Genomic DNA, 144,179 nt, shown 5'->3' with positions numbered 1-144,179 from the left:
AAGTTTCATAATACAAAAGCCTGACCTCCAGTGAATAAACACCCTGGTTGACTACCCGCTCCTGTCAAGGAAATATGGCACCCAGCCACCACCAAGAGTTCGAAGCCCTTTGATGACCTATTTAACAAGTTGGTCTTTGATTGTGAGCCACGCAGGACTGAGTTTTACTCATGAGCCTCTCAGACAAGGAGCTGATGGTACTTATCGAAAGAAACTGGATATTTAACTCTGGGGGAGCAAATGGACCGAAGGCATCATATGGATTCCACACTTGTTCAACACTTGTTAACTGTCTGCAGCTCACTGGACCACAACATCTTCTCTAAGAATAGAAGGAGGAGGAAGAGACAACAGGAGCATTGGGGCCAGGAAGGCAGGGAGTTCCTGCAGCCTAGAGAAGTCAATGCAAACCTCCTGGACAAAGAAAGAACCACTGGAGAAACACAGCAAAAATTAGAGCAAATTTTGAGTCCACCAGGATTTAACCTAAGAGCTGGGATATTTTTGTCTCATATGTCTTCCTGGGAAAATCTGAAAGCATTGACTATTTTTAAAAAATTACAGCACTTTCAGAATTAATTTATGTGTTATCCTCATCTCAATATTGGATGGTTTACCTCAAGTTAAAAGTGTCTTCGTAATTTTAACATATATAAAGTCAGTCAGTTCTCCAAATGTCTTCACCTTCTCTCCTGGCTCCCTGTTGAATAAATCTACATTTTCCTTAGTATACTCTTCCCTGAGTTAAATATGTCTTGAGTGGCTCCAAGTTTTAAAAGAAGTAAATTCGTGTTTAAACATTGTTTATTGGCAAAAAGAAGACACGAGAGAAAGTCTTTTCAAGCTGGGATTTGTAATTTCAAACTGAGTTTATAAAATATCTCAATTGTTTTATGCTGTGCAAATGAAAAATCCATTCATTCTTTCAACAAATATGACTATTTAGCTACTATGTAGCCAATCTGCTTAGATGTCAGCAATTAGAGATGAATTGGATAAAGCAACCCCTGCCTTCCTGGAGCCTACATTTTAGTGGAAGGATATAAACAATAAAACAATATAAACAATAACAACTAAGTAACGACAATATATAGTATGTCAGGACAATAAATGCTATGGAGAAAATAAGCACAGTCTTATTTATTTATTTATTTATTTGTTTGTTTTGGTCTTTTTTAGGGCTGAACCTGTGGCATATGGAGGTTCCCAGGCTAGGGGTGGAATCGGATTTGTAGCTTCTTGCCTACACCACAGCCACAGCAATGCAGGATCTGAGCCACATCTGCAACCTACCCCACAGCTCATGGCAATGCCAGATTCTTAACCCACTGAGCAAGGACAGGGACTGAACCTGCGTCCTCATAAGTGCTGGTCAGATTCATTTCTGTTGAGCCATGATGGGAACTCCAGCACAGTCTTGAGAGTGCTGGGATGCGTGTGGGAGATGGGAGAGGTGTATATATTATTTAAATTTGAAATACTTCCCAGGGGCCGACAGTTTTAAATTTCTCCCTTACATCTATTAGCCATGATAACAACTAGAGATGAAAGTGCCCCATTTGATACTTATCTCTTCGCTGTGCTCTTTTCTAACTGTGTGGACAGGACTTCGGAATGGCCAGCAGGCCAAGAAAACCAAGATGATGTTGGGTGATCAAATCAACCTGTTTCTCTACCCATCATACCTCTTAAAGATGAAATTGGCAGGTGCGTATAGATGAAATCAATAGGTGGGTAGAGGTGCACATCAGTTACTAAGCATCTAAAGGGATATAGGATATCCCTATTCTTTTTTTCTGTACATAGTTCTTTTTTTCTTCTCCTGGCTTCTTGGCAAAAGTAGCAAGATTTAAGTTCTATTCTTAATTTGATCAATCTGGGCTTTGTTACTGTCATCCTTTATCTGAGGAAGCGTTAGATAATGCTTCTTGGTGTAGAAAATTTTGAAATATTATGAAAGACTACTTGGTCGGTTCCTGATGACCACATCTATTTTTTTTATTCAGTTCTCTGGAAGGAACTTTAACAGGTGGTATCAATTGTGATGCTTTGGCTAACATAACAAAAAACAGCTCCCGGTGGCTTACACAATGACTCTCAAGGACTCACAGAACTGCGAGTCCAAAGATGGATTGCGTATCAAGTGATGTGCCTAGCAGTTTCATTTCTCTCCCACTCTTTCAGCTCTATCCTGGTCTCTGTGTTGCTAGTTTTGTCTTGGGGTCTCAAGATGACTGCGGTCACCAAGAGCTAAGATAGCAAAAAGGAGTGGAGGGTGGAGGAGAGAGAGACAGTAACAGGAGAGAGAGAGGGAGAGAGAGGGAGGGAGGGGCAGAAAATAAAACAGAAGCTTGGATTTCTCCTAAGAGCCTAGGATTTTCTCCCTCAAAACTTTTGGAAGACTGTTTCCTTTGTTTTCCTGGCCAATATTGCCTTAAGTCAACCCATCCCTAAGTCAATTGTAAGCAAAAACATTGCACAATGGGCTTAGACCCAACAGAGCCCATCTCTTGAGGGCAGGGACCTATCTTAAGCATATTTGGCAGGCATCTCAGACCAAAACACTATGATTTGTCCATGGTGGATACCCAGTTATTTATTTAATTCATTCATTTATTTAAAATGTATATCAAGCACCTATACTTCTCCAGATCTAACAACACTAAGGATTTATCAGTGAAAAAAATTTATCAATGGAAAAAAAAAATGTTCCTGTCCTCAAAGAGCTTACATCCTAGTGGGAGAGATGATACACAATAAACAAGTCAACTAAGTGATTGTTTCACCAAATCTAATGTCAGTTCACAATACCTATTGATCATTGGCAAATTCATGAGTGTCCTTCTAAACCAGAGGTGATCTGAACACCTCTCTTGTCCTACAGACATAGCTGATATATAAATGCCCATAGTATAGAATTTTGTTCAAATCATCTCTCTTCTAATTTCTCATTCCTACTTATTAGACCCTCACTTACTCTTGAGGGTTTGGAGTCTTTATTTCTTGTCTCTTATGCACCTACCTTAATAATTTGCTGCTTTTAAAGCCTTTCCTTGTCTATGAGGATGCCTCACCACTGCTGACCTAAATCACTGATAACTGCGAGCTGTTTTCTTGTTTTCTCAGGACTGGTGTTAGGATTATAGGAAGTGATTTACTCCTTCATCTGACATACAGTGTTTGCAGGAAGCATCATAATTGTCATGCAGATGGGCAAACTGAGCCCCTATGGGTCAAATTATTTGTTCAGTCTTATACAGCTAGAAGGTACCAGGAACATGATTCAAATCCTCACTCCTCTTGAGCAAATCTAATATGAAATTCTATCCCTGTCTGCCAAAGTTTCTTATCATGGTAAGTGTGTCCCTCCTAAGACTGTAGAAACCAAGTCACACATCTCATCTTTCTTCCCCACACTTCTGGTACCCAACACTGTCCTGAAGTGAAGTAAAATCTGCTACTTGATAAATGATTGATGGCATAAGGCCTCTCACCTCCCACCAGAGTGAAAACTGCCCAATGGCAAACTTGGAATCATAATTTTCAAAAAAGAAAAGTAAATAATTATTTTTGAACAGGTGGCAGCTAAGATAGTCAAATAATAAAGGTATTTACTCTGATGCTTATGCAGATAGATATTAATGTGCCCTCCAAGCGTTTCCATCAGTTACATGAGCATGCTCTAAGATGTTATAGAAGCATAAAGGCCTTTAAAAATAGTGATTAAGGAACCACATGGATCATCGCCTTAACCCATGAATATCATGCTTTAAAGTACAATTGTTACCAACAATCATAACAACTCAAGTTTATGGCCATAGAACAAGTGCACTGAGCAGTTGCCGTGCTGCCTGACACTTACACAAGATCCAGAGGTCATCAATCTGCCTCTGCCATTCAAATAATGACACGCTCACTGTAAATACCTCTTGGAATTTATGCCATGAATAGTCATCCATTTGGATGACCAGCACCCTGCTCAACCAAAATTTAAAAAAAAATATTTAATATACTTCCTTATGATTTAGTATGTATAAACACGGTGATCATAAATCAAGAGGATTTTCCTAATAGGAAAAGCATAAATTTTCCAAATCCATTTTAGAAATCTACACAATTTGTGGGATTATAAAATTGTGGTGTCACAGGAATCTGGAAAAGTGTGTGCACCCATCCCTCTCCCCTTGGCAAGACCTCCTCTCGACATGTCCAGACACAGGAAAGAAAAGTGAGAGACCCCCAGAAAAGGGACTTTTGGCAGTTTATTTGTTTTCGGTTATAAAATGTAATTATCTATTACCCAAATTATCTCCTGTGAAGTTGTGTTTAATGACTAGTAGGGAAGCAGATGCTGAAGCAAATAGAAACTGAGATGTAAAATGACTGAAATACACGAGAAGATTCTTTCTTGCTCATGCAGCAGACAAAACAGGTGTTCTTTGTTCATGGTGGTGATGTTCCTTCATCCTCAGAACCACTTGGCAGTTCAATCATCCAGGCTGATTGAGGCTCTCGCATTTTCATTTTGTTTTGTTTGCTTTTTAGGGCCACACCCACAGCATGTGGAGGTTCCCAGGGTAAGAGGCTCTAGCATTTTCAATACAAGGTCTCCAAAGCTCCTGTGATTTTTTCCATCCGAATCATCCAGAAGAGCTTTGTGAGGCAAGTGAAGAAGTTTTCAACAAACTCTGTCTGAAAGTGGGTTCTATCACTTCTGCTGGCATGGCATTTCCTAGAACTCTGTCCCATGGTGAACCTAGCTGTGAAGGAGGTGGGAGAGCAAGACTGTGGCTATGTGAATAGAAAGAAGGGAAGAATGTGCATTTTGGTGAACAGTGGCCCTCCCTGTCTCAGTGATAAATACTCTTTGCTCTACAGATACCCTTTTTTATCCTACCTCTTGCTTTTCAGGGCCTCCCAGTTCCCACCTAGTGCTGTTCTGGATTCAGTATTCCTTTTGGCACAAAGAAAGACTCAGAAGAAGGTAGTCAAAAGGTGCAAATTTTCAGTTATAAGATAATTAGGTCCTAGGATGTAAAGTAGAACCTGATGGGTACAGTTAACCTTGCTGTATAATATATATGACCGTTCTTTGAGAGTAAATCCTAAGAGTTCTAATCACAAGGGAAAATTTTTTTTCTTTTTCTATTCTTTTGGTATCCAGATGAGATGATGGATGGTAACTAAAATAACTGTGGTAATCGTGTCACAATTCTTAAAAACCAAATCATTATGCTGTACACCTTGAACGTGTACAGTGCTGTATGTCAATTGTGTCTCAATAAAACCGAGGGAAGAGATTAAGAAGAAAGGAAAGGACAGAGAAGGAACTGATTGACACACTTCTCTACTGATGCCTAAAACTGTGCTCCAGACTTTATTAACACGATACTGAGGACAGCTTTAATTGAACTGAAACGAAAAAACAGTATCTTCATGATGACTACCCCTCATTTACAGGAAACTATTAAATTGTTCTTCAGTCTTCTCATCTCCTCACTAGCTCTTTTCTCATAAATGTCTCATGTGCAAACCAATCACGGTCTCCACAGTTTACCTCTGAATTCTCCCCACACCCAGCCTAAAAGGTGCTAACAAATTGAAGTTCCTACTATGGTGCAGTGGGTTAAGAATCCTACTACAGAGGCTCAGGTTGCTGCAGAGGCACAGGTTCAACCCCCGGCCAAGCACAGTTAAAGGATCCAGCATTGCTACAGCTGTGGCTTAGATTGAGTCCCTGTCCTGGGAACTTCCATATGCCATGGGTGCAGCCATAAAATGAAATGAAATGAAATGAAATGAAATGAAATAAAATAAAGTAAAATAAAATAAAGTAAAATGCTAATAAATTTGTTCTCCCTCAGGAATGTTCATCCTCATGATAGAGATGAGTGAGCAACAGTTCTGGAAACTCACTCCTGTAGTTTGCTGAATACTATGTAATATTTAATACATAAATGTGTCAAATTACCATGTTGTATGCCTTAAATATATTCAATGTTATATGCCAAATACATTTCATAAAGGTTTTTAAAATATATATGTATCTTTAAAGTGTTGATGTCAGCACACCATAAAACTATGGAATACTCTGTTGATTCCCAGTGACCGCAGAGACCACTGTAAGTGTGGCATATTGACTCACTGAAGATCACTTATGTACTTTTGTGCCTATGTTACTTATCTTAGGGAAGAAATTAACCCCATCCAGGACACTGAAATTTATTGAAGAAAGACGAAATTGTAGTCCTGATATTTTTGAGGGCTTTGTTTCATTTCCTTATTTCTAAGTGCATAGCAAATATTTTCTTAGTTTCCCTACCCTATTTCTCACTTATACCACTTCCTTCTCTTTCCCTCTGTCTGCTGAATTTCTTTATTTTCTCTCTTCCAATGTATGGGGGCTAGACTTGCCTAGTGTGAGAAAAAAGGAGAAGCAGGAGAGCCCCTTGAATTGCTTCATTCCCACACCTACCTCACCTGCATTCTGAGATTTGCTCCAAGGAGATTTTAGGCTGGCCACCTCCATCCCATCTTCCCTGTCCTCTCCAAATTTCTACAGACGGGAGCAACATGATGGATCCCATGACAGTAAAGTTCATCCCATAAAACTAAGGTCAAGAAGATGGGCAATTGTCAGTAGGCATGTTTTCCAGAGGTTACTAACTGCTGGAAGTTGATTTTTCAATACTGCAGCTCTTCTTCTCCTCTATAGAACAGTTGCCTCCCAGAGTTCTAAACTTGAGGATTTCTTGAATGAAAACACATCTTCGTGCTGGGAAGAGCATACAGTAATGGTTACAAAATTTAGGAATCCCATTTCATCATTATAATTGGATGATCTTCTTCTGCTAAACATTCTTAAGCGACAGGGTATGGTGGTGGAAATTGCATGAGGTTTTACATCAAAGAACCTCAAGTTTCACTCTAGACTCTGTCACTTAATACAAGCATAACGGTGGGCAAGTTAATACCCCTTCTGAACCTCAGTTTACATGTTTCTAAAATGGGAATAATAATTCCTAAATTTTCAGGAGTAGCAATTAAATGGCAGAGTGTACATCCCGGGCTCACCATTTTAGAGATCTTTTCTAGCACCATGGGCATCTTTAGGCGGTGACTTTGTATCTGATCTTACATTAAAGAATACATCAATGAACAAATGAATAAATCTATCTAGTTGGTGTTCAAAATTTCTCTAAACTCGAAAAAACGCCACTTGCTATGCTAACAGCCCCAGATGAGTAAAACACTATCAGTTAAATGAAGCAACGTGAACATGAGTCCAAAACAATCACCAAAAGTACACACCGCCATTGCCGTAGCAAAGCCACAAAGCGATTTGCTAAAATACCTATTTATGAAACACAAAAACAGACCTCCCCAGTGAAAACAAGAAATGCACACTTTGGAAAAGGTACTTTACACTGTCTCCTCTTTGTTTGCCTAGTATAAGGATACAGATAAAGATATCTGGAGAGACTGACATAGAAGTCTAGCAAAAGTGTCCTCCACCTCACTGCCACCACCCGCCCCCCTGTAAAAATAAAATAAAATAAAATAAAAATTTAAAAATTTAAAAAATTTCCTAGTTACCTAGAATATCAAGTCGGAAATTTTAAGGTAATTGAAGCATATCAAAACAAAATAAAACAAATGTTTTTATCACTGGGAATTGTTTTCTTCACATTAGTTGAAATGCAGAAGTCAAATTGAGGCAGATGAGAAAGCTGCCAGAATTTCTCATCCCCATATATTTATTTCTTATGTTATTATTTGAGTGCAGGATACTTTTAAACCTATCTTGAATTATAATATTTTTCAACAGATATGATTTGTTCCTTTACATAAGTGTTTGGGGGACATTTTCCACATTCTGACTGATGATTTCATTCTATTCGGGGCCAGCTGCTTTCCCATAGACTGAAGCTCTGACATTTATAATGGAATTGAACAGCATAATAGGATTCACTTAACAAAAATGCTGCTGTGACATGAACTTTATGGGACCTTCCATTGAACAAGGGAGGCCTGTTTTAACATTGTCTTGATGCTATTTCATGACAGGGATGGAAGCAACAAAAACACAATAGCTGGATCTCTGCATGAATGGAGCCACTCCATTTTTCTATAGTGGAGACAGTTATAAAATGGTGGTGAATGAAATTAAAACAGCACTTTACCTTTTATTCTTTGGTAGGATTCTCCACATACTTACCAAAGAGAATATCTTAATATTCTGCCAAAACATATAACATCCAGTTGCATGCTCATTAAACCCTCTCAAGGTTGTCCAGGATACTGGAATCAGTGGCGCTCTGCTACTGGTTCCAAGTAGCTAATGTGCTGTTATTTTACAACACTCTGCCAGAGTTGCTTTCCTTCAAACAAGAATCTTACTAGCTTTACTGTTTGGCAGCCTGTAGCACGTTAAAAAAAATCTATAAACCAGATGGTGGAAATACAGAGTAATCTGTTTGGGAAACCCAGGTTATAAATATGTGCATGTTGGGAAAAGGGCAAAGAGTTGAGGTAAAGCAGCTGATGCAGCTTTCAGGCAAGGATCTCATCATGACATTTTTAGATGGGTGCCCTGAGAGCTGTTCTATATGCTTATTTTCTATTGCACTTTTCCTCCCATGCTCAGGAAGAACCCACAAGAGTTCACTCATTTTCCAGCACTGGAAACCAAATTGAATTCTATCTTGCAAGGTTTAGTTAAGGTTTTATCTGCAAGAAATTCTGTTGGGGTGAGAGAGGGTAGGGGTGAGGTGTTAGGACTGGGGCACAAAATCATGTGACCCAACTTCCTCCTTCCTTGACCCTTCTCCATATACGTGAGAATTTCTCCTTACCCTAGTGTAAACTTCTGTGTGAATTAACTGACGTGAAAGTTACAGTTAACCTTGAAAGAACCCAGGTGATTTACATTCACAGTGTGTACACATGTTGGCTGGGATTGAGTTGGTAGGTGAGAGATGCAGTTGGAAGAAGAAGTGGACAGGCGTTTCCTGGTAGCCTAGCAGTTGAGGATTTGGTGTTGTCACTACTGTGGCTCAGGTTCGATCACTGGCCAGGGAACTTCTGCATGTCCTAGGTGTGGCCAACAAAAAGAGAAGGGAATAGTTTTACACGTGTGTGTGTGTGTGTGTGTGTTTATGTATATGTACAGGGAGTGACTTACATAAGATCATTGCATTCATATGAATAGCAAGATCTTTTCATAATTCAGCTGCTAAACCACACCCTTCTCTCCTCTTATGGCCTTCAAGAGTCACAGCCAAGTCACTACTGATTATCTTGGGCCACCCAAGGGTTATCTTCACTAATCTTCCTGCTGTGTCCAGGTAGTGGACTTTTTAGGCGCTATGAATGGATCGTTAAACAGACGTAGCCTGCCTCCTTGAGACTTATGCTCTTCAATAGCAATGGCGTTGCAGCCAGATTCTCAAAGACACACAAGCAACTGCATTTCCCATATCCCTGCTCTCATCACCTTAAGGCAGTTGAAACCTCTGCACTGTATTGGCAGTAGTTGCAGGTGTACAGCCCACTGTATATGTATATATATGTATACTTGTGTGTGTGTACATAAATTCCTTTTCTTATATTATTTTCCATCATGGTCTATCCCAAGAGACTGGATATAGTTCCTGTGCTATACAATAGGACCTCATTGCTTATCCATTCTAAATGTAATAATTTGCATTTACTAACCCTAAACTCCATGTCCATCCCACTTCCTCCCCCTCCCGTTGGCAACCACAAGTCTCTATGTGGTTCAACCACAAGTTCTCTATGTCCATGAGACTGTTTCTGTTTGGTAGATGGGGTCATTTGTGTCATATTTTAGATTAGACAGAAGTAATATCATACGGTACTATTCCTCCTCTTTCTGACTTACCTTACTTAGTATAAGAATCTCTAGTTGCATCCATATTGCTGCAAATGGCATCACTGTGGCTGTATGTGGAGATAGGATTTTGGGGAGGTAAGTAAATTAAATGAGATCATAGGGTGGAGCCCTGATCTAATGGGATTAGTATCCTTCTAAGAAGAGACACCAAAGAGCTCGCTTTCCCTCTATCACTCTTCTTTACACGTGCCTCAGAAGAAAAGCCATGTGAGGACATAGCTAGAAGTCAGCTGTCTTTAAGCCAAGAAAAGCATTCTCACCAGAAACCACCTTGGCTTGATTACGGACTTCTAGCCCCTAGAACTGTGAGAAAATTAATGTAAATTAATTTCTGATATTAAACCATCTAGTCTAGGGTATTTTGTTATAGCCGCCCAAGCAAAAGAATATAAGCCCACCAAAATGGATCCCTTATCTAAATGGATCTGGTATTCATCTAAGCCTCAGTTTCCTCCATTAGAGGAGAAGAACCAAAAAAGTCAAGTTCCAATCTGTTTTTACCAAGAGCAGAGCAGAGATGACCTAAAGGCACATGATTGGTAGTCGAGGTGAAGAAAGCTATAAAAGACATTTAATGTAATGCTCTACTCAGAGGTTACATGCAAAACTAGAGAAAGCCAGATATCTTGGAGCAGAAAAAAAAAAGTTAATTTGTCAAACATGAATTTTAATTTTAGAGCCAATTTCAAGGTTTTTTTTTTTGGACTGACTGGTTTCTTGTTGTTTACAAAATGCAAGTCTGGCCCCATCTTACAGTTCATTTATAGCCAAGGACCCTGGATCTGTAGGAGGACATTCCAGCCAGAGTTTTTCCACTTTCCTTGCAAAAATTTCCATTCTGGTTTGAAAGAAGACAGAAGATTTCAGGCCTTTATCTGTATAAGGACAGAAGTATCTCTTTCATGAGGAACTGGATTCTTTAATTTCTGTACAAGATCTTCTTCACTGGCTCCCTTACCGTCATATTTCTGCCTGGATTTTCTAGCCTTTCTGCTGTCATCTCTTCTGTTTTAGCTCTAAGGGTTTTCCTGGGTAGAGAGCCCTCTGTACTATTTTAGTCATATAACTTTATCTTTCTATGTGTATATAAGTCACAAATCTATATTTTCATCTCTTTGTCATAAGTTCAAGATGCATAAATCCAAGTGCCTTCTCAGATATTTCTAAGAGAATATGATACATCAGTTATCTCATTCCTCCCCTTATCCAAATGGAATTCATTGTATTTCCCCCAAAGCCATTCTACCTCACCTATTCAAGACTCAGTATATGCCTCATCTATCCCCATCTCACAACTAGATAGAAGCCTCAAAGATATGTTTCAACTTGTCTCGCTCCTCGTTCCCCTCTAGCCTCACACCCTGCCATCCAGTCACTTATCAAAACCTTTGTTCCTGTCTTATATATAAATCTCACAACTTGACAATCCATGCTCTCCCACTGTCACTGCCATGGCTTCAATGCAGATTTTCTTAAGGTAGTGCATGTATTCCCACAGTGTCTTGGTTCATTTCCCAGACTCAATGCAACTAGAGCTAGGGTTTCCCTAATCTATACTCATAGGCTCATAGCCTTCCCAAAGGCTTTTATCCTGAGCCTTCTCCTAAGACCATTTTTACCAAAGTTGACAATTATGCCTTAGATGTAAAATCTAATGGATCTTTCTCAGTCTTCATTATCTCGGCCTCTCTTTAGCATCTGATGCTGATGACTACTCTTTTCATTAAAGTCTCTGCTCCCAGGTTTTGGGCTCAATTTCCCAGGTTAGTTTCCTTCCTTGTTATTTCTGCCCATCTCCATTGTTGACCTTCTTCCTCTGCTCACCCTTGAAACTTTGGTGTTCTAGAGAGCTCTGGTCTTCCTCTTTATTCCGTGTTTCCCCTGATGTTCTCACCTTTTCCAATAGCATCAGCTACCGCTGATACTTATCTTGATCCATGCTTTTCCCCTGAGCTACAAATAGTATTTTCTTTTTTGTTTCATTGGGGTTTTTTTACTTTATTCATTTTTATTAAATTATAGTTGGTATACAATATTATATTAGATTCAGGCATATAATGTAGTGATTCAATATTTTTATAGATTATACTTTTTAAATTATTTTTATATATTGGCTATATTCCCTGTGCTGTAGTATACATCCTTATAGCTTATTTATTTTATACACAGTAGTTTGACTGTCCTCAGCAGATAAATGGATAAAGGAAATATTGTACACACATATACACCCTCATACATTCACAATGGAATATTACTCAGCCATTCAAAAGAATAAAAATTTTGCCATTCGTAACAACACAGATGGACCCAGAGGTTATTATGTTTATTGAAATAAGTCAGACAGAGAAAGGTAAATACTATATGTTATCACTTACAGGTGGAATCTAAAATAATGAAACAAATTAATCTAACTAAACAGAAGTAGACTTACAGTAAAACTAGTGACCACCAGTGGGAAGAGAAAAGGGGGAGGGGAAAAATAGGGGTAGTGAATTAAGTGGTGCCAACAGTATTTTTAGCTTCCAAATGAATATCACAGTTTGATGATGTCTCACAGAAATCTTGTCATGATACTCCAAAAACTAAACTTATCTATTTCCCTAATTTCTTATTCTTTATTTCTTACCAACTATCCCTGTTATCTACCCAATTATACAAGCATACCTTCACTCCCCTAAATGTTTTAATAGAATCTATGGCCAATGAAAGGGAAGTTCGAGTTCTTTAGTTTGAGTGTATCAGGCACCTTTGATGTCCAGCATCACATTCCCTCAGCCCAACTCTGCTTTTGGCTGCAACTGCAGTAGATGGCTCCATGTGAGCTGATTTATCTGGAATTGGCAACATCCTTTCCCAGAATACACCACTGATATTTCTGCCTCTGTGTTTTCTGAATTTGGTTGCATGCTTGTCCAAATCAAAAGCACAGGCCAACAATGGGGTTACAGTTTATACTCCCAGGGAAAAGCCTGAACCAATGGAAGATGGACACCAGTAGACAAATTATCCACCCTCTCACCCCTCCAATTCTGGACAATTCTGGAGCATTCTCAGTGTTTCCCAGAAGTCCGGGACTGAATCACGTTCCTATTGCTCACAGATGTCGCCTTAATAATACAACTTTTTCTGTCTCATGCTCCTTACTCTTCCATGCCAAATCTTTATCCCTGGCTCTGTTTGGGGGGAAACCCTAAAAAAAAGAGTTGATTCAGAAGTAGTGGTGTATAAAGTATCCCTCAAGTTGGTTTCGGGGACTCAGTGTTGACAGAGAATCAAGAATCGTATTAATAACTGCAAACTCCTGGAGTGCCACAATTGTGAGAACTCTTACTTGTCAGTGGCCTGGAATGCAATAGGGGTGGAGGAATAGACCTGGCACTATTTCTACCACTTGGGCAGTATAAACATTGGTAATTACAAGGATGATATATTAAGCTAGTTTGTGCAAGCTACTTTGAAATCTTGAGACAAGAATATTGTTAACTAACCTATAGGATGCTCACTCCATAAATAATAGGCATATTTTAAATTAAATTTTGTAAATTTTTAAATTGATATCAATAAGGGCTTTTATATAATATTCAGTCTTCAAAAAGCATAATAGAGGTATGCATCCTCACTAGATTGAACACTGGAGAAAATATCTATGCTTAGGAGAATAGTGTTGAAAAACAATTAAATGCTGACTGTGGCTACCTCAGGATGGCAGAATCAAGAGTGATTTTTTTTTAGTTTTATCTGTCTATCTATCTTTATGGTGGCCATATTACTAGGTAGATAGATAGATAGAATGAAAATAATTTTTTTTCTTTTTTTTTCATTTTTTTTATTACTCAAATGAATTTATCACATCTGTAGTTGTATAATGATCATAACAATCTGATTTCACAGGATTTCCGTCCCACAGCCCAAGCACATTCCCCCACCCCCCAAACTGTCTCCTCTGGAGACCGTAAGTTTTTCAATATCTGTGAGTCAGCATCTGTTCTGCAAAGAAGTTCAGTCTGTCCTTTTTTCAGATTCCACATGTCAGTGAAAGCATTGAATGTTGGTGTCTCATTGTATGGCTTACTTCACTTAACATGATAGTTTCTAGGTCCATCCATGTTGCAAAAAATGCTGGTATTTCCTTCTTTTTGATGGCTGAGTAATATTCCATTATGTATATGTACCACTTCTTCTGAATCCACTCCTCTGTCTATGGATATTTAGGTGGTTTCCATGTCTTGGCTATTGCAAATAGTGCTGCAATGAACATCGGAGTACATGTGTCTTTGCGAGTCGTGGTTTTCTCTGGATAGATGCCCAGGAGTGGGACTGCTGGATCAAATGGTAGTTCTATCTTTAGTTTTCTGAGGAATCTCCATACTGTTTTCCACAGTGGTTGCACCAATTTACAATCCCACCAACAGTGTACTAGGGTTCCTTTTTCTCCACACCCTCTCTAGCACTTATTGTTTGTAGACTTTTGGATGATGGCCATTCTGGCTGGTGTAAGGTGGTGCCTCATCATGGTTTTGATTTGCATTTCTCTAATAATGAGTGAAGCTGAACATCTTTTCATGTGTTTCTCAGCCATCTGTATGTCTTCTTTGGAGAACTGTCTGTTTAGATCTTCTGCCCATTTTTGGATGGGGTTGTTTTTTTTTTTTTTGATATGGAGCTGCAGAAGTTGTTTATAAATTTTGGAGATTAATCTTAAAATACTCTTTAAAAAGCAATGAATTTTTAAAAACTGGCCTTAGATATGTAAGTAAAATCTCTGGGATTTTTCTTTCTTTAGATAAAATATAGTACTCTTTGAAAGTTCTTTTCATGCACTAATATTTATTTATTTTTTTGGCCTTGCCCTTGGAAGTTCCAGAGCCAGAGATCAAACCCACATTTGAGCCACAGCAGTGACAATGCCAGTTCCTTCACCCACTATGTCACCAGGGAACTCTGGCACTGGTATTTCTGTATTTGTACCTGCTGATGGAAAAAGTCATTGCAGAATTCTTCAGCCAGGAAATTGAGTAGGTAGTCATCACTAGGACAACCGTTTGATGTGCAATCAACTAGATCCTAAAGTTGCTGAGCTGACTAGCCTTGTCTACTAATGCAGTTATTTTAAAAAGAGTGTCTCATTCCATAAATGTTTTCAAATTTATCGCACATGTATGGCATGTTCATTGTTGGCACAATGAGAAAATTCAAATAAACAAAATGGAAAATTCTTAAAATCACCTGTAAACTCCCATTAGGTCTCAGAAGTTTTTCCAAATTAAAACATTTCAGAAGAAATCATGCATGCATTGAAGTAGGCACAGTTCGAAAAATATTTGCCTAATTCCACAAAAATTTACCTGCTTTGTCAAAGCCCCAAGTGCTCCTTTCTGACCATACTCTGAAAATCCCATCTGCTAAGTTCTGCATTCATCACTCACTTGCCTTTCTTTATACCTTATCATATATGCGTATGTCCCTAAGCAACTCATTGTTTAAATTTTGCCTGCTTTATCTTTCTTTGGATAGAGGTACTCTTTGTGGATTCTTTTATGAGTTGCCCTTTTCTGCTCAATATTTTTATTTTGAGAACTACTACATTGTTCTATGTATCTAGGCAACCTTCACCTTCACTCTGCAGGATGTTTCTTTTTATATGAGTATATCAGAATTCATTTGCTTATTTTACAGTGGCTGAACACTTGGATCATTTTTAATTTGTATAATTATAAACAGTGCTACTTAATGTTTGTTATTTTACATGTCTCCAGATACCATGCTGTAACTCACTGGGATGAAAGTGGAATTGCTTAGACCTTCAGGCTTTGAGAGTTCCTACATTTTCATGTTTTCCCCAATACTTAGTATTATCAAACTTGTACATTTTTACTTATCTAAGAAGTGTGAAATGTTACCCCAATATTTTCTTTTAATTGGCTTTTCCATGTTTAATAAGGAGATTGAGTATTTTTTAATTGTTGGGTTTCCTTTTTTTGGTGTGTGAAATGTCCACTCATGACTTTTGACCATTTATCTTTTAGTTGTTTTCTTCTCCTTTTCCTCCTCTTCTTCAAAGAGCACCTTACAAATCCTAGAGAGTAAGCCTTTGACAGTTATAGGTGTAGTAAATAAGTAACTAGGAATAGCTGCATCTTTTATGTACATACAAATATATATATAATATATATACATACATGTATGTACACATACACACATACTTTTCTCACTTGTCTGCAGTGTTGCTTTATTTGAAATTGAATTATGTAGAATCTTCACTTGTTGCTAGATTATTCTTATCTCTTTCACTTATTTCTTTTTATACTATTTCATTGATTGCCTATTTATTCCATGATTAGTGCCATACTCTTTTAAATATCATTGCTTTATGATATGCTTTATTATCTAACACTTCACCTGCATGTGATTTTCTTTATGTTACAATGTATATGGGATGTTTTTGACCAGTAATTTATTCAGAAAAACTTTAAAAAAAATGTGATGTCTTTTTCCCCAAACCCTGTTTTGGAAATTGATTTGGCATATCAATTTTATAAATTAACTCAGGAATTAAGTTTCTCCAATATGATTTTAATTCTAGTTAATGGAAAAGTATAAATGATATCTAGTTGGTGCCCTATTTAGGAGAAGTAGGTAAATAGTACAAATGTTTCTAAGAGATGGTTCCCTTCTTTTTGTCCTGCATCTCAAGGAAATAACACATGGAGAAGGGGTTTTCTTTTGGCGACTTCCCTGCTTTTTTCCCCATGTAAAACATTCACAGCTTGTCTCATTACAGCATTTGTAAAAACACAGTCTGAAAGTAGTGGTGCATAAATGAATTATTTAAGTTTTGCAGCAAATCGCCCTCATCTTGCTGGCTGCCTCTTAATGCACTTTAAGTGAGCCCAGGGAGGCGAATCATAGAAGGCACGGGGTGGAATATAAACCAAGTTTTATTAGCCACAAAAAGCCACACTATAACATTTATTAAGTATCAGAGACAGTGTGTTTAAATAAGTTTGATTTGCTGAATAATCACTGATGTTGCAGCCATCTTCCCCGGATAGGAGCACTCCCTTGTCAAAAACATTTATTTTCTTGTCACTTCTGTTAATATAATGGGCTCTTGGGGTTTTGTGAGAGTTTCTTAGCAAATCGTGATTTTCAACAAATTACTATGTGTCTCCTACTGAATACAGCTTTAATAGCTGGGGGAGGAGAGGAAAACCACACACATCATTGACTGCAAGTATATCATCCTATTAACGTTGCCACTTTTAGGGGCTTCAGCTGCCCTTGGAAAATGAGGAGCCAGACAGCCTCTTAAGTCCTTCCCAGTCCTTCCTGTGATGAGCAGTGTCAATAAACTTGATGTTACCCTGTCAGACTGGCCTGAGGCTGAATTCCTTTTCTCTTTAGGGGTAAATCAGCCCTTAAGACCAAATAACTTATACTACAGTTACCAACTCTTCCTTTCCTATCTTTTTCATTTCCCTGATGCAAAATGAAACAGACAGATGCTCAGACTGTTTCTGAGCCTTGGAGCTCCTTCCTAACCTTGCATCAATAGGGTGAATTGAGGAGAGGCATTCTAGGATGCTTTGCTGTGTACATCTGTGTTATAAATCCTTTTTGAACATTGGCTAAGGTCACTATTCTAATTGCAGACATGAAATAATGCTAAAAAATTAAATATAAGTAAGTACTCAATGGACAGACACTGGCTGATAAATAATGCAACTGAGAGCTCAACTTAAGTATTGCACAACACTGCCTGTTCATGTACTTGCCTTACTCTTCTATGACCAGAGGCTGCAGATGTGCAAGTGGTAATCTGTAAGTGTAGATGTGTGTGTGTGTGGGGGGGACTCTAACTCCCTGAGGAAAGGAAGGAAGGCAAGAAGACAAGAGGCAAGGAAGGAAATAAGGAAGGAGAGAAAAGCCCATTCATCCTTTCTTATATTCACTGGAAACAGTGCTTCAGATGGGGTGACCCACTGGTTGCCTTCTGTTCATTACACACTGACCTGTGATAGTGCATTTCAAGGATATGGAGCAAAGATCTAGTGTGAGGCTTCAGAGTCACCAGATTTCACTGCTCACCAACACCTTTGGCATCAGTGAACAGATATTTTCTTTGGTAAGATGCTGGTCAAGACTGTGTTCCTCAGTGAGAAGATTTTTATTCTCCTGGGTTTCTAACTCCCCGAGGAATTCTGGTCTTTTCTTGGGACATGAACTTGTCCTGGGGTATTGATTTCAGCTTGAGGGTCTACAGCATTGAGATAAATTCATTTACTCATTCACTCAACCATTCAACAAATCTTTCTTGAATGTCTACAATAAGCTAAGAATTCTGCTGGGTTTGTGGCTATTTTTCTAAGTTGTTCATTTCTTACTGAGTGATTCAGAGTAAGAAAGAGGAAATTTGCAGTACAGGTAATAGCTCATATGACATGGGTAAACAGGTGATTACAAGAGCATAGAAGTGGGACCTTGACCCATTGGGACCCAATGGGACCTTGACCCATTGATTCAGTCTTGGAAGAGGTGTGAGGCTGGGGAGGGTCTGGAAAAGCCATTGGAAGATATAAAATCCAAGCTGAGACTTGAAAATTGAGTAATAATCAAACAGAAGTAACTATATGTGCAAAGGATTAGAGGCAGAAGAGCATATTTGGACTTTTGAGAGGGACTTAAAGTAGCTTTTATTAACAACAATACAAAAACTAAAACTAAAATAAAACAACAAAAATTTCCAATAATGAAGACATACCAGTTAAATAAATTATGGCAAATTCATATGATATAAAACTATCTAAGTGTAAACAAGAATGAGTTAATTATATGCACTGAAATGGAAGGATTTCCTAGATAGAATATTAGGTGTAAAAAAAAATACAAAAATTTAAGATATTTATCTGTTGGGTAAAAAATACATAATATTAGAGGAAAGCATATGAGTATATGTTGGCAGAAAATATATGAAAGATAGATAAGAAACTGGTATGAGTGCTTGCCACCGGGAAGGGGAACCTAGAAACTTGCTTTTTATTGTTTTGAGTTTTGAGAATTAGGTACCATTTACATGTTTTACCTATTTATTAACATGATTCTTTATCAAACTTACCAACCATGAGACAGAACAGTGAGTCATAGTTGTCACAGAATCAATCTGTTCATGCCATTCTTACTTCAGTTGAGTTATTTTGTATTGGGAACATTTAACTGTTGCTTCAGATATACTTAAAATATTATACTATAATCCAATATTGAAAAGAAAGATGATTATATTAAAAAATGAAAGTAGGCACAAGATATTTAAGAAAATTAAAATCAGTAGAAGTTGCCAAATCCTTGCCCATGGAACATAGGATTTCCCAAGGTGGAGAGTTTTGTGTGACTGACACAAATTTCACAAAAGGTAATCAGTTCAGTACTCAACCACCTGCCAAAATCTTCTGATAGCTATTCAAGAAAGCTATTTCAGAGTTCCCATCATGACTCAGTGGTTAACGAATCTGAAGAGAATCCATGAGGACACGGGTTCGATCCCTGGCCTTACTCAGTGTGTTAAGGATCCAGCATTGCGGTGAGCTCTGGTATAAGTCACAGATGCGGCTTGGATCCCACATTGCTGTGGCTGTGGTGTAGGTCAGCAGCTGCAGCTCCGATTCAGCCCCTAGCCTGGGAATCTCCATATGTCACAGATGCGGCCCTGAAAGAGAAAGAGAGAGAGAGAGAGAGAGAGAGAGAGAGAGAGAGAGAGAGAGAGAGAGAGAGAGAGAGAAAGAGAGAAAGAAAGAAAAAAAAACTATTTTCACTTCTGCCTAAACAAGGGTAGTTTCAGAATGCCTTGAAATCACACTGCCTTAAATGTTCTAAAGAGGTCAAGACTTTCAGCCTGAGGTATGAAGAGCAGACAGTCACTCCATGCATACAAACACTGATGATAGAAAGTGATATTGAGTGTTCCATGGTGGCCTAGCAGTTAAGGATCCAGCATTGTCATTACTGTGGCTTGGGTCACTTCTGTGGCAAGGGTTTGATCCCTGACCCAGGGAACTTGCCCATGCTGTAGGCACAGCCAAAAAAAAAAAAAAAGATATTGAAGATTATGAAGAAGGTTTATACACCAACTTAAGCCATGCCTCTGAAGAATAAGTATGTAACTTTTTGGGAACAGTGCATGTTTTGCAAGCCTTTGGGCCAGCTGGAGACAGGTCTCCGGACTCCTTGGTCTCCTGCACGTTTTGGAAAGAACTGTGGTCTCTAACTCTCTCTTTAAGCATTTGCCTTGTGCACTATTTCATCATTGCATGAATCCTTCTCTTTCTTCTTATTTTTTTTATCAGTTCTTTGACTTGCTTCATCCTCAGAGGTAGAGAATACAAAACCTTATTAAGACAAGTTTCCAGAAAACCAGATCACCTTGTATAACACTGGATACAATGAAAAGGCACCTGTGATCACCGTGTTATAGATACAGTCAGACTAAGCCTGGGCCAACCAGGAGCAAAAATAGACTCAGAGACAAAGAAAAACTGTGACACACACAAGAACACCCCGGTAAGGTCTTCCACTCTTTAGAAGATCATTATTTACCACCAAAAATAACTTACTAATGGATATCAGTTTTTGTTTTAACTCTTTCAGAGGGCTTTAAACCCATTCTTACTTCCTAACAAAATGCCCTAGGAAAAAGATGTGAACTCAAATGAGATTTCAATCACTTCCTGAATTTCTTCATTGTTTTACCACATCAAATAAGTCCAAGTGTTTCCAACAAGATTGTTTCTGCACCCTTTAACCCCACAGACTTCAAATTTCCTATAGAGATGGCTTCCTGTTTAATTGTGCCTTAATTTGCTAGGATAGCAAATCCTCCTTCAGGTAAATAGCTTAAGGCACAAGTGTCTTACATTACTATGAATTAAGAATCTCAAATATTATGTGACATTTATCTTTACTAGGTCCTAAGAAACACTGATTTCCTATTTACAATGCCAAACATAAGAGGAAAAAAAATCTTTTAAAAAAAATAGTCCTAAGAAATAGACTCACAGAAATAGAATACTTTGGGAAAGTAAAGGACTGCACATGGAGGGTCTATAAGATCCAATATTTTAAAATGGTTTTTCAGTAGCCTTGACATAAAGTATTGAATAAATCTATCTTTTCCATTTATTAAACTTTTATTTTCCTTCTCATTGTTATTATTATTATTATTTTGTCTTTCTGACTTTTCTGGGGCTGCACCCACAGCATGTGGAGATTCCCAGGCTAGGGGTCTAATCAGAGCTGTAGCCACTGGCCCACACCACAGCCACAGCAACGCCAGATCCAAGCCGCGTCTGTGACCTACACCACAGCTCATGGCAGCACTGGATCATTAACCCACTGAGCGAGGCCAAGGATCAAACCCACAACCATATGTTTCCTAGTCGGATTTGTTTCCACTGCACCAGGATGGGAACTCCTCATTGTTATTTTTAATGTTTTGTTTTTATAGATTATAAGATTACAGATTCTATCTTATTTTTTCCTTATACCTTTTACTGTTACTATTTTGCTATTGTAATTGAGATCTATTCTTCCATGTTATCTTTTAGGTCGTTTCTGTTTCTATATAGAAAGGTCCTGGATTTGGTATATTGGATTTTCACTCATCCACGTTTATATATTCATATTGTTGGCTATGTATCATTCAGTTATGTCTTTGGGATTTTCCATGTGGAGAATCATAGGATCAAAGAAAATAATAATTTTACCTTCTGTTTTCCAATTTAAATAAATGTACCTGTTTTCCTTCCTCATTACAACGGCTAGCACCTCCAGAACATTGGAAGGCATTGTTGTGATACTTTTAAGAATTTAAAAGTCTAATTTGAATTCCATTTTAAGAATTTTGTGTTGCTGTCTTGAGGTGCTGAACATTTCTCTCAACATACACACTCACAAACACACACCCTAAACCTCTACTTTTAGTAAAAATCTGTTTTGATATTGAGGTGCTTTGGGGAAGTAAAGGACTGAATATGGAGCAGGGTCTACAGGGTGCCATGTGACAATACAGGGGACAGGCTATGCAGGAGGTGAGAAGAAGCAGGAAATCTGAGACAGAGAAGATGAGGGAACATGAGACCTCTCTAAAGAATCTTTGGAGACTTATTTCACTTAGTTGCATCCATGTTCTTGCAATGACCCTATCTACAAAAGAGAAACAGATCACAGACATGAAGAGCAGACTTGTAGTTGCTGTGGGAGGTCGGGGGAGGGAGTAGGATAGGCGGGGAGTTTGGGGTTAGTGGATGCAAACTGTTACATTTAGAGTGGATAAGCAATGAGGTCCTACTGTATAGCACAGGGAACTATGTCCAACCTCATGGGAGAGAACATGATAGAAGATTATGAGAAAAAGAACATATATATATATATGTATGACTGGGTCACAGTGCTGTACCACAGAATTGACACAACACTGTAAATTGACTATATTCTAATATAAAACGCGCACACACACATACAAAGTATCCTCAGAGATATTGGCAGGCTGGTGTTAGACTTCCCATGAAATCTAGATGAAGACACAAGTAAATTGCAGAAAAAAAGATTTAAAGGAGTTCCCGTCTTGGCACAGCAGAAACGAATCTGACTAGGTTGCAGGTTCGATACCTGGCCTCGCTCAGTGGGTTAAGGATCCAGCGTTGCTGTGAGCTATGGTGTAGGTCACAGACGCGGCTTAGATCTGGCGTTGCTGTGGCTGTGGTGTAGGCTGGCAGCTACAGCTCCAATTAGACTCCTAGCCTGGGAACCTCCATATGCCATGGGTGCGGACCTAAAACAAACAAACACAAAATTTAGACTACATGATTTGCAAGGTCTTATTCTTAGGATTTTGGCCTTAACAAAACCATTGTTCTCTTATTGTCTGAAACATTTTGCTAGCCTTTTCTTCCCACACAATATGCTTTGGTTTAACTTCGTATTTATCATTTAATAAGCACTTAATACTAACTGAGGGTGATGATGAAGATGATGGTGGTGGTGTCAGCTGTAGCAGAAATGGGGATTAAAACATCTAATTAAGGAACAGTATTGCTGTCCTTACATGTAAGGAACACTTAAACAGTAATGATTCCTATTGCACATAAGGAAGTGTTAAAAACAAGACAACAAAATGGAATCACTTATTCTAAGCCCCAGGTCACCAGGGAGGTTTAACCTAATTACAGTTTTGGTCTCTCCCAGAAATGGAATATTAAACCTGTTCAGCCCTAGTGAGGTCATCTGCATAATAGAGCCTTGACTTCTCCTAAAGGAAAGTAAGCTTGCCGTAATCAATCCTTTGCTTTTAATTGAAGTATAGTTGATTTATAATGTTGTGTTAGTTTCCGGTGCCCAGCAAAGTGATTCAGTTATACATACATATATACACACATATACATACATATATGTGTGAGTATATGTATAACTTCCTTTTCAATTATAGGTTATTAAAAGACAGTAAGTATTGTTTCCTGTGCTATATGGTAGGCCCTTGTTGGTTATATAATTTATATATAGTAGTGTGTATATGTTAATCCCAAACTCTCAGTTTATCCCTCCACTTCCTTTCCTCTTTGATGATCATACATTTGTTTCTGTCTTTGAGTCTGTTTCTGTTTTGTAAATAAGTATAATTTGTATTATATTTTTAGATTCCCTATATAAGTGATAGCATGATATTGTCTTTCTTTGTCTGACGTATTTCACTTAGTATCATAGTATCTAGGTCCGTCCGTGTTGTCACAAATGGCATTATTTTGTTCTCTTTTTATGGCTGAAATGTCTATTGACAGATGAGTGGATAAGGAAGATGTGGTGTATATATGTGCATGTGTATATGTGTGTGTGTGTGGGTGTGTGTGTATGTATGTGTGTGTGTATACACACACATACACTCAGTGGAATATTACTCAGCCAATCTACTCTTTGCTAGTGGAATTTCCTTGCTCCTACTCCCTTCTGCCTATAAAAGTCATTTTGTACAGTTCCTTGGGGCTCCTTTCTATTTGCTACATGGGATACTGCCCCATTCATAAATGGTACAATAAAGCAATAAGATCTTCAAAATATACTCAGTTGAATTTTGTTTTTTAACAAAAGCATCCTCTCAGAAGGAACTAGAACTAGAAATCATCATCCAGCTCTCTTATTTACAAGCTGCCTAGCAGGTGGGACTTTATTCCACCTGTGTAAAACGTAAAGTGTAAAATATCACTTTAATTTACAAGTCACACTTATTGAAGGCAGCTCCTTTCTAGTATCCAAGTTCAGATGAAAGGCCAAAGGTTTCTATTTAACCCATAAAGAAACTTTATAGTCTAAGGCATTGATCGCTTATGTTCATATTGGTCCTTCCATGGAAGCAGTATATTTGATTTGTGATTTATACTTTATTTATATTGTAGTTATTTTGGTTTTACACTGTGAATGATTAATACGTTCTTCTTTTAAAATTAGTCTATTATGGAGTTGACAAGAGGGATGCAGGAAGGGTAAACTGGCAAATGCCTAAGTGCCCAACACCCCGCAGGTTCTTATTCCAGCCCTGGTGGGTTTTGACTAAGAACTCTTCCTTGTAACATTATAAAACTAGGCTATATGATATTGTATCATTAGTGTTATGCACCAAGACCTATAATTGTGATTATGAACATTCGCTGATTTACTTTGAACATACGAAGTCAAAAAGGAACAAAATCCATGACCAATTCTCTCACGTATTTGGCTTAGAATTTCAATATTTCAGAGCACGAAATACCAGCTACTGCCAAGTTGTGGCATAGAGAAGGGCATGAGGCTGTGTGTCAGCCGGTGGTTTTAAGGATCATGTGATCAAACTAAAAGACCTTTTCTTAAATCTCAATGCTATTGTGCTGTGTGGGAGCCAAGTCTTAGCTAGCCAGCCAGTTAAATGGTATTAAAAAACCCAGACTACATCTAATTTGCCCTATTTCCAGAATGAACCTGTTTTGAACAAGTCTAATTTTATTTTTAATATTTCTATGCCTGCAAACCTTTTACTGTAATTAGAAAGGAAAGTTCTGGGCTCACGGGAGACTTGAGGAGAGGTTGTCTTTGGCTGGCATCTGATGTCTTACACAAAGCTTGCTGAGGGTCTGTTAAAAAATACTGTCTGCCGTCTGAGTTGCTGGCTGGTTCTACTCTTTTGGAGCTAAGGGAGAGTAGGGTGTGAATTTGGTCTCAGCTAACTGAGTTCTAAAAAAAAAGAAAGAAAAAAAAAGGTTTTCTTTAGCTGAGCTCTTAAAAAAGAAATCACACATTAACAGTAATTCTAGCTCCAAAAAAAAATCTGAACCTGGAAAATGCTGTGGGTATGGATGTTCAGTTGTAGCATTTGGGTCAGAAGTCGGGGAAGGTAGTACCAAGAGGAAGTAGTACCAAGGAGGATTTCAGGAAAAGACGAAAAGAAGAGTTAGTTTATAACGATGGCTACTGGACCCTCAGTTCCATTATGTGATCACAACTACTAGACTGGTGGCCAAACTATCAGAGAAAGCCAGCAATTGGGCCAGGAGGTCTAGATTGCTTTGAAAATAATAAGACCGGAAATAAAAAACTAAATGTACTGGTTACAAACTTGGACTTTGCAGTCAGATGGATTTGAGTTTAGGCCTGTATTATGACACTTACTAGTTCTGTGACAATGAAAAAGTTGATTAACCTCTCCAAGCTTCAGGTTAGTTTAATTTCCTTGGCAGTAAAATTGAAATCTTAGTATTGGTCTCATATATTAGTTGACATTTTATTGTAAGGTGAGGATAATTTATTTGTTCATATCAGTGTAAACTTGAAGATTCTATTTTTTCCAATTATCATTATCCATTATTATAAATATTTATTGAAAGGCTGAAATTGTCCCAGATTTGGCCAGTGAGAATGCCTTGATGATATCTGTTCTTCTGACATGATTCTATCATTTCTTAATATAATATTATGTCAACTATACTTCAATAAAAAATTATTCCGAAGTTTTGAGAAAGAGCAACATGATTTTGAAGTAGATCTTGGAAGGAAGGGCAAAAGAAAATAGGCTGAATAATGATAGTGATTTGAAAGAGTATGACAGGGGTTTTTTTTTGGTCTTTTATTAATTGTTATTTCCCCAATACGATTTTTTTTTCTACTGTGTAGCAAGGTGACCCAGTTACACACACATGTATACATTATTTTGGCTCACATTATCATGCTTCATCATAAGTGATTAGACATAGTTTCTCAGTGCTACACAGAAGGATCTCATTGCTAATCCATCCCAAAAGCAATAATTTGCATCTATTAACCCTAAGCTCCCAATCCACCCCACTCCCTCCTCTTCCCCCTTGGCAACCACAAGTCTAATCTCAAAGTCCATGATTTTCTTTTCTGTAGAAAGTTTCATTTGTGCCATGTATTAGATTCCAGATAGTCTTTTAAAGTAAATGCGTTCATTTCCAGAAGACCAAGTCCGCATTCCCTTATGACCCCACTATTCAAAGGTTCTATTCTGATTTTCCTTCAGTAATTTCTGCTTTTGATATACGCACTTCTAGTAAGGCTGAGGCTGAAAATGGTGGCCCTGGGTAACATTTCATGTTATGTTTTTTTGTTTCTCTGGTGTGTTTTCCTCCATGTTGAGCTGATACATAAAAAAGATGAACTGTAAATAAACCATTCCTGTACAGACTTTATTCCTGCTTTTATTCATCTAGATAGTCAAATCCTGAACTTGAATTAAAGTGATTCTGGATTCCTAGGGCTTTCAAATACCTGAAAAGAGCACTAGAAAATAATTATGAGAAAAAATAGCATCATGCTAGTTTTCAGATTATTTATACATATAGTTTTACCAAATGCCCAGCACAAATTCAAATATTATAACGTATATGAGGATACATATTTACATGTAAACATATACATATTAAACAACATGGCCAATTTGAAAATTGAACACATTTTAAAACTAAAACAGGAGAGATTAGAAACTTTATTAAATGATTAGTAGAATCAGATGGATGAAAAGAAAATATCAAGAAGGAAATGCAGAGATACAGACAAATGGAAAATATAAGAGATTAGGTAGAGGTATAGAAGATACACATAAAAAGCCATTTAGCCATGTAATGAATCTCATAAGAGAATAAGAGAATGAAGCAGAAGACTATTGAAAATACTGTAGCTGAAAAAATTTACAGAATTGATTGAATAATAAATTCACAATTTCAAGAATCTCAATGGATTTCAAGCAGGGCAAATAAAGAAAAAGGTTCAGAGAAAAATATATCATAGTTAAATTGCAAAATAATAAAGACAAAAAATTATTAAATTCAAACCTGGGGAGAAAAATATATCTGCAAATGTTTACAGGTCACATTGACAGATGATAATTTAACAACAGCAATGAAAATTAGATGACAACAGCAGAATAACATCTCCAATGCACTAAGGCACACTTCCAACAGGAACACGATTACACACTTGTAATGGTCTTCAAAAAGGAAGATAAAACACACACACATACACAAACAATTCAATGTGTTAATTACTGCTGATCTGTAATAAAGAAATCCCAAAGGATATTTCTCACATAAAATTACAATTAGGCTAGAGGAAAATGTAAAAAAGAACATAATAAATACAGGAAAAATTGAAGATAAAATAAAATTGCAAATGTATTTGTAGACCTAAATAAATTTTCACTTTACAAGGTAGTGATATCTTTTGACATGCATAGACGTAAATGTAAATATATAACTAGCTACCAATAGAGAGAAAGAAAGACAGACAAACAGGTAAGTGAAATGCATAATCAAGTTAGCAGAGGTGTCAAAAAAATTATTTTAAGTTCCTTGACTGGTATGGAGAAAAAGTAAAGCTATGGATTAATACTAGACTAGAAAAAGTCTAATGTTATTAATGCATATACAATTTCTGGGAAAATTACAAAAAAGAATAGTAAAATAGTATATAACTTGAAAAGAAATAGGGGAGAGGAAGATAAAAACTAATCTACTACAAGAAATAAAAGAATACCAACAGTAGGAAAATGCAAAATACAAGATAAGATATTAAACATATATATGTATAACTATACATATATGCTTATGTTTGTGTATATACACACATGTAATTATATTAAGTATAAAAGGAGTATTATATCCTTTAGTTAAAATATAAGGAGTATTAGATTGTACTAACACAGTTCTTTGCTGTTAAGAAAAATCACTTCTAAAACATACAGAAAATATAAACATAACCTATATATGCCCAAACATATATGTATACCAACCAAAGAATACTTTATAGGCATATTAACAACCAGCAATTAGACTTAAGGTAATAGTATTAATATAGACAAAGAAATTCACTATATAATGATAAAAATTTCTTTCTTCAGGAAGACAAGTGATTTTAAACATACACATACCTAATAACAGTTGGAACCTGTATAATGCAAGACCTGACAGAATAGGAAGAGGATACGGACACACCTATAATCAGAGTATGAGATTTTAAAATGCCTCTTTGGGAGGGGGGTTGACAGAATATAACAAACTACCAGTAAGCATGTAGCAGATATGAATAACACAATGACCACCTTAGACTGAATAAGCATATGAGACAGTGCTAATCAAAAAGTGGTCCATATATCAGATTAGGGCAGGTTCAAAAGTTAAATTTTCCACAAGATAAATACAGAAATTAAAAGTAAGATTTTAGTAATCATTATAGACATTTAACAGGAGAAATACTGTCTCTTTACTTGATATTAGATGTGTAAAAATCTGAACTTGTATTTTATGTCTTTTTCCATTTAGTTCCTCTAATAATTCATCTATTTCTATTTCACAAAATTATTAATTTATACAGATTTGAAATGTAAAATCTGATCCTCCACTGCAGATAATCCAGTCCTTTACTACAGGTAGTTTAAGAAACATTGATATATAAAAAACTGCTCCCTTTAATAACTGAGAAATCAACCATTTTTTTTGGAGTACACATGAAATATTTACTAAAACCCATAAATTGGATAATAAGGTAAAAATCAATATACTTCAGAAGACTGACACCATATGTGATATGAAGCTGGAAATCAATACTAAAATGACAATTTCAAATTCCCATATATTTGGAAATTAAGATATATACTTCTAATCCATGGGCCTGAAAGCAAGTTATATTGAACATTTTTAAGGATATATTTTAATTTGAAATATAATAAAAAGAATGCATGTCATATCTTTCAAGATAAAACAATACCTGAAGGAATTTTTACATCCTTTAATGAATATAAGGACAAATAAAGGCTGAAATTGATTATTTAATCATCCATCTCAATAAGTCATGAGGCTAAACCGAAAGAGCACAGAAGGAAAGAAATAATGCATGTAAAAGAAAAAACATAAGGAAACAAAAATACAATAGAGAGGATCAATGAAGCCATGTTTTTAATTTGAAAACTATAGTGAAAGTTAACAAATATCAACTAAGACTAATGGAGATTAAAAAGACAGAAAGCACAATTACCCCCTGTATTAATGAAAAGGGCAACATCACAACATATACTATACATCTTAAAACATTAATGAATAGATACAAATTATGCCAAAAATATGGCAATCAGATGAAATAAAATCTTGGAAGTTTACAACTTACTAAAAGTGACATCAGAAGAAACAGAATATATTATTAGTCCTATCAGAATTAAATAAGTAGAATTGTTAATTAAAACCTGAGTAACAAGAAAAATCCAGATACAGATGGTTTCATCAGCAATTCCTACCTAACACATATGGAAAAACATCTCCAATATTACACAAACCTTTCCAAAGAATAGAAAAAGAGTGTATATACTCCCCATCACATTTTATGAGGTTACAATAACCTCGATAACAAAATCTAATCATGATACCAAAAAGAGGTAAAAGAGGTCTCTCTCACTAATAAACTACATCTTAGCAAATTGATTCCAGCAACATCCAAAAGGGATAGCATCACTCAACGTTTCTTCCCCCTAGAAATGCAAGCTTTTTAACATTAAAATCAATAACAAACAAAGTAATTTAAGGTAACTAATTAAAGCTAAAATACCATGAACTCTTAAAGGCTGACAAAGCAACTGTAAAATTCAATACATACTAAAAATAAGAAGCTTTAGCAAAGAAAAAACATCCTAATCTGAGATGATTAACTATAAAACTACAACAGTTTCATAGTAAATGTTGAAAGCTGTCCTTTTGAAATTTGGAATAGGGAAAGGATGCATTTTATTACAACTCAATGCAAAATTGCACTGGAGATTCTAATCAGTACAGTAAGACAATAAATACACATATGATACATAAATACCTAAGGATGAAAAGAACAAGGAAAACTGTCACCAAAGATATTAGCTGTAAATAGAAAATTCAAAAGAATTTTAAAGTAAAATTTAACAAGTTTTTGGATACACTAATATATGGGAAGCAATTTTCTTTTTATATACCAGCAACAATCATAAGACTTCAAATAAGAGAATACTAGTTATGATAGCATCATAACTATAAAGTGCCTCACAATAAGCCCAGCATAAGATGTACGAAATGTCTACAGGGGAAATTCCAAAAATTTACTAAGAGATAGAAAAATATACCAGATTTATGGGCTTGAATGATATCAATTTTCCTCAAATTGCACTATAGATTTAACGTAATCTTCTACCTAGTTATCAAAATGGTAAATTTTAAATCTCTGATAAAAATAAGGCAAAAATAATTCTATTAGATAGGAATTTTTACTCATGAAATGAGGTCATAAAAATCAGGAAACTAATTAACTCAAGGAGTAAAGGGATTGTGGTATACAGGGAACTTCAGGGAGGCTAGCAATGATCTATTTCTTGACCTAAGTGTTCTCAAAGGAGTTTGCTTTACAATAATTTGTTAAGATGAATATTTATCTTCTAAGCACAGTTCTCTCTCTGTTATATTTCACAACAACACAAATTAAAGAAAAGCATTCAAACTAAACTATTTGGGGGAAAAATCTATCATTGTTTTAACTTTGCCAAAATAGAAAAAGCCAGACAGTAAACGCCATAAAGATTATTTCATTAGATACCTGGCATCTTGCCTTCATCTGTCTTGGACAAAATTCTAGTAACTATTGGCTGATAAATTTTAGATACATAAACAGTAATTAAACCTGAGCATGTTCAACAAATGCTTCTAAAATAAATGTTTATATTACCTTTACTATTCATCTTCAGATTATGTCAACATGTAGCATCCATGCCTTTGTGGATGGTTTCAGAGGATTATAATTAAACATTAAATAAATACGATAAGAGAATACTTTTCCATCTAGCTTGTCCTGATTTATTTTCCATCACTACATGCCATTATATTTTATTTATTTGTTGGTTTATTTTTTGTTAAAGCACAAACTCCATGAAGGCAGAGGCTTTTAATTTGTCTACCACTGTATCCACAACACCTAGAATAATTCCTGAAACAGAGCAGACATCAATAAATAGCATTTAAAGAATAAATGAATAGGAGTTCCTGTCATGGCGCAGTGGTTAACAAATACGGCTAGGAACCATGAGGTTGTGGGTTCGATCTCTGGCCTTGCTCAGTGGGTTAAGGATCCGGCGTTTCCATGAGCTGTGGTGTAGGTCGCAGACGCGGCTCGGATCCTGCGTTGCTGTGGCTCTGGCGTAGGCCGGGTAGCTACAGCTCCGATTAGACCCCTAGCCTGGGAATCACCATATGCCGCGAGAGTGGCCCTAGAAAAAAAGACCAAAAAAAAAAGAATAAATGAATAAATTAATCCATTTTAAAGGCTTATTTCTAAATAAAGTATTTTTTATAACTTTGAGAGGAAGGCTTTTATTTATTTACTGAAAGAAGTTTTGTTTGTTTTTCTTCTCAAAAGATGTTCTATATTTGGCCTTCAGAGAAGTATTTTGGCTGGTTTATACTTTAGATGTACACCAGACCCATTACCAAAAGGAATATAGAACAGATAGGTTTTAAGGCAAATTGGAGAAGTCTTGGCTATTTGCTATCCAAAGATGGTTCAGTAGTTAACACCTCACCAGTATCTTCATTTTATTGGATGTCTATCAATTTCCATTGAGATGCTGTGAATAATGAAACCTAATATTAGCACAAAGTGAGCCTGTTTGAACTTTGGAGGCAGCTGAGCAGAACACTTAGCTGCAATGTATACTTAGAAAAAAAAAATTTCCAACCCAATGATAACCATAAGACATTGCCTAAGTTTTTATAGTTTGCTTATTCTAATTCCAAATGGTGATTAAGCATTGGTTATAGCAATTTCCAGAAACATCCTACTGCTTGACTAGTAACCTTCAAAAAATCTTCTACCTGCTTTTTCTTGAAAAAATAATCATGTCATGAGCCACATTAGGATATACTTTAAGTCTTCAGTTATAAATAATTTCTTTCAAGCTGACCTCCATTTGTCAGAGAATTATTTGTTCTTTTGGCAAGTCAAAAGAGTGACCTTCACATGTTAGAATCTGTCTCCACCAGAACTTTTCTATGTGTAACTTGAACTATAAATTTCACATTATGGAGAAAAAAGAATTTGATCATAACCCTCTTCAGTGTTATTTGATTTTCCTCATGTCTTTTGGTCTGAATTGGGAGGACTGAGAATATTAAATTATTTGTGTAGATTATTGATTTTTCCCCCTCTATTAAAAGCTGAAGATATAGCTTCCAAATATTGCCTTGAGAAAAAAAAATCTACTTTCAATAGGAGACATTATTAAATAATGCATAGCATGCAAATAAGTTTTAACCAAGATAAAGTGCACCTCTGCAAAACTTTATTTGCATGGTAATTCTGTTCAGACTTCAACAAAAGTTGAGATCCCAGCTACTTCACATATACTGAAAAATTAAGTACATAAATACTATTCCAAGGAAGAATGACCAAGATTTGTCTTTAAAAAAAATTGTAAATACTTCCCGTATTGGTGAATTTTCTTTTCTTCCAATTTGTGTCAATATAGTAAGTTCTGGATGTTGACAATATTTTTTTTTCCATCCCCTCTACTCTCACTTAAAGGCTTTTTCTGTCTTTGGTGTGATTAGATGCTTTTATATATAGTCCCCACCCCCATATCCTTTAATCTTAAAATGTCCAATAACTTTTTAGAAGCATAGTGATTAGAATAAATATTTAGTTCTTTTTTACTGTATCTTAAATATCATGATATGGAACTGATACAGTATACTTATGGGGAAGAAAATAAGTTTTATGATTAGTCTTTCAAAAACGCATAACTCTCATATGTACATATGACTGGCCATAAGCACATTAAAAATTGCCAGCATCATTAGTCATCAAGAAAATGCAAATCAAGGAGTTCCTCATGGCTCAGCAGTTAATGAACCCAACTAGTATCCATGAGGACATGGGTTTGATCTCTGGCCTTGCTCAGCGGGTTAAGGATCCAGCCTTACTCTGAGCTGTGGTGTAGGTCACAGACGCAGCTTGGATCTGGCGTTGCTGTGGCTGTGGCATATGCCTGCGGCTACAGCTCCAATTCGACCCCTAGCCTGGGAACCTCCATAGGCCGCGGGTGTGATCCTAAAAAAAAAAGTACAAATCAAAAACCCAGTGAGACATCACTTCACATCGATTAGGTAGGCTATAATCAAAAAGTCAGGTAATAATCAGTGTTGATCAGGATGTGAAGAAATCAGAAACTTCATAGACTGCTGGTGGGAACATAAAATGGTGGAGTCAGTTGGAAAAGAGTAGGCAAGTTCTATGGGTTTGTTAAATGTATAACATTTTATCCACCACCATAATGATATATAAAACAGTTCCATTACTCCCCAAATTTTATCCAAATACTTCTTTGTAATTGACTTGTTATGCAATACCCAATTCCTAACCACCTCTGCTCTGTAATTTCTCTATAGTTTTGGTTTTTTCCAGAATGCTAATCAAGTCAAATTATATAATATGTAAACTTTTGGTTCTCAGTTCTTTCACTAAACAAAGTAAAGTTGAGATTCATCCACTGTTGTGTGAATTTAGTTCCATTTAATTGCTAAATAGTTAGTATTCAATTGTTTGGATGCACCACAATATTCCCGCTGAAAGACACCTGAGTTGTTTTCCAGTTTTTGGCAGTTACACATAGGCATTCACATTCAGGTATATTTGGTTTTGTTTCTTTTCTTTTGTTTTGTTTTTCTTTTTGCCATTTTTTGGGCCACTCTCATGGCATATGGAGGTTCCCAGGCTAGGGGTTGAATCAGAGCTGCAGGCCTACGCCAGAGCCACAGCAACATGGGATCCGAGCCGCGTCTGCAACCTACACCACAGCTCAGGGCAACGCCGGATCCTTAACCCACTGAGCAAGGCCAGGGATCGAACCCTCAACCTCATGGTTCCTAGTCGGATTCGTTAACCACTGCACCACGAAGGGAACTCCCAATATGCAGGTATATTGTGAACTTAAGTTATTTTTTTTCTCCTGGATAATCAACTATGAGTGGAAATTCTGGGTAGTATGATAAGTGTGTGTTTAACTTCATTTCAAAAGTTGCCATTTTTTTCATAGTGTATTTTACACTGTACACTTGTACACAGTGGACATTTTTCTCTGCACATATTATGCTCCCATCTGCTATGTCTGAAAGTCCCCCCAGCTTCACATCCTCATCAGCATTTGGAGTTGCATTTTTTTTTCTCTTTGGCAATACTACTATGTGTGTAGTGTTGTGGTTTTTATTTGTGAGGACCTAATAATTCTGGGTTCTCTATTCTATTCCATGGGTCTATATGTATATATCACTTTGTTTTGATTACAGTAGCTTTGTAGTTTTGAAATCAGAAAGTATGAGTTCCAGATTTGTTCTTTTCTTAAGATTATTTAGGCTACTCACTGAAACTCTATGTGAATTTTAGGATAGGTTTTTCTATTTCTGCCTAAAACATTGAGATTTGGATAGGGACTGCACTGAATCCGTAGATCATTTGAGTACTACTGACATCTTTACAATATTAAGTCTTCCAATTCATGACCACAGGATGCATTTTTATTTATGTCTTTCTTTTTTGCAGGTTTCTTTTCTCCAGTATTCTTTTCTGAAATCTAGCTGCCTTGGTCTCCCTACGCTCTCAGCTCCAACTGTTCAGCTCAAGGAGTCTACTAGGGAGTTGTCTGTTTCTCTTTCCTGTACCATAGCCTGGAGAGTCAAGGCAGAAAGCTGAGCACTTGTAGGGCTCACCTTGCATGTTTCTCATTACTCAGAGATTACTGATATTTTTGCCTGGTATTCAGTGTCTTGAAAATCACTGTACAGTATATTTTCATAGGTTCTAATCATTTTAGGTGGATAGATAAGTCCATAATAATTACAAACGTGGGCATTAAATCAAAGTTCCTTCCCAGTCATAAAAAACTCAGAAATTGACTCTCTCCTGGATGTTAGTAAGTCTGTCTTACCTTATATCCCTCTGATTCCCTCAACTATATATATATTTTTTAGTATTTTTCCAGCATTTTTATTGTGATAAGCAATTCTGGTCTAAAATGAACTAAACATCATCATTGGAAGCAGAACTTCTACTGTTCAATGAATTTTTCATCTTCATAACACATTTTACCATCTGCTGAATTGTTGTTGTAGTCTCTAAATCATTGACTGGACTTTCCAGCCATGGTTGGAGAAGTTCAACAATGTGAGAGTTATAAAATGATAGAAGGCTTGGTCCCATTTCATGTAGGTTTATAAGGGCTAATTATAAAAATAATCATAATTAATTGGGGATAGGGATATGTATGTTACAATACTGTGTATCTTAACGTTAAAAGTACTTAAATACCACAAATTATATAGGGTTAAAATATTTATAATAGTGCTTGCACTTGAGCTATCAAGGCAAACTTTTGTTATTTGTAAGTGTAAAGGGAGCCATTAATAAATGAAGTCAAATCAAATTGTTGCCGTAACTCAAATCTCCTCCAACAAAATTAAAGATTTGTAAGATGCAAATAATCTTATAAGGTATAGCTTTCATTTTTCCAACTTAATTAATTTCTTTACATAACATGAAAATGTTGAATGCCTATAATGTTGTTCTAGGCTCTAAGGTAGCAAAGATCATTGACACAAATAAAACACACAAACCTAGAATAAATTAATGCACAAATGTGTACAGTAGTTAGTGCCAAAAATAAAACTTTAAAGGAGAAAACAAAATGGGATTGTTCTAATTTTATTTCAATCCATTTGACATAAATTAACATGCATGAAAATAATCATTTTATGAACTCACACAAATGTGTTCACACACGCATATAAACAGATACTCATAAATACATTCATTTAGAGTTAAACAGGAGAACAAGGGTACACAAATAGAAGTCATAAAAAGAAGTAGTTATTGGGTCTCTTGTTGTCACGTGGGATACTGAAGTAAATAACTATGAAGATTTAGGAATAGAGAGTTTAGGGGTTTTGAGGTACCTCAGAATATTAAATATAGAACTACCATATGATCCAGCAATCCCAATCCTGGGCATATATCAGAACAAAATATACATTCAAAGAGATGCATGCACCTCTACATTCACTGCAGCACTATTCACAATATCCAAGACATGGAAACAATCTACACGTCCATCAACGTACAACTGAATTAAGAAGATGAGGTACGCATATACAATGGAATACTACTCGGCCGTGAAAAATGACAGAATAATGCCATATGCAGCAACATGGATGCAACTAGATATTCTCATACTAAGTGAAGTTAAGTCAGAAAGAGAAAGACAAGTACCATATGATATCACTTATTTTTGGAATCTAAAATATGGCATAAACTATCCTATCTCCCAAAAAGAAACATATGATGGACACGGAGAGCAGACTTGTGGCTGACAGAGTGGAGGGGAGAGGAAGAGGGATGGACCGGGAGTTTGGGGTTGGAAGATGCAAACTGTTACATTTGGAATGGATAAGCAATGTGGTCCTACTGTACAGCAGAGGGTCCTATGTCCAATCTCTTGGGTTAGAACATGGTAGAAGATAGTATTTAAAAAAAAGAAAAATGTACATATATGTTAAAAAAAAGAAAAAGTTCATAATAAATGTTAAAGAAGTTAAAAAATAAATCACAGTTTTAAGGTACATATCTTAGGATTATTTCAATTATTTTTCAAAAGTGGGTAAAAGTAATACAAATAAATTTGACATGACTCTTAAGAAATAACCTATTGGAGTTCCCACTGTGGCACAGTGAGATCAGCAGCATCTCTTCAGTGCCAAGGATGTAGGTTCCATCCCTGGCCCAGCAAGGTATATTAAGATCTGGTGTTGCTGCCACTGTAGTATAGTCGCAACTGCGGTTCAGATCTGATACCTGGCCCAGGAACTCCTTATGATGTGAGTTGGTCAAAAAAAGAAAAAGAAAGAAAAAAGAAAAAAAATTTATTGACATGGAAGGATGATTTTGAGAGCTGAGTATCTGGACCTTTGTATACCACTCTTGCATGACCACAGTAGGTACTTCTCTGGCCCAGCATCAGCCCATGGCTGGTCAATAAGTGAACTTCCCCATGACTCAAAAGTCGCATGTAGGGAAAGTGCATCAAAGACCATGGGAACCAAATGCATTGAAGTTCTGAGGCCTCTGATGGTCCAAATTTCAGTCAGGATACAGTCAGGGTTGCCAATTGTTTCTCTGCACAAGGCATTGTGATTAATTTAGAGGCTAGGAAGACAGTTTACAAGAACTTTCAGTTATCTTTGATAAATCAGATTGAGAAAGATCAAGAAAATAATTTGGTCAAAGCTGCCTGCCCCCAATTTTCTAGGAACATAATAGTTCTTTATCTTTTCACCCATATTTGTCCCAAATTGCTCTGCAGAGGGCTTCCCTCGCAATTATGCTTTTTTAAGTTGAAAAAAACGGTGAATTGTCTTTCAAAAGCATTTTGGGTAACAGATATATGAGAATATTTTTCTTATAAGAAAATTATTCAGTTACACGACTTTGATTTCAAGTTGTACATTCCACTCAGAGAACACAAAATTCTTAACAACCAAGGTTTTGTGAAAATATTACTTCCAAGTTGTACTCATATGCCATTCTTTCAGTTTATGCTTACATTTTAGAAAAATGAATACAGTGGCCTTAATGTGTTAGAGATTGCCCTGAGTACATACAGAGAAAAAGCCATATCTCTCCTGATATATATACATACACATATGGCTATGTAGCTCTATGGCTGTATACTCATGCCTATGTCTATATGTATAGAGAGGTTTTGGTTCACTACATCAATTTCAAAGCCAGATAAAATGTGACAAGGAATTCATAATGTTCGGACATTCATTTAAACAAATTCTTCATTCCATAAACACTGCCTCAGCTTTCAAACATAAATAAGGAAAGAGGAACTATTCCTATCATCTCTCCAGATGTTTTGTGTTTTGAGACGGTATATCACAGCTGGGCCAGTGGTCTCTGAATCCTGGGAAACAGAGAACTCTGTAGTTCAACTTTAATAGAGAGAGGTTCTCTGGCTGTGAGGTGGGAGCAGGTGGACTCCACATTCTGCAATTTTTACTTTTAGAGCCAAATTCTTCATCAAGCTCTATGAAGGGTGTGGGGAGAATTGCCATAGTTATTATTGCCTAAATGCATAAAAATCCTAAATACAGAGCTTAGATTTCTGATATTACCCAATTATGTCTTGGATTAAATACTGGCAAAAATGTCTACCATGCAAATGATGTGACCAACAAAGGCTTAATCTCCAATATATACAAATAACTTGTACAACTCAATAACAAAGATACAAACAACGCAATCAAAAAATGAGCAGAAGACCCGAACAGATATTTCTCCAAAGAAGATATACAGATTGCCAATAGGCATGTGAAAAACTGCTCAAAATCACTAATTACTAGAGAAATGCAAATCAAAACTACAATGAGGTACCACCTCACACCAGTTAGAGTGGCCATCATTAACAAGTCAACAAACAGCAAATGCTGGAGAGGATGCAGAGAAAAGGGAACCCTCCTTCAACTATTGGTGGGAATGTAAATTGGTATAACCACTATGGAAAACAGTATGGAGATTCCTCAGAAAATTAAACATACTATGTTAATCCCACTCCTGGGCATCTGTCTGGATAAAACTTTCATTTAAAAATATACACACACCCCTATGTTCATTGCAGCACTGTTCACAGTAGCCAAGACATGGAAACAACCTAAATGTCCATTGACAGATGAATGAATTAAGAAGATGTGGTACATATACACAATGGAATACTACTCAGCCATAAAAAAGAACAAAATAATGTCATTTGCATCAACATGGATGGAACTAGAGATTCTCATACTAAGTGAAGTAAGTCAGAAAAAGAAAGACAAATACAATATGATAGCACTTATATCTGGAATCTAATATAGGGCACAAATTAGCATATCTACAGAAAAGAAACAAACTCATGGACATGGAGAACAGACTTGTGTTTTCCATGAGGGAGCGGAGAGAGAGGGGGATGAATGGGGAGTTTGGGGTAAGTAGATGCAGACTGTTACATTTAGAATGGATGCGTGATGAGGTCTTGCTGTACATCACAGGAAAATGTGTCTGTTCTCCTGGGCTAGAACAGAATGGAAAATGAAAGAAAAAAAGAATGTGTGTGTATGAGTAGCTGGTCACTTTGCTGCATAGCAAAGTGAAGGAAATTGAAGGAACATTGTAAATCAACTATACTTTAATTTAAAAATTAAATATATAAGCCAAATCTCTGAAACTAATCCTTGGTTTCTAAGACCTAGAGTTAGTCACAGCTATTGGTGAGCCTTGCTAAAATTAGCTTTGAGGTTAAAAATCCAAATACATCAATTACTCATTGAGTTATAATATCTGTTAATTATCTGATTAAGGAAGGTTTTAACTTCATGTAAGAAGCTGAAACATTCTCTTGGGAAAGGATTTTCCCCTTGAAGTTCTTGGGACAGTTGCTAAGAAAACGCTGAGATGGCCCAAGGTGATCATGAACTTGCCCTTTATAATAAAAAGAAAGGAGTTAATATTGGGGGTGTAGGTTATCCAAAGTTCTAAAGGAACATGAAGTCTATAAAGGTTGGACGCTTGGAGGAATTGTGAAAGAGGGCAAAAAAATCTCATTGGGACATTTGGTAAAGCTAAGACTGCTCTTTTCCCATTTTGACGAGGCATCAAAATCTCTGAGGTACCTGATGAAAATGCAGGTTATTCAATCTATGCCAGCCCTATTGGATCAAAATCTCAAGACATGAAGCTTCTAATCTTCATTTACAACAAATTTCACAAGTGATTACTAGACTTAAAAAAAAAAAAAAGCTGGAGAACTACCAACATCAGAAAACCAGATGTCAGGTAAAAATTTGGGAAAAGAAATACATACACAGATACAATGTGAATATATCTTTAACAAAGTTGACTCAAATTATGAAATGATAGTTGGGTAAGGGTTTCTCGTAGAAATCAGCAAAATAATTGAGTTCTGTTGGCTATTTTTTTCGCCTCTGAAAAAATTTTATTGTCAATTTGATTTGTATCAAAATAGTTTTTCCAGTTTGAGAAATAAATGACATACATCACTATATTGGTTTAAGACATACAGCATAATGGTCTGATTTACATATACTGTGAAATTATTATTGCAGTAGGTTCAGCTAATATCCATCATTTTAAAAAGATAAAATATAAAGAAAGAAAAAAATGTTCTCCTTTTGATGATAACTCTTAGGATTTACTCTCTTGACAACTTTCCTATATATCATACAGCAGAGTTAGCTATAGTCATCTTGTTGTACCTTACATCCCTAGTACTCAATTAACTTATAACTAGATACTTGTACCTACTGAGCACCTTCCTACCACGTTCCATTCCCTCACCCTCCACCTTTATTTATTTATTTATTTATTTATTTATTTATTTATTTATTTATTTTTCTTTTTAGGGCCACACCAGCAGCATGTGGAGGTACCCAGGCTAGGAGTCGAATTGCAGCTATAGCCGTCAGCCATGGCCACAGCAACTCAGGATCCCAGCCAAGTCTGCGACCTACACCACAGCTCATGGCAACACCAGATCCTTAACCCACTGAGCGAGGCCAGGGATTGAACCCACAACCTCATGGTTCTAGTCGGATTTGTTTCTGCTGTGCCATGACAGGAAGTCCAGCCTTCACCTTTAGTAACTACATGTCTGATATTTTTCACAAGTTTAGTTGTCATTTTCTTTTTTAATTTGTCTTTTTTTTTCAGATTCCACATAGATGGAAGAGCATACAGTATTTGTCTTTCTGTGTCTGACCTGTTTCACTTAGCATTATGCCTCCAAAGCCCATCCATACAAAATCACTATCCATCAGAGAAACACAGATCAAAACCACAGTGAGATACCACCTCGAACAGATTAGATTACCTGAATGGCTATCATCAAATAGACAAGAAATAGCAAGTGTTGGGAAGGATGCAGAGGAAAGGTAACTTTGTATACAGTTGATTGAAATTTAAATTGGTGCAGCCTCTGTGGAAAGCTATATGGAGGTTCCTCAAAAAATTAAAAAGAAAACTACCATATGATCCAGCAATTCCACTTCTGGCTGTTTATCCAAAAGAAGTGAAATTACTCTCTCAAAAAGTTATCTGCACCCTATGTTCACTGCAGCATTATTTACAATAGCCAAGACATGGGGACAACCTAAATGTCCATCGATGGATGAATGGATACAGAAAATGTACATAAACACACACACACAACAAGGAATATTATTCAGCCAATAAAAAGAAAGAAATCCTGGAGTTCCCATCGTGGCTCAGTGGTTAACGAATCCGACTAGGAACCACAAGGTCTCGAGTTCGATCCCTGGCCTTGCTCAGTGGGTTAAGGACCTGGCGTTGCCATGAGCTGTGGTGTAGGTCGCAGACGCGGCTTGGATACCCAGTTGCTGTGGCTCTGGCATAGGCCAGTGGCTACAGCTCCGATTCGACCCCTAGCCTGGGAACCTCCATATGCCACAGGAGCAGCCCTAGAAAAGGCAAAAAGACAAAAAATTTTAAAAAAAGAGAGAGAGAGAGAGAAATCCTGCTATTTATGACTATATGTATGAACTTGGAATGCATAACACTAAATGAAACAAGGCAGACACAGAAAGACAAATAATGTACGTTAATGTATGTTCTACCTTATATGTGGACTCTAAAAAGAGTTCTGCTGACAAATTTTTATGGGACCCAAATAATCAGTCTATGTTGTTGAAAGGTAACTGTCACCAAAATTACAATAAAAATTATTTTGGTTCATGCTGTAAGAAAAAAAATTCTCTAACATGGATCTACTACTTTGATAGGAAGACTAGTCAAGTGAAAATAAAATTTTTCTTTGCTGATTGAAGATTTGGTAGTTTGTTTGTTTGTTTGTTTTGCTTTTTAGGGCCACACCCATGCCATATGGAAGTTCCCAGGCTAGGGGTCAAATCAGAGCTACAGATGCCGGCCTACACCACAGCCATAGCAACACAGGATCCGAGCTGTATCTGAGATCTACACCACAGCTCATGGCAACACTGGATCCTTAACCCCCTGAGCAAAGCAAGGGATTGAACCTGCATCCTCAAGGATGTTAGTCAGATTCGTTTCCACTGAGCCTCGATGGGAACTCCCGATTTTTACTTTCTTGAGGCCATAATTGTGATCATCATTTTACATTTGTGAGCCATCATAACAGTAGGTATAAATACAATAGGAATTGGGCTAAACATATATTTATGTCTATTCTATTCTCAGAGAGCAAATAGCCTCAGGAGCTAAGAGCAGATATTGAAAGTGTACAGTGGGTTGGAGTCTATAGATTTCCACAACCTCAGACGATGTGGATGGGATTAGACTGAACTTCTGCCAAGATGTCCAACCCCCAAAGCAGTCAGGTCACAGAACTAGGTTGAAGGAAAGGTAAGAAGAAGGAGTGCCATGGCACTTAGACACTGAATCCAGTTTAGTGCTAATTTAGAATACAAAGAGGTTATATTTTGCCTTCTCTTTGTTGTTCCTAACAAGCACCCAGCACTTGTGGGCACCATATCAACTAGCAACTATCTAATAATAACTCAAAGCACTAAACTCCCATGTGGTATAAAAAATAGAAGTTGGGCTCTATTCCATTAAATTATTGTGTGGCAATGTTCATTTTGTCAGTTTATTAGACAAAGTATCAGAAAAGATACATTTTTTCTACTAGGGTAACATTATAGAGAAACATGATATAATAGGAAACTTGCATTCCAGGTCAATTGCTTGTCTCATTAATGATGTAATAAATCATTTATTGTTTTCAATCTTAAAATAACTCAAAGCAAACCCTCTGGAGTTCCCATCGTGGTGCAGCAGAAACAAATCCGACTAGGAACCATGAGGTTGCGGGTTCTGTCCTTGGCCTCGCTCAGTATGTTAAGGATCTGGCATTGCCATGAGCTGTGGTGTGGGTTGCAGATGTGGCTTGGATCTGGCATTGCTGCAGCTGTGGTGTAGCCAGCAGTTGAAGCTCTGATTCGACCCCTAGCCTGGGAACCTCCATATGCCATGAGTGTGACCCTAAAAGGCAAAAAAAAAAAGTATACTCTCAATCAGTCTCTGTGTGTGTGTGTGTGTGTGTGTGTGTGTGTGTGTGTGTGTGTGTTGTGGACCAAATTCTTGATATTGCTTGGGAAGAGAATATTTTGTTCAATGAATGTAGCAGTCAGTTAACTGGCCTCACACTTTGCATTCTTTTCTCTTTGCTCAAGGTTTGCTATTTTTTAGAACACCTCTGCTAGGATGAAGGATATGTCGTTCTACTATCATAAAAAAAAAAGAGGAATCAAGGCTGAACAAAAGATAATAGCAGAAAAAGCGATCACTCGAAAAAAATACAAATTTGTGGCATCAGATTCTTCCTTTCTAAACTTTTTCAAAATGGAGTGTATTTTTGATCCAGCAATCCCACTCCTGGGCATCTACCCAGAGAAAACCATGACTCGAAAAGTCAGATGTACTCCAGTGTTCATCGCAGCATTATTTCAATAGCCAAGAAATGGAAACAACTTAAATGTCCATCAACAGAGGAGTGGATCCAGAAGATGTGTTACATATACACAATGGAATATTACTCAGCCATTAAAATGAATGAAATACCAGCATTTTTAGCAACATGGATGGACCTAGAAATTATCATGCTAAGTGAAGTCAGTCAGACAGTGAGACACCAACATCCAATGTTACCACTGACATGTGGAATCTGAAAAAAGGATAGACTGAACTTTGCAGAACAGATACTGACTCACAGACTTTGAAAAACTCACGGTTTCCAAAGGAGACAGGTTGGGGGTGGGGGGATGTGCTGGTGTTGTGGGATGGAAATCCTATGAAATTGGATGATCACTGTACAACTATACATGTAATAAATTCATTGGGTAATAAAAAAAAAACCCAAATGGAGTGTATTTCATTGTTTTTTTCTTATTAGATTATTCCTGTTAAAGAAGGGTCTTTAGAAAAAATGGAAGAGCAAAATATTATAATAATTATAATAAAATTAATAATAATTATAAACCTCTTAAGCCTATTATCTTGAAGGTAACTATTGTAATAGTTGGCAAATATATTTTCAGAAACTTTATGTGCACAGAAACACATAAATTCAATAGCTGTATTTTTCATTTACAAAAACGGGACCATTTTTTAGTTTGATAACAAATTACTAATGTCAACTACTTTTGATCCACAAATACAAGAGTGTCATACGGTTCAACCTAGACATCCTATATTTCAATCTGTTTCATTTCACTTTAAAATATACTATGCATATATTTCCATAATAAATTACTATAATTTCTGCATAATTTTTCATTATGTGGTTTATTGGACATTTATATTTTCATTTTTTCCCATTTCTAATATTGCTTCCATAAACCTTCTTATAGCTAAACTTTCCCCACATACTTCCACCTTCCCCTGCAGAGGGATATATTTCCATCAATAGAATTCTTAGATGAAAAGATACATACTACGAACGTATTTTTCTTTTAGCTTTCTATTTTTCTATAAGTGTTCTGGGATGTCGTTTTCTTTCCATGGCTGCATCTACACACAGAAATGGATTTGGTTATTCATTACTTACACTAGCTACTAACATGTTGAATGCAATAAAATGTTTTGGAAAAAAGCTTTGAAAAAATGACTTCTTTTCTAAGCTGCTTTTGTTGTTGTTGTTGTGCATTGGCAAAATTATGGGCCCTAAATATACCAATATCATGATATTTTTATTTTCTTGGTTCAGAATTATTAACACTATGATATTTAGAGACAATGAACCAAATCTGTACTAACCAGATAAAACCTTCTCTCATTCTTCAAGTGAACCCCTCAGGTGAAAAAGGTATTGAGTGAGAAGGATTTAAGTAAATTTCTGGCTTCTTTTCCACATTGGGCCTGTAGAAAACTTGTCTATACGCCTGTTCATTCTCCAGCATTCATGTTTCAGCTGCCCGTCATAAACATCAACTAAATCTTTAGGAGTCTTTCCTCACCTGTCCTTGACTGTTTAGTCAGAAAGCAAAGACAATAAAACTTGCAACAGCAACTTGTGTCATAACCCAGAGCCAGGCTTCCTGTTAAAGGACAAACAGAATTATAAAGTATTCTTACCAGTTGTGTTGAAAATAATAATTGAGTAACTGCAGCCATAGGTCACTCGGTGGTTCAAGAAAGCTAGGGCAGCAATTATGTGACTGATTGGGAATTAAGTTAAATACCGATGAATGCAGCATCTTCCCATAAACTGGCAAGATTAGGTGGGCTCTAATAACAATAATAATGAAGTCTGGGTAGTCAACCAGACGTGGAAATGTCTGAGAGGCTGCAGGCTTGTCACCTACTCTGGCTACTTTGGTTCAGCCCTCTAACTTGCCTTGCCAGTTCTCCAGGGATGATGGAAACTTGACTTGACTTGAATTTCAGCTGCCTTAAAGTTGCACACATGCCTCCTTGTGCTGCCATGGGGTCACTTTCTGTGTGTGTGTCCCCTGCATGTGGTGGGAGCCGTGAGGGCAAAGACCACGTTGTGTTCATCACTCTTCATGCAGCTCAGGGACTGCAACTCTGAAGGCTCCAGTGAGAGGATGAATACTGCAATGCTAATTTTTTTTAAAAAATCACAAGCCTTTGTCAATTTTAGCGAAAGAGTGGGTCAATGGGAACAGCCCAAGTATTCCCAAATTAGGAACCAAAACTAATGTTAGAGACCTCAGTGGAAAATAACTATGTTTTTATTCAATCATTTTATATCAGTAGACAACATTTATAATACGTATAATGAGCAGTACTGAACAGGAAAGAAGGTACCAAATTACCACAAAAAGACAAATTACTAGAAGGTAAGGAGACAGGGATTGGGATGGAAAGGATTGAGAGAAACACTGCTACCGGGAAACTAGCTCCTGTCTTCTGACTACATAGCTGTCCTTTGCTACTTTTGCTATAGGAGATAAATGAGCCATTTACTTCTTCTTCTTTTTTTTTTTTTTTTTTTCTTTTCAGGGCCACCCCCAAGGCACATGGAAGTTCCCAGACTAGGGGTCAAATAGGAGCTAGAGCCACAGGCCTATACCATAGCTACAGCAATGCGGGATCCAAGCCACATCTGTGACCTACACCACAGCTCAGTGCAATGCCAAATCCTTAACCCACAGAGCAAGGCCAGGGATCAAACCTGTATCCTCACAGTCAGATACCTTTCTGCTGAGCCACGATGGGAACTCTGAGCCATTTACTTCTGACTCATAGATTGTATCTTAGAGAAGCTGTTTTGATTTTAGTTTTCTGGATGATCTGGTCCTGGGTGAGATGCAGGAGATGTAATCAGAGAAAGCCAATAAGCTAAGACCGTGACCACCCTGAGAGTTGCAGTTAGAGGTCCCAGGGTCCAGGGGTTGGCTCCAAATCACGGGTATGCTCACAAGTCCCCCATCAAAAGTTTCCCCTAACAGAAATGCCAAAGCTGCCATCCAGAGAGTGTGTGTTCACAGTGCAAAAGCCACACTGGCTCTCCTACCATTTTCTTTACTATTCCAATTTCCTGACACCAGGCCTCTGTACTTGCTGTTCCCTCTGGCTACAATGTCCCCACCCCTCATACACCTAACTCTTTCTTATCACTCAACTCAAAGGTCACAGTCTCAGAGTGGTCTTCAGCAATCATTCTACCTAATATGAAAGTGCCACTCACCAAACCCCTTTATCTCAATGGTCACACTATTTGATTCTCTCCATATCAGATACATAACCTAGTTGCTGGTATTCTCACCAATCTCAGAAACTATATTATGTGTATTTGCATCTATTCCCTATCATCCCCCACTAGAATATAAATTCCAAGACAACAAGTACTCTGTCTTAGTCACCACTGCATCCACACTGGCACATGGTAGGGACCTAATATATATTTGTTGAATGAATGAATGTGTGTAGAACCTCAAGTCTGTTTCCATCTGGCTTGTTATTCTCAGTATTTTATCACCTAGAGTGAATTTTGTTTAAACAAGGAAAGACAGCCCATGTGGAACAAGCAAGCTAGTTCTTCTCCTCAGGAATTCAAGACACAGGAACTAGCCAAAGAGTGACAGACGGGCTGGCCTGGGACACACTTCCTGGATGAGGGCCATGAAACAGCGCTAGAAGCAAAACCCCCGGGGCAGGTAACAGTAATTACACCGCAGTTACAAGAAGGAGATGCAGTTGAAATGCCAAACTGGTGCGGCGATGGACCCTTCAAGAGTCACAGAAGACATCAGAGCCCTAAAGTCGTCCTCTAGCAGGTCCTCATTCCATCTCGGTTTTACAGGCTTGTAAAGGAAATGTCTGGATAAAAGCAGCTTTCACACAAAAACACAAAGAATCTGTGTTTCTGGGGTCTGAGTGATGTTTGGTTAAAGTTTGAGTAGTTTAGTGTCAAGACTGAGAAGCACAATGAGATTAATAGCTGAAAAGAGTGGGTGGGGCGGGCAGCACTTCAAACTGGAGCATGAAGCTGAATCGTGTTTAGCCGGGAGTGAGGGGGGCTAGAGGATTGATGGGCGTTCCCAAGTTCCTGAGACTGACATTTCTTTCAGAAGCTTCTTAGGTTTCCCTCATGTCTCAATATTGCATTTATTAAAAAGGAAAAGCCACACGAGAGTTATTTTGACTGTCACTCAAACAATTAAATATCCTAATTCCAAACTAGTTTCTATTCTGAAACTTGCTCACAGAAAACTTCTTCTAATGTCAATTGATGGTAGTCACCAAAGGCCTGGTTCGTGAAAGCAGAACCGTGGCACTGGTAGAGAGAGGATGTTGATCTGTAATTAGGGCACAAATGATCTTTCACTCTTCTGGCTGCAGATTATTTACTTTGGCCGTATGGAGAATAACCTGATGTATGACAAGATTTATGAAACTTGAACAAAACTTCCAAAGCATACACATGAGCGTTGCTGACCAGATGGAATCTCTCAATCCAGTCTGCAATGAAACCAAGCCACACATTTCCACGGGGCAACCAAAGCGTCATGTTGTTAAAATTTGACTGTAAGAGCAAGATTTTCTCATGTTAGCCCCCTTCTTAAATCACTTTCTGTTGCTGCTAAGTATTAGCAAGCGTTACAGTTTACTCTGACGGTATGAATGTATAGACTGAAACAGCAGCTCTGCTTACACAGGCCCGTGTATGCGTGTATACAGTCAGATGTACACATATATACACAATATGTAAATACATACTTATGAGTATACGCAGATGTACCTAATATACAAAATAAGTCTGACAAGGACAAAGTTTGTTCACACTAGCTTTTGGCAGTATATAAATAATCAAAGCTTATTTTTTTAATTAAATTGATTTTCATACTAAAGGCAGATTTTTGTCTTTGAAAATGGAACTGTTTTGTACAATATGTCCTTCAGTGTTTAAATTCTCAGTTTTCTCCGCCTATTTTTATATACATCTAAGTTCTTGCACTTTTGGCTGCTGCGGGGACTGACCTAATTTCCGATTCATGGTGACGTGCAGCCTTTGTGTCTGTGCACATTTGCGTTATTTGCCTGAAAACAGAAAGCGTGTTTTTTTCTACATTAAATATTATTTTCATAGTTTTTAGTGTATCTTTTAGAAACACACAGAATGTTAAAGTATAGTAATGTCTTTTCATTTTAACTGCTTCTATATTTTATTAAAAAATAAAGTAATGGATCACCACTACTGGTTATCATTATCCATTACACAGTGTGAAGACGCTGTTTCCATGTTAAATGTGAAGTTATCATTTGCTGTGACAGCTTATTCTCATTTATACCAATCAATTTGCATTGAAAAACAACGTTAAGTTACTCAGACCATGCCTCACTGGAAGTAAAAATAATGACCTTTTTCTGGTGATGTTACATTAGCTTTTTATTTATTTTGAGGTCCGCAGCATACGGAAGTTCCCAGGCTAGGGGTCGAATCAAAGCTGCAGCTGTCAGCCTATGCCACAACCACAGCAACACCAGATCCAAGTCATGACTGTGACCTGCACCACAGCTCAGGGCAATGCCAGATCCTTAACTCACTGAGCGAGGCCAAGAATCGAACCCACATCCTCATGGATACTAGTTGGGCTAGTAACCTGCTGAGCCATGATGGGAACTGCATATCAGCTTTTTAAAAATTAGATTTTTATAACCAGGATTGAGACTCTGAAATGGAATTTTCTAGCCTGAATAAAGATTTCAGAGTCATTGAAATGACTCCTCAATCCCTATATTTTCCCATAGAGTCTTCTAGGATTGAATGGGGAAGTCCATTTTAATCTGTTGGAGAAATCAATTGTGATATAATGGTCAGCTCAAATTCTGAACATGACTCTTGTCAGCAATCCTAATGTTTACCCTGTATGTAAAAATAATACACAATCACCAAGAATGTAAGTCTAGATTTAATATTTTTCTTCTTTGTCTATGTTCTATCTAAACATATGTATTCATTTGAGAATTATCTGAGGGGAGAGTTAATATTTACCTAACATCAGTACAGATTTAATAGCTCCATACACAGATGATACAATGGAGGCTTAGAAAAGTTAAAATAATCTGCTGAAGTCATGCATCTAGAAAGTGGCATAACCAGAATTCAAATCTCTAATTAAAAAAAAAAAAATCAGCCTTAAAATCTTATAAATACCCTACCTAGAGAATGACTTCCATGGATATGTTTGCAATATCAAGAGTAAACACAAAATAAGCAATATCTAATAAGAAGTGTGCCTTTGACATGATCACTGCTTTATTCATTTACTGACCTTAGCACTTTTACACTTACCACAGTTTTTTTTTTTTTTTTTTTTTTTTTTAGTGGTCCCCCCATTGGCATAAGGAAGTTCCCAGGCTAGGGGTTGAATCAGAGCTATAGTCTCTGGCCTACGCCACAGCACAGCAATGCAGGATCTGAGAACTACACCGCAACTCAGGGCAACGCCGGATCCTTAACCCACTGAGCAAGGCCAGAGATCGAACCCACATCTTCATGGATACTAGTAGGGTTCATTTCTGCTGCACCACAATGGGAACGCCCTACCAAGGGGTTTTAAGCCTGTAGGGAGTGAAACCAGGCAATGGTGAAATTAATCAATAAAGTTTGGGGTCAGGAGGCCCTCCAGGGCAGAGAAGCCGCTGTAATGACATTTCTAGCTGGAACAGGAGCCACCACCTAAAAGCTCCTGTAGTGCTACAGGGCCACCCGGGCCCAACATGGGTGGAAGAAGCAGAGGGGCAATCAAAACAAAGGTGAACAAAGGTGGAGCCTCTAGGGCCATTCCTCTTATGAGACTAGCTCATTGTCCTGGCTAAGACCTTGGCCTGCCAACTGGCACCCCAAGGCCAGGGCTCCATTCAATATGTTCCCTTGCAGTGGGCAAGCTGTTTCATAGTATTTAGGGATGAGGTCTCTGGAACCAGGCTGCTTGGATCTGAATTCCAATCTGCCACTTATAATCTGCATTATCTGTGCAAGGAATTTTAATGAGTACCTCGGTTTCCTTATCTGTGAAATGGGCATGAGACAGTGAAATGAACTTATGTGTACGGAATATGAAAAATGAGGTATAGCACAGAAGAAAATTCCATAATTGATACCTATTTTTATTAAAAAGCCTTTCCACTGCCTCTAAGAGTAGCACCTTTGCTCCTTTTTCAGTCTATCTTTGAAGGAAAAAAAAAAGCAACACACAAAAGTCCCTCCCTCCTTCTCCTTCTCTTGTACCTCAAGAACGTTATTCTCATTTAGCCAAACATATTACATCTTTAAGAAGAAAGAAAGGGTAGGCTAGTTAGATTTTATTTGTATAAGGTACTTACCTTTTAATCCTAACCTCAGTGATAAGCTCAGAAATAGCCGTTTATAAATACAGTGGTTACAAAGCAAAACGTAGATCCTTTCTCCAAAATGCTAAACAAGTTTCTGACAACCAAGGAGAGCTGTGTTACGACAACATCATGTTAACAGAACCTCTAAAAGAAAATAAAACAACTCAAACATCTCAACAATAAAACAGTAAGCATTCAAATATAATACACAGGCACACACACCAAGTGATATTACAAGTCCCTATGACACACTTAACCTAAGTCTTCAGGATAAGGTTAAAATATTGTTCTGGTCAGCATCTAGGTAGTATTACATGTGGTAAGAAAAGATTCAAGAATTTGGTTTGAAAAATACCCAGGTGCTAATGTGCTCGCTCAGTCAAGCATGCCCTAGAGACTTGCCCCCTCCCCCAACGGATGCAATATTGTTCTGGTCTAGTGGGTACCATCATCAATGTGACCTTTACAGAGGTGGCCTGAATAAGTTATCACCATAAAGCTCTTGGAATGAAAAGCACCCCATCAGTACTTATTGTGCTTTGCATTTTTTATGACTCAAATCTTTTACAAGAGATGAGCAGCTTCTAAAGATATTAGAAGAGTGGTTTATAAATAGGAAGTAGCTATACTTGCAATTCATTGGCTTCAGAAAAATTGTCATTGCTACATGAATATTTTTGTAGCAGAAATGTTAATTGAAACATTCACTAAATAACAGAAAAATGGCAGGCCTATAAATAACAATGCTATTTAAAGACGGCAGAGGCTTACTTTTAGAAATCCTGAAGGTATGGTTTTTGGTTCCTTCCTCCAGGAAGACTAATAAAAATAAAGCCCTCTCTCAGGATAGACAGCTATCCTTCATGGGACCTCTTTGTGTGCTGCAAAACCAGCAGTCATCACCAATGCCTCGATGCCTCCCTCTCGGGGTGGTCCCTCCCAATATGGCTTCCATTTTGTGTTTCTGCTTATTTCAGAAAAGGCCATTTGTCCACATACAGCTGTCTTTATCAGCTGTAAAAAAAAATTTTTGCTCCATAAATTTGATAGAGCCAGCAAGGCACCCACAACATGTTGGCTAAATTTTTCATTCTAACAATAATTGCCTGCCAGTTGAAATGAACAAGATCAAAAACAAACATTTCTGTTCTATACTGTGATCCATGACAAATGGACGGCTCGGGAGGCCCCAGGCAGGGACGTCCTGGCCCCTTTTCCAATTCACCCCATGGCAGTCAAAGTATGAACACCAGGGAAAGGGTCTGATGAGAACGGAGCCCAAGGGAAATTGACCCACCCAACAGTCCTCTACTTTTAAATTCACAATTGGCGGAAGGTCTGATTTAAGAGGAGGCATGATTTTAGATCTTTACACAGGGTTGTGTTATTTCCCAGTTGCCCTCCTCAGCTTTAAACAGCTCCCTGAGAAATTCTCATCTATTTCTTTCTCTCCATCCCCACTTTCTATCATTAAATGCCGAAGAAAGTAAATAATTCGATTACTCACTTGTTTGTATAGATTTTGTTTTGTTTGTTTTTTTTTTTTTTGGTTGACAACTTAAAAGTGTTCCTCTTAAAGTGCCAGAACAAATCTTGATACATTTAAGTGAAAATAAGCTCATGCAAGTTTGTGCCAACAAGCTACTCAGGCTTTATGTAGTTATTGATTTATCTACTTAATGAAAGTGAATATCAGCAAATTGTTTTTCATTTTTTATAAGGGAGATCCCTTTTTGGAAGGAAAATTTAGTCAATTCAAGTGCAAATTTCCTATTTTTTGGAATACAATGGTTTTATTTTCATCCAGAAACTGTTTTCATTTATGGTGATCTTTCCAATATATCTTTTTTGACTCTTCTTCCAAAAAATATGCAAAACATTTAAAATTTTTTTGTGACATCATTATTCAATGATCTTCCTTTCTATTTTATATACTTTTCTACATTTTCCAAGGTTTTTAGCCCATTTTTTTTTCACCACTGAGCCACGGCTCCATGTTTCCAAGGTTTCTAAGAGAATATATTTCACTTCTGCATTGGAGGGATGCTTACGAAAACAACTTTTTAAAAATACCTTTCATACTGGTTAACAATTTAATGCTATACTTGTGGAAATTTACAAAGAAAGCCTCAACATTAGTAATGAGTGAATTATGTGCACCCCCCATAAGTAGAAGATAATAAAGGATCATGTTTAGAGCCACTGTTTTGAAACACTCAAATGGCAGTAGAAGCAATGTTTTTCTTTTGATTTTGCTTTTGTAAACTTTATGCCTCTCTTCATCCAAATGTTAATCTTTACTTCACCATCAATAGCAATACTACGAAAATATTGCCCGAGTGAAGGTTGCACCTGCAATTTATTTTCTATGTTGTTTTCTTTATACTTTTTCTTCAAAATAACTTCAAACTCACATAAAAATTATGAGTTGTATAAAGAATTCTGAATATTCTTATCCAGATTTTCCAAGTTTTAACACTTTGCCACAATGGCTTTATCATTCTCTCTGTAATATTTCATATTTTTCTGAACTTAATATACAGAAATAGCTGCGGACATTGTGCGCTTCAACCCCTGATATGTTAGTGTTCATTTTCTAAAAGTAAGTTTTGAATCCAGGAAGTTTCATACTAATATAATGCTGTTAGCTAACAGACAGCCCGTAATTCGGTTTCTTCAATTGTTCCAATAATGTCCTTTCTACCAATTTTTCCCAGTACAGGATGCAACCTGGCATCTCTTTAGTATCTTTTAATCCAGAATGGTCCATCCAACTTTCTTTGTCTTTCATGCTTTTGACATTAAAAATATGGAAACAATAGAGTCCGATTGTTTTATAGAAACTCTCATTATTTGGGTTTTTCTGATGTTTCCTTTTAGGTTCAAGTTATGCAGTTTGGCTGGAATACTACACCAGCAATGTTTCCATTCAGGTGATCATATCTGGAAGGACATGATGGTTGTGAGTCCTTCATTAATGATTTCATTTGATTCCGACTTGGTTAAGGTATCCCTGTAATAAATATCCCTATTATAAGAGTTCAAGATTTGTCTGCAAGTTTTTTTTTTTTTCTTTTTCCTTTTTCCTTTTTTTTTTCTCTAAGACTAAGGAAGTATTGTCAAAATGATGCATTCAACAGTTACCTGCATTAATTCTTTTCTCCCTAGATGTAGCTTTTTTAAAAAAAATAAATTGAATTCTTTTATTTCTCCTTGCATTCACTTCTAGGGGGTTATCTCCTTAGTTTCATTTTTTTTTGAATATGCAGAATATTTAGTTGATTCCAACTTCATTTTGAATGAATTTTGCCAAGTCTTCTCAGAGAAAATTGCTTACTGTCCTGTAAATTTCTCTGATAAGAAATCAGTCCCATTAAGTTTCTCGTTTATCCTTTCCTATGTTTCTTTTAACAAAAATAAGTATGTTTTCTTATTTCTCCTTTCTTACATAAAAAGCAGCATGCTATAGAAACTTTTGCTCTTTGCTTTTCTGCTGTTAACAAAATGTATCTGAAATGTCTCTCTCAGTTCATTGAGAGTTTCCTCTTCCTTTTTTAGAGTTGTGTTGCACTCCACCATGTGGATATACTGTAGCTTTTTTCAATCCATCTTCCTTTCTAGGGCAAGTTAGAATTGCCCATAGCTTATTTACAATAGATGCTTGTTAGAGGCGTATTTCAGGTTAAATTCCTAAAAGTGAGGTTTCTGGGCCAAAGCCATTTGTAGTTTTGTTAGATACTGTCAGATTCCCCTTCAAAAGAGTTACCTCATTTTGCATTGCCACCAGTGAAGAATGACAAAGACTGTTTCCAACAGTATATTATCAACCTTTTGAATTTGTGCCTAACTACTTAAAAATAACATTCGGTATAGTTTTAAATTTGTATTTTCCAGTTTATGAGTGAAATGAAACATCTTTTAATAGATTTGAGGACCATTTTAATGCCTTTTTAAAAATTATTTGTTAGGTGTTTTGCTCATATTGAACTTTTAGTCTTTATTTGCCCTCCTTTTAAAAAATTATGTATATATAATTTATAAGAATATATATATATTCTTTTTCAGAGCCCTTTCCCTTCTAGGTTATTACAAAATATTGAATATAGCTAGTTCTCTGTGCTATACAGTAGTTGGTTATCTATTTTATATATAGTAGTGTGCATATGTTAATCCCAAATTCCTAATTTATCCCCCCCCCCCTTTCTCCTTTGGTAGCCAGGTATCCATTAATCTGTTTCTGGTTCACAAATAATTTCATTTTTGTCATAGTTTTGATTCCACATATAAGTGATATATATTTGTCTCTCCTTCTGACTGACTTCAGCTGGTATGTTAATTTCTAGGTCTACCCATGTTACTGCAAATGGCTTTATTTCATTCTTTTCTATGACTAAGTAATACTCCACTGTATGTGTATGTATGTATGTGTGTATATATATCACATACCACATCTTCTTTATCTATTCTTCTGTCAACAGACATTCATTCTTAAAACATTCTTTGTACAGTAAGCCATTAGCCCTTTAACTAAGACATGTCTTACAATGTTATTTCTGAACATATCACTTTTCTTCAGACAAATGCATACAAATACTTTAATTATTTTTAATCTTTAATTGCTTCTGGATTTTTGAATTATAGTTCTAAAATTTCCCCTCAATCTAGGTTATATAAGGACACTAACCTATGCTTTATTCTAGTATTTGTACAATTTCATTTTTTTTTTCTTTTTTGACTGCACCACAGCATGTAGAATTTCCTGGGCCAGCAATCAAACCTGAGCCACAGCTGCAACCTATGCCACAGCCATAGCAATGCTGGATCCTTAACACTTTGCATCGGGCTGGGGATTGAACCCATGCTGCCTCAGTCACAATACTGGATTTTTAACCTGCTGTGCCACAGCAGAAACTCCCACAATTTCATTTTTCATTAAGTATCCAATTCATTTAGAGCTTGTTATTTGTATAGTTTGAGGAATGGGTTTATTTATTTATTTATTTTTTCAAATTGTCCATCCAATTGTCCCAATGTCATTTATCAAAAAACCCACTTTTGTCCCTGAATTGAGATACCACTTTTATTATATATGAAACTTCCATGTGAACTTGAGTCTATTTCTGAATGCCCTCTTCTAGTCTATTGGTCTGTCTGTCTATTCAAGTACCAGTACCACACTGCTTTAATTACAGAGGTCTTGTAGTACATTTTAACGCTTGTCAGGGCTAGCTCCCAGCTACCTCTGGGAAGCTTTACTTTTTGGTGTTCTTCTTGCTGTTCTCACATGGTCACCTTTTCATAAAAATTTCAGCATCAGGAGTTCCCGTCGTGGCGCAGTGGTTAACGAATCCGACTAGGAACCATGAGGTTGCCGGTTCGGTCCCTGCCCTTGCTCAGTGGGTTAACGATCTGGCGTTGCCTTGAGCTGTGGTGTAGGTTGCAGACGCGGCTCGGATCCCGCGTTGCTGTGGCTCTGGCATAGGCCGGTAGCTACAGCTCCGATTAGACCCCTAGCCTGGGAACCTCCATATGCCACGAGAGTGGCCCAAGAAACAGCAAAAAGACACACACACAAAAAAAATTTCAGCATCATTTTCCTAGCTCTAGAAACAAAGCTTGTTGGTTTGAGAATACATTGAATTCATAAACTGGAAGGAAATGAAATCTTATTGATGTTATCCAAGTGAAAGTTTTTATTTCTTCAGATGTGTTTAATAGGTTTCTTCATATGTTTTTCAGATTATCTTAAGTTTATGCTTCAGTATTTTTATTGTTATTGTCACGGTTGTCAATGTATGCAATAGGTTTCTTCTCTTCTGTTATATTTTTTACTGGTTACTTTTGGTATATGTGAAGATGAGTGAATTTTACCTGTTAATTTTATAGCCTGCCACAGTAATGAATCGCCTTATTGTTCAAGTTTGTTTTATCAATGATTATTTAGAATTTTCCAGCAAGTATATTCTCATTTCATCTACAAATAAAACCCATATCTTTTCTTTACCATTTGTATGCTTTTAATTGTTTTCTCTTATTTAGCATCAATGGTTAAGTCTTCCAGAGTAATTACATAATACAGCAGAGATAGTGGACATATTAGCTTAGTTCCAGCCTTAGTATGAATTCCTCTCTTTTCCTATTAACATATTGACTTTATAATTGATGTTTTATTTCTTATCATGTAATCATTTATTCTTACATTCTCAAGGCTTTTGATTAAGAATTGCTATGAAATTTTTGTCAGACTTTTTCAGCATCTATGAAGACAATCAAATAATTTTTCTCCTTTGACTTATTAAAACAGTGATTTATATTAAGAAATTTCCTGTTATTAAATCTTGCATTCCTTGCATTTCTGATATAAATAACACTTGGTTATTACTCTAATAGTTTCTTGAATGAGTTTCCTATTTGCTAATGTTATTATGAGGGATTTTGTATCAATACTTATGAGTGATATAAGTTTATAATTTGCTTTTTTCCCTATATATGTCAGATAAGGATCAAAGTTATACTGATTTCATTCAGAGAATTTCAGTGTCTTTCTCTATTTTTTAGGTCCTGAAACATTTCATATAGTATTGGAACTAGCTAGGCATTAAGGGCTTGAGAAAAATTATGAGATATTAGGGCACAGGACTTTTTGTGGAGTAGTTCCTTGTTTCCTTTTAAAAAAAATCTCTCTATGGGTTAATTTTGGTAAATTCTATCTTTGTTTGAAACCATTTACAGCTCATCTAGTTTCTCAAACTTACTTGCATGGAAGTGTGCAAAGGAATTCCTTGGAACTTTTTAATATTTCCTCCAAATCAATAGTTATTTATTCCTTGACATTTCTTATTTTTGTATTTGTGTTTCTCCTCTTATTTCTTGATTAAATAGTGCTTGATGTTTTGTTGATTTTTTTTTAAAAAAATCAAAACAGGGTTTTGGTTTATTAAATTGACCTACAGTTTTGCTATGTTCTAGCTCATTAATTTTTGTTTTTATCTTTATTGATTCTTTGTGCTTCTTTTCTGTTTGTTTTTTGTTCTCTAGATTTTTGGGTTGGAAACTTGAATTCACTTATGTTCGTTCTTTCATTTATATGGTATAGGTGTTTAAAACTAGACTAGTTTTCTGATAGCTATTTTAAATAAATAACATAAATTCAAGTATATAGGATTTCATTATCATTCATTTTCAGGAATATATTAATTCAGTTTACAATTTCCCTTTCAGGTAGAAGAAAAGAAATTTTTTAAAATTTTCAAATGGAACGGGTTTTATTTATTTATTTATTTATTTTGTCTTTTGTCCTTTTAGGGCCTCACCCAAGGCATGGGAGGTTTCCAAGCTTGGAGTCTAATCGGGGCTACAGCTGCCAGTCTACACTACAGCCACAGCAATGCCAGATCTGAGCCATGTCTGTGACCTACACCACAGCTCACAGCAACATTGGATCCTTAACCTACTGAGCAAGTCCAGGGATCAAACCCACAACCTCATGGTTCCTAGTCAGATTCATTTCCGCTGCACCATGATGGGAACTCCTGGAATGGGCTTTAAATTATTTCTTTTTTTATTTTTACTTTTACTTCATTTTACTCAGAGAATGTTACCTTTGACCCTTAAATGTTCTATAACATGAAATTCCTGAATCAGCTCTTATATGATCAATTTTTGTGAATATTCTATGTGCAATTTACAAAAGGTTACTTTTTCTATTATCAGGGTGTAGTGTTTGGTACAAATCCGTAAGAGCTTATTATTGATTGCGTTGTTTACTTATGTTATATTCATACTTATTTTTTAGTACAGTTGACCTGTTTTACACTAAAGACAATGTGTCAAAATATCCTATTATGAATGTTTCCATTTTTGTTTGATTCAGAGATATTCATAACTGTTAAATCTACATTACGAATTACAGCTTTTTGGATTACAAAGATGTCTTGTTTAATGCTTTGTGGCCTGATTCTCTTTATCTGATGTCAGGATTACAACCCTTGCTTTCATACTGTTTCTCCTTGCCTGTCATATTTTTTGTTTTTTTGTTTCTTCTTTCTCAATTTCTGTTTAAGTTTGTGTCAGCATAGAGTTAGGTTTTGCAATCAATTTGAATGTCTTTTCCTTTTAATGAGCCAACTCAGCTCATTCTTTTTCTTTATATGATTTTAATGTTTTATTTAAACACTGTCATACTATTTTGTATCATAATTACTGTGCATATAATATTGTTTTAACTGTGGGGTTTTTTTCTCTATGTGGTATGACTTTTTTTCTCTTTTTTTCCTCTTTTTTTTTTGGTCATTAACAAAGATTTTTGTTTTTGTTTTAGTGATTACCTTTGCATTCGTACATTTTACAGGGCCTTTGACTTCCTTCTTAAGATTTTTCTAAATGCTTTCTCTGTTTTAAATTATTTCCTTTGACCACTTATTTTCCATATAGTAGAATTAATGATCTTATTCTACTCTCCTCTTTCTCCCTTTTCTTCACTTGTTAAATTTGTATTCTTTCTATTTTTGAAGGTAAATAGCATTTACATGTTATTACTCCACAGATGTTCCTGCTCTTACTTTACAGTTACATCTATAATAATGCATATTAAATACTTAACAATTAGTCTTTTTACCCAAGTTGCCAAGTCTCTCTTGGTCAGATAAAGATCTAATTCTAGTAGATTCTTTAAGTTTATGGATAAATTATTCCCTGAATTCTTGTGTGTTTGAAACTTCCTTTTTTTTTCCTACAATATTTGGTACATGAAAAACAGCTTGGCAGTCAATAAAATCTTTGACATGTGTTTTCTTTACTTGGAGGTCTTAGATGCTTGCTCCACTGCTGAAATATGTGTGTGCTACTCTTGAGAAATCTGAAAGTAGCCTAACTGTTTAAACTTGTAAATAATTTGTTCTTTGCCTGAAGACCCTGAGCAGATTTTCTCTGTTCTTAAATTATAGCAGTTTTACTAGAATGTGTTTTCGAGCTGATCACATCAAATAGGTTTTCCCGAATGCATGATGTGTCCTTTTAATATGCACATGTCTACATTCTTATTTCTGGAAATATTTGGGTGTCATAGCTTCATTAGTTTAATTAGTTGTGTGCCATTGCTTTGTTCTTCTTCCTCCAGGATCCACCTATGCAGATGTTACTTTTTCTTTTTATGTCTTCCATTTCAAGCACTTTTTCCATGATCTTTTTTATTTATTCCTTTATGTGATTTTCATTCTCTTCACAGTTTCACTTCTTCAAATCTCTTATACGATTTTTATTTGAAACTATTCTCCCTTGACCACCTTGTAATTTATTTATTCTTTTTTTTTTAAATGACCACACTCACAGCATATGGAATTTCCTGGGCTAGGGATCAAATCCAAGCTGCAACAGTGGCCACATCAGATTCTTTAACCCACTGTGCTGTGCCAGGGATCCAACAGGTGCTGCCACAGAGACAAGCTAGATCATTAACCCACTTCACCACAGTGGGAACTCCTAATTTATTCTTCACTTTAAAGATAATTTTGTTTACTTTTTTCTAATTTCTATTAATTCTCATTGCATTTATTGTCATTCTATTATGCTCCAGTTCTCTTCTTAGTATATAAGTTTCTGATTATAGATGTGATATGTGCCTATTACAAGATATATAATAATAAATATATAAATGTATAAATATCCAACTGCATAATCGAGAATATTTAAGTTGGAAGCATTGTGTTACAATATATCTCTTTTACTTCATGATTTCAGAAGGTGAAATTTCCATCATCTGAAATATTACAATTCTTTTTTTTTTGTTTTTCTCCTTAAAGTAGTCTTGTATAAAGTTGGTTCCTATGTCTAGGTAATTGGACGGGGTCCTCATTCAAAAGCTCCCTCTTCTGTCAGTATGAAAAAATGCAACTTCTAAATGGATGATTTCGTTAGTTTGGGGGAATGGGAAAAGTTGTCAAATCTTAAGGTTCTCTATCTTGTCATCAGGGTCCTTAATGTTTCCACTACTTTATTCTGTCTCTTCACTGCCACGTTTCTAAGAACCAAACCCTTTCTCTATTCTATGCCAAGTTCATAATATTCTCACCTTCCTAGTAATAATGCAGGAGTATGGTTCCTCTGCAGTTTTATTTGCACTCCTGTTGATCTTGTTTTGGGGGAGGATATGTAGGGAGTTGTAGATTCAGGCTGCCACCATATTTTTTTCTAAGAAAACCCTTTTGACTTGAACTGGATGCTTTGCCTAGAATGTGTTTTTAAATGTGGCATTTGATGTAAACAATACATTTTTTTCTTCCTTTTTGTTCAATTGACCCATCAATTACTGCTCTCTTCTGGCGCATACTCAAACATTTTTTAAAGAAGCTTTGTGTTAATTTTCGCATAATCATCTTTCTCTCCAAATTTAAGTGTTTCTATTTGAAATGGGACACACATTTCTTGACCTAGTTTGCAAAGGAAGATTACCTATGGGCTTGGGTAATGTCTGCTTATATTTTCAAAGAAGGTTTTAGGAAGACTCATATTTTCTATTATAAAAAAATGTTACTCTATTATTCTCCCTCTCCCCTAGATAAAATTAGAATCAATATCAGAACTACAGGAAAAGTGAAAAGCTTGGGCTTCCATATAGTTAACATGAATATAATGTTTTGTGCAACTGCTACAAATGATCTTTTGGAGTTAAGTAAATCCTTTCCTCACCAAACACACTGCTGAAAAGCTAAGCATAAATCTATGTTTCTTGATAGGAATAATCAGCAACCATAGGAATAGCAAGAGCTAATAAGAGGTAAACACAGAATAACCATGCAATAAATTAAGATAGGTTTAAAGCTGCTTAAAAAGCTGCTTAAGATAGGTTTAGAGCTGTTATCTGCTACTATTCTAAGACATATACTCACAGTGGATCAAGGAATACAGTTCCAATCTCAAGTGGGTAAAACTAATACAAATTAAATTCAGAAAATAAAATTGAAACAGCATCACAAAGCGAGGTTATGCTGACAAAAAGTGGAAAAATTTACAATTCTTTCAAGTTTTGAATTAGCACCCCTCTGGTAAACGTGTCTGAAACTTTAAGATCTGTGAATAGTAGATGATTTTGTAGACTTAAATATTTAGGAGCACATTTGCACTATTTTGAAGACATTGATCAGCTCTTTTAGACTTTGCCAATTATTTATTATATAGAGAGTGGTGGTGATAAATATATATATATTGTGTATATTTATTGTGTATAATAAATATGCACTGTGTATAGCCCCTCATGATTGAATGGCCAGTTCAGCTGAACATATATGCAAAAACAAAATAAATAATTGAGTTGTTAAGTAGGAACTTAAGTCATATATGACATAGTATAAGTAAATGTACAAAAGACAACTTGTTCATTCATGTTATGACATTTAAAACCTCACTTAAGCTCTAGAAAGGCTTATTTTAGCAATATATTGAACGGTAGGAATTTTGCTTAGGAAGGCTTGAAGAACTTGCTAAGGTAAAAATTCCTGAATTAAATAATGAGTAATGTATTTTATATTATAACAGTACATATATCTCTGGAAAAAAAGAAGGTAGGGTATGAGCAGGTTACTCTAGAATCAATCAACTCCAGTATCATTTCTTTCATTTTATTTAGCTACTGTTAGGCTCACAATTAGTCCACAGATACTTTTAGATCCTGTGGTGCCAAATAAAGTAAAATCACAACCCAAGATGGCACACTTTGGTCATCAGGAATTATGGCTAATTGTGCCGTTGTTTTTAATTCAGAGTAATCGCTTTCTGTTTCAATATTGTCTCTGAAATTCTTTTTTTTTAATATAAATCAGCTTAATATCCTTACTTAGTGAGAGAGAAATGATAAATGTGTACCAAATAATAGAACATATACTGAAATTATTTGTTTATAAAAATGTCAGGAGTTCCTGCCATGGCACAGAGGGTTAAGGATTTGACTGCAGCAGCTCAGGTTGCTGCTGAGGCATGAGTTGCATCCCCACCCCACTGAAGCGGGTTAAGGATCCAGCATCGCTGCAGCTGTGGTGAAGATTGCAGCTGCGGCTTGAATTCAGTCCCTGGTCTGGGAATATCCATATGCTTTGGGTGCAGCAAAAAAAAGTCATGATTATAGGATCTAGAATAATACTTTACCCATACAAAAAAGCTTTTTGAAAAGTATGTTGAAAGAACAAATAACTTTTTAAATATTGCTTATCCATATAAGTTGAATGCAAACATAGTTAATTATGATTCTTAATAGTAAAGTTCTAGTTACAGTATTAAGGTAATTCGTTCTAAATCCTTCCTACCAAAGAAAGATTGTTTTTATAAAATCACACATAAGATCACAATGCTTGCCAGTTCATTAGGTTATCTGTGAAATAAGGGATTTAGATAAGAATTTTAGTGTTCATTAACAATCTCTAATTCTAAGAATCATTAAGCTTCTCATTGTGAACAATAACCAAATTCACATACAAACTTGACCAATTAATAAGAAGCCTGGCTGGAACTGTGTATTAATACCTTAAAAGGTAAGCCCAAGTGTTAGTTGATAGAATCCTGATGGGAAACAGATTTGTTCCTGTTGAAACTATAGGATCCTTAAGGGGGAAGATGGTTGAAAAAGGGATTCCTCTTGTTAATAAAATGTAGCATTCTAGACATAAATAAATAAATAAAGTGTAGCATTCTAAAGCTGCTAATAGGTCATTCTTTTACATGGAACTTGAATGGCTATCATTGGGAAATCCCAAATGACTTCAATTAAAGTGGTCATTATGGAAGTCAATACTTACGATAGAAGTTGAGAGGCAATTCTTTTGTAATATGATATAAGTAAACAAAGACATGATCAAAACCATAGGGACTTTGAAGAGTGACAAGAAATATGCAACAATATTTATAAAAGTACATGATAGGACATACTTAAAACATGGCTGTATGCATTATGGCCTCATCAAAGTCCCTTAATTTGGTGACCCCAGAACATGTGTGATTACATGTGTCTGAAGCTAAGCCGTGCTTGGGGACAAAAGCAGTGCCATGGGACAAAAGTTGCTGTGCTTGAGGAAAATTGAATAATGACAAGTCCGTGGAAGTACAAAGAAATGTGGCAGAATTTGCTGAGGTGTTCTTATAAAGAACCCACCCTTCTGTCTTCTGAAACCTAAATACAGTCCTCTCATCGACTGCAATGCCTTCTTTGCATTAGATTTCAGTAGAATTCAGTACTAACTTTTCACTTGCTGTCTAGGTCTCTTTATTCAGCTCACAAAGTGTACATGTTTAGTGCTGGTAAGGGATTATTATTATTACAAAACCCCTCCCATTATTACTGAATTATGTGTTATGTGTGCTAACTAAGCCTGCCACTATATCTCTTACTACCAAAGTCTTCCCACTCCCATCTAACTCACTGTAATTTTTTTCTTTTTTCTTTTTTTTTTTGGTCTTTAGGGCCACACCCAAGGCATATGGAAGTTCCCAAGCTAGGGGTCAAATCTAAGCTTCAGTTGGTCTTCTATGCCACATCCACAGCAATGCAGGATCTGAGCCATATCTGCCACCCACACCTTAGCTCATGATTCTTAACCCATTGAGTGAGGCCAGGGATCAAACTCGAATCCTTATGGATACTAGTTGGGTTCTTTACCACTGAGCCACATCAGGAACTCCTCACCATAATATTTTTATCTGTTTACAAAGAATTGCTCCTTTGGCCAATAATCTCGACCAGAGCAAATAGGTACAATGCCTGACTCAGGAGGATAAGTTCACTATGACAACCAACCCGTCTTTGCTGGTTTTCCTGGAATTCTTAGAGATGTTTTATGAGAATTGTCCAAATCTTCTCCTTTGGTCCTCTCATCAGTCACTTGCCAATTAAGTGTTCTTATTTTCTTGTATCACCTAGAAGAGATCCAGGTTCTGTTTAAAACCTGAGCCAAGAGGAGAGCTTAAATCTTCTGTAATTTTATTTATCTTTTGATCACAGGTAATTCAAAGTCATTGCAGGACATTTTGGAAAATAAAAATATAAACACTAAAATTGCTTACCATCAGTATAGAACGTTTCCATCCTTTTCACTATATACTTAACAGTAATGTATGAAATGATCAGCCTTCCAAAATCTAAATCAAGATGTGGTGTATAGTGATTTGGGCTTTCTTTGACCACTCTACCCAGGCACCAATCATACTATTTAAGACAAATTTATGTTGCTGATGCTGCAAGGCAAGAAAAACCTCTGACCAAATTAGTCTGATTAGCCTCTGAGATGCACAGTTTCACATTAAGCTGATGATCCAGTACTCAAGGACTAGAAAGCCCCTGGCTGATTCAAAACCCACAGACTTACTATCTCAGTGTAAGCTAACATAACAGAGGTAATACTAGCATCCTGTCATGACAATGTCCCACTCTCTTCCAGAAGCACTAGAACAGAGTTTTCTTTAGTTCTGGGTGGAGAAAGGATTCTTTTATAACATCCTGGTCTATTTTATTACCCAAACTTCCAATTCATTCAGGGAAGCAGTACCAACACTTCCCAAATGCAAGAAGCTTGAGGAACTTAAGTTTGTCCTAAATCGAGGTCCTAGAACACACCATGCTATAGAAATCCAGATACCTCTGTGACAAGATGGTTATCACTTCCTGGACCAGGAAAGCCCAGCACCACTCAGCATACTTGGATCATAGTTCAGTGTCATTGCATGCTTCTCAATACCTGTACCTCCCTCGATACCTGCGGTACTCAGTGACTACTGCTCCCTTTAGCAACCAGCGCTTTATTTTAACCTTGACTGTGCCACAGCTGCTCACAAAGAAGATATCAGACTCTAGCGAGGTCTGTATTACATAGGGACAACCACAGGAGATGCTGATTTTTCTTATTATCTAGCATACATTTTTTTTTCTTCAACAGACCTATGATGCCTCAAAGCAGTGATCAGCAATGATGGTTTTTATTATTAGTGAAGTACGTGGCACTGCTTCCATGTCCATATAAATAGTTATCTAAAGCCGAAGCCCCTAAAGTACTTTTAATGGCCAAGCCTTTGAGTCAAGTGATATATTATGTGGACTTATTCTAGTTGAAGAAGGAAGGAAGGATGCAGAAAAATTCCTCTGGGTTCTTCTCCTTCCTGCCCCATTGCACCCTTTGCTCTAGATTCCCGGAAATACCTCTGAGAAACTCCAGGGCTGGTCTAAAATTGTTCGCCGCTCCAGTTGACTTTCCTGACTTCAATTCAGCAGATGAATTCTGCTGAAATATTTACTCCTGACAAGCAATACCTCCTCAAGTGGAAGACCCAGTCTGATGGAACCACCTCAAGTTCATCATCTATCCCAGAAGAATGATGACCGATACCTCGGAGCCATGTGATCCACTTTTTTTCAATCATCTATGGATTTCCATCTTGGATTTTGCTCTCCTAGTGTTCTATCCCCACCCCAACCACATCCACACACTCTGCATCAGCGTCTGATCCTATTCTCCATTAAAAACTGGCCCCACAATAACCCGAGTGGAATTGAACTAGACTTCTCATGGTGTCAAACTGTACCTTAAATGTAGGATACATATAGCGAGATTTTTTTACCCTGAGACCCAACTGTAATGTGAGTGGTACATTCAAACCAATCAAAGGAGTGAAATCTGGATGGAAACAGTGCAATAACAGTAAAGTCTCTAAGAAAAAAATTCATGGAGTAGCTGAAGCCAGTCCTCTGATATTCAACCAAGATTTTTGTATTTCAATTTCAATTTGTCACTAAACTACAATTTTTAGAACATCTTCTTGGTGCCACATCTTGAACTTTCGATGCCAGTTGTCACTCTGTTTTTCCAAATGTTGCTACTAAGTCACAGGCTGTATATGCTGGTCACTCACCTTTTATCTAGTGATAAAGGTCTTCTATCTCACTCACCCTGTACGTTCCCCCCTCTGCACAGACATCTCAAATTACATCATTGGGGAGCATCCTCATGATGAATGATAAGAAAAATACTTCCGATTTCTACAAAAGCTGGTGTCTCTTATTGAAAATATATCAACAGTCCATGAAAAATGGTATGAGAAAAAAATGCATTCTTTGTCTAAGTATACTTTGAAAATAACATTAATGTACTTTTGAAAACAGAAGGTGTGGGACAGAGTGGGGATGTGAAAGAGAAAGGGGGAAGTTTTATAGAGAGATGATTTAGAAAACTTTCCTAGGTAGACTTTTGTTTTTTCTCTTTTTGTTTTATGGCCAAATTTGCAGCATATGTAAGCTCCCAGGCTAGGGTTGAATAGAAGCAGCAGCTGCAGGGGCCAGAGCCACAGCCACAGCAACACCAGATTCAAGCTGCATTTGCAATCTATGCCATAGCTTGTGGCAAAACCTGAACCTTAACCCACTAAGTGAGGCCAAGGATCGAACCCGCATCCTCACAGACACCATATCACATTCTTAACTCGTTGAGTCACAATGGGAACTCCTCTAAGTAGACTTTTAAGTCCACTAAAGATATGGAGACAGAGATACGCACATATATAATATACACACAGAGCACACAAACACGTAACAATATATAAAGAATACGCATATATGTTTATATAATATGCTTCTATAAATATATACATACAAAGTTTCTAACCCTAATCATACTCCTAATTTAATAAATATTCCTTTACTTGGGTATAGTAAGGCTGCAGTATAAAAGAAAGGTACTAAGTATGAATAATCAGGCAAATTTTATTTTTATTGTCCATGAAACAAATATAAAATCAAAGACAACGTGTACAAAAGTGGTCCTTTTAAAAATATTAAACAAGTAACAAGAGTAAAACAGTCACACCACTAAAAAGGTATCCTTCCATTCAGAACTGCATTATCTAGATGGGTGGAAACTTGCTTCTAAATCATTGTACCTAAAAATCACTTTTTTAATGTAAGAGTGCTCTGTGAGGAAGACATTTTCTCACCTTTAGGTCTTAACCTGAGATTTGGGGTTTCACACTTCTTCCCTCTACAAAGAACACATCCATCCTTGCATCCTTGTTAAAAAACCACACAGAAGTCGTAAACACACACACGAGTCATTAAATGGGTTCCTCACTATTTAGTTTTGAAACGTTTTATTCCAGCTGCCTGAGGAGTCATCCCTTTTGTTAATGTGATATATGCGATGCTGGACATACAGGTCTCCTCAAGTTACTGACTAAAGCTGTGAGTTCCTCATATCTCAGTTTCCGAAGACTCTGTGCAAATTCCCCTTTTTTTTTTTTTTTTTTGGTTTGGTTTGTGTGGGTTTACACCCACTGAGCTACACTTTGAAAAAAAACCAAAGTAAAAAAAAAATTGACTCCATGAAGCTTCACCTGAATTCTAACTAAATTATTATATATCATTTTAGACTTGTTTTTTTAAAAAAGGATTTGGTTTGCAACAGTTAGGAAATCTTTAAAAGAGTGCCGAATAAATTTTTCCCCTCTGTTTGACTACTAAATGTCATTTTAGTAGCCAAAAGTTCTCACAGTACCGAACAAATCAGTTCCTTTTCTTTGGGTGATAATTTTAAATTGCATTCATAAGAACAAGACTGTCTACTCTGGAAAACTTTTAAAGAATAACACCGCAAAATATCATGCTGTGTCTCTCTTCCAAGATTTTTGGCTCACACCATGTACTCAATGAATGTTTCCTGAGCACCTATGAGTTTCCTGATACTGTGTCAGACAGTAGACAGATGACAATGAACAGGGTACCAACCTGCCCTCAAGGAGCTAAGAGTCAACTAGGAAACAGTTATGTGCAATGAAGAGTTGCAGGTGCAAAGACAACAGAAGGTATTGGACAAACTGGGAAAATTCTACATGAATTTGAGGCCATATAGTGGCAGCAGTTAAGAACAGGCAATTCTTTTCAAACTAGACTTTCTAGATTCTGGGGTTGAATCTTGACTCTGCTATTTAAGAACATTGTAATTAGAGTGATTTATTCTCCAGCTCTAAAGATAAGGACCCTTAATGATAAAAAAAAGAACTGAAAACTGTGTCTTCTTTATAGATTAATTTTGAGGATGAAATGATGAAATCCAAAAGATAAAATACTTGGAACATAGTAAATTATAGATAAATGTAGGCTACTACAAATTTTAAAATGTAATTTATGGAGTTCCTGTTGTGGTTCAGCAGGTTAAGGACCCTGACATAGTCTCCATGAGGATGCAGTTTTGATCCCTGGCCTTGCTCAGTGGGTTAAGGACTTGGCATTGCCACAAGCTGTGGCATACATCACAGATGCATCTTGGATCCAGTGTTCAGTGTCTGTGGCATAGGCCTGCAGGGGAAACTCCCATTAGACCCTTAGATTGGGAACTTCCATATAACACCGGTGTGGCCATAAAAAGAGGGGGGAAAAAGTAATTCATGCACCAAGCAACAAGAGAGTGAGGTATATCAAATAGTGCTCTTAGAATGCAGGGAAAGTAGATCTTTCCCCAAAATTTTTCTTGCTAATCCATCTGCTGAAGTTAAATCAATAAAACTTTCAATGGAAGCAAATATTTCCAAAACTCTCTTCTCTGTCCTGTCTGTTCACAAAAACTTGAGGAGATGCCAGAGACAAGTGGCTACCAGGATGAGGATATTCCATGAAGTTACTGATAGCAATTTATGCCATATCATCAGCAAAACTACAAAAGGGGAATAAAAACAATGATTTGGGAGCAAAACTAGAAATAAGAAGTCCAGTGATCTGGTTTTATATTGTTTGCCAAACATGGTGGGAAATAGCTCTCGGAAGGAAAATGTAGCCTTTTTTGAAGAGAACATAGCAATATAATTTCGAAACCCTTACAAAAGCTTCTACTTTTTGTGACCCAGTAATTTCTCTTTGCCACTTACTTTAAAAAAAAACCTGAAACTGTAGTAAATGATTTAGGTACAAATATTTTCATCACAGCATCATTTATAATGGAAAAAATTGTTAGCATGACAAAGTCGGTTGTAGTCAAAGAAATGTTTAATTACATGAGAAAATGTTCACGTTAAAATGTAAAATGAAGAGAGCACAGCAATATCTCCACTACATAAAAATCTATAAAAAGAAAGACTAGAAGGAAATAAGTCAAACTGTTAACAATGATTTCCTCTGGCTGGTTCAGGAAGAAAGGTCATCTTTTATTATTCTTTTTTCTTTTTCGTACTCTCAACATTGTTCTAAAGAACATACATTGCTTTTAGAGTCAGGCAAATAAATTATTAAAAGACTGAAAGGGGAGAAAAAATACAGTGTAGTTCTATGAAATTCTTCAGTGGAGGAATGTTCAAAGGAGGAATTTTAAGTGAGGTTTCTCTTTGGCCATCCATCTCTATCCATCAAACTGTCATTTGTGGCCTTATGCATCCTTTCTTTGCTGTGAGTCATGTAAAATCATTTGCTTTCCCGACAATGCATCCACTGTGTGGTGCCATCTTTTTTACATTTACTTATATCCTTACATGCTGGCCTGGGAGGCTCTGAAAAATCTGTCCCCTGAGCATAGAATGTCTTTTCCAGCAGAGACTAGAGATAAGAAATAATCATTGGCCAGAATCTTTGCTAGGAAAATGATGCTCCTTCTTTTGTAGCTGTTAATAAACTCTTCTTCAATTTGACCACTGATGATTATGCCTGTGTTGTCTTTTTCTTCTTCCTGTCGTAGTGAATAGAGAGTCTTTTCCTTGACCGTCTTTGAATTTTATGCATAAATGCATAGATGCTGAAATGGGGCCTGAAGCCTTCAGGAAGCTCCATATGTCAGCTTTCTGTTTCAATCCTATATGCAGCTCAGGTAGACTATGTGTTGTCAAATCGCATGTGTCCTGAAGAATAATTACTAGGTTGTTCGGTCTTGCTTCATTTGGTTTTCTTTTTGTGCTAATAAACCTGCACTGTCGATGACTAAAACTGCAAAGTACAGTGAGATGGTAAAAGCAAAAAAAAAAAAAAAATACAAATCGAAAGCATAACTGAGGTCACAAAGTAGAAAACACAGTTCAGACCTTCAAGTCTATAGCTGCACTATTCAATATGGTAGCCACTAGCCACATGCAGCTATTGAGCTTTTAGAGGACAGCTGCTTCAAAATAACATGTGCTGTAAGTGTGAAATACACACCAAGACCTCCCCCCGCAAAGGAAACATCTCAATAATTTTGTATATTAATTACACATTGGAATGACAATATTTCGGATATATTAGCTTAAATAAAATATATTATTAAAATTAACTTTACATTTTTACTTTATTTTAATATGCCTCTAGAAAATTTAAATTATTTATGTTGATTGCATTTGGACAATTTTATTTCTCATGTGATATTTCTACATACATTGTCACTCATGTGAAAGTTAAATGACCAAATCCCCCCCCAAAAAAGAAAACTACATACTGAAAAATAAATCTGAGAAATGTTAAAAGGCTTATACAGTACTTTTACAGATTAGCAACAAAGATTGTAAATATTGTCAGTTCCAAAGAAAAAGAGATGGCCATGGTCAAGGTGAAGAGGGCCTTGGAAAATGTGTCTAGACACTCACTAAGGTCCTTCAACTTAATGGCCCAATCAACTCCAGCGATTGTTTGTTCTTGGTTCCTGTGTCATGTTTTAGTCCAATTCCTAACTTTTAAAACATTAATTCAACGTCTTGGACTTCTATTCTACACTATGATGCTGTCTGTCTGACTCACTTCTAAATTGAAGTGCACATATAAAAAAAATTGAATCACTTCAATGATTTTAAATCACTCTTCAATGTGCAAAGCAATTTAAAATTACTGGAGTGCTTCCAATTTTTATTAGTCCTTGAATTTGGAAGCGATCTAGGCTTTTCTGGGGATGTGCAATGCACTGTGACTTAAAATTATTGAGCTCCCCCTCCCATTATTTTTAAGAAACGGATTCCACTTTGCAATGGAAACCATCAGGAGGGTAAGGCATGGAAATGGTATGGATAACGAAAAACACAGGGGGAAAATAGCTTCCATTTAATAATGAGAACTATACTTTGTAATTAGATAGTGTCTTGCCCAAGGATCTCTAAGTGCTTCATAAACATTAGCTCATTTATCATGAAGACATCTTATGGGGGGGGCGGGTGCATATTTCCAGTGCAGGAGTGCAGTGGTAGGGATGGGTAAAGTCATTTAGATTGGCTTCAAACACTGAATGGGGTAATTTGAATTATGTGAGAGTTATGCCTAGGACATTTATTTTTGGTGTTTGTTTTTTTTTTTTTCTCTTTTTGCAAGGAGAAGGAGGTAATGTTACACTATCTGATCCATTTGCAAATGTCATAAAAAATTAACTTGGCAATGCAGAATCTACTAAATAAATTGCTTATCCCAAATAAACTCCAAAAGCAAACATAAAGTTATTGGTTTCCTAATCTAATTACTTTTGTTAAACTTTCAGAAGAAAATACACAAACCTTTTCACCATTTTCTTTCAGGATCTTCCTGTTCGGCATCTACTAAATCCACTGAACCTAAAACATTTACCTGTAAGATGATTTATCTGAGAAATTTCAAATCATAGACTTTTCCTCTGCTTTTGTAATGTGAGAAGTTTTCATCCACATAGGGATCTAGGAAAACCTTTATTGTAGGAGTAATATGAAACTCTATTCTTTGAATGTAGACCAAGAAAGAGTTGCCTGCTTCTTCTTCACTGTTATGCAACTGGTTATTGAAGGTTACTTACTATGACAGGAGCGCCATGCTAGGCATTGAAAACAGTAATAGGGAATTTGATGAAATGAAGGCTGCAATCAATCAGGTTTACTTGAAAGGGAAGATTTCAAGTGGTTCCATAATATGATAACATACTGGAAGGGCTTTATATAATGTGCATCCACAAAATCTGAGCAATTGTCCCTATAGAACACTGTGCACGGTTATGAAAAACTCACTTACCTAATAAGATCTAGTCCCTAGTAATATGTTGACAAGATAACAATAGACTGATCCAGTAACATTGACTGAGCCCTTAGCAAAGGCCATATGTTCTTTATCTGTTATAAACAAGCAAATAATAAGGGGAAGAAAAGATATACTTAAGGGCCCAGTCCTACCAAATGGTGGGAGAAATGAGCAACAACAACAACAGGTCAAATGAAGTGACCTTCACAGAAATAGTAGAATTGCTCACAATTTACTTGCCTTAGACCCTGGAAAAACATACACAAATCATCTTTATGAATGTAAAGCATTAGTTTCAACTCAGGCAAAGAACTGTAGTTCATTCTTCTAAATTTACAATGGTAAGGTCTTATAGAAACACAGGACCGTACCTCTCTCACCCAATTCAATACCTGAGCAAAGGTGATCTTAAAGCAAAACCCAATATGAAATATGTGTGTTGTTGTTGGAGGTTTTTTTTTTTTTAATTCCATTTTAAACAGTATGACCTATTGACGGAAATAGAATTTACAGTAATGCTGAGGATTAAAAGGAATGAGCCTCTTGTTTAGAAAATTAGCTAATCAATATGCCAAGCTTATTTTTTAAAATGCTTTAATTTCTTAAAATACAGCATGCCCGCTCCAGCTTCCTGTATTTGACTCTGATAATAAAACTTTCAGTATGACTAATGCAGTTTAGCTAAACAAATTAGAGGCCTGCACAGTTTGTACTGAGGAGAAAGTTTCCATTAGCCATTGCGATGCGCTCTGCCTAGTCAGCGCGTGATGGCAGTGAACCAGGCTGAGGAAAGGAGGCTTACCTTTTGTGATGGGAAGACAGGAGGCAGTGGGCAAGACTGCCTTGGTTTCTCCAATGGAAACTATAAATTTTGTTGGGAAGAGAATAAAAGAGAAACAGAGATGAGCATCTGTCCTATTTTCTTCTCTCTTTTTTTTAAATAGCCACACCCTTGGCACACGGAAGTACCAGGGCCACAGATTGAATCTGAGGCAGAGCCGCAACCTATAGCTGCCACAATTGCAGCAATGCCAGATCCTTTTACCCAGGGATGGGCCAGGGATTGAACCTCCACCTCCACAGTGGCCCGAGCCACTTCAGTGGGATTCTTAACCCACGACACCACAGTGGGAACTCCCTGTCCTATTTTTGTGGTTGTACAGTTCCTCCCAGTGTTTGTTAACAGAACACAAGTCAAATCTCAAATGGAATCAAGGGAGGCAAATGAGAGACACCCAGAAGAAGTCACATTACCGGCCTCTCCATTGCCTCTCCCATTTCTGCAGGTCTCAGCCTACACACCATGAAGTATGTCATGAGTTGAGTTGTATACCCAACCCTCCCTAAAAAAGATGTTGGATCCCTAATCCCTGGTACCTCCAAACATGAACTTATTTGGAAATAAAGTCATTGCAGATGTAATTGGTAAAGATAAGGACACACTAGTGTAGGGTGGGCTCTTGATCCAATATGACTCTTGTGCTTGTAAGAAGAGGAAAGGTGATATGAAGACAGACACACAGGGAAGAAGGTCATAGGACAGCAGAGGCAGAGGTTGGAGTGATGTAGCTACAAGGCAAGGAACAAGAATGGCAGCCACCACCAAAAGCTGGGAAGTGACCAGGAAGGCATCTACCTACAGGCTTCAGAGGCAACTTGCACAGCTAACACTTTGATATGGATTCCAACTTGCAGAACTGAGAGATAAGAGGAGACACCTGCTGTTCTGAGCCACACACTGTGTGGTACTTTGTTATAGCAGCCCTACAAAGCTCATCCCAGGTATGGGGACTGACACAATTTCCAAGAAGCTGCCTAATGTCAGAGAGGCAGAGTGGGAGTAGTTGTGACTGACCCAGAAATAAGATCTGAGTTCTAGTTGGCATTTTGCCAGTAACTAGCTTTGAGACTCTAGCCAGATTAGCTCCTTTCTGCAGCTTCTGGAAAATGCTATTTCTAACGACCCTTTCAGTCCTGTTGTTTCATGGTTCTTAAAGTCCCTCACTGCAATAGATTATATTTGGGGAGGGGCAAGGAAGGCTGGCAGTTGGGGAAATCAAATCAAACTCTTCTTAGGTCCATGACAAGGAGGCAGATGGGAAGGGGAGAAGGAGGTTGTTGGATGTGGCTCTTATTTAACTCTCTATCTCACTCTTAAGCCCGTGGATAATGTGTGTGGTCCAACATCCCTCACCTCCACCCGTGTCTCTGAATGTGTGGTCTATAATCAATAAATGCTCATTGATGTACCATCCTTTAACATATCCTTGTGTTCATTCTCTCAGAGTCTCTGGAAGGATAGCTCTGTTTTCCACAGAGGAAGGAGAAAGGCCCAACTAGGAATTTAGCAACTAAAAGAAGGCAATAAACAAAAGCATCCTTGGGAATTCCCATCACGGCTTAAAGGAAATGAATCTGACTAGCATCCATGAAGACACAGGTTTGATTCCTGGCCTCAATCAGTGGGTTAAAGATCCGGCATTTTCGTGAGCTGTGGTGTAGGTCGCAGATGTGGCTTGGATCCCACATTGCTGTGGCTGTGGTGTAGGCCGGCAGCTGCAGCTCCAATTTGACCCCTGGCCTGGGAACCTCCATATGCCATGGGTGTGGCCCTAAATGTGTATATATATATATATATATATTCAATACATTAACTTTGTACTGTTTCTCCATATTTTTATTGCTAAAATCTTTATTTCTTCTTTCTTATCTAAATAAACATTTTAGAAACCGTTGAGGTTCTGTTAATTATAAACATGAAGCAATTTTTTCCTAAATTACAAAACTTAGGAATATACTGGTATACCTGTAATTCTAACTGAATAAATGAATAGAGGAATAAGTAATTGAGGAAGAGAAAGATGACTTTTGCTACTCACTATAAATTCATTACTAGCTACAATCTTTTTGATGTTTCTAAGTCATTTCCTATTCCCTCATTCTTACATTTGACCCTTTCTTACGTTCCATCCCATTCCACTAAAATTTCATGCCCCAATACTGTTACAATTTAATGAAATGTTCTGTTCACATGATTTAAATCACCCTATGTCTTATGAAATAGAAATAAGATTTTATTTTTGCTACGGTTCAAATAGCCCACCAAGGCCCTAAATTAATTTAGTTTATCATCTTTTTTGAAACACCCGACATTGTTTTTGTACTTAACACATTATAGTATCCATTTAAAAAATGACGATTATAACAACATCTGCTTAAGTTCTTCCTTCTCACCTTTACTAAGAGAAAAGTAGATGTTTTTTTCCTTTGGAATTCTGATGTTGTAAGATACTGTAATCCTACATATAACAATAAGAAATGAAAAAAAAAAACAGGTAGAAGCAAGTTTTAATACTGACTGATTTTCAAAGTTATGGCTGATTGTGTTTAATGACCCTACTATTTATTTTATTTGGATTTCAAGAAAATAATTTTACTATTGATTTTTTTCCTACTTTGTGATGTAAACTGCCTATGTTATTAAGATTTTTTCAAGAATATGGGCAAACATCATAGTGTTAAAAACTATAAATAAATTATTCTTATCTTTGTTACAATTTATTTATTTATTTATTTATTTAAATGAGAATGTTTACACTACTTCATTACTTTCAGTTATCAAAATCTGCAGCGATTGCTGACTTCTGAGAACCTTCTACAAACAAAAGCCAATGCACTTCTCCAATGGTTCTAAAGTCATCTGCAAAACTTCCTAGAGAGTCAGAGGCATCAATTCTTGAAAGAAGTAACTCTCAAAGAAAGACTCATAGGACAATAGTTGATTCTTAGTTCCCCATGGCAACAATTACCAGAGGGAAAACATTTTTTTATGAAGTTGAAAAACATTGTTTTATATATAGTAGACATTTAGAGTAAGAAAAACAACCAAAAAAATTAAAATGATTAAAGAAGGCAATTTAGGTGATACAAACAAACTTTATGTAACACTTCATAAAGTGTATAGTCTCGAGAGAATTACCGAAAGAGGCAGAAGGCAGGAAGGTTTTTATAGGATAAAGAATAAAAAATAAGGTAAAGAAATAGAAAAAAAAAAAAAGAAATAGAAAATATCTGACCAGGACCACACGGGACCGGTGGCTGGGACCACCTAGTCAACCTTGATTGGGGTGAGAAGGAACAAAGAAATACATACAGAGGCCAGAGCTGTCTTGATATTTGGAGACTGGCTGACTGGATATATTGCACTTCTGGCCCAGAGGAGCATTTGCAGGGCACAAAAGTTATCTAAAGTTCGCTTTGCTGATGTGGTACCCAGGACAGGAGCGGCTCTAATTTGGCCAGGAAATTCATTTCAACAGAATAATTGATGTATTTTTGCCTTAGCTCATCATCTCATAATTTGGACTGTAAAGAAAGGGTTGCTGATGTATTTGGTGTGTTAAGTTTGAAAATAACTCATAAAATGAACATGTTTGAAAATATGCTTGCACTCAATATAGTGTAATCCATCAGTATAAGATAATAATTGGGATCTAAATAAATGATAGTAAAAAAAAAAAAATCACAGACCAGAATAAGCTAGTCTGTCTAAATTAACTCATCAGAAAATTTTCTCCAACTTTCTAACCAGAGTCAAGTAGCATGAGGACTGGGTCCATAGAGTTGTTGATACACAGATCACCAATTTAGAACACTCAGGAAGTCAAATTTTTCAAATACTATTCAAGTTTCTCTTCTGCTTGATTCTTTTATATATATATATATATATATATATATATATATATATATAATGATTTTTACTTTTTTCCATTTTAGCTGGTTTACACTGTTCTATCAATTTTCTACTGTATAGCATTGTGACCCAGTTACACATACATGTACACGTTCTTTTTTCACACATTATCATGCTTCATCATAAGTGACCAGACTGAGTTCCCAGGGCTACACAGCAGGATTTCATTGCTAATCCATTCCAAAGGCAATAGTCTGCATCTATTAACCCCAAGAACCCCATCCACCCACTCCCTCTCCCTCCCGCTTGGCAACCACAAGTCTATTCTCCAAGTCCATGATTTTCTTTTCTGTAAGAAGCTTCATTTGTGTCATATGTTAGATTCCAGATATAAGTGATATCATATGGTATGTGTCTTTTTCTTTCTGACTTACTTCACTCAGTATGAGAGTCTCTTGTTCCATCCATGTTGCTGCAAATGACATTATTTTGTTCTTTTTTATGGCTGAGTAGTATTCCATTGTGTATATATACCACATCTTCCTAATCCAATCATCTGTCAATGGACTTTTGGGTTGTTTCCACGTCTTGGCAATTGTGAATAGTGCTGCAATGAACAGGCAGGTGCATGTGTCTTTTTCAAGGAACGTTTGGTCTGGATATATGCCCAAGAGTGGGGTTGCTGGGTCATACGGTGGTTCTATGTATAGTTTTCTCAGGTACCTCCATACTTGTGCTTGATTTTTGATGTGCCTACTATTTACATGAGCCAGGCATTCTCTCTGAGAGACCACATTTCTCATTTCCAATGAGAGAAATCAAAGAACAGATTTTGGAGTGACATTACACATCACAGTCTCTCTTTAAAAGCAATTCTTTAAGTAACCATGAATTAACTACATTCATTCTCTGAAAAATGTCAAGGGCTCCTAGACCTGCTATGGTAAAGAAACATAAGAAAGTATTTAAACCTTACAACAACCCAGTGTTTTTCAGATGTTAAAATGAGATTTCAATTATTCTTCCATTGCATTATTACTACAATTACTCTAGTACTATAAAAAAGAATCCATTGTGATTGGAGTTCCCTTCATGGCTCAGTGTGGAACCTGACTAGGATCCATGAGGATGTGGGTTCAATCCCTAGCCCTGCTCAGTGGGTTAAGGATCTTGCCATGAGCTGTGGTGTAGGTCACAGATGCAGCTCAGATCCCAAGTTGCTGTGGCTGTGGCATAGGCCGGCAGCTGCAGCTCCAATTTGACCCCTAGCCTGGGAACCTCCCTATGCTCTGGGTGTGGCCCTAAAAACCAAACAAAAAATAAAAAATAAAAAGAATGGATTGTGATTGATTATGCCCAACAATTGAGTTGCAAGACTATAAATGCCAATTTTATATTTAAAATCAAATATTTTTTGTATGGATCATGTGACATGGTTTTGGCTGTCCCAGATTTTACAAGACCAAGATAATAATCCCTCTCTCTCTCTCAGGAATTTGTGCACTGTAATATTAACTATTTAATAAAACAGAATGTTGTGAGCTTTCCTTTTAGATTCATTGAAAAATCTCCTTAGATAGAGTAACTCATTTTGGAACCTATGCCAGGAGCCCAGCTCAAATCTTTCACAAATCGCTTATAAACACCAACAGAAACAGAAAACTGCTGACATTGGCAGCACTTCCAGGAATTATCTTAATTAAGACATACAGTACCAAGAAGGGTTAATATCATTTGATAGTAAAAGCTTTCATGCCAATAGCAAGACCACTCTGTGCACACTGCTGGGTCAGCACTATAATTAAGAAAATTGCCTCTAGCGTGCTTGTTGGGTAATTCTATTATCATCTCTTTTTTTCTCTTTTAACAAGAGTAAACTACTTGGCGATGTCCCCATTTATTCTTCTTGCTCCCACTAACCCCTGCTTCTACCAAGGCCATGCTAGTCTAGCATTTAAATGACTAAATGAATTACTTTATCATCAGTTCACCCTGAAGTCTTTTACATATTTTGCTTGACCTCTAACCCAGTGACTATTATTTTGACAGCTATCGTTAATGCTGTATCCTAAGTAACCACACGTGAACTAAGATGGATGGTAAAAGAGCTGAGGAGTTGAAAGGAATGGACACCATTCTCATCTTCCTCTTGATTAAATTAAACCACCCAAAGCTATTGCACACCAAGTGTCCTGTGGCAGTGTCAGGTCATATTCTCTGAGAATTTAGATGAAAATTCCATTCGGAAAGAGGAAAAGAATCCAACCATTACCAAGCACAAGTTCATGTGCCAAATGTACAGTAAGGCCAAACAAACCAAAACATCAGAATTTGGAGCAGAGGAAGGTTTGTTTGTTTGTTTGTTTGTTTGTTTATTTATTTATTTATTTATTGTCTTTTTTCCCCTTTTTTTTACAGCTGCACCTACAGCATATGGAAGTTCCCAGGCTAGGGGTGAATCAGAGTTACAGCTGCAGGCCTACACTATAGCCACAGCAATGCCAGATCCTTAACCCACTGAGTAAGGCCAGGGATTGAACTCATATCCTCATAGATACTGCTCAGGTTCATTACTGCTGAGCCACAAGGGGAACTCCCAGAGAAAGGTTTATTGTAGGACCAAGCAAGGAGAACAGGTGGCTCATGCTCAAAGACCCCAAATTCTCATAAGGTTTTGTAAAGAAGTTTTTATAGATAGAATTTAGAGCGAAGGCTGAAGGGCCTGTAACTTTCTTCTGATTGGTTGGTGGTGAGGTAACAGGCCAGTGTTCCAGGGATCTTATATTCAGACTGAAGTTACCATCTTCCACCTGGGTGGGAGCCTTAATTTCTACAAAAACCTCAAAAATACATATGTTATACATATTCCTTGAGGAGGAATCAGGACCCTGCCCCAAGGCTGCAGTATTTTTTCTGGACTGCTCCTCCCTTGTTTTTTCATTCCCTCCCTTCCCTGTTTGAATTTGCTCTTTGGAGGTCAGGAAGAGTCTAGGAGGCTGAATGGTCTCTTTCCTACTAACAAGAAATGAGGACAGGGAAAGTCTTTGCAGTCAAGAACCCCACAGGGTCCTGCTCCCACAACCACAAAATAAGTAAACAACATCAACTAAACACCCAACACTCTATAAATTTGATAAGTTGTGTCTATTTAAGTATGAAATTGTTAGGAGACTATTGACTGAATCTGCCCACCTTGCCAAGCAAGATAATAGCTGCTTGCATGAATGGCTCGCAACAGGAGACCCTAGTAAGGAACAAGGATTTGGGAGGGGCCAATAGGAGGGAGGAGACAACCATCCCCCCAGGATCCTTGGCCCTGGAATCCATCTTGGCTGGGACATATGTGTGACACCAAGAAGGACACTGAGCCAGACCAAGTATGGGCTGAGCAAGACAATTCATTTCTGAGTGTAGGACCAGAGTCCACTCTCGGGCCCCAGAAGGGGGTTCCCTTCCTGCAACAAAATTAGATGAGTCAATATAAATTTAGAATTAAAATTCTCTAGAGGGCTCCACTGAAGTGGAACCTTGCTGGTGAATTTAACAAAGAGAATTCCAGTGTCCAGAGACATAAGCTAAAATGATACAGTTAGTTACAAAGCTTGGCCGTACATCTTTTAAGTACAGGCTCTCGCATGAAAGTCAATGTTGGTCTACTGTGATCATTTATGTGGAAATCATGGTCTGTGCTTGCTTTATAATTGTGAAGTCATTACCTTGTTTGGACCCCACAGTTTAATTGCCTCTTTCTGCCAGGAAATGCCTATAACTTAATTCATACTAAAGGAAAATCACCTAGTGAACATGGCAGTGACAGGACTCCAGAACACAGTAAACTTCAAATATGATAAAGAAGTTGGCCAGTGTGTTAAATTTTGATAAGGTAAAAGTACATGCCCCACTGCAAAGCCTACCATGGTAAGAACAAAAATGATGGGGAAGGATGTATGGTAATGATAAGAAGCTCTAGTGAAAATTGGGACATTAATTTTTACTCAGAAATGTTGTCATGTGATAAGACAAATTAAGAATAATTATCTTGGGATTGGGAGACAGGAGGAAGAAAATAAAATATCATATACCATACGCAGGAAATGAGATCTCTGAATAGAAAAACTATGGGTCCAATAGCTCCAAAATGGATTCCTTTTTCTAACATTTTTAAGATTCTAGCAATGTAATGGTTCCCAGTTCCTCCCGTAATACAAGTACAGACATGACATGAAAATTTATTTATGGTTGGTTGTAGAATCACTGCCTAGGAAGTTCTTTGAAAACTTGTAGATAAGAATTCCTCCAAGATGGTCTGGTTATACTTCCTAAAACTTGAAATGTGGACAAAATTGGCTCTTAAGAAAACATCTAGTTATCTAATTATTCTATGCTTCTAAAACAACTTGCTTCGAAAACACTTTAAAACAGGAAATGTTTAAGTTAATTTGAAGTTTACATCAACTTACTGATTCAAAGGAGAAAGCTGATAAGCATGAAAGTCTCAAGAATATCCCCCTCTCATTTTCAGAGACTTTACTAACAATTATTCAGATGAAAAGAGATATTATCTTATAATCACCATAAGTCTTTCTGTTCATGACAATAGCCTCTCATATTTGGCAAATCTCTCAACCAACAAAAAACACGGACAGACTCTTCAAGTTCTGAGTAGCTACCAGGGTATATTATTACCATTTTTTTTTTTAATCTCAGAGAGCTCAATTTTAATGAAAAGTGAGAGAGAATGTTTCCTTGACTCCTTTTGTTGTTAGGTGAAGAGATGGGTAAATTAGTAAATAAAACTAGTTTATCTTTCAGAGGCTGCTAATTGAGGTAAGTTCACACAAAATATAAAACTTACACTTTATGGACTGTAGAACTATAAACAATCACATATAATTCTTATTCTTATATAATTCACATACAATTCTTTGGCTCTTTTGGCCTTGCACAGCTGCAATTTCAACATACTCATTGATTCTCTTCCTAACATTCACTTAAACAAGTAAATTATATTGATCACTCAGATATACAGTCTCTATAGATTGAAGAGAGAAAATGAACTTTTAGAAAAGATTACAAAGAAAAAACTGAATTGTATGTATATATATTAGACATTTTAAGAGATTCTTCTGTAGTCGACCAAGAAAAGGTAAACTGTCAAAAAAAGTATTGGAATAAAATTTTTAGCCTACAAGTATCTTAGATATTCAGTAAGAATGAAACAGGAAGTAATTTTTTAAGAAAACAAATATCCAGACTGAAGCAGTTCTTTTCTTTATTTTTATAGCTTTTGCCAAAATACTTAAAAATAGAATTTATGAGAAGCTTGTAAACTACAGCTATTTTGCTGAAAAGCAATATAATAATGAAGGTGATAAGGATGCTATGTTCTAAAAAGCCAGGTTAGCCAACAAATTTTTAAAATCTACACGGAGTAAAAATTAAATATAATCAGTCTTAGTGTATTAGGGCTACCATAACAAAGGACAACAGACTGGGGGGTTTAAGCAACAGAAATTTATGTTTTTCTATTTCTGGAGGCTGGAGGACCAAGACATGGAAGAATACTAAAACTGCGAAATTCCAAAATCATTGTGGTTTAAAGGCTCCAAAGATTTCTAACCTGGCATTAAAAAACAAAATCCAAGTATAGACTCTTTCCAGTAAAAAGAAAAATAATGGCACCAATTCAATGCCCCAAATGGGAGACTGTTTAAAAAATGTATGTATTATATATATTAACGTAATATATTATATATTCAATGAAATACCAAGCAACTAATAAAAATTCTGATCTACCAGATTATTTATAAATATTTAAATACTTTAAGATAAGAATTTTTAGGTGAAACATTGATTACAGAAGATATTTTGGTCCTGTAGCATGCTAGATTTAAAAATAAATTGTTAATATGAGAGCTTCTAAAGCATCTCTTGTAACCATCAACACCTTGCATACAGTAGGAGCTTAATATATGTTTGTGGATTAGACAAAGAGATGAAGTGCCAGGCATTATTATTATTTCTATTATATTTCTTTCAGTTCTATAATTCTATGGCAGCTATTCTCAGTCTTTCACAACTTCCCCATTTTCCATCTACACTTTTATTGTGTGTAACAAACAACTTCTTTTCATTTGTAAAAGTTGCTAACAATTCTGGAATATGTTATACACTCTCTTCAAATGAATATAGGCATTTAAAAGTTATCATTGGCATTTTTCACTGCACATCTAAGATATATTGCTTTTTATTTGCTTCAAATTTCCTTTGACATGATGAATACCAAGTTATTTGTGTATGTCAAACTATACTGTGTGGAAGTAAGAATAAATACAGTAAACAAATACAATATGTTCAAGACCCACCAATTATATGGTTTGGACTTCCTCAAATTAAAAAAAAAAAATCTAGAGGCAAATGGCTGAGGTGCAGAAAAATTCAGTGTGTTCTGGGTTGATCATGAACATTCTTCTCTGAAACCATCCATCCTCAAGGATGTCAGCTCAAGTTCAAACAGTTAAATACCCTTGTGGGTTAAGCTAATTCCATGAACTTTAAAACTTAAGATATGGTGCAATCCATGTGCCAGGTGGACAGTGGATCGTTTTACACAGGGGTCAATGATCAGAAATTTCAGGGGTGAGGAAGGATGCGCTGTACCAGAAAACATCTGCAATCTTTTCTTATATATATTATACAATGCTGGTTGATGGTCCTAGTTATTAGAAAGAGCAGGCACTGTCTTTTTTTAATCACAGCAATTGTAATTAATCATTGCAATGAATAAAATATGAAATGAATTTTAAAGGATGCTGCATGGTCTGCCTGCCTAAACTGTGTATTTTGGCACTAGACTTAACATATTTGTCAAAGAATGTTCTGTGCTTGTCCTATTGCACAGAATAATTGAGATCTCAGTTTTTGAAAAGCTCTTGTGAGCATAAAAATGCATGTGAGTATATTCCACATATTCTACTTCTTTCCTTTTGCTCAATTCCTTCCCTTACTCTAGGAATTCGATGTAATCAAGTTGAAAGAAGTTAAGGTCTTAAAACTGAAATCAACCAACAATATTCAGTTGCCTTTGTTTTGGCTTCTTCTCCATCGAGCAGCTCAAATTATATTGTTAATGCCATTGTTGATATTGAATAACAATAAAAGCCTTATTACATCTTGCATATCAATTGAGAAGAGTAAAGACTTACTGTAGTCATATTTCAGGACGTGTTACCATGTGCATCAATCAGTGCATCTTTGTTCTTTTAATACAGCAAGTTTCAATGATTCTTCATTAAAATCATTAATTTTTACTTGATGAGCCACTATTATTTGTTGAAAGATAATGAGGAGTTTTCATACCACAGAAAAGTCATATGTATTATGCTGTATTTGGGAAGCTACTTGCTATGTATTAGAATATTCCACACCACACTGAAAACGTATGAAAAAAATCACTACAAAGATTTTTAAATGTTTCCCATATACCATTGCACATAAGAGTTTGGGTGAACCCTTACAGCTAGAAATTAAGGTAAAAATTTATCAAGTAATAAACTGATTAAAACATTGCCTTGAGAGACTATAGCAAGTAAATTGAGACAGAAGAAACAGAAAGGGATAAACTTCTAACCTTTATACACTAGTTCAATTTCATTTTCTCCTATATCTAAATATAGGGTCTTTCCTAAAAAAGATTCAGGAAACCTCTGTTATAACAAAAATATAGACCATAGATGTTAAAAAGGAAAAGATTATTGGAAGCTGGTTGAGCAGGAGACAGGAGGCTAGCTCAAATCTGACTCTGTAATAACAAGGGATTGGTCAAAATGATGGAGTAAGAGGATGTGGAACTCAACTTCCCCGCCCCCCCCCCACGAACACATCTAAAATACATTTACATGTCGAACAATTCTCACTGCATACTAACTGTAAACTAGCCAAAAGTCACCTGTGCAGTCTGTAATGGAGTAAGAAGGGAAGAGAAGTAATCAGGTTGGGACCTGTCTCACTGGGAGGGGACTTAGAGGAAAGGGATAATACAGGGTGGACACCTGCCCTGGGGAGTGAGCAGTTCTGGATCAGGCACCCCCATCCAAGTGTGCTCCACAGGGGAGATGAGACCCACTGGCTGGTTGGAAGCCAAGTGAGACAAACCAGAAGGCTGTGGAAAGCCTGGACTCTGTTCATGAGGAACACATGCTTACTTGCCCAAGCCAGGGTGGAGAGGGCAGAGGGAGGTCTATACTAGTGGCTGCTGGTGTGTGCCCCAGCCCAAGCCAAGTTACAATATGGAACTGGAGTTAGGGCTTCAGTGACTGAGGGATGCAGAGGTGACTAGGTCCCAGGGTAGCCTCTGAGTGGGGCAGATGCAGCCACTGTGGGTGCTTACTCAAGTAATGCACCAGAAGGAACCAGAACTCTGATGGCAGCCAGTCCACCACAGCTCACACCCTGATACACTCTGAGAGACCATGAGAGCCCTGCCTGCCCTGCACTGTGGCTACAGAAGAGTGGGAGTGGTAGAGGGTATGGGGAGTGATTTGTTGTGAGGGAGAAGGACCTGAAGCTCATCTGAGCAGAGCAAGAGAAGCAATTGCTGGCATCTGCAAAGGGAGCATGTCAGAGATGACTTGGACCTCTGTTTGTAGCCAACACGAGCCAAGACCCTACAGGAGCCCACCTTTCTTCACCACTCCTCTGCTCTGGGGCAAAGGTTCCAGTGCTGGGAGAGGGTGAAACACAAACTTAAGGGGAACAGAGACAGCTCTGGACCCACTCTCAGAGCTTCCGCTCCAGGAACTGGGGATCAGAGCCTGCCTCTGAAAGGTTTCACAGAGGAAATCTGCCAAACATATAAAGAAGAACAAATACTTATCCTTCTCAAATTGTTCCAAAAAAATTGAAGAGGATGAAACACTCAGATTCATTCTGTGAGGCCATCATTACCCCTTATACCAAAACCAGAAAAAGATACTACCAGAGAAAGATAAAATTACCTAATAATTTGATGAATATGGAAGCAAAAGTTTTCAACAAAATCTTAGCAAAGTGAACCTATCAATATATATAAAGGATCACATATCATGATCAAGTAAGATTTACTCCAGGAATGCAAGTATGGTTCAATATTCACAAATCAATCAATATGACATATCACATTAACAAAAGGAAAGATAAAAATCACATGATGTGCTCAATAGATGCAGAAAAAGCATTTGACTAAGTTCAACATACATTTATGATAAAAACTCTTATCAAAGTTGGTATAGAGAGGACATATCTCAACAGAATAAAGGCTGTCTATGACAAAGCCACAGCTAACAGCATACCCAATGGTGAAAGGCTAAAGGCTTTTACTCTAAAATCAGGAATAAGACAAGGATGCTCATTCCTGACACTTCTAAATGACATAATATTGAAAGTCTTAGCCACAGTAATCAGACAAGAAAAAGAAATAAATAACATTCAAACTGGAAGGGCAGAAGTAAAATTGTGACTATTTGCAGAAGACGTGATACAATATAGAGAGAACACTAAAGTCTCCACCAGAAAATGATTAGAACTAATAAATAAATTTAGAAAAGTTGCAGGATACAAAATTAATATTTAGGAATATGTTTCTTTTCTATATACTAATAGATAACTATCAAAAAGAGACTGCAAGAAAAAATGCTGTGTATATTTGAATCAGAGAGGGTAAAATATCTAAGAATAAATTTAACCAAAGAGGTAAAAGATTTATACACTGAAAACTATAAATAGGAAATAGAAGATGATACAAGAAATGGAAAGTTATCCCACTTCAAAGATATCTTTCAAGGTCTTGGTTTGTAAGAATTAGTATTGCTAAAATGGCCATACTACCCATTGCAATCTGCAGATTTAATGTAATCCCTATCAAAATACCCATGACATTTTTCACAGAAGTAGAAGAAATAATCATAAAACTTATATGGAACTATAAAAGACCCTTAACTGTCAAAAAAATTCTTGAGGAAAAAAGGACAAAGATGGACATACCATATGCCTGTCTTCAGATTGCATTATGAAGCTACAGTATTCAAAATAGCATGGTACTGGTACAAAACCAGACACAGATCAATGGAGCAGAATAGAGAGCCCAGAAATAAACCCACATACCTATGGTCAATTAATGTATGATAAAGAAGGCCAGAATATACAATGGAGAAAAGACAGTCTGTTCAATAAATGGTACCAGGAAAACTGGACAGCCACATGTAAAAAAATGACATTAGAACATTTCCTCATACCATACACAGAAATAAACTCAAAATGTATTAAAGACCTAAATGCAAGATGAGAAACCATAAAATTCCTAGGAGAAAGCAAAAAGAGAAAATCTTTGACATAAATTGTAACAATATTTTTCAGATCTGTCTCCTAAAGCAAAGGAAACAAAAGCAACAACAACAACAACAAATGGGATCTGGTTAAACTTAAAAGCTTTTGCACAGCAAAGAAAACCTTCCAAAAAAACGCAAAGACAACCTACAAAATGGGAGAAAATATTTGCAAATGATATGACTGAAAAGGGGTTAATACCCAAAATATATACAGCTCATACAACTCAATATCAAAAAATACAAAAATAAGAAGACAACCTGATTCAAAAATGGCAGAAGATCTGAATAGATATTTTTCCAAAGAGGACATACACATGGCTATTAGACACATGAAAAGATGCTCAACATTGCTAATCATCAGAGAAATACAGTTCAAAACTACAGTAAGATATCACCTCATACCTGTCAGAATGGCTATCATCAAAAAGACCACGAATGACAAATGGAGAAAAGGGACCCCTAGAATACTGTTGGTGAGAACGTAAATTGGTATAGCCACTATGGAAAATAATATGGAGATTCCTAAGAAACCTAAAAACAGAACTACCATATGATCCAGCAATTCTAATCCTGGGTATATATCTGGGAAAAGAAACAAAACAAAACATTGATTTGAGATAATACATGTACCCCAATGTTCATAGAAGCACCCTTTACAATAGCCCAAATGTTGAAGCAACCCAAGTGCTCATCAACAGACAAACTGATAAAGAAACATGGTACATATACATATGGTATATATTTATATATAATATGCTTATGTTGGTGTATATATATACACACACACATATGATGTATATTTTTACAATGTATATATAACAGTATATATAATAACATAGCATAAAATAGATAACAAAAATATATGGTATGGTATGGAATTATGGCCATTATTTTGTAATAACTTAAAGATGTATAATTATAAAAACACTGAGTCACTATGCTTCATACCTGAAACTAATATGGTAAGTCAACTATCATTCAATGAAAACAAAATAAGATAAAATGGTGGTTATCAACTGTGGAATAAATCAATAAACAATATTTTTAACACAAAAAATACATAAGTTTTCAGGTTTTGTCCATTATGAATAATAATACTATAATAAATATCCTGTAAAAATGATAAAAGAGGAGAAAGGGCGGGACCATTAATGTTTGAAGTTCCTTACTCTCAGCTATGGGTAGAGGACATGAACCAAATATTTTGGTTCCTGCTGATAATTGTCAGTACCTCAAGGAATTTATTACAATCCTTAGGGTTTAGCGACCTTCCTTAAACTAACACTTTAAAGATGCACAACTTATCTGAAGAAACTTTGGTAATATTCTCTTTTAGCTAAACCATGTTTCACTTGCTTTTAACCACATACTTCAGAACAAATTCAAAGGAGCAAGTGTTTGGTTCTCGTGGAGTGTAAGTTGAGTTTTTTCCCAATGTTTTATTATTAAAATTTTGAAAATTGTATAATTTTATAGTGAACACCCTATACCCACTGACATAAAGGTATTTTTTCTTTTTTTTTTAAGTTTTATTGAAGTACAGTTAATTTACAAGGTTGTGATCATTTCTGCTGTACAAAAAAGTGACCCAGTCATACATATACACACATCCATATCTGAAATGTGCCATGTTTTTATACTAGTACTATCACTGACATTGAAAAATGCATATTCATGGATACTTAATTATATCTGGCAATTGAGCATGGAATTGAGCAAAAATGACAAAAGACTAGTAAATTAAGGGAAGATGAAGAGCAACTTATTAGCAACATACAGTTTAGCTCTGGATGGATCCATCTTATTAGTAGCAGAATGACTTAAATATAATTTAAAATAGTATTCAGGTGAAAGCAGCCATCATCGAGATATTGAGAAAAAAAAGAAACAAAATGAATTTAGTTTTCATCAAATTGTGGCAAAATGGGGATAGAACATTGCCAGTGAATTTAGCTGCATGTTACTGTTTTAAGGCAGCATTTTCCAAAGTATAGGAAATATACAACTAGCGGTATTTATTGACTTCTATAATAATTATAAAGTGAGTGTATTTGAAGATGAATCAGGCAAATAATAGTATAAATGTAACACAGACTCAAGTAGAAATTCTAAACGTAGCTGTAAAATGCCTATAGTAAGACAAATATCATTTTATTTACTTTTCTTTGGCCGTGCCCACAGCATGCAGAAGTTTCTGAGCCAGGGATCGAACCCGAGCTGTAGCCGTGCCTAACACCCAATCCTTAATTGCTAGGCCAACAGGGAACTCCAGAGAAATATTGTTTTAATTGTTGTTATAAAACATTATTTTGAAAAATCTAATGAGAAGATATTACACATGAGAAAATACTTCAAAATCTTGTAGGCACCACCCTTCTCTACTTATGAAAAACTGACTCCCAGGCTCTTCTCATCTAAAACTTAAATATGTTCCCACAGATTCTGTTCACAAATGAAAACTCTTAAAAATGACCGTGAGTCCTATTTCCTTGAGAATATGCCATCCATCAAATGGACTGTTTTTATTTATCAACAGGAATGGGGCAAAGTATTTTAATTCCTTCCCTAACTCAATGCAAGTCTGCAACTTGAAAATCTCCTTCTATAATATAATAAATTACTCACACAAACAAATAGTGTGATTTCTGAGCCATAAAAACAGCAGGTGGATAAATATACGTTGTGATTGCTTAGAATGTAAAGTTAGTACTGTATCACTGAAAGTCTTAAATTATTGGCACTTGACTCCTTGTGGATGATAGGAGTAAATTTCATCATCTGTCATTATGCCGCAATAGTCCTTAGAAACAAATGTAGAGTCGACGATAGGTGACTGGTCTCATCATATTCTGCAAGATGCACCATCTGAAGACAGATTTCCTTGGTGAATGAGTTGAACAAAAGATTAAATTCAACCAAAGGAGTTTGGGATGGTTATTTTATTCTAACATTTTTATACGGTTTAAATAATTCATATTTCCTCCCCATGCAACTTCTCCCTTTTGCTTTCATAATCTTCTGGGATGGGGATGGGAGAAGGGGGTATTAAGCAGGGTCAAAGAATATATCCAATCCCATTTCTAGGACAACGCTTGTCAAACACTCTTTTTCTCTCTCTCACACACACACACACGACACACAAGAAGAAGAAAAAAAAACACTTTCCAAAATCCATTTGTTTTCATAGTCCAACCATTATAAAATTCTGTCATCTGATTTTACTAAACTCTGTTTATGAAATAATAGATTTCTCTGTGAAATTTCAAGCCACTTTGAATAGTTCCCTTTTATACATTTGATCATAGGTCTTCGATCTTTATAGATACCACAGTGTGATACTAGATTAATTAAGGGCGATCATTTTATTATGGATAAATATTTGGAATTAATCACAAGTACCTTCAAGTTAGAGTCAGAAGCCAAGATCACACTTTCTTCTTCTTGCATATATTTTGCTACAGCCTAGCTGGCTCAAGGATCAAAGCAAAGGCCAGACTTTTCTAACCCATATTTCTAATAATTTTTAGTGTTTTATATCACATTCAACTTTTAATGTTTAATCTAATCCCTCAGCCAGGATCATATTACCCATATTAACCCTGAGCACCATGATGTGGATACTAATGGACCATGGCTAATGGACCAGAGTTTAAGTAGCCCTGTGATTATCCTGCTCAACAGAGACTGAGTGTGTAACAGAGAGGAATATGAGACTAACAGAGAGAGTTGGATATTTAAGGAAACTTTGGAACTAATAAGTACATAATCATTGTATATTCACTGTAATTTTAGTTTCCATAGTGACCAGAGATCTAGAGTTCTCTTACATTTCAAGAGCATTCTTACAGTCATATAGACCAGATGTCATTTTTAGCTGGACCAAATGAAGAAAGAAAGAAAAAAAAAAAAAAGCTCCAAACAAAATATATTAGGTTTCAGGTAAATTTTAAAAATTAATATAATTCAATACGATCCATGTGGAAATTGTCTACACCCACCTAGGACATGAAAACCTGTGAGAATCACTAATAATTTCCCCATTCGAAGGTCCTTGATTAGAGACCCTTATTTCAATTCTATTTGATGATTAGAGGGAGGCAGTTTAACTTAATGTTTAGTAAAACAAACCTCTTCAAATCCCATGTCCACCCAATTTGTTCTTTTATATTTTCCACAGTCATGGAGTTCCTGATGTCCCTCAGTGTTTAAGGAACCCAACTAGTCATGAGGACACAGGTTTGATACCTGGCCTCGCTCAATGGGTTAAGGATCCAACGTTGCCATGAGCTGTGGTGTAGATCTCAGACACAGCTCCCATCCCAAATTGCTGTGGCTGTGGCATAGGCCAGCAGCTACAGCTTCAGTTGGACCCCTAGCCTGGGAACCTCTATATACTGCGGGTGAAGCCCTAAAAAATACAAAAGACCAAAGAAATAAAATAAAATAAATTTTCCACAGTCTAATGGGAAAAAACATAAAATTCATTTTGTCCTGTGTTTTGGTCAAGCCTATACTCTTTATTTTGTAAAGTGTTCAAATAAAAGTAGAAGGGATGGGAGTTCCCATCGTGGCTCAGTGGTTAATGAGTCCAACTAAGAACCATGAGGTTTCGGGTTTGATCCCTGGCCTCGTTCCTTGGGTTAAGGATTTGGCGTTGCCCTGAGCTGTGGTGTAGGTTGCAGACAAGGCTTGGATCTGGCGTTGCTGTGGCTCTGGCATGTGCTGGTGGCTACAGCTCCAATTAGACCCCTAGACTAGGAATCTCCATACGTCGAGGGTGCAGCCCTAAAAAAAAAACAAAAAAAACAAAACTAGGAGGGATGGGAGTTCCCGTCATAGTTCAGGGTTAAGGAACCCGACTAGGATCCATAAGGACACAGGTTCAATCCCTGGTCTCACTCAGTGGGTTAAGGATCCGGCATTGCTGTGAGCTGGGGTATAGGTGGAAGATGCAGTGCAGATCCTGCATTGCTGTGGTTGTGGCGTAGGCCAGCAGCTACAGCTCTGATTCAACCCCTAGCCTAGGAACCTCTATGTGCCCTCAAAAGATGAAAAGACAAAAAAAAAAAAAAAAAAAAAAACAGGAGGGAAAGTCAATGTATTATCTTGTTCCCAAATACCCAATTATCCAAAACATCAGATAAGAACTTCCAATGATTTCCATGACCAAATGCACTGAGTCTGTGACAGAATTTATCACACCACTTGAGATCTGAATCCAATTTTACCTTACACCTTTGATTGTGTCCATCATTTCACACACTTGCATTTCAGACTCTTCTACCACATTCTTTCCATTTAAGCAAGTTCAAGAGTCTCTTCTAATATTGAAAAAATGATTCCCTTGAACCCTTCCCCTGGTTTTTCCACCTGTCTCTGCAACTCCCTCCAACACGCCTGCTGCTGCTGTCTCTTCTTCCTGAGCTTTAAATGTTAGTGCTTCTCAAGAAAGATTCTTCACTTTCTTCCCTTTACCTTCATATTCTTTCTACGGGTGATCTTCACATCCATGCTTGCTTTATCCATTTATTTATCAGCTTATTTCAAGAACACATTTCTGATGTTCTTTCGAATTAGTGTCCCAAAAGCAGACCTCAGGCCAAGAATTTGGACAAAAGTAGGTTATTTCAGAAACGATCATGGGAAACATAGAAGAGGAGTGGGGAAGTGAGAAAAGGAAGGCAGCCCGTCTAGGCTGTGTTATAGATCAGTTTCTGCTGTGGGCTAGTGGAATTCGATCCGCTGGGGAGCTAAGACACAATGCAGAGGAGTCAGGGACAAGCAGGTGCAGCTCTGTAGAATCCCCAGACACCCCTTGAATAAGGTTGCTTTAATGTCTTTTTCAGTCTGAATATAAGTTACATTGATAAATTCAGTGACTTTAACTATGCTGTGTTGCTGTCTCTCCTTCCGTGGCAATGTAGTTCATTCAAGTTGGCTTAAAAGAGTGCATTACTCTATTTCAAGGGAAGAGCAGCAAACACTTATTGGATTTTAATAATAGATTATGATGATGATGATGAAAGTATCGTGTCAGAACACACCTTTTAGACTGTAGTGGGAATGTACTGGTCCCCCCTTTCAACAGGCTGCCTATGTGCCCTGATTATTTGAGAACAGACCCCTGGCTCTTGGTCAATCCCCGTCTCCTGCTTCATGGGAAGCAAATCTTCCATTTTACACAATGGATTTTTTTCTTCTCAATGACCTTCCCAGAGAACTTTGTCACTTTGCCCTCATCTAGTAAGTCCCTTGGCCAGTGGCAACTGAGTGCACATGTATTTCCTGTTCACGCAGCCAGTGCTATGATATCAGTATAAATATTAATAATGCGTTGGGGGGAAACTACGGCTTACAAAGGAGAAAATAATACTGTGACTTTATGCATAATGTAGAAAGCAAAGGAAGCCTGAAAGATCATGCCATAGATTCATAAAGGGATCAAATCATTCTACCCCCTGAAAGATCGCAGCCACACAGGAGGCATTAAGGGGAGACGGGTCAGCTCCAGTCTCAAACTGCTTATGTGAGAAGCCCAGTTCTAGCAATTTAGCTGCATTAATTTCCATTCCTCAAAAATGGAAATAATAATATTACTTACTTCAGAGAGTTGTCATATAGATTGAATAAGATGCTTTTTATAAAGCAGCAAACACAGTGCCTAGCATATAGTGAGGACCTGATAAATGAAGGCTGTGGTGAATGAATAGGTCCCACCAGCATCTGCCAGCCACTATTTCCTCCCAGGCACATGGCTTGTAAGTGACTAACACTGAAGCATCTGCTCTGATATCCTTTCTCTGGAAAAAGAAAAAAAAATGCAAAGAAGGGGGCTCCACTTGATATCTCTAAATATTGCTTGCCAGTCTCTTCCAAGTCCCTGTGTAAATCTCACCAGTGTCCGTTTCAAAAGTATGGGGACCCTGTCTTCTGTCTCCTCAGTAGGATCCAGGATACATGGCAGTTAGCCTTGTGGAACTCTCCTTCCAAGGAGGAGTTTCGTAGAATTGCTTCTTGAGACTTTTTTAATTGAATGCCATCGTACATGCATTGTGGCATTCATCCACTGATAACTCCTCTTTCATATTATAGGCATATCTCTTTTGTCCTAATACCACCATCATATATACCTGGGGAATTAAAAGCATCCCGAGATTGGAAATCATCTGATTCGACTGAAGTCCAAGGGCAACGGGAGCTCCGGGCCTCACATCAGGCTTGTTTGTGAGGTGCAGATCCAGAAATGCACATCCCTGGGTACCTCCCAACACCTCCTGGCTGCTTGGTTGTAGCCAAGAACACACCCATCCCTGCCAAGGGCTGAATCCCTGAAGAGTCACGACATGAAGGGGACCTCAAATTTTCAAATTTTAAATAAAAAGGAGACTTTCCTCCACACATTTAGTTAGGTTAGCAATCTCTTTATTGAGTGAGTGCTGGATACTTAAGCCTTGGAGGTCATACTTCTAACATGCAACGTCAGTCAACTCTGAAAGCAGAAATCTGCCTTCAGCCGTTAAGGTGTTGTTTAAGGAACAATATCCAACTCTGCTTTAAATGAGCTGGGGAGAGATTCTTTTACTAAAGGTATATTCTAACGTTTGAAAGTATACACACAAACATACATATACATTTATGCGTGCACACACACGTGTGTTGCTTAACCTTAGGTTGACCTCTGTCAGGGGATATATCCCCTCTAAACCTCAGCACCTTCAGGGTGTAAGAGCAGGAGCTGAGAGCTGCAGGTACTCCCCACCGTAAGTTATGGTTAATATAATAATTTGCTCAGCTGAGTAGCAGTCTAATGATTTGCAATCAGTGATGCTTTCTCCTGATTCAGCTGATGGCTCAGCTTCTTCACAGGATTCATTAAATAATTTTTTGATATTTATGTTCCATTCCTGTACTTTATTTTCTAGCACTGTGGTTTACATGTAGAAAGTCCCTGACAGCTAAGTTTAATCACCACAAAGAAGCCTCAGTTCATTACATATTTGTTTATGTTTTGTTATACGAAAATTGCCTGGAACTGAATCGTGCATTCTAGCCAGTTTGTTGTGTTATTGTTGTTATGGTGGTTGTTGCAAAGTGGGTCAGGGTAAAAGGGCTCCAGGATCGAAGCAGTGGCAGCAAGGGGCAAGGAGGTGAGGCCAAGATCAGATTAGAATTGCCCTGACAACAGCTAGACAGGAGATGTAAAGAAAGGAAAGAAAGTAATCTATCTCGGTAGGTTTTGAAACTCTCTGTTCAGGATGGACAAAAGGCATCAGCAGTGACTAGTGAACAGCTGGTGAGAGGATGGATGCTATAGAAATTAGACATGTGCCCCAGACTGACTCCTTTTTAAAATGTATTTTATTGAGATATAGCTGATTTACAATGTCGTGTTAATTTCCACAGCACAGCAAAGTGATTCAGTTATACACGTATATACTTTTTTTTTCCATATTCTTTTCTATCATGGTTTATCACCTGAAATTGACTACAGTTCCCTGTGCTATACCCTAGGACCTTGTTGTTTATCCATCCTATATATAATAGTTTGCGTCTGCAAATCCCAAACTCCCAATCCATTCCTCCCTCTCTCCTTGGCAACTACAAGTCTGTGCTCTATGTCTGTGAGTCTTTTTCTGCCTCAAAAATAGGTTCATTTGTGTCATATTTTAGATTCCATGTATAAGTGGTATACAGTATTTATCTTTCTCTTTCTGATTTACTTCACTTAGTATGAGACTCTCTAGGTCCATTCATGTTGCTGCAAATGGCATTATTTCATTCTTTTGACGGCTGAGTAATATTCCATTGTGTATATGTACCACATCTTCTTTATCTTTCTTCTGTCTATGGAAATTTATGTTGTTTCTTTGTCTTGGCTATTGTGAATGGTGCTTCCATGAACATAGGGGTGTATGTGTCTTTTTCGAATTACGTTTTGTCCAATATACACACAGGATCAGGATTGCTGGATCATATCATATCTCTATTTTTAGTTTTTTGAGGAACCTCTGTACTGTTTTCCACAATGCACAGCCTAAAGTAACAGCCAGAGAAATGGCATTTATGGGGAAATCATGTTTCCAATTCATTTGAAAGTAGATCAGACTCATTTTTCAAATTAATGCACTGTATTCTCTCATAACTCTTGGAATGTTGGGACATGCTGCTGCCTTTGCAATGCCTTCACCTTCACTCCATTCTTATGATCTGATACCACTGCACTTGGAACACAGCAAGCCCTTAATAAATGGTAGCTATTGTTATCTCTGGCTACCTGCTAGAGGCCTTCTTGCCAGAATTCAGAGAGCACTAGTGCCAACCCAATGTGCACTGCAAAAATGTTCACCTGTGTTATTTAGGAGGCTTCCACATTACCAGGCTTGTTCACTCTTTTGCTGGAAGATGTGCTTGACTTGATTTTAGCATAGGGGGTATGAGAAAATTAAATGTTTTACAAGTATGTTCACCATGTTATTTAAAGCTAAACCTTATGAATAACATATAGCCAATGATTTAATGTTGCAATATTTATTAGAGCCACAACCAACATTCTATCACTGACACTGATTCTTTTGTTGTTGTTGTTGGCTGCACTCTGGCATGTGGAACTTTCTGAGATGGGGATTGAACCCATGCCACAGCGGTGACCAAAACCTCTGTAGTGACGAAACAGATCCTTAACCTGCTGCACCCCAAGTGGACTCTGACACTGATTCCTTTGATAGCAGATTAATTGTTGAATTATCAATTTTCAAATAGCCATGATGAATCTGATGGATATGTAAACATTTAACATAAAAAGATTATGTATGATGTTTTTTTCTCCTTATTAGAAGCAACCAGGAATGATGTTTTCTGTGGCTATTTGTTGCTTTAGCTTGAAAAAAAACAAAACTAAAACCCCCAAACAACAAATCCTCTGAAAAGAGTCAAGCCGACGCTTTCAATTAGCACTAAAGTTGGAAAATGTGACAGTTTAGGGGCCTCACATGGTGAGCAGTCTTGGTTTATCCATTGATACCGCTATGGCAACTAGGTATGAATGACCTGGACCTGTTTTGTCACAAATCTAGAGGGTTTTTTGGACATGCTAACATTGCTTTATTTCTGCAGTGATAACTCTATTATTTTAACTCTCCTGGATCAGAAGATAGCAACAAAACCAAGAGTAGTCAAACAGGGAGACCATTCCATTAGAAATCCTCAGAAAGTACTGACCAACTTATTTAAAAATACTTTGGACTTCCCTGGTGGCTCAGCATGTTAAGGACCTCACAGTGTCACTGCAGCTCAAGTCACTACTGTGGCATGGGTTCAATCCCTGGCCCAGGCACTTCCACATGCCACAGGTGCAGACAAAAATAAATAAATGAAAAATAAAAATACTACCTGGAGCTTATTGGTAATTAACAAAGGGTTCCTGGCCAGCTCAGTTTTCCATTCTTACCTTACAAAAATGTTCCAGTGTTGTAACCTCTACTTCCAGCTTTCATCCATTTCAAAATTATGTCTTTGCTCTTGGTCTAGCATTGGCATTTTTTCCCAGGCATCTCCCTGGGTTGCGTGTCTCACAGCAGGTGCACATACTAATAGCCACTGCTGTTGCTGATGCCGTCATTTGTCACCTTATTGCTTTGATTTATTACTGCTCTGAACTTGAATTTGGAATCCATTGTTTATTCCATTGCATACTAATGAGACTTTCTGCCTCAAAGGTGTGAGACCATGCCTCATTTTTCCAACTTCAAACATTAGCTGTATAAAGCTGATTTGCACTAGCTGATTTTGTATACATTGACTCTCACCCCTACCATCTTTCTCTCTCTCTCTCTTTCTCACTCTCTTTTCCTTTGAGTTTTTAACTTTTTGTCTCTACAACAAAAGAAAATGTAAAAAAATAAATAAATTTGAATGCATGCTTTCAGAATTTTCACTATATAATTATATTTTCTAGGAAGTACTATGTTCATTTTCAAAATTTTTTTTTGCTTTTTTTGGGGGGGCCGCACCTGCAGCATACGGATGTTCCCAGGCTAGAGGTTGAATAGGAACTATAGCTGCTGGCCTACACCACAGCCACAGCAATGCTGGATCTGAGCTGAGTCTGTGACCTACATTGCAGCTCACAGCAATGCTGGATCCTAAACCCACTGAGTGAGGCCAAGGATCAAACTCACAACCTCATGGTTCCTAGTCAGATCTGTTTCCACTGTGCCATGATGGGAACTCCTCAAAAATTTTTATTTAGCATGTACAGAGTTCTAGTCACTAGGCCAAGTGTTTGGAATCTGTGGATGAAAAAAAAATTATAGCTTATGCTGCTGAAAAGCTAACATTTCAGAGATGTAGTCAAGAGAATGGGTACTATTCTACATTGGGATCAAACATATAAACACAATGCTGAGTCAAGGTGCATTTCACAAAAAGAGATAGCCTCACTCCTTGGGTAAGTCAGGGAAGACTTCACAGAGAGGTGAAATTGGACCTGAGTTTTGAAAGAAGAGCATGAGTTGGCCAAACACACCCAAGATTGCCGGTGTCAACTTGGCTAAGGAAGTAGCAAGGTCAAAGGTAAAGACGTATGAGAAAATGGGGCACATATGGGTAATTATAAGCAGTTGGTGTGGGTAATATATGCGTTGAGCAAAATTAAATTAACCTCAAACTTTTGGGGACTAAGCATGAAGAATGTTGTACTTAATCCTATACATCCTATAAAATGTACCTGCAAGTTGAATACCAGAAGATTCACTTGGGGAAGAAATTAAAATGTGTATTTCCAGAAACTACTTTAGCCCACATTCTAGTTCAGTAGCCTGAGGTGGGCACTGGGATTCTACATTTACAAACAATCCCCCTATGTGATTTTTGGATCACACCACAAAGAGAAGTCTTAGGAGAAATCTGAGCAAAGCGAGGTAGTTACATAATCAGAATTACGTGTTGAACACTCTGGTAATATTGTAGAGATTGCCAAAATAACTATTTGGTCAAGTCATTAAAACTACTTATCAGAGCAGTAAAAATATTTGTCAAAATCATTGGCCAATTCAGTCTAAAAGGTGACCCAACGTTCTGACTTGGAACCATTTTAAAGGGATTCTCTAAGCTTATCATTCTACAGAATAGTGTTATTGTATGCCTTTGGACTTCCTTCAGTAACCCAACTCAATCTTCAAGTTTTGGTGGTTTATGTTCCAGCGATTATCCTTGGGTGACCTTCAAGTTTCGTAGCCTCCATGTTTCTGTTAACTAAAGTCACACATTCAGCATTAGCAAACAAGTGGGTAAGCTGGTAAATGCAAAAGTTTTTTCTAGTCGCAGCTGATTTTTGAAAATACTCTCCAGTCTGCCCTCATGGAACGGTGGCTTTGTTAGACAGTACATGTCAGCTCTGAAAGTGTTCTTAACACCTCACTACATATTCCAGACACTCCAATGTTCCCATGCTCTCAAAGATTTTTTTCCCAAGCTATTGTTTTTTTTTCCATGCAATTTTTCCATGCCATATTGTCTTTACAAAGAGAATTCATCTCTTCATACGTAGACCCTGAATGATGTAATTACTCTTTGACCTACAGTAGGATTCTCAAAGTTTAAAATGAGGACCCCAGCCCTGGGTTTTCCAAGACTCTTTCACATGTTCTGTGTTATTCTTCCTCTTCCAAATACCTAACTGTGCAAAGTTGGATTTTCTTTATATATTTCAAGAAAGACAACATATTGAGCAGACTGTATATAGTAGCTAGTATGAGAATTCAGCTATCTTCTACCAAGCCAAATATTAAAGAGATTTGTAACAATGTAAAACAATGCCATTAATTATTTTGTTTAGGAAATGTAATTATTTTTTTAATTATGTGATATAGAGTTTATTGCTATTTTGAGTAAAATAACATATTTTTCTCAGTTGTAATTTCTAATACAGTAAATACTGATAGCTATAGTCGAAGATCTTTAGGGTTGTCTATAACTTTAAGAGTGTAAAGTGGAGTTCCTGTCTTTGCACAGCAGAAACGAATCTGACTAGGAACCATGAGGTTGCTGGTTCTATCCCTGCCCTCCCTCAGTGGGTTAAGGATCTGCCTTGAGCTGTGGTGTAGGTCACAGACGTGGCTCAGTTCTGGTGCTGCTGTGGCTCTGGTACAGGCCGGCAGCAACAGCTCTGCTTAGACCCCTAGCCTGGGAACCTCCATATGTCGCCGTGGGTGTGGCCCTAAAAAGACAAAAGGACAAAAAAAGGAGTATAAAATGGTCTTTTCTTTTTTTTTTTTTCCTTTTTAAGGCTGCACCTGCAGCATATGGAAGTTCCCAGGCTATGGGATGAATCAGAGCTGCAGCAGCTGGCCACAGCCACAGCCACAGCCACAGCAATGCAGGATCCAGGCCATACCTGCGGTCTACACCACAGCTCATGGCAACGCCAGATCCTTGACACACTGAGTGAGGCCATGGATCGAACACTCCTCCTCAAGGACACTAGTGGGGTTTGTTACCACTGATCCACAATAGGAACTCCTATAAAGGGGTCTTGACATCAGAAATTTTGAGAAAGACTGAGCTAAATTAAAAAGGGGAAGATTCAAGAAAATGTAGTATGTTTGGTAGCATTCAGTTAATTTGAGAAATTTAATTTTCACTTTTCCTCTCTTGAATCAAAGTCCCTAGACTTCATTTCTAAAGACTGTAGTTAATTAAAATATAAAAACAAATTTTCCAATAGTAGCAGTAACTGGTAAAATACAAGTTGATCAAAAAATGCGCAACTCTTAAAAAAACTGATTGCTCTTTCTCTGCAGGAAGTGTGTGTGTGTGTGTGTGTGTGTGTGTGTGCGTGTCAAAAAGATGCTGGTCTAGAAGGGCTGGGACAGGGAAAAATTAGATTTCCCAATTTTCCTACCAAATAGATATTTATTGCTCTGTGTGGCCATCCCAGGCCACGTGCCTCTTAAAAGCATTTCCTGTTCCATGTCCTGGTAAAATATTTTCCAACATTGCTCCATATATTGTCTTCCAAATTTTCTTCTAGAAAAATATCTTTGTTTATAGAAGTTTTTTAGCAGCATGTGGAAGTTCTTAGGCAGGGAGTGGAATCAGGGCTGCAGCCACCAGCCTACACCACAGCCACAGCAACACCAGATCTGAGCTGCATCAGCCAACTACACCAAAGCTCGAAGCAACACCAAATCCTTAACCCACTGAGCAAGACCAGGGATTGAACATGCATCCTCATGGGTACTAGTCAGGTTCGTTGCCACTGAGCCTAGATGGGAACGCCCTGTTTATAGAAGTTTTTAGAAGATATACTCTCTCTCCATATATACACATGCATATCCTTTCTTTCTAGCTTTTATTTCCTCATTCAATTTTTTTTTTTTTGTCTTTATTTCTTGGCCCGCTCCTGCGGCATATGGAGGTTCCCAGGCTGGGGTCCAATCGGAGCTGTAGTTTCCAGCCTGCGCCAGAGCCACAGCAATGCGGGATCCGAGGCGCATCTGCAACCTACACCACAGCTCACGGCAACGCCGGATCATCAACCCATTGAGCAAGGGCAGGGACCGAACCCGCAACCTCATGGTTCCCAGTCGGATTCGTCAACCACTGCGCCACGACGGGAACTCCTCATTCAATTTTTAATTGCTTAATATTCTTTCGCATTCTTCTCCGTTTATCCAGTTTCTTACTGGGGCTTGCTTTTCAATTTAAATGTGAAGATTTCATTAATACTTTGTTTTACTCCCTCTTGAAGATCATTAATGAAGATGTTAAATAAGACCCGACAAAACACCAGGCTTTCAAGCTCTGCACTGAAAGTCTCCCTTCCCCATCATATAATGTCATGTATTGCTGCCCTCTTCCATTTATCATTACATTTCAATACATGCAGCAGCGCTCCTATCCAAGCCAGTTTGAATTAACTTTGCAAGTAAGATTTTGTGAGGCCTTGCATAAAATGCATAAAATGAAAATCAAGATAGATTACCTGCATGTTTTTCTAAGAAAATTTGCTTCTTTGGTAATTTTGAAACTCTTTTTTTTTCCCAAAACCCTAAGTACCCCTCCCCATGCCACCTACTGTCACCACCCAAGGTCTCCTTTCTGACCCCCAAACATTGCCTTTTCCTTTTGGAGATCTGGGGCTTATTTCTCTCACTCATTTTCTTTTCCTATATGTATCCAGAACTTTGGGTTCTTTTTACTCATTTCAGGATTATTTTATGGCATTCCTATGGGAACCTTGGTTAGAACCTTGCTCCCTCAGTAACCTTTCCACCATCCTTTCCGGAATTATACTGTAGTTGTGGGACTGCCTTGAGAGTACAGTGTTCTATGGAAAGAATTGCCAGTAGGTAGATATCTGATGTCAACAATACTTTGATTCAGTTCATAGGCCTCATTACTTAACTTCAGAGGTGAAATTCCCCAAACTACGTTCTTGTTAGGTTTTCTTGTTAGGGGATGAGGGAATAAGATAAGTAATAGTTTGGGGGAAAATATAGTTTACTCTCAGTTGATAGAGTAGGAAAGCAACAACTCTATGTCCAATCTCTGCCAGAGGGCAAGAGGGGGAGGGAGTCATGATACAGCAGAATTAGAGCATAGTCAGGGGTCCAGCTCTAAAAAAGACTGTGGGACTTCAAGGCTTCTCCAAGGAAATAAATCCCAAAAAAGCCTCCAGCCAAGAAAAGAATTGCCATACCTTATCATCCCACCTGTCTCACTATAATTGTTACAATGTTCCTAAAGAGTTCCCCATCCCAGCAACTTGGCCTACTCCTTCCTGCCCCCTGCTGGGAAAGGTATGTGGCCCACTTCTCACCTTCTCCCCTTGATCAGCCTGGCCTACTCCTTCCTGCCTCCCACTAGAACAGGTATGTAGCCCATTCCTTACCCCATCCTTATAGGGGCACATATGCCCCCAACCAACCAGCAAGTGTATCCAAAGACCCTATCCTTCCCCAACCAACCAGTAAGTATATCAGAAGACCTCATTCTTCCCCAACCAATCAGCAGGTCAACAGGTGTATATGGCAAGATGACTCCTTGCACTCCTTTGTTTTTGAGCTATAAAAACAGACATGACCATGTGCCCAGAGTTGGCTCTCCCTGATTATCAGGAAGTCAGCCCACTGTGTTAACAATGTCTCTTGCCTCAATAAACTTGTCTTTTCTACACCTTGGTTTAAATCCAGAAAATTCTTTTTCACCCACGTGCAAAGACCACAACACAGATGTTCTGCTTATTTGAGAATTTGACAATAGCATATTTTAAATAAATCCTGACACCATCTTTTTAAATGAAAATATCCCTAAAGAGGTTATAATAATAATTTACTAAGTCTTATTATCAATGAGTACCCTGCCTCCCTGAAAGAACCTGTGCCCCAAAGAGGCAGGGAAAGCAAACTAACAAAGAGCAGAGAGCATGGGATGTGGGAATGAGAAGGGCGGAAGTTGGGATTCAAGACACTGCCCTGCCGATGCCAGCATCCTGAGCAATAACATCCTAGGAAGTCTTTGGAAAGAGAGGACATCTTATCTGGGGAAAGTTGATTTACTAGAAAAAATGAACAAGGATCAGGATGGTGAAGCAAATGGATGCCCACTGACAGTCAATAGCACATTTAAGGGGCAGGGATCGATCATTCACTTTTTTCTTCACTCAGTCATCATTTATCCATCCAACGCCCAACTATATTGTTATGCACCTTTTATGTCCTAGGTGCAATGCTAGAGGCAAGAAAGAATACAAAGTGATAGGAAGAAATCTGACTACTTAAGTAGTTTGCAATACAATGGCATTGCTTCCAGCAAATTGGGCAGAGAGATTAGAGTCCAGGATATAGAAGTTTCAGAAATGGCAAAAGAGTCCGAAGAGAATAAAACAATGACCCAGGAGTCTGGACAACTGGACGCTATTTTTCTGTACAGGTGATGAGAAGAAGGAAGAGGGAGGGGTGTAACTAAAGGTGTGGCCTCAAGGAGCCTCTGCCTCTTGCTTGAAAAGAGACTTTGCCTCTTGCCTGGTGCTTGAAAGCCGAGCACCCTGATCTGCGGAAGTAATCCAACTCTGCTTCAGGTTTTAATTGAGCAAGAAGGAAAGGGACAATGCCTTCTTTAACTATCCTTTGTTATTATAGAGCCTTAGATAGAGGATGGGGAAAGGGAAATATTTGCAAAAACAAAAATAGAATCAAGTTATGCTGATGCTGAATTAATTTTAGTTAAATTGTATGGCAATCTGAGGTGGTAACGGCATGTGTGATCATCTGCCCAGGGACCTCTTCTGCCCAGGAAGCATGTTTACATGATCTACCTGCAGGAAAAGGGAAGAGTTAATATTCCTAAAAGCAGCCTTTTAACCAATGGCAGGGAGTTGAGAAATGTCCCAGCTTCTTGACACCTTCATTGGAATGACTGAGTAATATCCTACATTGTCCACCAGTTTTCTAGAGAGCTTGTCCACCAGTTGCCGTTGGGTAACTGAATTGATACATCATCTTCGCTGGCTTCTTTCCCTTCCCCGACTCACTTCCTCACTTCCTTATCAGTTTCCCTGGGACTGCCTTCCAAAGAAACCATTCATCCTTGAATGCTTATTTCAGAGGAACCCATACCAACCAGAGACCATGTCTTAAAATTTTGCATCCATAATTGTCAATAATGTTTTTAAAAAACTAGCCTACATATGTAAACTCTTTGGATTTTGCCTCAGCTTCCCCACAGTTAATCATGAAACTATTTTGTTTCAACAGGGTTGAAAATTCATTATGACAATTACTGTTATCTTCATTCACTGGGTAACCCAGTGGGCTGGTTATAGTGTCCCTGTGGTTAACATCTTGATAGGACTGATTCCATCCCCCATTCCTTAAGCAATAGAAAAGTCTATGATCTCCTCAAGATTACCTTGATTTCCAGGGAGGTTAGAATTTTATAGTCTTTGGCTCTAAGTTTCAGTGAATGCTGAATTTTGTCTCTTGCTCTGCAGATTGTGGCTGTTCCTTTATCTCCACCTTGGCCTTAACCCATATCTGAAACCCAGCACTTTCTCATGGTTTCCACCAGAAAGAAGGGAAAAAAAGTACCACTATGTTGACTCATTCAAAACAATATTTCTTAAAAATAAATGCTATTCCAAACATCATTTGAGATTCTGGGGAAAATGAATGACATGGACAGATTCCCTGTTTGTTGTGGTCAGATTTATTTTAAATGCCATGTGCTACCTCTGTTAGAGTAGTGTTATAACTGATCTAATTTTTTTCTATTTATTAACTGACTTACTGATTATGCATTTGTAAATATATACTCTGTGCCAGGCATGTATTCCAGGGCTACATTGACACAAAGTCTCAACAGATATTAAGCACACAGTCATCATCAGAAAAGCCTATGGTGGGGAAGGTGGCAAATTTTCCAACCTCTGCAGTTTAGAAATAGGCTGAGCCCAAGGTGGTGGGTAGCAAACAGGAGAGCTAAGAATCCAGGCTACCAAACTATGGCTCAAGAAAGCCAGTGGATTCAGGACCAGGAAAGGGGCTGTAGGGTTCACCCAAGTAGCAATGGTGCCCCTTTGGGGGAGGCTGGATGATTGGGAAAGAGGAGCATAGCTTGAGGATGGGTGGTGGGTGGAAATATAAAATCAAACCAAATAAAATTCACAGAATCTCTCAAGAGCAGTTGCCAGAGCAGTATGTTGAGTGACCTAATAGCGGTGACATGGGGGCTCTAATTTCCCAGTCCCTGTTATGAGTATATCCAGCCTATGATTTTTTGTTTTCAAAGGTTTGATTAAGATAACCAATTATGGTGTCATCGGTGCCAATATAACTGCTACAAGGAACTTATTGCCAATCCAGCTAATTGGGTAATTTGGAATATACTTGAATAGGTCAAACCTGAGATACCCTGATTAGTGGTTTGTGGCTTTCCTATTCAAGTTGTAATCATTCTCCTCACTCCAAAGAATGAATGTCCTTGTGTATTATAATGAGCTGGTTGATTTTTCTCTTAATGGAGCTCATAGTGTAACTGGACCCCCTCATTCACTGGGAGTTGGATCTCAGCCTCCCTTTCCTTTGGTGAGGAGACACCAGTACTTTAGCAGATGTTGTAATGTTCTTTCATGCTTCATTGATTTTTCCATCTCTTTGATACTATATAAATGCACAGAAGAAACTTGAGATGGCTACAGTGGGTATTAATCTTAAATTATATCAGGGTTCCTCCTTGGCACAATTATCCTATTTTTCTTTTTGACCTTTCTCCCCTTTTTTTTCTGTCTGCACTCTACTTTGGGAGATTATACACACTCCAATGATTAAACTTCTCCTTCCTCTCTTGCAGAGTATTCATACCTACCATTTCCCTCTTCATTTCTTCTCCTTTCCTTTCCTTTTTTCTACTAGTAACTTCACCTTTGTATGAAAGGAAACAATGAACTTATACATGTTGCCAGTTTTCAGTAACATCTAGTCACTGTTTAGATTATTTAAGTGTCTTGTTTCTTCTTATATAATAAATCCATATAAAATAATATGCTAATTTATTTTAAATTTTAGTGACTATAAGAATCACAGGGTAGCTTGTTAAAAATGACACTCATAAAACAAAGAAAAAAAAACTTTCAGAGATTCCTGTGAATTTTATAGAGGTTTAAAAGTTAAATGTCAGAGTTCCCATCGTGGTGCAGTGGTTAATGAATCCGACTAGGAACCATGAGGTTGCGGGTTCGGTCCCTGGCCTTGCTCAGTGGGTTAAGGATCCGGCATTGCCGTGAGCTGTGGTGTAGGTTGCAGACGCGGCTAGGATCCCGCGTTACTGTGGCTCTGGCATAGGCCGGTGGCTACAGCTCCAACTGGACCCCTAGACTGGGAAACTCCATATGCCGTGGGAGCAGCCCAAGAAATGGCAAAAAGACAATAAATAAATAAATTAATTAATTAATTAATTAAATTAAATAAAAGTTAAATGTCCATTGACAGATGATTGGGTTAGGAAGATGGTATATATACACAATGGAATACTACTCAGTGATAAAAAAAGAATGAAATAATGCCATTTTCAGCAACATGGATGGAACTAGAGACTCTCCTACTGAGTGAGGTAAGTCAGAAAGAGAAAGACAAATACCATATGATATCACTCATATCTGGAATTTAATATAGGGCCCAAATGAACCTTTCCACAGAAAAGAAAATCATGGACTTGGCAAATAGACATGTGGTCCCCAAGGGGGAGGGGGCGGGAGTGGGGTGGATTGGGAATTTGGGGTTAGTAAGTGCAGACTATTGCCTTCGGAATGGTTTAGCAATGAGATCCTGCTGTGTAGCACTGGGAACTATGTCTAGTCACTTATGATGGAGCATGATAATGTGAGAAAATATAATGTGTACATGTATGTGTAACTGGGTCACCATGCTGTACAGTAGAAAAAAAAATCATATTGGGAAATAATAATTAAAAAAACAAAACAAAACAAAAATAAAATATATCTTACAATTCAAATTTAAAATAAATAAATAAATAAAAGTTAATTTCCAGTAACTTTTCAAAGTAATAAAAGATATTCATGTGAGAATATTTGAGAACCTAGGGAAAATAATATGCTAATTTATTTTAAATTTTAGTGACTATAAGAATCACAGGGTAGCTTGTTAAAAATGCAAACTTCTATACTTTTGCCATAACAGTACTAATTTAGTGGACCTGGGTGATTCCAAGTCTGAATTTGTTAAAAGTTGCCCAGATAACTCGCATATGATAAAGTATGAAAATCATAACTCTAATTGCTAGACATACATATGTTGTCTTGTTGCTTGTTATCTTTTTGCCAAAATATCTATAGATCTCCAAGAGTATCTGTAGAATTACCTTATATTAGACTATTAATCAGCATTTGCTGCATATTAAGTCCAAAATTTAATGCCTTAAAACAATAAACAAGTCTGTGAGTCACCTGGGTGATTCTTCTGGGCTGGACCCACTTAGCCGGGGCTGGATAACCTACCATGGCCTCACTTAATATGTCTGGTAGTTGTCCTGAAGTCAGCTGAGGCAACTGCAATATTCGGGCACATGTGTCTCACACAGAAGGCTGGCAAAGGTTTATCCATGGGCCAGGTTCAGGGTTCTAAAGAGCAGCAAGAGAGGGAAAACCCTGTTACAGGAATGCTTTTCAAATCTCCAATTTGATCATGTTTGCACTGTCTCATTGGCCAAAGGAAGTTAAATGGGTAAATCCAGAGTGAAGGTGGGAAGGAAATGCCCAAGTATATAGATTCAGAAAGGTGAATGATTGCAGCTGTTTTTGCAATGACATAATTTTCATGCTCAGCTGAAAATACAGTTGACTATGGCACATTTGTTTGATAGGAAAAAAATATTGATCTTGGAAATCAAATATCTCAGTTAAACCTGGCATCCACTTAGTGGAATGGAAGTGAATTCCACTAGTGGAAGATAGGTAAATCTTTCATCTTCTCAAAGTTTCACTTTCTCCATCTACAAATGTAAATAAATGCTGCTAATATTATCTACCCCACAGAGCTCCTTAGAGAATAAATTAAATATTTATTCTGAAATTGGAAATGCTCTAAAATTCAGGAACTTAGAGATGTATATGCTCAAGGTGACGATTCTCTACCCCACGAAAATTATTAAAGTATTTGTTAAGTCAAGGAACTTCCTGATACTTCTGTGACTTGACTATTCTCAGTCTAGTCCATCCACAACCTGCTATTATAATTGTTTCCCGTAAAAACCAAAATTGTCATGTCAGTCAACGCTTTAGTAAATCTCTGATAGCTCTCCATTTGTTCATCCAACAAAAGCAGAACCAGCATATGAAGACTCCCCTGTCTGGACTCATTCCCCTCCTTGCCTACCTCCTTGACTCCACTGAATTTTGCGTCGTTCTCCTTATATTCAGGGCCTTGTAGCCATTCTGTTTCTCCGAAAGCAGAATCTTCTTCTCCTGCATCTTCACCTTGACAAACTTCTACCTATCTTTTAACATCCAGATCAAATGTTCCTAATGTTCCTTCCTTATTCCACAAACATTAATGTGTCAAGAAGCTTTCTCAACTCCTCTAATGTTGACTGTTCTACTTTCCTTTTTTTTTTTTTGTCTTTTTAGAGCCACACCTGCAGCACGGCACATGGAGGCTCCCAGGCTAGGGGTCCAATCGGATCTGTAGCCACTGGCCTATGCCAGAGCCACAGCAACACTGGATCTGTGCCGTAACTCTGACCTATACACCACAGCTCACGAAAACGCCAGATCCTTAACTCACCAAGCAAGACCAGGGATCACACTTGTGTCCTCATGGATGCTAGTCAGGTTCATTAACCATTGTTGAGCCATGACAGGAACTCCTGTTCTACGTTCTTGATTCCCAAAGGACTGTGTTAATATTACCAGCACTGATGACAGTGTATTATAATTATTGCATGAATGCTGTCTGTCTCCCCAGCTAGACAATGAGCTGTTGCAGTACCAGAAACTATGCAAGTTCTTAGTATATAGATTTGAGCAAAGGAATGAATGAATATTTGACATCTTTTTTAAAAACATTTTAATTTTTGAAAAAATGCTCAATCAATAATTATTAGAGAAATGCAAATCAAAACTACAAGGAGGTACCACCTCACACTGGTCAGAATTTCCATCATTATCAAGACAACAAATAAGAAATGATGGAGAGGGTGTGGAGAAAAGGGAACCCTCCTTCGCTCTTGGTGGGAATGTAAATTGGTACAACCACTGTGGAAAAGAGCATGGAAGTTCCTCAGGAAACTAAATATAGAACTACCATATGATCCAGCAATCCCACTCCTGTGCATATATCTGGAGAAAACCTTCATTCAAAAAGATACATGCACCTGTATGTTCATTGCAGCACTATTCACAATAGCCAAGACATGGAAACAACCTAAATGTCCATTGACAGATGAATGGATTAAAAAGATGTGATATATATATACAATGGAATACTATTTGGCCATAAAAAGGACAAAGTAATGCCTTTTGCAGAAACATGGATAGAACTAGAGATTCTCATACTAAGTGAAGTTAAGTCAGAAAGAGAAAGACAAGTACCATATGTCATAACTTATATGTGGAATCTAAAATATGGCACAAAAGATCCTATCTACAGAACAGAAATAAATCACAGACATGGAGATCAGACTTGTGGTTGCCAGGGAGGAGGGAGGAGGAAGTGGGATGCATGGAGAATTTGGGATTAGTAGAAGCAAGCTATTACACTTAGCATAGATAAGCAATGAGGTCCTACTCTACAGCACAGGGAACTATATCCAATCTCTTGGGGTAGAACATGATAGAAGATACTATGAGAAAAAGAAGGTACATATGTATGACCAGCTCACTATGCTGTATAGCAGAAATTGACATAACACTGTTAACAACTATATTTTAACAAAAAGAACTTTTTATTCTGAAATAATTTTAAACTTACAAAAGAGTTGCAAGAACAGTACAAAGAATTCTCATCTACCCTTCACCCAGATTCACCAATTATTAACAATTAACTACATTTTCTCTATCACTCCTCCACATTCTCTTTTATACAGATAATTTTTTTTCCTGAACCCACTGAGAGACAGATGCAGAAAACTTGCAACTTTACCTATAGAGAGCATATATTCATTCAGAACGAGGGCATTCTCCTACATAACTAAGGGACATTTATTTGGAAAGTTTAATATTGATATGATACAATTATCTAATCTACAATCCATATGTAATTTCTCCAATTTTCCCAGCATTTGACTCCTTTATCCCTTCCCTCACTGGCCAGATTATGGATATTTCACCAACCATACCCAGCCCCCTGGATTTCCCTTTGCCAACACTGACTACAGTCTGAACTCCCAGTGTTCTTGACCGGTGAGTGACCTATTCTCACATCCGAAAGTCAGTTACAGGTTAGGATACCTACCAAAATTTGGACCCCCTGCCTTTGCTAATCTCTGTTTACTTCCTACTCCATCTGCATCTTTTATACTACCCTTGACATTATAATGATGCTACTCAAATATATAGTGACGATCCAAGAAATAGTGGAGGAACCGATCCTTTGTGGGTGTGCCTACAATGAACCTTACGAAAGAAATATTTTTCTCTCAAATACAGCTAGAAACTGTGACTCACATAGATTAAATAACTTACCCAGTACCACGCAACTAAATATGCGGCATATGGGATTTTAACCTGTTTCATCTGACCCAAAAGTAAATCTCTTCTGCTCCTTAAACTCTACCACAATACTTTGGCAATATATAGGCTTGAGCTTCTTTTCCAAAGGCTAACATCCAGGAAAGCGAAAGCTATGATTTGGGGACCATTAAAGGTTTACACTTTCCTAGTTTGACTATGAATCTCTGACCTTAATATCAAGAAAAAATGTTAAGAAGTTGTAAATCAATTTAAAACAAAGCATCTAGGCATGAAATTGTATGTTGATGGTATTATATTAATAGCTATTTTGCCTTCCAGGTTTCTCATTCATCTAATGTTTTAGAGTAAATATGATATAAGAATATAAGGGTCACTTCAAACAAATATCTATAGAAGTCCCTCTGCTTGAACTTGTAAGTTCAAGATTTTATCTCCCTCTGGGCAAGAAGAAAACTTTTGTTTTTCATTTTTACTAAAAATAATAATTATGGGTAAAATAATATAGTTTAAAAGAACTGGTTCTTATTCCATCTTTGGAATTTCCCACCCTAGAAATCTTTTCTGTCTTGGGGAAATATGACATAATGATTTGAAAGAAAGCAAAAAAAAAAAAAAAAAAACATGTTTAAGGCCAGAAGTTAATTGAATAAAACCTTGGATTCTGATGTGTTTTTGTTTTATGGTTGATTAACTTGTTTTAATACCAAAAAAAAAAAATGCTTAGGAAACCCAATTATCATGTTACTTAATCTGAGTTATTCGTTGACTTCTATTAGTTCCTGGATATCTCATTGACCAAGTTATAGTTCCTACTATGATGCATAAGAGAGACTGAGTTTGTTTTGAAAGAAAAATATAAGGTCAACATATGAATAATTGCCCCACATCAGAAAGATTAAACTCTTAAATTCTTGGATCCTAACACCCGAGTTCATTATCTCCAGTTACCAATTTCCTCCTGACCCAAAGAAAAGGATAGATAGTATGATGATGAAGGTCCTAATATTTTTCTATACTTGGCTTGTTTTCTACCAGTATGTCTACTACCACCTCAATGTGGTCTTGTTTAAAATAAAGACATTGGAGTTCCCGTCGTCGCACAGTGGTTAACGAATCCGACTAGGAACCATGAGGTCGTGGGTTTGATCCCTGGCCTTGCTCAGTGGGTTAACGATCCGGCATAGCCATGAGCTGTGGTGTAGGTCGCAGACGCGGCTCGGATCCCGCTTTGCTGTGGCTCTCGCATGGTCCGGCGGCTACATTCGATTCGACCCCTAGCCTGGGAACCTCCATATGCTGTGGGAGAGGCCCTAGAAATGGAAAAAAGACAAAAAAAAATAAAAAATAAAATAAAGACATTGTGGAGTTTGTACTGTGGCACAGTGGGTTAATGATCCGGCTTGTCGCTGTGGCAGCGCCGGTTTGATCCCCAGCCCAGCACAGTGGGATAACGACCCTGCAGCATTTTTGTATCTGTAGTGTACAGCACAGCTCTAGCGCAGATTCAATCCCTGGCCCAGGGAACTTCCATGTGCCACAGATGCAGTCAAAAAATGAAGTAAAATAAAATAAAATAGACATTGATGCAAGCTGCCAGGCTGCAAGTAAAGAAGGTAGAAGAGGTAATAACTGAAATCATGGGAGCTCTCATTCTGGAGCCTGCCAAGCACATGTAAAAGACAACAACTCATTGGCAAGCATCCGGTTTACTGATTCTCTCTCTATCAAAAAAAAATACCTACTCATCTATTAGGTGGACAGTGTTCTTCAGTTTCTGGAGGGAAGCAAGGGGGGGTGACTAAACACAGGCCCCCTAAAGAACTACTGAAAATTCCTATGTCATTCTTTATAGTAGGAATTTTAACTTCATATGAGCTCCAGGAATAAATTTTAGGGTGCCTGAGAATGTCCCTAAATTTTAGGGAGTTGTTTGCAAAAAAAAATTTTGTCATTTTCTGGTGAGAGTTTCCGAAAGATTTGTCAGAATATCACAGAACTCTGTGACCCATAATAAACTATTAAGAACAAACACATCTATGTTCTTCAAACGTCTAGGCATAGATATTTTTCTGGGACACCAGAAAACCATAAGGACCAAGAGAGTAACAGGTAAAGCCAAGGAAGCATAAACTCTGACTTTTCCTACTGCAAATGGAGGCAACATGGACCATCCCTTTCAAGCACAGAATTGTAGGAAACTGAGCTGGCAGATTGGCTAGAATGGAAGAAGCTCTTATAATCCTCAGACTTGCCATTCCTTGTCCAGATGAGCAATGCAGAACCCTCTGTAGGGTGACTCTTTTTAGTATCAAATATTTAGGAGAAGAGCACTGAAGCCATTGAGTTACTGAGCTCTATGAATTTAACCTGATGTGTATCTCCTGCAAATATTTTAGTTGAACAGTTGATCTGTGCAAGGTATAGTACCAGACACAGAAGATATATGCTAAACCAAACAGAAATGAGAAGGGAAAAATAAGCAAACCTTGATGCAGCCAAATTTGTAAGGTCATTAAGACAGGATGAAAACTCGTTGAGATGTTTTACTAATCACGAATTCTCCCAAAGCCATAGAATTTTAGAACTAGAATAAAATTTAATAATCACCTAATCCTCTCATTTTGTAATAAAGAAACGAAGAGCCTTGTTCAGGATCATTTAGTTCAGGAGACAAAGCTTGGCCTGCATCTTGGGTTTTTCTTCATCTGGCCCATTCATCTCTCCACTGTTTCAGATTGTTACTCCACAGTCTGTCTATCTTCCCTTTGATTTGCAGAATCAACCAATTTCAGAAACCCCTCAAGTACTTAGCTCCCTCAAGTACTTAGATGCCATCATACCATCACTGGAACTCTTTCCTCTGAACATCGAGGCTCCCATTTCACATTCCAAGCAGGGAGATAATTCAGAATTAATGGTTAAGTACACAGAATGTCAAAAGATAGGACCTGACCAATCCAAAAGCTAGAATAATTTCCACATGTAACCCCAGCCTTTGCTCTGAAACAGAAGCATCCCTGGCTCTTTAAAATCATAGCTTCCACTGGTCCGCTCCCTCATGATGTCATATACAGTTTGATGTTGTCTGGGCAACTTGGTAAACAGACGGCTTCCTCCATTGTTTAATTCCCTTCCCTAAGTAAGATCCTGAGGCAACCAGGCTTCATTAGTTCAGGTGCTAGCCTCAGGGAACTACTTGTTTTAATTAGAGGGATGAAATGGCATTTTAATTGTGCACAATGATTAATAAACATGCCCAGCCGCTGCATAATGGTCTACTGCTTGAGGAGCTTTCGCCCTCATTCCTGATACATCTACATCCATTAACTGATTGTTACCCAGGTTGAGCGCTATCAAGCTCTTCCTCCAACCAAATTGTATGTTGTCTGTCCTCCAATTTGTCTGCTAATAATAATTATCAGAGCTAAGTCCTTTCTTTTCTAGTATCAGAGAGACAAGACTAGAATGGAGAGGGCTTACCAAGGGGTATATGGTCTATGTAATTTATTTCACTAAACTTCCTTGTAAAAGGGTGATAATAATAGTACCGACTTGACAGGGCTTTGCAAAGATTAAATGAGACAATGCATGCAAAGCACTTAGCTGAGTGCTGGCCCAGACTAAGAGCTCTGAAAGTGCTAGCTGCCATTATCATTAGTAGGATTATTGTTACCAGCCTCATCATTAACTTCATCCTCATCATCAGCTTCTTCACTCTCATCACAACCAGCATCTTGATCAAGATTAGACCCTTAAATCTGCTAACCACAACCTCCCACTTGGATAAACAGCAAGGTCAGCTTACTGTACAGCAGGGAACTTTGTACAATATCCTGTGATAAACCATAATGGAAAACAATATAAAAAAAAAGAAGGTATATATATGTATAACTGAATCATGTTGCTGTACAGCAGCAACTACCACATTGTAAATAAACTATACTTCAACTAAAAAAAAATTAGGAGTTCCCGTTGTGGCTCAGTGGTAACAAACCCAACCAGTATACATGAGGATGCGGGTTCGATCCCTGGCCTCACTCAGTGTGTTAAGGATCTGGCATGGCCACGAGCTGCAGCATAGGTCTCAGATGCAGCTCGGATCCAGTGTTGCTGTGGCTGTGGTGTAGACCAGCAACTGCAGCTCTGATTCAACCCCTAGCTTAAGAACTGCCATGGGCTGCACCTATGGCCTTAAAAAAATAAAAATAAAAATAAAAAAGGTAGATACTTAGATGTAGATCAGACTCTTAGAGTTTGTGGTGTCCACTATATCACATCTAATTCAGGAATAATTTTCTGAAGGGTGAGGTTGACTAGAGATTTTTCCCATTTCTCCTGTGTGTTGTTTGAGAGTAGTTTGTAATGACGTATGGGAGATGTGCACAAAGAAGAGCACGTATCTTAAAGACTTAATCTTACCTTCTCAGTAGCTAAATAAAATCCTAGGTTCATATCTAAACTTCAATGAAAACAGAAACCATAAAACTGGATTATAAAACAACTTCCCTATAAAGTTGCATGTACTTGGGATTTGTAACAGTTTTTTTGACAATTATTATTTGGTGACGTTATAGCTACTTTCCCTAATGCTGTCACTAGTAAGTTGTTTTCCTTTGTGTCTCTTGGAAATGGTTCCTCAAGGTCACATGTCTATCTCCAAGCCATTTACTTTCCTTGATTTGGGGGGAATAAATCTTAATGAAACCCAGGACAGTGGCCACTATTCGGTATTTTTTAAATGGCTATTGTGATGTTGGATAATATGCAACGATCTTGTTCCTTAGCCTGAATTATCAATAGCATTTAAAAAAAAAAAAAAAGATAGGTGGTCTTCTGATCTATCTATTCTTCCATTTGTGTATGCGCCCATAACTGCACAATACAATTGACTACACACCCAAGAAGAGTAGATATGACTGAGCCTCATAGAAGCTAAATGTCGGAACTGCTTTCTATCCCCCCAAATGTTAAGGACTTCATGGAAATAAGTCTGCCTCACTGAAGATGTTTTCGCGTACACAGGGACATTACAGTTCACTGAAGCAGATATGATTGATTACATGGGCCACCTTTTACCTTGCCCCAGGGCACTTCTAATTCTTGTTGTAGCTCCTTTAAGGGCACACGATTGCCTCCAAGAATCAAAGGGGAGAGGTGAGTGAAATTTCTTGACTATGGTAGGGCAGAGAAAAAGGTTTGAAAATAGATGTTCAACTTGAAATATCTAGAGCAGGGAAGAAAGCAAAAGAAAACTAAATATGTGTGGTTACCTTCCCATTTCCCCAGCAAGGAAGTCTTTAAGATCACTTACCTGAAGTCCTACTGAACTATAACTACACACTCATTAAAATGGCTAACAAGAAAACTACGGACCATAGGAAGTGTTATTGAGAATGTAAAGGAACTGAAACTCTCACATACTGCTGGGGGTACCCTACACTTTCACAACTTAAAATGGTACTTCTTTGGAAAATAGTCTGTCCATTCTCAAAAACTACGACAACATTCTACTCCTAGGCATTAACCTGTAAAATGGAAGCATATGTCCATACCGAGACATCTAAAATATAGAAATTTCTTTGCAAAAGCCCCAAATTAGAAACCAAAATGCTCTTCAAACAGTGGAACAAAGTGAGGTGCACTCATCCAAAGGTGGAATACTTAACAGCAAGAGGAGAGAATGTACTATTGATAAATGCAGTAACATGGACAAATCTCAAAATAATTATACTCAGTGAAAGAAGCCAGACAGAACTATAGTGACAGAAAACAGCAGTGGTTGCTGCAGAAGAGTGTGTGTGTGTGTGTGGGGGGGGTGTCAAGATAGATTACAAAGGGGCATGAGAAGACCTTTGGGGGTGATGCATATACTCACTATCTTGAATGGGGTGATGGCTTCAGGAGTGTATATATATGCAAAATGTATCAGATATCATACTTTAAATACACACAGCTTGTTGAATGTCAATTATACCTCAGTAAAGCTGTAATAAATTAAACAAGTAGATAAAATCTCTTTTCTGAAATTTTTTGAGCATAATATCTGTATTAATAGGACTACTGATTGGAATGGACTTTTCTCTGAAACAGTCACAACATAATATATTAATCTCTGGTGAACACATATACATTTTCTATGAAAGCTTTTCTTATGTAAAGAAATAAACTCACGAAAACCAATGCCCTTATGTATATATAGACGTTATTAAATATACTGAGAAGACTGCCTTAATAAACAACCATAGTGATCGAATAATAGCTGAATAAATATGCTTATGATAAACTCTTACCTGATTAGGTTCTTTTGAATAACTAGCCAGTAATTATCATGCTAAAATAAGGATGTTGATTACGCTTCTAATTTTTTTCTCCAATTTGAGAAGAGCCTGTGAAGAGAGACTTTTCTGAAGAATGTGACTTTACTACCTGACCAATCATCTCTTGTCCAATGCCTTAGCATAGCAGAGTCAGCCAGTCCTAGACTGCATTGAGTCAGTCAATCCATTAATGGATCCTTTATTCCAATGTATCTCGTCTTCACATGATTTACTTTCACTTTCTTACCTTCATTTGACATGTCTTCCAATTTTCCTGTGGGCTTTACAATGTTGAGATATTGGAGAACAGTCCAAGAATATTCATTTAAGGTATGCCCATATTTTTAATGCACCACTTTCTTTCAAAACACTTCAAGCTCTAGAAGAGCAATTCATAATAAAATATTTTTTAAAAGGTGTTTTTAGAGAAACTTACTAACTTGGGGAAAAAGTCTAAAACGTAATGTAGACTGATCAAACCAGATGCATATATATTTATAATATACTACTGCTAAATGTATAATATCCATGAATGCTCTTTAATAATCAGGAAATATGTAGATTAAAATATTTTAGATGCATCTGTTTAAATTGATTACATTGATTAGTTTAATGTTATTCTATGTTAGGAATTCAACATAGGTATTGCGTGCTCACATAATAAAAACTATCAGAGCAATATTTAAAACTATCTCAGTGGTGAAAGAAAGAGGGAGAAATAAAGAGAAATAAAAAGAAAGTGAAAGAAAGAAAAGGCAAAAGGAGGGAGAGAGGGAGGAAGGAAGGAAAGAACAGAGGGAAGGAGAGAGGGAGGAAGGGAATGTTAATGCAAAGAGGGATTTTAAACAGTGTCTTAAAAAGACAGGCTAGAAAATTAAATGCACAAATTGATAACAAGTGCTGGAGAAGCCCTAATTTTCTCATCAGATATTGATGTAACCTTGAAGTCAGCTGACCTCCCCTTCTCCTGCTATTTTGTCTACCGCATTCACCATGACTCACCTTTTGGCATCCCTTCTGCTTCTCCTCCCATACCACTCCCTATCCCTAAATAAAACTCGATAAGAAAAACAATTCAGAGTAAGCAATGGAGACAACTGATGATGTTTCAGGAGTTAGACAAGGTACTTTATGCCACAGTCCCCAATCATGTGACACTGACTTTCCTCCAAGTGCTGTCTCCTATACTTTGCAGCTGAAATTATTTTTTCTACTCTTCTTTCAAATGATGGCTCCCCTCTCCTTTATTTTACAGAGCAATTTACCTCCACCTGAACCTATATGCTCATAGACAAAACAAAATGCATGCAGTTAATGTCTCTCCACCTTTAGAAAACACGCCCATGTTGTTATTGGAGTTTGCCTTTGGAGTCTTCTGTACTCAAGTGACTTATCAAAAGCTTCTCCTGAGCATGCTCTATGACCTGCACAAAAGGAACCTCCCCACCATCGGCTAAGTTTATGGAAGAGTTATCATATCACTTTACGGACACAGGTGTAACAATCTTTTTGCTGTTACACCTGACCCTAATACAACATTGTAAATCAACTATACCTCAGTAAAAATAAATTAAAGAATATTTTTTAAAAAAACAAAAACAAACAAACAAAATCCTTGGTTTTACAACACTGGGTAGGGGAAGCATTTTGGCCAGACTGAGCAGTTTTCCCATAAAGTACTTAGGCAACATTGACATAAACTCTTCCAAACATTATAATCCTATTAACTCTTGCATGTTTACACTTTCCCAGTCTCATTTTAGCCCACATTAGGGTTCTATCAATGGGTTTTGGTAACACAGCTCCTGGAGTTCTCACATCAAGAAGTCCCCGAAACTTCTCTCCATCCTCTTGTCATTTTACCCATTCCTGTGTAAAAGGACTTGGGTCCCCATTGAGGGGTTGAGCCAAGGGACCCAGGCTCTTTGTCAGGAGGGCAGAAACTATGCATTTCTAACAGGGTTCCAGAGCATCCTGATGCTGGTTTGGAGATTACACTAGAGTAACAAGCAACAAAGAAATCTGTCAAATTCTTAGACACACCAAGTTCCCTTGAAGTCCAGCCCTATTTTCCAGTGGCCTATATGAACATTCCAATCTAGTTTGTATAGTACTTGCTCATGTACTGAACACCCTTTGAGTATTTTGACTTCAATCTCTTTATTCATTTCCTCTACCTCCTTTTGTTTCTTTGCAGTTAAATTTTTTTTTCAATAATAAACTTAAATCTCAGCTTGTCCAGGCAGAATTTCTTGTGACCAAATATAAAACAATTGTTCTTTCCCTGATCATCCCTATATCTCCTCAAGAGACGATAACGTCTTTTTCTTTTTACTAAACAGAAGAGCAAAATAAACGGATGAGTAAATAACATAGCAGCAGAGAATGAGGTGGTGTTTCAAGTTACATAAGGAAAGAGAAACTGAAATTCCTTTGAAAAATTTCAGAATTGATAAAGGATTTTCATCCTTTTCTTTTACTACATGTAACTGCGAAGATACTTCTGGGCCAATTGCAGAAAACAAAGTTTGGAATTTGTGGATTGTCATAGGTCAAGGATCATCCAATTTTCTTTTGTTTCAAATAATAAATATTTTAGACTTTGTGGTTTCTATGGCAACTACTCAATTCTACCATTATTGCAGAAATGCAGACATTGGCAACATATAAAAAAAAGGACAAGGTAGTATTCAATAATACTTTATTTCCAAAAAAAGGCACCAGGCAAATTTGGCCTACCTGTACTGGTTTTCCAATCCCTATCAGAGATGATGTCCAAATATTATATTCTAAACCAAGAAGAGAACCCACAGAATGGGAGAAAATCTTTGCAAATGAAGCAACTGACAAGGGATTAATTTCAAAAATATACAAATATCTCATGCAGCTTTATATCAAAAAAACACCCACCCAATTAAAAAAAAATGGGCAGAAGCTCTAAATAGACATTTCTCCAAAGAAGACAGACAGATGATCAAACAGACTGGGTTCCCTTTTCCCTTTCCCCATGGTATTTATAGTAACAGCAAAATCCAGTTGACAATAAAAATCAAAGAAATGTAAACAAATAAATGTGTTTATTTCATAGATGCCCTCTTTTATTTACAGTCTCAAATGAGGGAGTTTCTCTCATGGCTCAGTGATAATGGACCCAACTAGTATCCATTAAGATGTGCATTTGATCCCTGGCCTTGCTTAGTAGGTTAAGGATCCAACATTGCAACGAGCTGTGGTGTAGGTCACAGATGGGGCTTGGATCTGGTGTGGCTGTGGCACAGGCCATCAGCTGTAGCTCCAATTCAACCTCCAGCCTGAGAACTTCCAGGCAGCAGGTGCAGCCCTAAAAATCAAGTGGGGGGGGAAGAATTTGGTTTTCTCTCTCATTAAGAGAAAAAATTTCTCAGACTATTGATCTGCGTTTTGTAACAGAGTGTAAGTAATCTGTTACCTTTCTATATTTGCCTTTGAAACCTTTTGTTGTTACTGATTAAGTGGATAACTATTGTTCCTCAGTGATCTCAGGTCCTTTTTGACCAAATGTTTTGAAAATTTTTGATATCTTCAACAAACTTCCTCAAGTCAAATTCTAAATAAAGTCCTTCCAGCTAACTTTGAGATTTTTCCAAGGTCTCATAAAACATCTCAAAGAGAGATATTAAACTAGTTAGATATTAAACTAGTTAATTTATATGAAAAGTATTGTCAAATAAGTGATGATAAACTTTAGGTTACACTGCATGAATGTTATTAACATGTGTTGAAAAATTATATAAACTTCCTAAAAATATGGTATTTCCTGATAAAATATTACCAATCATCATTCAGATTATCTTAAAATTTTTTGTATCACAGAAATAACCAAGTTTCTTTGTCAATTTTATTATAATGAATCAACTCTTTAACCATATCATTTTAAGTCCTTTGTCATTTATAGACAGTTACTGTTTTGTTCTGATGCTTTTACAAAAATGCTTCATCTTCAAAAGCACTCATAGAAAAAACTTTTTGACAAATATACTTTCTGATAACTTTCAGATCTTACCACTGAACTGAATAAGAAATTACAAAACTTTAATGGAAAACCTGATGGCTTCATAAAAGTGCTAACAAAAGATCAAGATCAACAAGAATTAATTACATAGAACTGAATGAACTGATAAATATAATTATAATTCTCATTACTTTTTGTCTGAAATATTACTGGCTTTTTAATCTTTGTTTTCCAGGTATAGAGAAACCTTTTATCTTAAGCTAACTATGATTTACAGCAATTTGGTAAATTATACCTTTGTGTCAGAATTGAAACATTTACGATTTTCTTCCTACTTGATCCCTCCAGAATTTGGAAACCCTTAGAGAGTATCCTTATTTTCATGGCACTATAGTTTTATATAAGTTCACTAAGAATCTCTTCTCCTTGTAAGAGGCCACAATTGGAAAATGAGTTACATTACCAAGGCTTTGACTAGAATGCCATAACTGACAATGTACATCAAATCAGATATGACCAGAGAGTGTCAAGGACCTAAGATTGACTTTATGGAGCCATACAGCCCCTTGGAAAAATAGCCTGCCTTGCTTACAGGGTTCCCAGCAGCCTTACCAGGTGAGTAAGGGAGGTCACTTCCTGGCAGGTGCAAGAACCTTAGGATATTTTGAGGGTCTCAAGAAGAGAGATGTTCACCCAAATCTATGGATATTATAAGCAAATGGATGGTAAGTTCTTGGCTTGGCTTCTTGGGCTCAAGAGGCATTTAAAAATTCAATCTGGAAGTTCTTTATGAAAAGTTCCAGTAAAGCAGGCTTAAAAGAGTATATGGGATTTCCCTCATGGCTCAGCAGAAATGAATCTGACTAGTATCCATGAGGACACAGGTTCAATCTCTGGCCTCGCTCAGTAGGTTAAGGATCTGGCATTGCCATGAGCTGTGGTATAGGTCACAGATATAGGCCAGTGGCCACAGCTCCAGTTCAACCCCTTAGTCTGGGAATCTCCATACACCACAGCTATAGCCCTAAAAAAAAAAAAAAAAAAAAAAGAGTATGTGAAGAGTATAAGGTCAATATCTATTCTAGCTAGGCTTATATAAATAATCAAGCTAATTTTATTGAAAACTAGACTTATTCTGCAAACGAATTAGCATAAATTGGGCTATTTTTGATAAAATCTCAGCTAACTTTGAAAAGTTAGGGTGATTTTATTTTACTTTATTTTTTGTCTTTTTAGGGCCATACTCGAGGCATATGGAGGCTCCCAGGATAGGGGTCGAATTGGAGTGGTAGCTGCCAGCCTACACCACACCCATAGCAACGTGGGATCCCATCCACATCTGTGACCTACACCACAGTTCAAGGCAATGCCAGATCCTTAACCCACTGAGTGAGGCCAGAAATCAAACCTGCATCCTGATGGATACTAGTCAGATTCATTTCCACCGAGCCACAGTGGGAACTCCCAAAATGAAGGTGATTTAAAGAGAAAAAATTTAGTCTCAGGAGAAACTATTATACATAGTTGTGGATATTAGGTTCTAGTTCTGTTCATTGTCTTTGAGATTTTGTTTTTCAACCTGTGAACTGTACTGGGTTCTGAATTCTTCTGAGTTTCTTCAGTTACTTGGTTACAACTCTCCAAACTAACATTTCCAGTTTTTCACCTACTTCTGACTTGGGATCATTGAGAACTAAAGCTGCCCTTTTGCTAAAGCCCTGCAAACAGAAGCTGAGCAAGTTGTTATAAACTTGAGATTTTACCACAGTAGCCCATGTTTAGATGATTTTCATGCCTGTTGCTGTTAAGCCACTCAGAAAGTTGACCCGAACACCTGATGACATCATCAGAGACATTCAAACTACAAACCAGGAAAATCCATCGGATTGTCGCCGCCTGTCCTCAGTCCACTTTAAGATGCTTTGAACCTGATACCCAGAAGTGTTCCTAACTGGCAGCTCTCAGGACTCAGACTCTAGGTTTCTAATTTACTCCAACCGTTTAACCTTTGTTTTTCTTTTATCTCCACAGTAATACCTCTTAAAAATATCTGATTGCTTGCCCCTTATAAGCCTAACTTTATAAGCCCACATGCAGCACTGCCTTCTGAAATGAGTTTACCTGAACTCACCTATTGTCAGGACTGAGATTGGCCTCATGAGACATAAAGCAATCAACCACCGGAATTGTGAAACTTCTTCGAGAAGTTTCAAAAGCAGGATTGTTAGAACAACAAAATCTGCCACCCCAAGACAAATCTCTTTGGCATGTTGATTAATTTAGGCTGATTTTTTTTCCCCAAGATACAGAAGATTCAGGGAGTCTTTTTGTTTGTTTCATTTTATTTTCCTCTCCCTTAGCTGCCTATAGCATTTGATAAGGAGTCTGTTCCCAGAATTGAGCTATCACCAGAGATACCTCCAAAGAATATGGGCTAAGTGTGGTGGAGGAAACTCAGCAGAGCCTAGGGATCAGAGTCCACTCTGTGTCCCACCATCTCTGTATGGCCCAGCAAGGACTTGTTTACCAAACAGTTGCTTTTCCAATTCCTTGTGAATTGCCTTCCTCCCTTTTGAAGTCCCAAAGCACTACCCTCAACGTCCTCTTTTGTGTTTAGCTGAAGATGGTATTTAAGTTGAGGGCTTCGGTCATTTTGGCAAGTTACTCAGCTTTTCCTGTATATCTCCTATGTATACATGTTATTAAACTTTTGTTTAATTTTCTCCTGTTAACCTGTCTCAAGTCTATTTAATTCTTGGACCAGCCAGAAGAACTGAGTAGGGTAGAGAAAATTTCGTCCTCTCTGACAGTGGTATTTTAAACATAAAATTGTAGAACTACAAAAAATAATATTTTATATGTAAAATTACCTGCAAGAATTGATAACTTCTTTTTTCTTACCTGGCCATGCCTGGAGCATGTGAAATTCCTGGGGCAGGGATCAAACCCGAGCCACAGCAGTAACCAGAGTCACAGCAGTGACAACGCTTGATCCTTAACCCACTGAGTCACAGAGAACTCCATGGATACTTTCCTAGTATCACTATTATACTGCATTTTTCTTAATAGGCTTGTAATAATATACTAAGTCATAAGACAAGGTCATACAAAAGAGAATGAGTACAAGAGAGAGAGGGAGAAAGAAAACTCAGTGGTAGCAAAGAAATCTAAGCAATTCTGATAGAATTGTTAAAAAGTTGTAAAATGGATTGTTTTTAATTGGCACTCCTTTGAGATCGCTGCTCAATTTCTGATCAGAATATTGTAACAACAGTCAGATGGCCCCAGAAAGAAAAGTCCTCATGCCTCACTTAAAACTAGCTATAACATCAGCATTGCTAAAGGCATGAAATTATTTTTAAAGGCATGAACACTGGTATTTTTACTCCCAAAGAAAACTTTAATGTATTATGTTGTCTAGGGACAAACCTGGGCAGTACTTCTAATTTGTCTTTATGTTTCAAAACAGTTTTTTATTTTAAAAATTTCCTCCAGTCTACAACAGGTATCTTTAGCCATCTCTTCCAGATAAATACAGAGTGTCTACCTGAATTGATTGAATTCAACAGATCCACTTTATGATCTTTTATTTACGTCTTCCCACATTTAAAATAAATAAGGTTAATACTGATAGAACGAGGTTGCATGGGTCTTAGAAGGATCTATTTTTTTCATCACACCTCTTTTGTTCCATCTTGCTTAGCAAATCAGATGCTAGATATATTTTGATTAGTTTGTACTTTAATGGATCATGTATGGAGGGTCCACCTTTCACATTGGGGCCATTAATTTTTCTTGAGTCTGATGGAAAAAACAGGTAGAGCTTTTTGTGTGTGTGCTGATTGAAAAGTGATGGATTATTTTCATGTGGTAAGAAACACAATGTTTTCTTTAGCACAGCAGGATATAATGTTTGCAAGGTCTAACAGTGAAATATTATGCATATCTGCCGCTGGCCAGCTGCCAGAAATGGAACAGCAAAATCAGAGGAGATTTTGAATTTGAATCTTAAGACCAGTACAGCCTACAAAGAAACTAATGAGTCATTCTAAGCAGAGAAAGCATTTGTACTAATAGATGATTCCTGCCACACATGCCAGCATTTAACAAAATGGTAAATAATTATTCATTTAAATGTTACCTTGAACTTTATTTCAAAGGAAAAAAAGAAAAGATGCTTATTCTGAGTGTCATTTCCAATAGGCACCACTGCAAAGATTTTTCTTCCCCCAATTCAGAGGTCCATTACATTTCCTTTGCTGTGACAACAGTCATTTTCCATAGAGTATTTTTTTTTCTCATGTGGCTGAGAAATTGATTCACACGAAATTTTATTTCACCATTATTTAGTATTCAAAACTGGTATTTTCAAATTAGTCCATAGCATCATGAAAAAGCTTTGAAATATTATAGAAATAAAGACATAAAGATGGTTATCAAAGGCAAGGGAGGGGATGTTTTGAGTTTGTGGAAGGTCTAGAGTTCCTTTGTTTCTGAAGTCAAGGACCAAGCAATGGGAATCCTTTCTACTCTTAGCATTTTTTGTTTTTGGTAAACTATTGGCATAATAAAGGCAATGCTATCTGACTGTTCATTTACATCCAACTTTTCAAGATAGGGTTTTCTAAGAATAAGCTGATATCTTAGAAACTGGAGTCTTCTTTTCTGGGCTTTTAAATTTTATTGTATTTGATCTTACTGCAGGGTCAGGAAATTTCATTTAGTAAGCATTAAAAGAAATTTGGGTCTAGTGGAGAACACTTGCTCGGGTGTTACATGGCCAAGCTGCAGAATCTTATGGAAAATACACTTCCTATTACTGTCCCCCTTGCAAATAAAAAAATCTAATGGGAGGAGACATTTGCTACATCTTGATGCCTTATGTATTTTATATTACTGCATTTCAATCTCCATTGTAAAGATGGAATTATGACGTTAAATTATAGGCTTTCTCTTTTAAGACCTTCATAATCTCCCAGAGCGGAGACACTGCAGGGAGGGGCACTGATGCTTGGTCTTCTAGAAACTGAGGATGGAAAAGAAGAGGGGAAAAGTTCGGCTCCACTGTTGCATCTCGGCTCTTTAAAAAAATCACAATTGAGACATGCTTGTGACAGATTCAATCAGGCCGTCCTCCTGCCTGAGTTACTGGCCAGGTGTTCCGTTTTGCTGGAAGCTGCATTAACCCTTCTGGACCCCTGGGGCCCTGCGGAGTAATTTACTGCTACATCACCCCGAATGGTGCTCCAGTGGCCCAAGGCCTGGTCTATCTCCAAATGGACACAAAACCTCCAAGACCTGCTAGAGGTGGCTTATAAATTAGGAGACTATGGCTTATCTTCTAGATACTATTTTTAAATGTCATGAATCACAGTCACTTTTGATTTGTCTAGTAGATATAAATGAGATTATTTTAAAGAGCTTAGAGATCACACAGTCCATGAATTAACCTACCAACAAGTTCCCCAAATCTTCATCTAAAATTAAAAAAAAAGAAATGAAGCAGCACAAAGTAGGCTAAATCACAAAATTAAAACTTTAAATTTTTCTAAGTTTGCGATGCAATAGTCGCACATGCTAGGAAATGCACTCTGATACTTTTTTTTTTTAAATCAATTTTACAAGGGCTACCTGAGTATTTGAATTGTTTGAGTTGAACCTGCTTTGTCCAGATGGTTTAAAACTCACTGAAAATTAGGAATAAAAGAAAAGATCAGAGCACCTTAACGAACATACTGGTAGAATGCTTCGGTACATGTAAAAGTAGATAATGTCAATTCTTAAAACACATAAACTTTAAAGAAATTGAGTTGTGCTAGATTCTGTCCAACCAAATGAGCAGATGGTGTTTAGGCTGTACTGAAACTATAAGATAATATTCAGAATTTAGAGGTACAAGACAAAAATCATCTTGTCTATGGTTTATTTTCACAGGAAAATTTCACAAGTTCGAAAAAAAGGAAGGAAGGATGGCAACCTCACTTGTACTATTGAAATAGTTAAAATGACAGTATGTTGCTTCCATTATGATTTAAATTAAGATTATGGAGTCTATTCAAGACAATTAAGAATATATAATATATATTTGTATATGTATAATTATTATATATGAAAAATTGTAATGTTTGTGTTTTTGTTGGGTGTTTTTTTTGTTGTTTGGCCATGCCTGTAGCACATGGAAGTTCCTGGGCCAGGGATTGAAGCGGTACCACAGCAGTGACCCATGCTGCTTCAGTGACAACACTGGATTCTTAACTGCTAGGCCACCAGGGAACTCATAATGGTCGTGTTTTTTACATAAATTATGACTTCCCTTTCCTGAACTCCATTTCCCCTGAGTTTTATTCATGATAGCAATCAGGTGTCTATATTTTTGTATCCAATAATGTTTTTTAGTGATTAACCTCACTCAGTTTGTAAATTCCAAGCGGTGCCCTATCACCTGTACCCTCTTTGTTTTATCCCTTGTCTCTCACTTTGGCCTCTGAAAAGGCCTAGCTAGAGTTAATTTATTAAAGAAGAGTAACCAGCCCATCGTGTATTTACTATTTAAGGGAACAAAGATTTAACTTCAGGGCACAACATATATACCAAATATCTAACTAGAGACGTTATTATTTAAATGCTCAGTTGCAATTTAAATGCACTTTAAAACTTTTCCAATCTTTCCAAGATTCTAGAATATACTTATCCTAAGCAGCGAAAGCCTGAGCATAAGAAAGGATTCACAAGTACAGACTTTACATTAAAAAGTTCCACTGAACATTGCCCAAGCTTGTGAAGCAAAAAGTACAATGATCAATTAGCCACATAAATATTTTTAATACTTGCACACAAAGCATATTTTGTTACTATATCATCAGATGCCTTAGTATGTCAAATATACTTTCTCCCCAAGACAAAAAGTAAGAATTTGCAAGCCATCGTAGTTCAATTATATGCCTGTGATTATAAAACACAGAAGCAAGTCAGATTTCTTTTACTAATATCAGATTTGAATTTAGCATATTTTCCTTAAGAGTAATTTTCTATTACCAATCACAATCACCTCTCCACCAGAAAAAGTAATTGAGGATATTCTCGTTCAAGTTTTCCTGAAAATGTTCTTGACATATTCACTTTTACTGAAATATTCTGTAATAAATAAAAGCTGAATCTGTCTTTCAGACAGTCACTTCTGTAGATTAGAGAAATTCAAAATGGGTGTTGCATTTTTTTAAAAAAATCGCTTGTGCTTTTGAAACCTTAGTAGGACTAAGGGTTTTCAATCCATAAAAATTTTAACAAACAAAATCCGTTCTAACCTCTTAAAACCTTAAAAGTGGTGGGCTTATGTTTCACTGTAACAAAGTAAAGCAATGGTGAAATTTTAACTGATACATTTTTAAATGCTTTCTCTTTCAAGGACTGCAGCGTTTCAAATGTTTCGATACTAAAAACCTACTGACAGATCTTTTATGAATATTTGGAAAATCATCTTTAGCTCTTTTGTAGCCCAGCGAAGATGCACAAAGAATCATAACATGCCTTTTGGAAAGCTGTATGGTGATATAAAAGACTTCCATACTAAGAGCAGACGGAAAATGGTAGTTATTATTAATTTAGAAAAACAAAAGAGCAGCCCAGCATTTCAGTAATGTGGCAAGTTGTGTGCTCTTGAAGGAGAGGGGGTTTATAATTGGATTTTAGAGTCATTTAGAAGACGAGATAAGATGTAATGGTTGTGTATTAGAGGTTAGAACTACAACAGAAACCCATAATGTAAGGGTTCATTGCACTGGGAGAAAAACAGAACAAAGAAAAGCAGCGTCAACCGAAAATGGCCTGAGTGGGAAGCAACAAGGTGAAGCAGGCTGGGGAGGCCCGGCCCGGACTGTCCTCGCTTGGCGCCAGCACCACTGCAGGCTCCAGCTCCTTCTAGGCAGACAGTAAGGAACGCGGGCTTCCTTCAAAATATTTTTCCTGTAGTGACCTTATCACCCTCCCACCCCCCTCCCCTTCGGGCAAGCGCAGTGGGGCCCTCCTGCCTCCCCAGCCGCCCAGGGCTTCCTCACAGACCCGGGGCGCCCCTGCATCAGCCTGGTCTCAGGTTTTCTCTGGGGAGGTTGTGGGGATGCTGATGGTAGGATACACACACACACACACACACACACAGACCCCCCACCACAAGCACACCCACCCCACCCCACCCCATGTATTGACACACATCCCCCCCCACACACATAACCCATTCCCAACCCATGTGTTAACACACACACATCCCCCCCACACACACACACAGCACAGGTATTCACACACTCACATACACACCTACACCCACACACATCCTCCCACCCCAGCACAGGTATCCACACACCTACATACACATCTACACCAACACACCACAAACACACACCCCACCCCAACCTATGTATTCACACACACACTTACACACCACACATAACCCACTCCCAGCACATGTATTCATACACACACACTCACACACACACACACACACACCCTATCACCAGCACAGGTATTCACACACTCACATGTGCTGGCCTGACTTCTTGGTCTCTCTCTGTCCTTCCTCAGGGAACTCTGGGCTTCTGCCCAAAGCAAGGGAAGGAAAAAGAGTCAGAAGGAAAAGTAAAATCTGCCTCCCAGCTCACCACTTTTCATCCCCAGCCTTGGACAGATCAAGTCACCCTCTCACCCCTCTCCTGGGCTCCTGTTTAAGAGAATCAGTCAGAGGTCCGAGCCCTCAGGGGAAGGCCTCAGGAGAGTGGCTCCTAGTGGAGTCATCGAAGCCCCAGCAAGGGACGCCACCTTCCAGAATCCGAGAGCCCCGCCGCAGGCTGAGGGAAGGCTCCTGCGAGTGGATGTAGACCCGGTTCCTGGCGCTTGGCTACCCCCTGCTGGGCGGGAAGCCCTGGGCCTTCAGATGCACACCATCCTGCTGGGGTCATCTCCTCCCAGGGCCTGGGACAGGAGCCACTTCTTCCCTGTCAAACTGTTACCACACCTTCCCGACGTGAAGCTGGCGTGTGTGCCATTACCTTCCAGCCCCCGAGAGCTGTTCGGGGCTTTTCTTCCCCCAAGCCCTCCGTCTGCCAGTTTAAGCAGAACAAATCGATTTCTTTTTCGTGAGCATCAGTTTATTAACAGCACCCGCATAACTCAGATTGTATAGGGAGATGACGTGAGGCTTTGCAGAGCATGAAAAGTGAGCTTGCTGAGGCCCCGTTTCCAACCCTTCAGTGCATCATTTTCCCCTGAAGCGGAACGTGGGTTTTGTGAAGAGAACCTCAACCCAGAGGCCTAAACGCTGGCATAAATTCCACGCTCTCTCGGGCCCTGTCCACCCCCCCCCCCCACCCACTCACCCCCGGTATCCACCTCTCCAGAAAACCCCAGCTCCGTGACGGAGGGAACGCTGGCAACACAGAAAGGGCCGGGGAACCAATTTTTAACTGGATCAAGTTTTCAATACAGATTAACACATGTTAATTGTCCTACAAACTGTTCTTTAAGCCGCTCTTAACAAAATCCAGATTGGAGGAAAGTCACTGCCGTCCCTCCAGTGTGTATACACTATTAAGACAGTTAGGAAACCTCAGACACATTTGGAAGACATGGCTTAAAAGCGCCTTGAATACAAAATAAAATAAAGTAAATTACAAATACAAAGAGATTAGTTGTTATAAGCTGTTAACACAGCTTCAGTGACAGAAACTGCAGAAACATGTAAACAGAGGGTGCTTTTAGTGACTCAGGGACCCAAATGGCTTTTTCAGACATGCACAATTCTAATTCTGACACACTTTTTCATTTCATTTCGTTTGCAGAGCAAGCAGGAAAGAAACAGACACTCGGATTAAGGGAACAGAGGCTTTATATGTGTCCACTAGACTGCCAGAGAGACAACTTCTGTTTACATGGAATGTGCAGGGAATGACACGGTGTCAAAATGGCACTCCTTCCAGCATTTATTGGTGGGACGTGAAAACCCAAATACGTTCCTTCACCAGCAAATAAGGAAGGGAGCCACAGGATTCTAACCTTGCTGGTGCATTACACCATCAGGACCCTTGAACTTCACATCCATCCCACCACAGCCTCAGATAAACACCAACATTTCTCCCTGTCAGAAGGGGGTAAACAAATTAGGATTTGGCTACATCCTCCAGTTGTTTCTATCCCACGCCGTGGCCTAGCATCCGCCTGATGCTATTTCCAGCTAACGTCTGCTCGGCTTGATGCCTTAAGCAAATGAGGGAAGAGATGGGGTTGACCATGAAGGAAATTATTGGCTTGAGATTTTACTTTCCTTTCAGGGAGCAGAGTAGCCCGAGAGTGAGAATGCAGTATACACAAATATGCAAATAAGCCCCTTTGCAAAACCCCACACTCTGATCCGATTTTTCCCTCATAACCCCTGTGTCAATCACTGCTCTCAGGATACAGTCTTTTATTATAGTCCTGTCGGGAAACTCTGCTGAAGGGGTAGGGTTGCAGGTGGGGCAGATACTAAGTAAAACAGGTAAACCTCTCCCAGATGCAGGAGGCTCTTACCGTGAATTCAAGTAACCCTGCCCCCCTCCACAGCTGGAGAAGCAAGGCAGCAGCCTTTCCACCAAATTCTGCCAGATGACATTCAGTTGTCTGTAAATTAAGTAAGTCCCCTTCTCCGACCCTTGCTTTCTGGTGATTCCAACTCTTTTCTTATTTGAGCCATTTCCTCTTTCCATTTCTCTTGAACTTCAAGTCAGATCAGCCCTATTTATTCCTAAGGGCTTCCTTACAATTAGTTCCTCAAACACCCAGGGAAGATCTGAGGGTCTTTCTTGTGTTCAGTATTATACATTGCGCAGCAGAGAATCCAAAATAAAAAGAAGATAATGCCCTTGACCCAAAGTATGTTATATAATTAGAAAGAGAGAACATTAAACGGATCATACACAACAGAATATAAACACGAATTAAATAATAGAATAACGTTTGTCAAAAATGAAAGTCTTTGAAGAAGAGAAAAATAATGGGACAAGAAAACATTTGTACAAGCTTCGATAAGGAGATAAAACATGAGTAAAACACAATCACCTCCATTGTGGTGGTGGTATCAGGGTTATTCGCATACGTCCGAACATAACAAAATGTATACATTAGATATATGCAAATTTTATATATCTATTATACCTCAAGAAAGTTATACAAAAACTGAGTGAATTAAATCATAGAAAACATCATTTGAGTGATTATTCTGTAACAGGCAGATAAAGATTACAATTCTAAATACTTCACTGTGTATGATCTCCTTTTATTCTCTTAATAACCCTAAGAGATAAACACTATTATCTCCATTTTAGATGTGAAAAAAAAATCAAGGTCTGGAAAAGTTAGGCTCACCCAGCTTATAAGTGGTGGGGCTGAGATTTAACCTCTAACCCAGGACTTGTAAAATTACGCTACTGGAATAGAACAAGAGAATGAGTTTTTTTAAAAAAAAAAAAAATAAAACCAATCAAGGAACAATGCAAACTTGCCTTCTCTTTTGAACTGAGTGGATTTCATTGTCTCACAACTCTGGAGTCACATTTGCAAACATTGTTAACCAGAGAAACTGTTTCATATCCCCAAGGAGTTCATCATTGCCTAGAGCAATATACATAGCAAAGGTCTTAAAAAAAAAAAACAAACCCAAGTTGCATGTGAAAGAGACACTTGTGGCTAGTGAAAGAGATTCAAATAACAGTGGAAGGAAATGCAGGCAATGCAAAAAAGACCTAACTATCCAAGTAAAAAGTAATACCTGCCCTTGATCCTTCTGTCATTTGAGGTTTATGCTCCGAATGACTAGATGGGGGGGTAAAGGGGTTACACATTGGAGTACTCACTGTCAGGGACACTTGTAACAACTTGGGGGCTGTCAGCAAGAATACAAATGGAGACTCACCTATGGGATGTCTTTCTGTTTAAAAATATATGTAATCAAAATCACACACTGTTAAAGTAAAAAGCATTCTATTTTTTTACATTAATTAACAACCTGGAAGGTCGATATTGAATTTAAATGTGGGTAGAGTGACTCATGGCCTGCAAATCAGATCCTAGAGTCAATCCTGTGATTCCTCCTTCTTCTGGGGCTTCAGGCTCTGTTCCGCACTTCAAGGGCTTCACATCTAAGCTGTGTTCACAGACTCACACCCTAAGGATCTCCACACATCCCTCAGGCCTTGGGGTGTCACGGGGGCAACACAGTGTGTCTCCAGGATAGGACACCCAGGGAAGAGATCCTTCAGGCATGGTGTCATTTGCTCGGGGGACCTGGGGAGCCTGGTCCATGGAGCGCAGAATGTAGACCTACTACTCACAGCACCAGGGGGATGGTTAGAAGTGATGTAAAGTCTCACACCTACTCCAGGGATTATTAGAAATCATGAAAAGTCTCACACCTACTCCAGGCCTATTGAGTTAGAATCTGCATTTTAGCAAAATCCCCTGGTGTTTCTGATAGGGATGGAGTAGGCACAGGTAGTTGCAGAAGTCCCAATAACGGACCATAAACAGAGAGGGAAATCTAGGGGTCTTTGGGAGATCACTGTAAATTAATAAATTGCTCAAAAAAGTCATCAGAACAAGGCAAGCTTACCTGACTAGGGGAGGTGCGAGACATTGAGTGTGGGATGGGGTGAGTCCTGCATTTGGATTCAGACCAAGGGCAGGAGTTGAAGACCGCCCTTCTGCTGATTTGAATACACACCTTACTAGATACTAAGGAGGAGCTACTACTAGAAGAGAAAGAGGTGGTTTCCCAACCCCCGCTTCCCTTGGATAATAAAACTGTAGCCCACTGGATCTTCAGGACAGAGGCCCCTTGCCTGCCCATTCGCATCTCTCACATGCATGTTGTCCTAATAAATCCATTTCTTGCCTCTCACTTTGTCTCTCGCTGAATTCCTTCTGCACAAGGGCATAAAGAACCTCAATCTCAGTAAGTCCAGACATCCAGTGAGTGCTAATTTAAAATTGTGGGTTCAAGTCCCAATCTGGGTTTAGGCCGAGTTCAAGTTCTGGCATATGGGTTCCAGTCCCAATCTGGGTTTAGGGCAGGTTTGAGCCCCGGCACATGGGTTCAAGATCCAATCTGGGTTTTGCCTGGGTTAGAATCCTAGCACTTGGGTTCAAGTCCCAGTTCTGGCTAGGTTCAGGCCATTAGTACTGTTAGTTTCATTTCCTAAGCACATAAAATTTAGAAAAGTGCCAGGCTATGGAGTTCCTGTCATGGCTCAGTGGTTAGGAAACCCGACTAGGATTCATGAGGATGTGGTTCAATCCCTGGCCCCGCTCACTGGGTTAAGGATCTGGCATTGCTGTGGCTGTGGTGTAGGCTGGCAGCTACAGCTCCGATTCAACCCCTAGCCTGGGAAACTCCATATACTGCTGCGGATGTGGCCCTAAAAAGACAAAAGACAAGAAAAGAAAGAAAAAAGGAAAGAAAGAAAGGAAGAAGAGTGCCAGGCTAAAAGGAAGGACAGCTGCTTGCAGGCAGGTCCACTTGCCCTAAGAACTCCTCACCCTGTGGGGAGAGGGATGGCTGAACTAGGGCCAAGATAGAACTCATGAAAGAGTAGACTAGGACAGGATCTTGCCCTATAGGGTCTGAAGGCTTACAAGGCCTAGGCCCATCACAAAAGTGATTGGGTAGGCACAGTGTAAAGGACATATGCCATGATCCACAAGGGGGATGTTGAGGGCATCAGTCCTGCCTAAAATAGTCATTTGAGTCATTCCCATTGTGGCTTTGCTGTTAAGAACCTGACTAATATCCATGAGGATGCAGGTTTGATCCCTGGCCTTGCCAGATGGGTTCAGGATCTGGAGTGGTGTAGGTCACAGACACAGCTTGGATCTGGTGTTGCTCTAACTGTGGCAAAGACCAGCATCTGTAGCTCAGATTCAACCCCTAGCCTGGGAATATGCTGTGGGAGTGGCTCTAAAAAGGAAAATAAATAAAATAAAATAGTCATCTGGTGATGGCTACAGCTCAATGTGGCCTTGAAGGATGCTGGCCATGGGGTGAGGTCAAATTATACATAGGTATAATTCATATACTAGACTAGTGGTTCTCCCAGTTGGGGAAGAGGTGGAAGGTGTGTATCAGAATCTCCCGGAAAAGTAGTGGAAAATATCCATGTCCACATTTCCACCTTGGAGAAAGCATCTAAATTTCTGGTTGAGCAAGGCAGACATATGCATTTTTATATTAGAAAAAAAAAATCCCAGGTCTTTTTGATAGCCTCACTCCTCCTTATCTTCTGTCTCCACCCCTATCATGGAATAAATTGTTTTGGTCAAGGAGATACAGTTAGTTATTGATTGTCATGTGTAGAGCCTGGGGCTCTGCTTGGAAGAGGCTGGTACCTGCTTGATCCTTTCCTGGTCATTCTCTAGTCATAATATACATATGAATAAAAGTCCACTCTCCATCCCTACCTGCCAAGTGAAACCAAAATGGACATGTGGTGGAATTACAAGGATAGAGTTCCTAGACCCTTTGGTCCCTGAATGAGTTTCCACAGGAAATGCATCTTGCTCTATGCATCAGAGTTTTATCACAAGAAGGATTCTGTCTCCAAATAGTTATATTCTTTGAAGCAGGTGAAAGACAAAAAAAAAAAAAGGAGTTGGATAAATCAAAGGGAAGGTAATATAATTATTGAAGAATCCCCCAGACAATCACTTCTGTTCCTTTATCCATATTTCTACATGAGTATTTTTGCAAAACAATATCGAAGGCATAATTCAAAAGTAATTTATCTTTGACATTTGGATGCAATGCTACTTTTTTCTTTAACCAATATTTATTGAGAACACACTCCATACTAGGCACTTTCACATACATTATTTCATTTAATCCTTACAATAACTCTTTGAGGGAGGCATAGAAGCAATTTGAGACATGCAGAGGATAAATGACCTACCCAGATCATTTATCAGTAAGCTAGTGGGAGAATGTCTCCAATGCACCCAGTGTTCTTTCCACAACGATGCCTCTTTTACTTAGTTAGCTGGCACTTCTGGGAATGCAGTATCCTACAAATAAGATCTCTCATTATAGAAGCTTGGCCTGGAAAACAAAGAAAGTCTAAAAATGTGAACATTTCTGAGGAGAGATTTTTTGAATATACATTGTCAATCCCCCTGTCTTCTAAATAAAAGGTAGTGAACATCAGGTAACTTTTGCTAACAGTTCAGAGCCATCATCATGAAATATTTTATTATGCCATGAAGTAGTACAAGCAGGTTTATATTTTCTAATTTTCTGTCCCTTTCCTTCTCACCTCTTGTTTGCCAAAAGAAGCATGAGGAAGGAGAGCCCAAGGAGTCAAGTGTTTGGAATCGCTCTAAGGGCTTTGCGACCATTTTATGGGATGGAAGTCTCTTCTGACTTCCCAATTTTGCAATAAGTTTTCTGGTGAGCTAATTTCTGAATAAGTTAGGAAGTTGCATTTGAAGTTCTGGGGCAATCAATTCACTTACCTAAATTAGTCTCTCAAGAAAATCGTGAGCCATGCAAATAATTAGATGTGGCTCCTACCACCTGTTAAATGATAGAAAAGAGAGCGGAGTGTGAGGTAAAAGCATAGACTCCGCAGCTGGACTAGATATTCTGTCTTTGTCGTTTACTAGCAGCATGACCTTGAGCAAGTTATATGGCTTCTCTGTACATCATTTTTCTTACCTGTTCTTGGACGTTCTTATGAGGATAAAATAGGTCATTTATACCCATAAAGCTCTTCGAACACTGCCTGGAAAGTAAGAATTGCTTTTAGGCTGTAAAACAATATAGACAGAAGCCAAATTCTGATGGGAAAAAAAGTCACAGATAATCCTGAAAACGTATAATCAAGGATCAGTGACATAACTAGAATGACTAGATTCAAGGCTCCCCCTCCCTGCCATTCTGTATGTGATGCCTATTAAAAAGGCCCCTCAGATGTAAGTTGGTTATTTCTAGTGAACTCCATGGCTTGCAGTAACACGATCCATCATGAGATGCTGCAACAGGCTGACATTTTCCACATGTAAATCCTTCACTTTGTAATGTAAGAGCAATTACTTTTATGAACAAAATCTTTCCAATCCACCATTTCAAATCCTTGTCTTGCCATGTCATAGTCAAAACATCTGTCCATTAAAGCCAATGTAAAAGTATATTAAACCAAGTGTGTTTGGTTTGGGACATCTGCTTCTTTCTACTGGAATGAGAACTATTCTAAATTCAATGGGTTCAGTCTGTAGGGCTTTCGTGAAAACTTTTCAGTCATATTCATGGGGATTATCAAATAGCCCACAGTTTTGATTACCATTTCAGGTTCAAATAGAATTCAGAGTTCAACAAGGGACTCAATCAAAATAACAGCAATAATAACAACTATAATGCAAAGAATAAAAATCTTTATATAACACTTTTACATAAAGAATTTCATATTGATGTTAAGTATTATATAAACATGATGTAATGGCCTGTGCTGTAATAAACAGTCTATATATTTTTTAAAATACCAGTATTTTCCCCCTTATTTTTCATTCTACATTCTTGCTGAAAGTAGTCATAGTGTTGAGATCCAACATGAAGGAGGAAAAGAATGAACAGAAATTGAATTCAGGAGACCATTATAGGCACAGATATTGGATCATGCCTGACTCAACTCATATCTTTACCTCTTTTCTCCGTCTACTAATTTTACTTCTTAGTTGATGCTGAAACTATATGAAAGTCTGGATATATTTCCAAGAAATCATTTACAGATAAATATATGTCTAGAGCTCAGTTATGAAGTTGCCCCAGATGTAATTAAATTTTGGAGAAAGATATCTAAGAAGCACAGTCAAGAAAATATTTTTCTTTCATTGTTTTCAACCAATGGCTCATAAACAAAGAGTAGTTTTCTAAAACAGTAAAGCCCCGTAAGACTACCTGGCCATAACATTTTCAATAATCACCTTCCATATTTCATTTTCTTTCCAATCTATCAGCAGTTAGTTATAGTAGAAAGAATAGAGAATTTGGAGTCAGAAAAACTCTGTTCAAGTCCTAAATGATCACTTGTTGATTGTATCAATTTGAGCAACTAACACACTATTTCTTTTTAGCTTCCTCAACTCACAGAGTTAATATGTGCTGCCTATCTAATAAGGTTAAATGATGATGAAAGTTACTATGTATAAGATGTAATACATTCATCTAGTGCCCACTATGTGCCAGGATTTATATGAAGTGTGGTTGATGGTTTAAATTAGCCCTCAATGAATTCTAGCCTCCTCGTGGCCATGCTAACTACACAATCTTTTTACTGTTCCTCCCATTAAGAAGTGGAGTCTATTTCCCCATTCCTCAAGGTGGGTTGCAATGGTGACTTGCCGTGACCAATAGAAAGGAGCAGAAATGGCTTTCGGGGACTTGCATGCTGAGAGGGGCTTTCAGGTCGATCTTGCTAAGAAGTCTAGTCCAGTCCAGTGGCCAGAGAGACTATGTGGGGAAAGGAAGAGAGGACACCTGGAGGATGAGAAAATATATGGAGGGAGAGGCATGTGAACAAGCACTAAGTCATGGGCCAACACCACATAGAGCAGAGATGAACAGACCCCTGTGAGCTCTGCCTTGATTCCCCACCCACATGATCATAAGTAAGAACACGGTGGTTGTCTTAAGTTACTAAGGCTTGGCATGATCTGTTTCATATCAGTCTATAAGTGACGTACAAGAAAAGTTGCACTACATGGTCAGGATCTTCAGAACTGCCCTCTGAAGCAGGCATTGTTCATTTCACAATTGGAGGAAACCATGGATCAGAACACACAGATACTGAATGTAAAGGGCACTCCACAAAACCCTGAACTGACAAGGCAATCATAACTGGCCGCAAAACCATGCAACAATCTCTCCTCATCAAGGAAAACCCTGGAAGAGGAAATTTCAAAGAAATTATTGATGCACTCCATGCAATGATTCAGAAATCAACCCCCAATCTCTGTCACTTCAAGCCTATTGGTAGGTTTTGAAGACTGTAGATTGCAGCCTAACATAAGTTCTGAAAAGACAAAAACATTTTCGTATTCTAACAAAATTTTCAATTTCTCATATTAATGGAAATAAGATTCAAATCTTATATTAGGTGTTATACAGCAGCCTCTTGATGGAGCTGGGCTAGCTCATAGAATTTGTGAGCAGAAAGGAAGCTCAGAGGTCATTTGGTCTATCCCTCAAAATAATTTTGCCTAAAGAGGCAAGATCCTAGAAACTTGCTCATGGCCACCAGTCAGTGCATAGAAGCAGGGCCAAGCCAGGTATTTAATTCCAGTCCACTGAGCAGGGCCTTTCAGACACAGCCCTAAGGTCTCTAAGCTCTTCTTGTGGGCATCTAGTGTAGGGTTACCCACTTCCAGAATCTCAAGAAAGATAACTAATCATGTTTTTCCTTATACTGCCTCTTCAGTTTTACTTAAATTACATTATGTTGTCAGTTAAGGCTAGTGGTAAAGTTTTTCATAAAAGAGAGTGGCTACTTATTTTTCTATTTTTTTAACTTAAAAAAAATTTTCACTAAAGTATAGTTGATTTACAATGTTGTGTCAATTTCTGCTGTACAGGATAATGACCCAGTTTTATATATATATATATATATGTATGTATGTATATATATGTATGTATGTATGTGTATATATATATATGTATGTGTATATATATGTATGTATGTATGTGTATATATTTATATGTATATATATATATTTTTTTTCCTCATATTATCTTCCATCATGGTCTATCCCAAGAGATTGGGTATAGTTCTCTGTGCTGTGCAGTAGGACCTCATTGCTTACCTAATCTAAATGTAATAGTTTGCATCTACCCTTATTTTTTAAAAACACCGGGATGACTTTTAAAATAACATAAAGAAAAGTGCACAGAAATGCCCGAATGGCATTTTACCTGATGAAAGAACTATTTAATTGGGTGCTATGAGCTCAGATCTGAATTCATTATTTATGATGCTTGTTGACATTTGAAGTGAGTCACTACTGTTACCTTTTTAGCATAAAATAAGTGACTTGGAGGAATTGCCATGCAAGCAACAGAACAGCTTCAGGATGTATCAAATGGTAACCGGAGAAAAAATTAAAGCATCCTGTCATAAACTAGTTTGGTTTTTACAATGTTCATTCGGCTTCACTTGTGCTTCTCAAAGCAGCAAACATAAAAATAAAGGCTGTGTTCCTAAAGCTAATTTTGTGAAAATACATTATCCTGTTCTTGGATGAAGAACTCCAGAGAAATGAAAAACAAGGAAACAACAACAAAAACAGCTTTGTTGGCTCAAAGACTGGGGATGGCCCATGGAAAAAAACAAAACAAAACAAAAAAACTGGAGTTATTTATCCAAGTGCTGTGGCACATATGTATGTACTGCCTTGGGCTATACCTTCTACAATGGAAATGTTGCTACACGCTTCAAGTGTTTATGTCTCATCTCCTGAACTAGATCATGTTCCATGAGAGTAGATGCTGTAACTGAAATATCTTTCCCCACAAGGTCTAGCAAATTCTATACTGACAGAAGGGAAACATTTGCTCAAATAATATAAGCAATGATGTTGAAAGGTCATTGTTTTCTTTCCTAAGGAAAGCCTTTTATGCTGTACTGACCGAGGCCCTTCTCTCAAGAAGGAAATCGAGGCAAGACACAACCTCGAGTCAGAGAATCTGGGATTGTTACGAAACCAGCCCCGGTGGTCTCTGCATTTTAACAACGAGTCGTGTTAGGTACTGAGGCATTATAATCCTTTAGGGCTCTGGGGCAATTGTACTTTAGATACATAAGTTTTAAATTTGGGAAGGAGGAATATTACCTTAATGTAGCTGTACTTTGTGATAGGAGTGCAGAAAGGGACCTTTTCAGGTTGGGAGCAGTGAGGGAGCACAGCATTGAATAGTCTTGAATTACAAGGTGACCACCAGCTTAGCGTCTTGGGTACGACTACCCCATGTGACCCAGGAAGGAGGAAGAGGTGCAATGAAAGAAGAGGTGTCTGTGAATTAGCTAAATCACACACACGAAAAATTCACAAAGGAGCCATTCTTTCTCCCTTCTCAAGTGTGCCAGGAATGCTTCCTGTCTGCTTCTGTCTTTCGTTGTTGTTGTTAGATGTTTACTCTTCTACCAGAAAGCCTTTCTATTGACAAAGTAACGGAAGAGTAAATTTTAACTTGCAGTTTTTCCATGGAGCAGGTGTCTTTTCTTGTGAGAATTGGCAGGTTTTTACCCTCAGAATGATCTCTGCATTCATATGCCTAATTAAATTTTAGAGGTCCCCTGCTTAAATAAAGATTTATTAGCTGTTAAAGTTGTAGCATAATTCTTCCGCCACCTCCATGCTATCCTCCAACATATTTATAAGCAGACTAGCTTATCCATTCTAAAATATGGGTGCTTTACTTCTGCTGTGTTATTGGTGTCAATGACCAAAATTCAGTTTCACCATAGAGCTTTCTGAAGATCCTGTCACTTGACTTTCAGATTGTCCATATGCTCAAAGAAAAAGGGTGTATAAATTTCAGCTACTAAGTGTTTTAACTAGTTAAGATAATGGAGGTAGTCAGCAGATCTGGAACCCCAAAAGTGGGGCCCATGCAAGGTTACAAACTGTTCCTTATACAAATATGGTCATATCACGAAAAAGTCCTCTGCATGTGGTTAAAGGCATGGGCACCGACATTCACGTACATGTTTAGTGGACATACAAAACCTATAGAAAGATCGACTGTCATGTTTTGAAAAGTACTTCTGCATATCACTAGCCTCAACATTTTCTTTCTGGGATTTTTAGCTTTAACTTTGCCAATCCTAAGCATTGGCAATATTCCTAAAATATTCAAAATTCAATTAAATTTGGCAACATTTGCAAGCTTCTTAAGTCCCATTTAATGAGGACATTTCTAAGCCTGGATCGCATTGTGCCTATTTCTCAGTGGAGTTACTCAATATAATCAAACACTCCGATTCAATGAAAGTCCCCACTGACCTCAAAGTTGAAACATCTCTTGCAGACAAAATCACTCTGGTACAGTAGGGACCCTGGGTAGAAACAAAGTGTGCGTTTAGTTATTTAATAAATGGGAATACTTTGAAGGACATAACTTCTATTTTCTAATTTATAGGAAAGAGGAAACTTTTTCTCAAACTTTATTTCTTAAACCCTCAAGCTTTTGCTTCAGA

At 37.5% G+C, this 144,179-nt stretch overlaps 1 long non-coding RNA gene across 2 annotated transcripts; it reads right to left on the bottom strand.

The window, feature by feature from the left end:
* Positions 1-70,549: 70,549 nt before the first annotated feature.
* LOC125126829 (uncharacterized) lies at positions 70,550-131,507 on the bottom strand. Of its 2 annotated transcripts, none has more exons than XR_007134796.1 (4): positions 131,454-131,507; positions 109,372-109,545; positions 74,155-74,214; positions 70,550-71,339 (listed from the first exon to the last, which is right to left on the bottom strand). It is a non-coding gene; the product is annotated as an uncharacterized LOC125126829 (long non-coding RNA). The 2 variants fall into 2 exon arrangements; XR_007134797.1 differs by having other exon boundaries at positions 109,423-109,545.
* Positions 131,508-144,179: the final 12,672 nt, after the last annotated feature.

The sequence above is a fragment of the Phacochoerus africanus genome, chromosome 5, assembly GCF_016906955.1.
Source record: "Phacochoerus africanus isolate WHEZ1 chromosome 5, ROS_Pafr_v1, whole genome shotgun sequence".
In the NCBI taxonomy this organism is placed as follows: Eukaryota; Metazoa; Chordata; class Mammalia; order Artiodactyla; family Suidae; genus Phacochoerus; species Phacochoerus africanus.
Note: the sequence above shows the minus strand (reverse complement) of the source record. Positions and strands in the feature narration are given on the sequence as shown.